Raw genomic sequence first — 144,179 nt, forward strand, 5'->3', positions numbered from 1 at the left:
GGGCTCCTCGGAGAGAGATTATTTGTGGGCAGAATGACTCATGAGAGAGCCAAATGAATTCACCCCACATGGAAGACAAAGCTCTTGGAACATCACTGAAATGAGCAAAATTAGCCAAAACAGCTGCAGCACTTTAGGGTCTTTTAAATAGCCTCCTCCTGCCCACGTCTCCACCCTTTTCTAGCTGTTCTCTCCACTCAGTAAATACTGACTTGGGTTTTGCTTTTGTTGGCTCAAAGGGCCAAGACTGGGAAATAGTCTTTTGAGCAAGCCTATCTTTTTATCCCTCTGTGTCTCCAGCTATTATCTTTGTAAAGATGACTCTGCGGATGACTCTGAAACTTCTTGGCTTGTTTCTAGGTCTCAGCGGAAAAAAAAAAAATGCTAATAACACTTGTGAACAGGACTTTCCACACTTTAAGGACATCTAGTGCTCAGGCCACATGGCCAAATGCCCCGCCTTCGTCTGTCCGCCTCCCCTGCAAATCCAGAAAACTCTCAGCCCCTCAACATCAAACTGGCCCTCCTCCTCTCACTGCCCAAGGAAACTTCCGGTTGAGAGTGATGGTCTTTGGGCCTGTGGCGAGGTGGCAGATACTTCCTGCTTTCTGCAAAGGGGGTGGTAGTTTTTTCTAGTAACAGATTGACAGCTGATGCTGTCACAGGGCCTGTCCCCTGCTGGATGGGCGCAGGAGACGGTATACGTCTGGAAGCCAAGAACTGGTCCCGCTTGCGGTGGCAACTGGCACACAGTAGGTGCTTATTTAATGCTGGTGAGCAGTGGGCATTATTGTGCACATTATTAGCAGCTTAAAGATACTACTGTGCATAAAGAGCAGTCTAGGGAAGGGGTACAATGATATCTGTATTTCAGAAAAGGTTTCTCTCTTGTACTTTACTCTGCACACCTCAGTTTTCCAATCTGAATAATTTCCTAACAACAAGAGCCTCGATTTTTAAAAATGGCCATTATGATGAGTCTGAAGACTATGTGAATAAGTCACAGTAAGTGGCTCTCCACCAATCAGGGACAACGCCAACGTGGCCTGTTCTGTGTCATCTATGCTCCGAGTAGATCAAAGGGGCACAAGCGAACTTCAGAATGCCCCTTGTTATTTACCGACACATCATTTGCTGATGTCTAGAGGGCCTTTTTGTTGGGTTCACCTTCTCATTCATCTTAAAAATAAATCTGAGCTGCTGGTGAATCCTCTCACCCTCCCGCATCTGGCCTGAACCCCGGTTCTTGTATAAATAAATCAATCTAAAAAAAAAAATCTGAGCTGGAGTTTATAGACCACACAATTCATCCACTTAAAGGGTACATTTCAGGGTTACGTCTACTAAGGTTGGTATCTACTCACTGTCACCGCTGATTGCAGAACATTTTAATCGTCCATGAAGACACTCAGTCCCCATTAGCAGCTACTTCTTATATTTTCCCCCATTCCACTGCCCCCCAGCTCCTGGCATCAGTCTACTTTATGTCTCTGTATATCTGCCTATTCTGGTCATTTCATAACATGGAATCTCATTCTTTAAAAATGAACATTATCTCTTTGCTGGGAACCCCCGCTCTCATTCAGGTGCTGAATTCACAGGCTTGAGTGAAACCCAGTGGGTGCCCAGCAGCCCCTCAGGCTCCGACAGTAACCACTGCTGGGTGCAGAGCTCACACTGGCAGGCAGCAGTCTTGTGGGGCACTTGGGCCTAGAGGCCCCGCGGCTCCCTTGGGGTTAGCTCTCCTGGGCAGCTGCCCCCACATCCCTTAAACTCTAGCACACAATTCAAAGCAAAACCACTGCCTCATTATTACCACGAGACCAACCTCCACGTCTGAGGACTTAGGCACGAAGCACCTGCGAGTTGCTGAGAATACGAAGGGGAGAGGTGATCCTTTCCCTCAAGAAGCTGCCATGTAACCAGGAAGGGAGGATTTGGGGACCTGAGTGATGCCAACACCTGTGCGAGATTCAGGCCAGGCTTCTAATCAGGGCCTGAGGGTCATGGCCATGAGAGGGTCAGGGAAATGCTACCGAGGACCACTCTCATCCAGGCAACACGGCAGCTGGTCAGCATGCTAACTGGTTGACTCTCTCTCATCCCTCTCCTTTCCCTGCCCTTCCCAGAGTAGCAAAGGGGCATGGTGGCCCTGGCCTTCCGTCTGGGAGTCGCAGGTCACATGGAGCTGGCCCATAGAGCAGCTGGTGAAGGCAGACAGCAGCGCATGAGCCACCAGCTCGCCTCAGGACACTAAGGGGTGCCCACTACTTCTTGTGACTGCTGCCTCTACCTCTTCCTCTCATGCAAGCTCAGCGGGGGTGGGGGAGGGCTTCTGAATCACGTGGTGCAGGCAAGTTCTCAAGACAGCCTATGGCAATTACATCTTTAAGAAAAACCGCTGATCCCCATTTCTCCTCAAGTACCCCCCCCCCACACACAGAGTGCTGCTTTCTTCCTGCAACATTCCGACCACATTCCAGGCTGCTTTTAGGTTCCAGGGGACCAGGTTGCTACATTTTCAGTATACTGCTCTCCTGTAAAATGTCAGGTAGGGGAGAGAGGCCCCTGGGGCCTGCTTGCATGCCCTGGGGAACACCAGGAACAGTCGCCAGTCTACAGCCATTGCCTCCAGAAATTCATAGCACCTTCAGGCAAGGGAACAACAGTGTGGTGTTTATTGAAATCTACATCTGGTAGCAATTTGTTCAACAGCAACCAGCTTTCCCCCCTCCCTCCCTTCAGTCAAATAATCCACAGGGGCCCGTAATACCCCACAACTGCTCATGTGTGTGAGGCCTGTTCTGTGTCGTTTATGCTCCTAATTACAGAGTTGGGTTTATCAGCAGGTTTCGGCCTGGTAATTTTTGAGGCTGCAGAAGAGACTAAAGGCCATGTCGTGCAGCAGTGACACTCCTGTTGACCGTCCCCACTTCGGCTGAAAGCTGAAGCTTCTGCTGGCCCCTGTCCCAGGTGCCCGAGCCCATACGTGGTCAGGGGCTGCCAGAGCGCAACCTGTCCCCATCCCAAGCGGCGCAGCCGGGTGCTGGAGTGGAGCGCAGGAGATGGAAGAGCAGAATCTTGACTTAGAATGACACGTGTGTTCCCTGCACAGAAAGCGGCCCCACAGCCATTTCAGAGAAAGTGCTTTCCTCGGGGTGCGAGAGACTGAGCAGTTAGCTTGAGAAAGGACTCAGTGAGTGGAGTTCTTTCCATGGGGCCTGTGGTTAGGTGAGACGGGGTAAATACAGAAAGCAACCAGCATGTGGGGCAAATCTGGGGACAAGAATTTCATGGTGCGTATGAAAATCTCCCCTGCCATGGGATCAGAACTTCTGGTAGATGTGTGGTCTAAAATCAGTAATTTTTGAAAAGCACTCCAGAAAATGTTAATGGGTTGAGAACCACTGTTCTAATTCAGCCAATATCTTTACTCAGCAAATGGGGCCACTGAGGCCCAGAGGTGTGGGATCCCGACCAAGACAAGCAGCACCCCTGGGAGCAGAGCACGGCTTGTGGCTCCACTGCAGCTTTTAAGTGAATAGATGCAGGCTCTCGGGTCTTCCTCTACCAGGGGCTACCTCAGCGGAACATACGGGGATTTTAAAAGCTGAAGTAGAAAGATTATTAGCGAGGAGGTCTCCTATTAAGGAATAAACATGAAACTGTTTAACCCCATCAGTAATCAGGAAAATGCAAATGTAAAAGTTAAAAGCATAATGCACCCGTAAGACATACGTTATTACCGAGGATGTGAAGCCACAGAAACCCCCTCCCACGCACGCCAAGCAGGCACTTAGATCGGGACAACTGCTTTGTCACAGGCTAACAATGGTGAAGAGCCACGTTTTCTGTGACCCATTTGCTGTGGAGTTGGGTGTATTACCCAAAGCCTGCATTCTCAGGGTGGGTACTATTACCCCCCCACGAAGTAAAAATTACCTTTCGGTGGGTGAAGAAATCTTGACTATTATTCGTGGCCCTCCAAAGCTCAACCCACCTGACAGCATCTTACTTTTCAGGTTTAGTTAACATAAATGAAAAATGACATTTTTCCACTTGGTTCCTTGGACAGGAAATAATGTCTAGATTATGCTTCGAAAGATCACAATGCACCGTCTAACACTACCCCAGTGGGAGAGGTATCGTCCCACTGTAAATCGGAAGCCCAGGAGAGAGGACGTGGACACAGCAGCAAATCCCTGCTCTTCAAACCTACACCCCGCTCCCCCTGCCCCAGCATTCACGGAAGGGCTGAAGAGAGCGAGGCAGAGTATTACTCCGGGGGGAGAAAGGAGCACAGCATAAATAAACCACTCAATCTTTGGGAATGGGAACTTGAAACCGTTAGCTCTGAAGAGCTGGTATTGAACTGGTACTTTAAAGTATTGATTCAATGTTTAGAGTTGAAGTTACACAGAGAATAACAAATATATGTGTCTATCTTTTACAGAAATAAAATATTTAGAAAATCTTAAAAGTCAAGTTTCTTTCTTTTTCATAAAATGCTCAGCGGAATTAGCTATGGCCTTTTCCAAGGAAGATTAGGGTAAGATAAACCCAAAACCTTAAGTTTAATAGCAAATTAAAAACAAACAAAAAACCCCACAGCTGTTTGCTGTATTTGTAATTAAGAACTCGAGGACTCTGGGCTGCAACAATAAGCTATAAATATTTCTATGTTGAACACTGAAATTATTTTTTTCCCTGACAGCTGAGTCAAGTCAAACGGGACCCAACTCTTGAAGTCCCTTTACAACTCAGGGAAGAGCAAAGGTCAGGAAGAGAGGAGTTCTCCTTGTCTGCCCCTTTCCCATTGGTAAACCCAAACCTCACTCCTTCAGACTTTACTAGAAGCCAGTCTATTCTGAAAGACAGCTCAAGAGTAAGAGTGCACGTCGATGCTTGGCTGCCGGGGCCGGAGCTGCAGCGCAGAGAGCACACAGCCAAGAGCGCAGTTGTACACAGACAAAAGGCAAAACTGCAACTGGGACCTGCTCAGTCTGAGGGGGGGGCCAGCGTTCTGTAGGCAGAGCACACCCCACCACCGACACCGCCAACAGATTCACTGCTTGGGGCAAGACAACCTCGACTATAAAATGGGGCAACAGTCACACATGAGACTCTGTGGGCATCGGAAGTCTAGGTGCACAGGTGCTGTGAAAACTGCAGGTCAAGGAACCGACATTTGTTACCACACCCCCAGTACTGTCATCAGATCTCGACGCTCCCCGCCGGCCACTCTGCAACACCTTTTCTAGTCTGTTCTCATTCTTGGACTCCCGACCTTCAAAGGTCCAATTCAAAATCCAATTCTTCTTGCTACAGCCCTCTCTCCACCTCGGATGCTCCTGAAATCTCCAGGCCTTCCTGACCATGTGCTCAGATCCATGTTTGCCCTGCAGTCTCAGTTACCTCGTGAAGGATGGTTTGTACCTCTTTGAACCCCCACACCACCGTGACCTCAGTGATGGGTCACCACATATTTGTTGACTGACCAAAGCCATGACTAAACATGATCATTCACTTAAAAAAAAAAATACAACTTAGAATAGTTCGTATCCCCTTCCCTTCCTGCTCCCCCAGCTAATTGAGAAGCAAAATGGGTCAAAACTAAGATTTCAGAACCAAGAATCAATTTCACTTGACACTATCAAAACCTGGAACCCCCCCCAAACTCAACACATAGCAGCTGTTATGTTTGCAAGTGAGAAGGGTCAGCTGTAAAAATACAGTCCCTAGAATAATGGTTACAGGGCACACTGTACCGCCCCCTCCCTGCCCCTCCACTGTTGACGCATCAGGAAGTGGGGGGGTAGGTGGGGGCGCCCTGAGCCAGAGGCTCCACTTCCTATTCCTACTGGCTCTCACTACCCCTCCTCCCCAACAAAAAGCACCACCATACCTGGTTGTTTTTATCACTCAAAGGACTGCATACCCACCAATCACAGCTTCTGACTGGGCATTCCAAAGCACTCAGCAGAATTTGGGTTGAGGGGGTGGACCAGGACGGCTTAGTTGGTCAATGTCACGCCTCATGTCGTAAATGTCTTATTTCTGTTTGGCTCTTTAAAATGTCAATGAAATAGCTGATACAGTCATATTCCTACCTCTTCATCAGAAGCCTCCAGCCCTGGGGCCCCTGCGGGAGGTGCCAAGAACCAGGGTTGCCTCAGCCAGACCAGGACACCCAGGTGATGGCACCATAGCCCACCCAGAGGGCCACTGGGGCACGCTGCTAATAGAAGTATCTCCCCAAGCAGAGGTGAGGATGTCAAGATTGCCTAACAGAGGGGCTCAAGCTTAAATAAGTGACCAATGCTTAGTTATTATGTAAAAAACTGTTTATGGATAAAGTTACAGACGCAAGGAAAATGCGAACAGTTTAAAAGTTTGCCTTTAAAAATCTGTAGATGCCCAGGAAAATAGGAACATGTTTTTTAGGAAAAGGAACATGGATTTTAGGAATTACTCTTCACTGTTGTGTGATAATAATGGTATAAAAGAATTCTGTATTCTTAGCAGACTTATGTTTAGAGGTGAGTGTCACTGTATACAGAACCAAATGGCTCAGGTAGAGAGAACGTGTGTGTGAACGTGAGTATGGGTGGCAGGGGGCAGGAGGAGGAACACAGGCCAGAGAGGAATCAAGTGAGGCAAGTTGGCTGTTGAATCCAGGTGGAAGTAAATGATATTTATTCTAACTTCCCTTAAACTCTTTTACATGTTCAAGAAATTTATAAGTAAAAACCTTGGGAAGAATGAAGTCCTGTAGTAAAGAGGGAAATTCTAAAAAATCAGACCTGGGTTGGAATTTGGATCTTCCCAACACCTTCTTCAACGTATAAAACTAGCTGACAAAGATCTCTTGTTTCCCTTCAGCCCTCTACCAGCGAGGTCTCTGGGTGGGGCTCACATTTTGACCTCCTCTCTCTTCCTAGACAGTCCACAGGAAGGCATTTGGACAGTGGGCCCGTTCCCAATTTCCTCCTCTCGCCCCAGTATTTACCGGCTAGCCATAGTGCACGAAAGGGCTAAGTAAGGCAAGCAGAGGCTGAGGAACAATAAAAATGGAAAAAAATTCACTGTCACAGCTACACAAAGTCCATTTCTCCAAATGATAAGTTAACATGCTCCCACAGCCTGACATGGAGAGAAAATCCACCCTGCTCTTTGAGGGCTGGAGAGGAGAGAGGACGAGAGGAGAAAGAGCCCCAGCTGTGTGCACTGGGGTTCTATGCTTTCTCTCCCTCAGACACGTACTGAGATATAATTCACACACCACACAATTCACCCACTGAAAGTGCACTCGTCAATGGCTTGAGTGCATTTCCAGTTGTGCGGCCATCACCTCAACCTGAGACTGGAACATTTCACACCTCAAAAAGGAACCCGTAACCACAAGCTCCCACCCCCAAGCCCTGGTAACCCATTAGTCTGCTGTCGGACTTTTATCAGTTCTTGACATTTCATATAGATGAAATCCTATGTCTTTTGTGGCTGGCTTGTCACTTAGCACAATGTTTTCAAATCTCAGCCATGTCTCAGCATTTGTTAGTAGTTCTTTTCCTTTTCTTGTCCAAGACTATTCCATTATTATTCAAATTAACACCCACATTTTACTGTCTTTTCACCAGTTGATGGACTCTGGATCACTTCTACTTTTTGTCTATTGTTGAGAAACAATGTTAAGAACATTTCTGTACAAGTTTTGGTGTCAATCTGCTTTCATTTCTCTTGGGTATATGCCTAGGAGTAGCACTGCTGGCTCATATGCCAACTGAGACTTTTTAAGGACCTGCCAGACCATTTTCCAAAGTGGAGGCACATTTTATAGTCCCATCACCATGTCATGTGTGAGGGTTCCAGTTTCTCCACACCTTGCCAACGCTTATTATTGTCTGCCCTTTGCATAATAACCATTTTGGGGGGTGTATAAAGGGGTAGTTCTTTATGGTTTTGATTTGTATTTCCCTAAGGCTAATGATGCTAAGCATCTTTTCATGTACTTATTGGAATTTTTATATTTTCTTTGGGAAAATGTCTACTTAAAACCATCACCCACTTTTAAATTGGTTATATGTCTTTTTATTACTGAGTTGCAAGAGCTACCTATATATTCTAGGTAAAGTTTCTTATCAAACATATATCTGATACATATTTGCAAAAATATGCAAAACTATACATTTGTAGAAATCTTTTTCTCTCATTCTGTCTACTGTCTATTCACTTTCTTGGTAGTGTCCTCAAAGCACAGTTTTGAACTTTGTTGTAGTCCAGTTAATCTGTCTTTTGTTAGCTTTTTTTCCTTAATTTAATGCTTGCTGTCACGGATGCCATTCTAGAAATGAGGAAAATGAAGTAAAGCAAAAGACCCATGGCCTCCCACTGGGTCACTACTCCTGGGCCTGCCTGCACACCCACGCGCTGGGCCAGCAGGCCCGGCCTTGTGTGGAGCCGAGATCTGAACTCAGGCCTGTGGCCAGACCAGGGTCAGACTGTACACACTCTGAGTGTCACAGTGCAACATGGCTCACTTCTAAACAAATGCCTCAGACCTCATACATTCAACATTCTAAGGGTGCTGCCATTACTTAAAATAAGGGGGCTTTGGGGCCTCTGTGGTGGTGCAGCGGTTGAGCGCTGGGTTGCGAAGCTGCCCGCAGCCTCTGCAGTGCTGGTTCGATTCCCGGCTGCTCCCCGACCACTGAGGAAGGGTCCCACATGGCGCGCAGACCTCTCCTGCTGTGCCCGCTGCTCCCCTCAGCAGTGTACTTCGGTCCTTCTGCCTGCTCTGCTCCCCGCTCTGGCTCTGGTGAATTCTCTCACCCTCCCGCGCTTCTGACTGTACCCAGTGCTTGTATAAATAAATAAATAAATCTTTAAAAAAAAATACTGTAATTTAAAAAAAAAATAAATAAGGGGGCTTTGGAGTTTCGCCTTTGGAAGCTACACCAGGAGGTGGTGAGTGGCATGTTTTATGAGCATGCTCAGTATGGTGAGAGGAGACGAGTTCATGAAGCAACCAAAAGCCTTGGACAGCAAGTCTGGAGAATGAGGTCAGCAACTAGGCTGAATTATGCCGTGCTGGATTTATAGATGCCACCACACACACCAGCCAATGCAAAGTATGAGAAATGCTATTTTATGGTTCACAGTAGATCTCAATCTCAAAAAGATGTGACAAAAAATATATTTCTGACAATGACGTGAAATGTGAGAGATACCAGAGAATATTTATAAAATGTATATAATCACTTAGATATAATTTAAAACATTTTCATCTAAAAATCAACCATCTTTTTTACTTCTTGGTCATACCAGGTATATTTGAATCAGAATCACTGACTTATTAGCGCTAGAAAGGAATTCGCATATGATTCAATCTCCTTATTTTAAGTGGGGAAACTGACACACATGGTGTCACAGTCACTCACCCGCATGCTCATGAGGACACTAGGACTGAAATGCGAGGGCGTAGTTTGCATGTTCTATTTCTCAGTCCCCCTTCTCATTCTCAGGGACCTCCAGGTGCATTATGCCACCCGTGATTCCTCTTCTGAAGGGTGGGGAGCTCTGCCCAACTTCACTATGTCTAATACCAAGTAATCTAGATACCTCCGATCACGTGGATAACTGACAACCAATATAAGGGAGACATCTTATAAATTGGATTCTGAAGGTCAACTGGCAAGTCTTATTCAGAAAGCCAGGGTCTAGTTTCCAGTCTAAGAATTAAAAGGCTTTCTGCTGGCTGTTTCTGCCTTTCCCTCTCGCATAGGAAAGAGGGCTGAGGCTGTGTCTTGAGGGAGTAGTTCACAAGGAAAAATCAAGACCGCATCTAGTCTCGGGATGGGCCAGCGCAGGTTGGAAATGGGCTGGCAGAAGGCTCTGGAAAAGAGCTCTGGATTCATGAGCAGGCGAGGCCAGTCCCCAGAGCAGGCTCTCTCCACTGGAAACAGGGCTAAGTGCTGACACGGGGGTTTCCCACAGCCTCGACTGGCCTCCAAAGGCATATTTGTCATCGGAGGCTCTTGATGAAGCTGTACATAAATATCTGACTGTTGTTAAATACAAAACAAAACAAAACAAAAAATTCCACAGGAACCAAATCAAAACCAGCTGTGGGCTGGAGAGGCCAAAAACTCAGTGTAAGTGCAAACGGCCCAGCAGAAACACTTGTTAATTGTGTTATTTACTTTGCTGCAGAGTAAATTGTCATGCCAATGAAGTCATATCACATGACGATAATGCTTTTCATATGACTTTCCTGCTATGAGAGAAATGGGCATTTTCTAGAATTCTCAGTTCTGTAGTACATGGGTCAGAATTGGATTATCAATTTAGAATCAACCCATCAGATTTAGTCCTGTTCAGTTCTGCCAGCCTGTTTATAATTTTACATCCTATGTTATAGTTGATACGAAACTTTCTTTTTAAATGATCATTTATTAATCCCCAATTCTACAGAAAGGAAGTCCTTTAGTGAAAACTAGGCAAAATGAAATTTTACTGACAGAGTGCTGTACTGGCAATGCTGGAAGGGCGACTCAATGACATGGCCTTGGATACTGACAATGCAGTCAAGGCCAGGGATGCCAAAGGCCTAAAATGAATCCTGGGACGATGGATCTTGCCAACTTTCAAGAAAGAGAATGAAGCATTTCAGGGAAGGTGGGCTAGGTGATTCTGGAATCTGAATTTCTCAAGTTTAAACCACTCTAGCTTGTTTTATTGACTCGTATGAATCTGATGGAGTTTGAAAAATTATTCTGCATTTCCCTCAGCACAACGCTGATCCCACAGTTGAAACTAAGTCAGTATGTGTGAGGTGATCCTCACACATGGAAAATAGCTTAAGAAGTCACAGCACAGTTGAGGGAAAGAGGGCTCAGCCATCCACATGTTGGATTTAGACTGAGCCCTTCTTCAACAGATACAGAGATTTAAAGAGGAGTTGGGGAACCCATGACTTGGGTTCAAGGAATAAGAGGCCAATCTGCAAGGATCCAAATCCATTCTTAATAAGGATCCTGACAGCAAAGGTCAGCTTTTCATTCACTACTCAAATGGCAACACTCCGAGAGGGCCTTTCCTCCCTAAGGCCTCCAGGTCAGAGTGTAATTATAACTTGGGCTACAGACAAAGAATCTGGGTGTCTGTGCAAGTCCCTTATCATGAAATATAACATGAGCAAGAACAAACGGCATCTGCGAGGTTAGCGTTTTCAACTTTTAAACCTACCACTTGAGATAAAGTTAATCTACCACACACATTGCTCACTTAAATATTTTTATTGCGCCCTAGCTCAACAGCTTCTCCTCATTGCCCTAGATGAGACAGGAAATTCCCCTTTACCTGCTAAGTCAATCAGTTCTATTCTGTTTCTGCCAGCTCCATCCTTTTCTCATACCAACCTGTCCCTATCACTCACTCATTCTGTGACTTCAAAGTCATTGTTACCACAAGTAAAGGCCTCTTTGTAGGCCTCTTCCCTCTGCTCAGCTCCCCCCATCTCTGCTGTGCACCTTGTCCCTCAACAGCCCCTCCAAGAGAAAGCAACCTGGTGATGGCGCCAAACTCATTACCACTAGGCTCACACTAGCACCCTGCACTCAAATAATGGCAATCACTGTTGGATACTGGACAATGAAAGGTGCATTAGTCAATCTCACTAGTCTGGATGATTCTATCTTGACTGTATCTCCTAATTCATTATCTCTGTGCCCTTTTCCATGAAAATAAAAGGCCTGGTAGTTTCTGGTGGGATCACGTTGTCTTCCTCCTTCATAAAGGCGCTATGTTTTAGGAGACGGGCCATAGGCATTAAGGGATATGGGAAAGCTTAACAGCATCAACGCTTTTTTTTTTTTTATTACATAAAAAGAACTACCCTGCTACGACCTGGCCAGACCTTGGAAGCATGGGGACTGCCGGGCCTGGAAGGAGAAGGACTGAGGGGTGACGGTTTATAAGCAAAGCAACCCACACGGCGCGGCAGACCTCTCCTGTCTCGCCCGCTGCTCCCCTCAGCAGTGTATTTCGGTCAGTCTGCCTGTTCTGTTCCCTGCTCTGTCTCTGGTGAATCCTCTCACCCTTCCGCACATCTGGCCTGTACCCTGGTTCTTGTATAAATAAAATAAATCTTAAAAAATAAATAAATAAACTTCTTATCAAGTGCTTTATCTATCTATAAAATTTGTTTCTTGGCTCTAGCTAACCACTGCTTATATTAAGGAATGCAGACTTGGGGCTGCCAGATCTGATTTTTTCAAAGAAGTTAGAAATAGGAAAATGCAGATTTTATGTAAGACTCATAATTTTTAAATGTTGGCTTTATTCAGAATTTAACACACAGGGAAAGCCAAACAAAACACACCTGCAAGCCATATCGGCTTAAAGGCCAACCAATTTACTGTCTCTAATCGAAAATTTGATGTGTGGTTTATGATTCCAAAACCATAAACATAATTTAATGGAGGGAAACTTCTAAAAGAAAACTCAAACTTGTGGACAAAACCATGGTCCATATGTCCCATCATCTATTTAGTCATTTTGCTTTCTAAAACTTTCTCTTTTCTTCCTGGGTCTTTGAAAAGGCTATTAATGTTTGACAATTAAAATATTAAACAAAATAGGTTTAATCAAGGAAGTGCTCCATTGTTCTAGCATCTGCTTTTTTTTTAAAAGAGTGCAATACGGGGTGAATTTCAAGTTGCCATTCTTCTAGCCAACAAGAAGGAAACATGTGAATACTTCTAGCTGGGTGGAAAATCTCCTCCAGACAAGGCAAACACTCACATGTTTGAAAAGACTAGTAAGTGATGCTTCCTGACCACTAGGCATCCCTGATGCTCAAAAGACAAAATGGCAGTGGCGACCAATATGTTGTCCTAAACTCTGTCTGGGTACCCAATCTCAGTTCTGGGGGGAAATCCACAAAGTCTCTTCAAGTCCTATGAGTCTAACCAGAGGTCAGAGTGGCAGAATGGACCTGCTGAAGGCCCAGAGGACATCAAAGCAAGCTCAGGAGGAGCCGGCTCTGGCTCCAACTCTAGCACTGGCCTCTCTAGTGCAGTCAAGCATCTCGCCCAATCTGCCCAAAGCTTTGAGGGATTTCCCTCCAGGGTTTGCATGTTGTTCTGCCATACAACTTGTTTTACCATGCTTCATTTCATGGCACTCTGCAGATAGTGCTTTATAAAAATCCCAGCAAACTGAAGGTCCCTGGAAGCCCTGCATCAAGCAAGTCTACTGGTGTCATTTTCTGACAGCTGTGCTCACTTCATGTCTCTTTCAAATTTAATTAAGGAACATTCATTTTTAAAAGACATGATACTGTTACACACTTAATAGACTACAGCATAACATAGGCAAGTTTTACATGCACTGGGAAACCAAAACATTCCTGTAACTGACCTTACTGCAATACCTGCATTACTGCAGTGGTCTGGAGCCCAACCCACAGTATATCCGAGGTGTGTCTACACAGACGGTTCCGCACTTACAAGTTTTCCTCATTACCATGGCACAAAAGCAATAAGCATTCAGTTGAAACCATACTTCAAGTTTTGACCTTTGATCTTTCCTCAGGCTTGCGATGCTAAGCAGTGGAAGCAAGCCAGTTTCCAGTCAGCCATGAGCTCATGAGGGTAAATACCCTCTCACCAGCTAGTCTCTAGCCTCATCAGAAGAGAAAGTGAGGACCCAGTTGCTGTAGTGCCCCCATCATCAGCAATTCTTGCTCAATGCCTCAAACATTCTTCACACCCAGTGTGCTTTCAGCTGTGTAGGTGAGGGTGAGGACCTATGTGATATTTCTCTGCAGTGCACAATGAACACACAACCGAGTCAGCTCTGAGGTGCCAGAGCAGGCTCATGGAGAGCTCTGAGCATAGGAGAGTTCTGAAAATAGGTTGGCTGAGTTTTTGTTTTTGTTTTTTTTATATAGATTTCTTTATTTATTTATACAAGCACTGGGTACAGTCAGAAGCGCGGGAGGGTGAAAGAATTCACCAGAGTCAGAGCAGGGAACAGAACAGGCAGACTGACGAAATACACTGTTGAGGGGAGCAGCGGGCGCAGCAGCAGAGGTCTATCGTGCCATGTGGGACCCTCTCTGGGGGCTGGGGATCAAACCGGTGCTGCAGAGGCTGCAGGCAGCTTCGCAGCCCAGCACTCAACCGCTGCGCCACCAGGGGAGGCCCTGGCTGAGCTATTATGTTCAGCAGATCAGGTGTATTAAATGCGTTTCAACTTATGGTATTTTCAACTTATAATGGATTTACGTTGATGGAGCCTCATCATAGTTGAAGAAGCACTAACTCAGTGTTAACTCTTCCCAAGAGCAGACTTATCACCACCTGGGCCTGGTCCTCTGCTCACTAACCCTGGGGCCTCTCCCACTGGTAAACCATAATCAATAAATAGGACTATGGGACTAACAGTGACTTTGCAAGGATTCCACTCTTATAGGACAAAGCACTCAAGGTTTCCTTGTGTTGCTTATGAAAGCACTACAATAAGCCATATTTTCCTAAGAGAGTCTTCATTAAGATAAATGGGGAGAAAACGATTTAATCCCATTCAACCCATGTTCCTGCATTTTGAGGAAGCATCCATTGTACCAAGGACCAAAATAGCTCCACACCATTGGCAGCATGCTTTTTTCTAAGAACAGTGAGCATTTGAAGAACAAAACAATAAACTATTTTTCAAGCCCAGTCTTAAACAAACAAAAAGAATGTAATGACACACATAATTAAAATCTGCAACATATTCTGACTGACAAGAAAAGATAACTCTCAGGTTGTGACGGGGGAAGCCATTTCTGGTGGTGTTCAATGGTCTAAGACTGATCAAATCATGTAATCAGAGTGGGGTGTGTTCTCTCAGAAGTATGTGGCCAGCGTCCAATGACTTCACTCAATAGCATTTTGACATGTAGACATTCAAGCCAACTCTCCAACGGCCACACACACTGTTCCTCAGCGAGGACCAGCAGTACTTGCAAACCAATATCCTGTACTTCCTTTATCAGTCACTCTGTGTACTAGGTACCTACTACACAATCACCCGCACGCAGTGGTATCCAGCCACTACTACAGTTCCTTCTTTTCTGATAACTAGCAGGCTTATTTACTGATGTTTACTCCAAGGGAAAAAAAAAATCACAACTGCTTCTTTCCTTTTCCATAAATATCAACAAAATACCAAATAGGTCTCAAATCCTCAGTATAGAAAACTCAGTTTATTCTTACCTCAGCAGCTTGAGTCTCTTGATGCAGCAATGTAAGTCCAGTCAAGTCTTCTAAGAAGGAATGTGAAGAGTTAAACACCTTCGCTAGGAAATTAAATCCTTCTCGTTCATATTGATCAAGAACCTGTAAAACATTTATATTTTTAAAAAGAGGCTGCAGGTTTTAAATGCATATTAAGATATTTTTTCATTTCTAACAAGTACCTGTGATAAATTAAATTAACACTAGATTTAAATATGAGGCTATTAATACAATCTGGTGGGCAATGGAATGCTACACAATAATGAAAAAAGTACAACTATATGTAACACATATAGATCATTCTCACAATGTTAAACAGAAAAAAGGACAAACAGTATGTTACATGTTTGCATTTATATAAAGTTAAAAAAAAAAAACGAGCAAACTGAACCTATGGTTTAGAAGTCAGGAGCATGGTTAGCCATGGGGGTGACTGGTTAGCAGGGGAGTTTCTGGGGTACTGGTAATATCTGTTTCTTCATCTGGGTGCTGATACAAATGCATATTTTGTGAAAATCTGTCAAGTGATCTTTTCTCTCCGCTGTCCTTCAAAGAATGTTCAAAAGATAACCACATGCAATTTGCAGCAACATGGATGGCGCTGGAAGGGATCATGCTCAGCGAAATAAGCCAAAAAGAAAAGGAAAAATACCGGATGGTATCATTCACAGCAGGAATCTAGAAAACTTAAATAAGGGACCAGGAAAATAAATAACTATAAGAAGGTGAAAATCAAAATCAACAAAAAACTATGAACCAGAGACACTCTATGGGGGTTGGGGGGCAGGGAGGGGAGGGATTGGGGTCAAAACAAGTGGGTTGCAATTGTATGGGGAATATAAAAATAAAATTTATTTAAAAAAAAAGATAAAGGTCAGTAGTCTCAGCAGGAGAACAATATGAGGACAGAGTTCTTAGAAGCAAACGACAACAAAAAGTGGTGATCACATCACATTACAGGAACTGTGACATGTACATGTACCCTGAGGAGGGTGCGTGCCAGCCGGGAGGGAGTATGAGAAAGTAAGTGGGTCACTGCACAGAAAGTTTGCTGAGTAATCTCAGGCCCCTGCTCAGAAGAGGCTAAGTTTGGGGAAGAAGGTGGTTATGCTTGAGGCTTGGAAGGTTAGGGCAACAAAAGGTCAAAGAAATTGGGGGGCTGGTGAGTCCCCAAGAAGGAGCTGGGAGAGGGGCCCGAGCCGGTAAAAGGGTCCCACAGGCTGGAGGGAACAGAGCGAGGAGGATCCCTGAGGCTGCAGGAAGAGGGCTAGTGCAGTCTCAGGCGCTTACAAAGTCTTTGATTCACCATGTAAATTAACTTGACACCCCAATGCCTATATAAAAAAGGCACTATAGAACGGAATCCCCCAGGAACAACGTGATTTTTCACACCAGAATGTGATCTCTGGAAAACATTCTGAAAAGCTAAAAGTCTTTATTTAGTGATCACTTATTTCCGAGTGACCCAGTCACCTCAAACCCTTTGTGCCAGGTTTCCAGCAAGAGAGGAGACATGGGTCTGAGACACCAACTCTGAAGATAAAAACCGAAATCATTCCAGACATGATACACTGTCGGACCTTAATTAAACTTGCAGATTTCAAGTCCCTGTTTCCACAGATAATTCTGGAGAGCTACAAATACGGGCAGTGGAAAAACTAACAGCAAGGGCAGCGTGAGTAACGGTCTCCCCAAGATTGGGATGCACAGAAAGCTTAATGCTGAGACATTATTAATAGCTCTGGCTTGAAAATATGTGGAAAAACTTAATCCTCGAGGGGCATATTTAATCATGTAAGGGCTTTCCAGTATTCCCTTTACGTGCTGGGAAGTTAATCTGTGTTACGAGTATAAGCAGCTTATAAAAAGGTAGGAGGACTTTTTTCCCCCCTACAAACAGCTTAACGTTCTTAAAGGGGAAAATGTGTTTTAAATTATTCCCCCCAAAAGACAAGAAAAGGTGCGGTCACAATGAATGTGGGCACTGCAACAATCGTCAGTCTACGTACAACAACCCCCTCCTCCCCACTCCAGTGAGACTGTTAAATCTGTGGCCCCGAGAAGGGTGCGTGTCCCATTCTGGGTGTACTGATAGCTTTGTCCATATTCTAACAGCACAAGGGGAAAGTGTGATAATTAGAGAAATTATAATCACTTTAGTGGAAAGATATGGGCCGCTTTCTTTAAAGTCCTGTAAGGCCAGGTCTTCTTTACGTACTGCGCATGTGTGTGCACCCCTGAACAGAGATGGCAGACGCTCCCCTTAAAATGGGATTTTAGGAATATCAGTCCTTTTGTTGTGACTCTGTGGTGATTTTTTACTACACAAAACCCACACTCCAGACAGGCACTTGTGTCCCTCTGGAATCCTCCAGTTTTGGACAACTCCCTAGAGAACGCCTTTTATTGGGCCTAAGAGCTGAAAACCCCATGCAATGACTTTCATTTCATGAGAGCAGAAGGGATTCAAAGCCTGCAACTCTTGTCTATTATTCTTCAATGAGGACCAACAACTGTGAATCCTGACCCCTCCACCCCCAAACAGTTTAAGTATTTCTAACGGGGGAAGGGCACATGCAGTGTGTGCAATCTTTTAAAGTCTCTGTGGTTCAGAAATGGTACTTCCCTGTTCTTGATTAATTTAAAAATATGCACATGTTCTGATTTCCAGAAGACTTAGGGCAAGCCTGCCCGATGTCCCAGAAAGAGTCGTGAAGAGGATGCCTGGAGGCTGCTGATACCCATTACATGAGCATCCACAAAAGAAGAGTCAAAGTTGTTGGCAGAGGCTTTGCTTCAAGTTGAGGGCGAAACCCTGTATTTTCCAGAGGAGACCATCTTGGGGAGAAGCAGCCCCGCTTTGGATGAGCTAGAAGCACTGCTAAAAAGACCAAGAGGTCCCTTGGTCAGTTTCTTTCTCTTGGTGTCCTGGGGTCTCTCACCAAAATTGAAGAATCAAAGCAGGTAAAAGCCCCAAGTTCAAAGGTCCTGGGAACACCCCTGTCCCACCCTCACCACTCCCAGTTTCCAGAGGACTGTTGTCTTGGAAAAGATTTGGCTCCTTCCTCATCCCTCCTGAAGCTGCCCCGCCTACAGTGGCCTCCTGTCCTTCCTGTCAATGACGTCTTCTACTCCCATCAAAGTTCAGCTCCACCTCAAGTCCTGTGAGAAGCCTTCCCTGAAAACTCCACCCTTTGGGAGCACCCCTTTATTGTCTCTGGCCCCACTCTCCATGGCACACTGCCTTGCCACATAGGGCCTGAAGGACTGCTCTGCCTCCTGCCCCGGTGATCGGGGTGATGGAGTGTTCAGACATCAACTAGATGTTCACTTTTGTTTCTGTTTCTTCCTATGTTGGTGATATAAAGCAGACAATGGATGAGGAAACAGCTTCATATGGAAAGAGGTAGCTTTTATCCTAACTCAACTCACTTTGTTGCTATAAACTTATTCTATTGGATGCAGGCAGGATTTACAATGCCAAACTTCAAAAAAGGACAGATCTGATTCAAAATATGTGAGAGCATGTCAAAATCTATAGCACTCATTAATTACTGGAATGCTGAAAATACAGAACAGATAACTCTCTCATTCTCTCCCTAAAGTCACCATGTAATGTACATTATTCTTAGACACCCCAGTACAAGATGGGCACAATAGTGATTTGATACCCAATCAAAATATCAAGGAGCTTTAACACTGAGATAATTGACCAAGGAATAAAAGTCCCAATACTTTAGTATTTTTAATTAAGCTTCTTATATTGTAACACACAACTGTATTATTAACGAAAGAATCAAACAGTGTTTCTTGTTTTTTTTTTTTGTTTGTTTGTTTGTTTTTTCATCCACCAAATCAGGAATCTAGTCAACTGGGTAGAAGAAAAGAAACTGAAAAGTGGGAGTCAGCATGCAATGGGGGTAATTTGGCAACGCTGACCAAAACACATCACCTATTTGACCCTGTTTCTCTCTAAAATGGGGCTATAGCCCATGCTAGTATCCTCATTCCTGCCATACAAAAAGGATTTCATGATTCTAATCACCGACAATGAATTACTTCCAAGGATAATAGAAATGTGCATTTACTACTTTTTACTATTATCATTGCCAAGTAGGGCTTGATTTCAGCACAGAAAATACAGAAGCAGACACAGTGACATCAGGTAAAACTGTGAATTCTCTCCTCTGAAAGAGAGCACAGTGAAGAATCTGGGGAGTATTTAGTCAAGAAAAACTACTGTACCTCAGTAAAAACAATGGGCTTGTGGTGCTTTAATTTGCCCCATTCCCCACCTGTTTCCCTCTTCCATCCAGACTGTAGCCTCGCAACTCAACAACATCCCATCAAAGTGAAACCTGTCTCACAGCCACTAGTGCAGGCAGATTGCGGCTGAGTGCCTTCCAAACAACACTGCCACCTGTTTGGTGGTTCCCAGCACTCACATGTCCTTGACCTGACTCAGATCTCAGTGAGAAAGCCTTTTCCCAGGGTTAGTTGCTAAAAAGCATCAGGGGCAATTGCTTAACATTGTGATCTCCTGAGGTGGTGGATAACAGTTGGAGCAACAAAAGCTAACCTAAGAACTTAATGGAAAATCTGTGGGACACCACAGCAGTTTTGCAAAGCTCCAACATACTCTTGGGAATCTAGATTTCCATGCACAGGCACAGGGCAAGGTGCAGGCCCAGGTCATGCACATGCTCAGGAAAGATCTGGGGAGGCCCTGAGCACTCACCTCTGGCTGACCTGAAGGTCCTTGCACCCAGGAGATGAAAGGTAAAGCAGCATTCTTAACTACCTGGCTGAGTCTTGAAGGCATTTCCCAACATGCAAAGAGTCCCATGGGGGACTGACTGGTTCCAGGCATTGGGGGGAGCTCTGTCTAATCATTTAGATGACCACTAAGATAACATGAGCAAAAACTTCATGGCCACAGGGAACACAGAGTATAAACTCAACAGATTTAGTTCAGAGAAGTCACTAAATAAGACAACAACAACAGCAAAGAATAACAGCAATAGACCACGGAGAGGGAGTATCTGAATTTCAAGAGCTGCCACATTTTATTATTTTAAATGTTCAGTTCTCAGCAAAAAATGACCAGACATGCAAAGAAACAAGAAAGTGTCCCATGCACAGAAATAAAACCAAAATAAAAACAGTCCCCGAGGAATTTAGTAAACAAAGACATTTAAACAGCTATTTTAAAGCAGAGTCAAAGAACTAAAATAAACCATGTCTAAATAACTAAAGGAAAGTCTGAGAACAGTGCTTTGCCAAAATAGAGAATATCAATAAAGAAAAATTATTAGGGCCTCCCTGGTGGCGCGGTGGTTGAGCACTGGGTTGCGAAGCTGCCCACAGCCTCTGCAGCACCGGTTTGATCCCCGGCCGCCGGCAAGGATCCCACATGGCGTGCAGACCTCTCCTGCCGCCCGCTGCTCCCCTCAGCAGTGTATTTCGTAAGTCTGCCTGTTCTGTTCCCCACTCTGGCTCTGGTGAATTCTCTCACCCTCCTGCGCTTCTAACTGTACCCAGTGCTTGTATAAATACATAAATAAATCTTTAAAAAAATTATTAAAAATGAGAAATTACAGAGTAGAAAAGCACAACTAAACAAGTCATTAGAAAGACTCAATATCTCATTTGGGCAGGCTGAGAAAATAATCAGTGAACTTGAAGATAGGTCAATAGAGGGTATCTAGCCCAAGTAACAAAGGCAAAAAAAAAAAAAAAAGAGAAATGAACAAAGAATTTCAGAGATGGGTGGGACAATGCCAAGCTCACCAACACATGCATAAAAAATAGAAGTTCCAGAAGAGAGGTGAGAAAGAAAAGGGCAAAGAAAATATTTAAGGAAATAATGGCAGAAACACCCCAAATCTGGTGAAAATCATTAATCTGCACATCTAAGAAGCTTGACTCCACACAGGATAAACTCAAATAGAGCCATATCTAGACACATTGTAGTCAAACTGTCAAAACACCAAAGCAAAAGGATAATCTTAAAAATGCAAGACAGAAATAACATCACGTACAGCGGCTCATTAACAGCCATTTTTCTCATCAGAAAGGCCTTTTGGTCTTAGTGGCCAAAAGGAATGTGATGAAATAATCAAAGTGCTACAGAAAAAAACCAGCTTTGTCAACAAAGGATTCTGTGTTCAGCAAAAATAATCTTCAAAAAATGAAAATGAAAATAATGCACTCCCAGATAAGCAAAAACTGAGAGAACTCATCACCAGCAAACCTAGCCTGTAAGAGAAACTAATGGGGGTCCTGCAGGTTGAAATGAAAGGATACCAGACAATAATTCAAACCACGTGTAGAAATAATGAGCACAGTACAGGCAACTATAACAAGGGCACAGTGAAAATACTCTATTTTTCTCCTATGTGATTTAAAATACAAATCTGTAAAGCAATAGTTAAAAATATGAATTGACCGATATAAAATCTATTAATTTATGTGGCAGTAAGCACAAAGGAAGGGTAGGGAAACAGGTACCTAAGAGCAGTTTTTGTACTACTGAAATTAAACTGATGTTAAATCAATCTACATTGTTTAAATTAATATTTTATTTTTTAAGTGTTTGCTGTTGTGTGTCTGTTTGGTTGTTTGTGACTACACAGTGTATACGAGTTGTATAAAACCCCAAGAAAAAGTGAGAAATAAAGGGTGTGGGGGTGGGAGCAGAGAATAAATATTTTAATTGTAAATCTTTGGGGCAGCCACAGAGAAAATAACCAAAAAATATATGTAAAAGAAAGTACAAAGGAATTTAAATGGTACATTTGAAATTATCTAACACAAAAGAGCATGGTAATATAGGATTACAGAAAGAAAAAAGATACTCATAGAAAACAAAGCAAAATGGCAGATGTAAATCCTAACTTACTAGAAATTATATTAAGTGCAAAATAAATACTCCAACAGAAAGGGAGACACTGCAGAATGATAAAAAAAAAAATGATTCAACTATATGTTGTCTACAGGATTTATGTTAGATTCTTAGATGCCAATTGGTTGAAAGTAAAGGAACAGATATTCCATGCAATTTCAGTTATACAAGATGAGAGCTAATGTCCAGCATGATGATGATAATTAACACTGCATTGTAGACTTAAATTTGCTAAGAGAATAGACTGCATATTAAACTTCTCAACATACACAATGATAACTGTAGAGAGGCTGAATATGTTAATTAGCATGGCTGTGGTAATCATTTCATGATATATATGAACAATCTTATTATGTCAAAGATATCTCAGTAAAGATGTTTGAAAGAGTGAGATTCCATACAAGCAGTCACCAAAGGACAGTTGCAGAGGCTATACTATTGACAGACAGACAATTTTTAAAACGATTTTATTCAGTTTTGTGTAGAAGAACTGGGGTGTAGGCCAGAGATGTGAGAAGTGAGAGGATTCACCAGAGACAGAGTGGGGAGCAGGGCAGGCAGATCTATTGAAACACACTGCTGAGGGGAGCAGCCGGAGAGACAGGAGAGGTCTGCTGCACCATGTGTCAGCAACCTGGCCGGGGATCGAACTCAGGCTGTCATGGTGATAGTATTGAGACTTAATCCCTAGACCACAAGGGAGGTCCTAGACAGACTGTAGACAAAAATTGCTGCTAGTGATGAAGGAGAACAAACCTTTAACCAAAAATAAGAGAGAAGACTCAAATTACTGTTACTAGTAATGAGAGGAGATATTACCATCACCCTTACATTAAATAAAAATTATAAGGAAATAATACAAATTAGATAAGCTAGACACAATGTACAGATTTCTAGAAAGACAAAAAAATAGAAAACCTTAATAGACTTTGAAAAATAAAATGTTAGAATCAAAAACTTTCCACAAAGCTGAGGAACAGATAGATGGCTTTGCTGGTTAATTCCACTAGACATTTAGAAAAGACTTAACCAACTTTTCACAAATTCTCCCCTGGCCAGAAAAAAAGGGGAAAAAAAAAAACAGTAGAAAAAGAAACACCTCTCAACTCATTTTATGAGTATTACGCTGACACCAAAACCATCAGAAATAAAGAAAACTACAGACCAGTATGCTTTAAGAACATAAATGTAAAACTTCAACATAATACTACCCAGCAATGTATAAACACCACAACAAAGAGGGATTTATCCCTGGAAAGCCAGGTTGTTTCAACCCATGAAAATCAATGTAATACACCAGGTTATTTTACTAAGGAAATTTAAAAAAAAAAAACAAAAACCCACCACACCATCATCTCAACAAACACATTCAACAAGATGCAATGCCCTCTCATGCTAATGAATGCTCAGTAGGATAGGAATAGAATTTCCTTAACTTGCTGAAGGGCACCAATTATCACCAATATCATACATAATGGTGAAAGACTGAAAATTTCCCACTAATGCCAGGAACAAGACAAGAATACCTAATTTGCTGTTTCTACTCAACACTGTATTGGAGGTTCCAGTCAGGGGAATAAGGGAAGAAAAATAAAAGGCTTCTCTCCAGATTAGAGCTGGTTAGTGAGCAGGATATTATAATGATAAAAATATTTACAAATGGATACTCCAACCTAATGTTTTTATTTTTATATATTTATTTTTAAAGATTTATTTATTTATGCATACAAGACCTGGGTTACAGGTCAGAGATGCGGGGGGGTGAGAGGATGCACCAGAGACAGAGTGAGGAATAGAACAGGCAGATCTACTGAAATACACTGCTGAGGGGAGCAGCAGGCGAGACAGGAGGCATCTGCTGCGCCATGTGGGTTGCTCCCTGGCCAACTGGGGATCGAACTTGTGCTGTAGAGGCTCTGGATTGCTTCATAGTGCGGTGCTTAATCCCTTGAGCCACCAGGGAGTCCCATGACCTAATGATTTTAGACTTACACTATTGTAGGTCATAACTTTGAGGAGGGCTTATTTTAAATATCCATAGATGTCCATAAGGAGGTAAATATAGAAAAAAGTTGTTACAAGAATAATTACAGCCCCAACCATTCAATAACATTCATTCAAATGTTTACAGACAGTCTAGTTTAGGTTCCAGGTTTCCCTGGAAAATGCAGTGTGCCTCTGTGTAAGGGGCACCATCTTTTTCTCTCCTGAACTTTTTTATTGTGGTAAAATATAGTTTACTAACTTAACTGTTTCTAAGTGTATAGCTCAGGGGCATGGACATTCCCAAGGCTGTGCGACCATTCCCAGGACTCTTCTTATCTTCTAACCCGAAACTCCATTCTCATTAAACACACCCACCCTTTCTGCTCCTCCCAGCACCCAGTGACCACAATTCCACTTTCAGCCTCTGACTGCTCTAAGTAGGCGATTTAAGTAGAGCAACACGGTATTTGTGCTCTTGTGGCTGATTTACTTCACTGAACACAATGTCCTCAAGGTTCATTCATAATGCAGACTGTGCCAGGATTTCCTCCCTTTTGAAGGTCAAATAGTATTCCATTGTACACAGAGACCACACTTTGTTTATCCCTTCATCTGTTGATGGACATTTGGGTGGTTTCCATCTTTAGTTACTGTGAATAACACTTCTGTGATTAGGTGTTACAGGGGTGCTGTCTTTTTTTCAAGGAGTTACCCAAACATCCAATATACAGCACAATGCATGCAGGGTTATCTACGCACTCGAGATTTCCTATTCTTTGGTCTCAGATTTGCGCATACACTAATATTCTGTTGATTTTTATTTATTTTCTTTGCCATCTTGTTAGCATCCTTATATAATTTCTAAAACCCAGGGAAAAGGAAGCCTTATTTAAGTATTAACAATAACATGAAAAAGGAAGATCCCCATTCCCCCCGACCCCCCCCCCAACTAAATTCAAGTAATGCACAGGGGGAAAAAAAGTCCCTAAAATACATAAGTTAAAATTTCACATTAGGTATGAGTTGTAGTTCTTAAACTACCTCCTTTTATCCTTCATTGTCAAAACAGGAGCAATCAGACAAGACTCTCTTCAATATTCTCATCTGAGCATAAGCTGCAATGCCTACCACCCCAAAAAACAATCACCTTTAGTACCACCTTCCCAATGCCCTCAGCAGCTATTACTTTTTTAATATCCAAAAGGGCAGTTCAACAGGCATTTTAAAAAAATCCTTGAAAAGTGTTTATTTTTTCATTCAAGTAGGGTATAAGAAAGGCAGAAAGAGCATATAACTACATCTACTGTGCCTACGAATCTCACTTCAAAATCAAATTTTTAGGGATGCATCTTCTTAATTATCTTTTTTTTTTTTTAATAGAGGCATGCTTTATTTATTTATTTGTTTGTTTGTTTTGTTTATATATGCACTGGGTACAGTCAGAAGCGCGGGAGGGTGAGAGAATTCACCAGAGCCAGAGCGGGGAGCAGAGCAGGCAGAAGGACCGAAGTACACTGCTGAGGGGAGCAGTGGGCGGCAGGAGAGGTCTGCGCGCCATGTGGGACCCTCCTCCAGTGGCCGGGGAGCAGCCGGGGATCGAACCGGCGCCGCAGAGGCTGCGGGCAGCTTCGCAACCCAGTGCTCAACCGCTGCGCCACCGGGGAGGCCCTCTTAATTATCTTTTAAAACCAAATCTCGGGCCTCCCCGGTGGCGCAGCGGTTGAGCGCGGGGGTTGCGAAGCTGCCCACAGCCTCTGCGGCGCCAGTTCGCAGTTCGATCCCCGGCTGCTCCCCGGCCACCGGAGGAGGGTCCCGCATGGCACGCAGACCTCTCCTGCCACCTGCTGCTCCCCTCAGCAGTGTACTTCGGTCCTTCTGCCTGCTCTGCTCCCCACTCTGGCTCTGGTGAATTCTTTCACCCTCCTGCGCTTCTGACTGTACCCAGTGCTTGTATAAATAAATAAATCTTAAAAAAAAAACACACTTGAAATCTTAATATAACAAAGTATGACTTTCTAAAGTCATTCTTCGAAATAAGTCACAAGGCATAGGCCAGTCGCATGTGCCTCCAGATCCCCCGAAGGGCTGACTGCCACACAGAGTGTAGGCCTGGCCTGGGAGTTTCTGGCTAATTACGGTGAGAGTAGGGGGGTCTGAGGATTTGCATTTCCAGTAAGTTCCTAGATGCTGCTGCTGCTGGCTCAGGACCACCCTTTGAAATGCCTGCTATAGACAACAGGAGCGCATTCTCCTGAGGCAACCCATGAAGAAGCAGGTGTGTTCCCTTTAAATAAACTGTGGGAACTCATGTTTAGGGGTTCCTCCCAACAGAATTTATTCAGCAATTTTAGTTCTTTGATGATTAAGATGGTTTTTCAGAAACAATTTCTCTAGTTTCTTCAGATGACTTCATTAAGTGAGATGGCTTGAATTATGTAGCTTATTACTAAGCCAAGCAGAGGCTGCCCAGCATTCGGTTAAATCTTAGAACCTTGTTGCATGGCCTTACTTCACCGGCACCTGTCCCAAGGTGAACAAGTTCAATGGTACTCTTTGAAGAACTGCGATGCCTCTTACTCTTTGTAGCACAGGGGAACTATAAAGGATGAGGGCTCAAGTGACAATTCCTGTCATTTATTCACTCAATGACAAGATTTGTCTGCAAAAGTGGGTGAAGATAATACTTCCACACAGAGAAAATCAGATGGAAGAATGTTAAATAACTTAAGAAAGTCCACACAACTAATAAAAAGTAGATTCCCTCCCCAGCTTTCTCTGGCCCACAGGTAAACCATCCCTCTATGGCTCTAACTAGCTCATCACGGCAAGCTTCTGAAATTCCAGGTCACTCAGCAGTGGCTAGAAGGCATTCTCCATCAATGTCATTACAGAAGACACAACATCCCAGGGTCGCGTGAAGAGATCCCTATGGTTACATTATCTGTCACTGTGAAATCCTTCAGAACACACAGTGCACACACAAAATGCACATACCCTCTCTACCCCTTAGGGACAGCTAGTTGGCATCTGAGGCCTCCTAATCACTTCAAAGACTAAGCAGAAGCAGCTCAATCTCCAGAGTCAGAGGGTATCAACTACAGCTATTGGACTCTACACCACAAGAGCACAAGGGAGGGAGAAGTACTTCTTTCCATGAAAATAGCAGCACTGAAGCCATACAGGAGGCTGGAGCTACCGTGCAGGAGCTCAAACCTCACACATGTGTGTGAATTTAAGGGTCAGGCAGACAAGGCAGCCCAATGCTCTGAGTGGCACTGCAGTCCTGCGTCCAGACGCTTAGCCAAGGATTCCGTCTCCTGACCCAACTAAAAGTTAGCTAGGTCCTACAGCAAGAAAATGTCTGCATCTGTCTCCACCGAACCTCTGGTGTGAGCTATGGAGCAGAAGGACGAGAGTGGGGCTTATCTCGGTCTGAAGAATAGGTCGAAGGACTAACTTTTCTGCCTGCTTGTTAATAAATGTTTTTACATGTGGCAAAATTTGGCCTGAGACTGGACTTGATTGTTACCTACCATGTGGTAGGATGGTAACCTGCGATCACTGGGCGCTACCAACTTCTGAAAAGAACTGCACTGTTGGGAGTGTGGAAAAGGCTCAGTTCAGCTTGAACAACTGTGGTACCTCAGATTCTCACACAAGCCTGTGGGACACAACCCCCAAGCAGGACTAGCACGCTGCACATGCTGATGTACAAACCTGCCATCCCGGGCCCACCAAGAGGAAGGCTGCTTCTCTTCATGAGAAAACCACAGGAAGCTACAGAGACAGCCTTGGGGGGTGGGTCCTGCTGGGCCTGGGAGCCTGCCAAAAATACCAGCATTCTGAATGCAATGCTACCCAAGATTGTGTTTTCCCTGACAACTTCCCCCAAACCACCTGGATTCTGTATTCTACTAAAAATATGATGTCATTTAAATACAGATATTAAAGAGACCACATTCAAAGGAAAAGATGGCAACTATCCTGCTTCCTCGAGTAAACGCAAAACAGAAGAATTTGCGTTTTTGAAACAGTACTGTCTCAGATTCTCAGCAGCTGCATACCCCTACCCCTCCAAATGTTTTTTAAAAAAATATTTAAGTTGAAAGTTAACCAAAATAGGAAAGTGAACTATGTTTGCCATCAACAGTTTCTTGAAGAAAAAACTTTCCTCCTCCCACCATGAGCTGACATCTGTGCTGGGGGGCACCTAGAAGTTGCTAGAGCCCATCTGATTTTCCTGGTGACATCGTCTGACACACAACCATAAGGAGTTCTCAGGACTCCTCTGTAAAAGTACAAGCCCCCCAGGGATAGTTAATCAACTAGTTCACCAAGGAGCTTAACCAATTGGTGCTCGGAATTGCTAGAAATGGAAAGTGGAATTTTCTTTAACTCAAAGAATAATATATTGGAGTTCCATAAGTGAGAATCCTACCTCATCACTGTCTGGAACGAACTGAAAATGGTGGCTGAGTATGCTGAGAGTTGGAGATCTGGGGCTTTCAGGAGATTTCTCTGAGCTTACAGCTCTCCCCACCTGATGGATGGGAAAGCTCTCTTGCTCACCACTTCAAGGAAACTTGAAAGGGACACTGGGGAAAACATCCATAAAATGATGCCAAGGGTAAGAAAGAAAAGCTGCAGCATTTGAGAAGAGTAAGCTGAGGCAGCTGAGCCTCCCCACCAGCGTCAGTCGGGCCTCCTACCTACCGACAGCTACAGCCAGCAAAGGCACAGCTGGCCTGGGAAGGCTTTGAGCTGTGGATGTGAGTGTCCTCTGAAAGGAAGGAGGCAGCACCTGTCTCTGCTCTGTGAAGGAGCTGCGGCAGCCCCACGGGTGCATCTGCCCACATGCAGAGCAGGGCTCACTGACCTGCCAGGCCATCAGAGGGGTATTTTAGCTATTTCACCCCTGAGAAAATGGGACCTCAGAATGTTTGAGGTCCTTGTCCATCACAGTTAGTAGAGGCCCCATCTCTAGAGGCCGTGCTCATGTCTGCGCAGGGAGCAGAAGCCACCGGCCCATGATCCTGCAGCCGCCACAGGGAGAAGGTCCCGAGGGCCCTCATACTGGTGCCCTCACTCATTCAGGTGCACATGCCCCTGGAAGCCCTGGTTACCATTTTTATGATTTTTAATTTTCTTCTTGCCAACAGCTCATTCCCTCTACTTGCCAATGCCTTGAGTTAATTTTGGTTTTTCTAAAAAAAAGAAAATGATACCCAACCCTCTGTTACAAGGTATTACAATGGTCCTCACTGACCAAGACAAGGGTGAGTAAAGGAACTTGGGCTAGCAAATGAAAGCAGCCACTTGCTTTTGAGGACACTGAGAAACAGAAACGTGAGACACAAGGATAGGCAAAGCCAGGCTGGTAAAATACAATTAAATGGGCAGCCCTGCTGATGCATCTCTGATGGCCATGTAAATATGGGGGCCAAATAAGGAGAATGTGAGACTCTCTGAACTCCATACATGGGGTTTCCCAAGTCTTCTCCAGATTTTGGCATCTGTGGCCAGAGGCTCTCTGCCTGGGAGTTGACTCCCAAGGGCAGTTCCAGGCCGAACACCCACTTACACTGGTCTCCCAAATCCTACCTCAGTGGTTAACATGCCTCCCGCCCCTTTTACTTCCTAGCAAACTATGGCTGCACCACTGTGATGTGGTGGTCCCAGGAGACCATAGGGTGTGACATGAAACCTCCCCACCCGGGTGGAAGTGAGCACCTTGAGACCCGAGCCTCGTCCAATACCCTCAAAGGGCAGCATTCACCATGACCAAGGCTGAGAGAACACTGTGATTCTGGAGCAATTTCCCACGAAAAACTTGTCAGCTGCTCTGAGCTGGCACAGCAGAGCTGGCTCTGCGGGGAACACGTCAAAAGGGGCCATTTCTCGGGACTTGCTATCCTTTCGCAGAGAGTATGACAGGGTGATGTGGGTTTCACAGGGTGTCAGTATCTGTTGCCTGTTGGAATATTCTCAATAGTAGGAGGCAATGAGTGACAAGGCAAGGAGCTGCTGATGTAGTGAAGTAAAACACTCCTTCACAGAGCCAGCGACTGCACGCTGCTTTCCTCTCACGCCTGGTTCCACTGGTCAGTCACTGCACAACTGTGCGTCTCTTAAAATTCTCCTTCACAAAGACTCAAGTCTGCCAGCCAGTAAACTAAGAGTCAGATATAGGTCCGTTAGCACATCTGGGGGTATTTTTAGTAGGGCTTTCTTCTTCAAAAAAGGGCAACCTGAGTTTGTGATCTCAGATACGTGGGAGGTTTTAACACAACAGAGGGCAAATGGCATTTGTCCTAAACCCCTACTTTTGTTACCGCCAGGGTCCCTCAGGGGGGTGCTAACACAAAGAGTGAAATGGGAAGTACAACTGAGAATTGGGGAACCCCACATCTTCTCTCCTGCTGTCACAAATAGCAAAGCATGCACACTTCACATGATTTCGACCCCAAGACGGAGAGTCAACAGAGATCCTAAAAGTATCCAGGTGGCGTGACTTTGCAGCTGCGATCTCAAAGATACTGGCTCCCTAGACACCAAGGCCACTCCCCAACTCACTGCCAGTGTCAAGGTGGTTCCCCTCATTTGCAAAACCTGCTGTCCGTTCACCTCTGGCGCAAGTGCAGCCACAGGAGATGTTACCAAATTTTAGTCTGAAGGCTCCAAATCCAAGGTCTTTAAATCTGATGTATGTGTTAGACAGTTATTAGATAGAAAAAAGAAACATGGTAGTCTTTTATTCCTTGACAAGAAAAAAACTAACAAAACTTTCATGATGAGTTACTTAAAACTAGGGAAGGCCAAACAACCTAGAATGTATCACTGCCAACACACAAAACGTTATATAAACAAATTATAAGGACAACTTCTGGAATAGGATGTTCTTCATGGCACAAAAGGCTATGGTGACAAGTACCTTCAGAAGTACCTGAACAGGGTACTGGAAAGCCCATTAGAAAAAATAAAGTGGAGCTATTTTAAAAACTTGAAGGAAAATAAACAAAACCCTTGAAAGAGCCCAAGGCCAGAATGTGTCCCTTCGTAAAATGCTAAGTCCTCTTTGATGAATTCCAAAGGCTCTTCTCATTTTAATGTACTTTGCAAATGATTGTCTAATACAATAGCAAGGCGTAGTCAAAAGTATCAGGCACAGCAAATGAGACAGAGATACAAAGGAGTTAAACTGAAGAACTAAGTTAAACAGAACACTGACACCTGCCAGTGAGCAGAGGTGGCCGGAGTGAGAAGCCACACCTCCACTCTGGCCAGGCACGCTCCAGAATCCTATCGCCCACGGGTGTGAGGTCCCAGAGGGCACAGCCTGGCTTCACTGTTTTCCTCCTGTCGTGCTAGTCATTCATTGATCTACCAAATGATTCAAGTCATTCATTTTTCTTGCCATTCAAAACACAATTAGTTTCTACTATTTGCCAGAAGCCAGTTATCCTGAGTTAGGAACATTTCTTGGTAAAGATGGTTAACAGCTTGATATACTTGAATTATGTAATCAGGTGGTATCACTTTATGAGCGTGTCCAGAGGTTATCACTGGAGGCTGCAGAGCTCATCTTACTTGCTGAACCACCCAGAAACAGATCATGAACTAGGAGCTCCACGTCTGTTGGACCAAACTACCGTGACCATAGGCATTAAAATTAACTCATAGACAGGAACTGGGAGGCTTTAAATGCTCCATGGAAATAGTACTTACTACATGTCTTACCCAACCATGTGTGTACAAGCACGTGCATCTATAAGAGATATCTCAAATCAAGCTGATGGCTCCTTTGTAGTTACTACCATGTTCCTCCTGCCCTTCCTTCCAGAGGTATTAAATGTGGGGGGACGAAGGACAAGAGGAATGAATTACAGAAATGAAAGGGAAAAAAGGAATACAAACAGGGCCTCCCCGGTGGCGCAGCGGTTGAGTGCTGGGTTGTGAAGCTGCCTGCAGCCTCTGCAGCGTCGGTTCGATCCCCAGCTGCTCCCCAGCCACCAGAGGAGGGTCCCGCATGGCGCGCAGACCTCTCCTGCCGCCCGCTGCTCCCCTCAGCAGTGTACTTCGGTCCTTTTGCCTGCTCTGCTCCCTGCTCTGGCTCTGGTGAATTCTCTCACCCTCCCGCGCTTCTGACTGTACCAGTGCTTGTATAAATAAATAAATAAATCTAAAAAAAAAAAAAAAGGAATACAAACAGAGGAGAGCTGGCACTCTTAGCCTGCAGCCCACTAGCCGAGGGACAGCGCTCTCGGAACTCTGCGCCTGCCACCGAGCTAGATGCAGTCGGGCCTAAAGAAAGAAACAGCTGATCAAGATACCCCATAATCTGAGTCATAAAACAAAACCCAGGGCCTCCCCGGTGGCACAGTGGGTTAAGCGCCATGCTGTGAAGCTGTCCACAGCCTCTGTAGCGCGGGTTCAATTACCGGCTAGCCAGGGAGATACCCACATGACATGGTAGACCGCTCCTGTCTTGCCCACTGCTTGCCTCAGCAGTGTCTTCGGTCCATCTGCCTGTTCTGTTCCCTCTCTGTCTCTGGTGAATCCTCTCACCCTCCCGTGCCTCTGACTGTATCCTAGTTCTTGTATAAATAAATAAATCTTTAAAAAAAAAAAAAAACCAAAATCCAGTGGTAGATCAGCTCCTGCATCTCCCTTTACAACCGATGAAGAAAATGAGTCCCCAAAGAGAGAGGGAAGCTCGCCAAAGCCGTACAGAGAAATCGTAGTGGGCTGGCATGTCTTGTCCAGGGAATGGCGCCAAAGGAAAACAGAGCAGTGGTGCTTCTTGGCACCCTCAGAGAGTAGGGGGAGCTCACCAGGCCATGGAAATGGGCTCCATAGCTACGCGTGGCCAGACTGTTCAGGGGAGCAGGGCTCACTGCTGCCATCAGTCTGAACAAGGTGCATGAGTCAGAACATTTAAGAACCACGTCAAGAGATGATTTTGGAGGGTGGGAAGAGGGCACAGGAAGGGAATGCAATTATTTCGAAACTAAAAGGAACCCAGATTTTCAATGACCTGAAGCCACTTTGGCTCAGTCACCAGTGGGCCTCCTGAGGAGGACACAGCCGACACTTTCAGGTATGAGTAGTAGAAGGGACCCGCAAGGAAACATTTGGTTTAGGGCAGTTAGGTGTGTCTTTATGACCAACCAGTGACGGGGGAGGGGTACGCTGTGCCAGCTTTACTGACTAGACACTCCAGAAGCCAGAAGAGTGCAGGCAGAAGCAACGAGCAAGACTGACTCCCCTGGCGCTGTGGAAGAGGTTCTGGCAGCAGCTGTTGTGAGCAGTGATGGAAGGCCTCGTGGCCTCTCGAGCCAGCAGCCTTGACTTTCAACCAGGCCTTCATCAGACCTGCTTAGGAACAAACAGAGGGCCAGAGAGGGCCCCATACACCCCAGGAGGCCTACTGCGAACACAGGGGTCTTTGTTTTCTTTTAATTTCTGATGGCAACATCAGTCCCAGGAGTGGGCAAAGGCCTTGGTACTTGGTCATGGGGAACTGGATACACGTCAGCCATTGCAACTTCCCTGGAAAACAGAAAATATTTTCCCCACTCTCTGGATGAGGAAATCGAAGCAAAGGGAGAAATGTCCACAGCTTTTCAAGGAGGTGAAGCGCCAAGAGCTCTGAGGTTAGGGCTTGCAGCTGAACTCCACGCTGGCTCTAGCTGGATATTTGGGAACCTCGCAGCACTGGTGACTGGGGAAACACTAGTTGCTAAGGAGGAGATGTGGGATACAGTTTACACCACACAGCTATACATATGGAATCCATCACATTAAGACAGAAGACTCAAGGCCCCACTGGGTGAATGAGATAGAAAAAGGGAACCAGGGGGTTACTCATCGTTGTTCAACTCAGAGATTTATGTCCCTTTTGGAAAGGAGAAGGAAAACCTGGCTGCAAACCAGTTTTGAGTAATATTTGCCACTGCGAAGCTGGATGCAAAAATTCCTGGCACCAGCTTTGGAGAGCTCTTCCGATTGGGCTCCGGCCAGTCCTTGTAAATGACTGAGATTGAAAACCCTATCAAATCAGAGAAGGAAGGAGTATCCTTGATGAAGTACCAAAAATCCGCCTCTCTACAGCAAATTTCAGACTCATACCAGGAATGCTCAGAAAGAAACACCATTTCTGCCTACCTACGTATGCAGGCACTTTTTTATTTAAGTCCAGAAGGGTAGAGACCCACATTGAACAGTGAACTGAGTGGCTGGGATATGGTGAACTGTCTCCTTTACCCTTAAATGTCCTTTCAATACCCTGTAATTAGAGTGCACTGCTTGCAGAATAAAAAAGAGAAAGAAAATTAAATAAAGGAAATAGAAAAGCAAATAAGTATCAACCAAGAGCCAGAGCTTATCTCATCCAACTGACTCATTTAACAAAAAAGAAGAAATGGAGGCGGAGAAGGGGGAGAAGCTTGCTCGTGGTCACTCAGCACCCAGAGCCAGGGCCCTGGAAACCCCCGACTTCCTGCCCTCCAGCCACCCGGCTGCAGCTGCTGGATTCCCGAGGCTCGGAAAGCCCCTATGCTTGGTGCTAGGTGAGAATGTTTTATAAGGAGTCGTAAAATTCAAAACAGCAGCCTCAAGTGTTAGACAAAGTACAGTAGATTCCAACTCAAACAATAGCAGGAACTGAAATGGTGCTCAGAGACAGGCCCAATTGTAGGGAATTAGGTGTCCCAGGCTCTGTCACAACTGGCGCGCTGAGCAGCTTCACGACGGGGCCATGTTTTCTTGCCTCTGGCGAATGCACTGTCCAGAATGCCTTCCTCTGGCTGCTCTCCCACTGAGGAGAGCAGAAACTTCTAGAAATTCCTACTCATCCTTTAATTTCCACTCAGAAGTTCTTCATGGCAAGGCCATCCCTGGTCCACTCCTTCTGCACAGTGAATCAGTGCTCGGCCACCGCTGCAAGTGCGAGACCTGAGCGTGGAGCAGTCATAGCCCGTGGAGGCCATTATTTGTTTATGAGTCTGTCTCAGCCTCCACACAGCCCTCCTTTGGGCAGAGGTTACTTTAGCCATCTTTGCATTCCAGGCACACAAACAATGCCTGTGAATGGACAAACAGCAAGACTTGAACCTTTCCTTTTCCTTTCTAGTCTCTAATTGCAGGTCTCTTAGGAAACAGGTGGCTTTGGAACGCCTTTTTTTCCTTCCCATCAGCACACAGCAAGTTTATTATAGTAAAGAAGGAAAAGAGAGACACCTGCATAGAAACAGATGGACAGTCTTGAAAGATCTGCCAGGACAGAGGTTTTCTTAAAGTTGAAATCACTGAAATATGATAGAGGGACAGAATATGAAAAGATAAACGGACAGGCTGGTGGCCATGACAACGGCAAAAAGAAAACATCGTTTACTATGTGATGATACCAGCTGACATATCCTCTCCCTGCATGGCCCTCTCCCTGCTTCCCCTCAGGACACACAAGCAGATGCACACGCAGAGACACTAACAAGTCACCTTGGGAAGTTTCATCACAATCTGTCAGCAGAGGAGGCCACTGCACAGTAAACACCAGAACAAGGACGTTATTAGGGTTACCAATTGCTAATTAAGGTGTCGAGATCAGGTTTCCAGGCACATCTTGCCACATGTGTGCAATAGGCAGGTCCCAGATGGTATGAAAACCAAGACTGGGACTGACTTCTTCCTAACAGCCTGTTCCTGCAACACCACAAAGGTTGTGGGTGACAGAATCATGCAATAAGATCAAGACTTCCCTGCATGCACACCTTGCTCCTGACTGCAGACATGAGAGAAGTTTCTGGGTCCCAACAACAGGCTACTGTCACATGAACCACCACAGCTTTACTGTGCCCAGCTTTACTCCTCATTGGGAAAAAGAAGGGACACAACAGGCAACACAGAACGGGTCTAAGGGAACTTTCTGGGATGATAGAAATGTTCTACGTCTTGGTGGAAATATGGGCTATTTGGGTGTACAAGTTTGTCAAAACTTGTAATTGTTTTTATAAGATTCATGAATTTCATGGTATACAAATTTTATCTAGAAAAAAAGCACAAGTTAACACTCTAGTTGGGAGGCTTACTTTCCCCAGTTTAGAAACCACTTTCTGTGTATTCTGGCCTGCAGTAAGTGAGCAAATACCTCCAGGGTAACAGAAGCCAGGTTTCCCACTGGTGGGGAGAGGGAGATTAACATCGCCAAAGGGGATAAAATACATCATATGCCTCCTGACATGAGGCTACCTCACCACTTTTTAATGTCCCTGCCAAAAATTCACAACCTGAGTCTAATCATAAGGAAACATTAGACAAATCCAAATGGAGGGAAATCTACAAAATAACTGGCAAAATATCAAACTGTTGAGGTTAAGACAAAGAAAGGTTAAAGACATTTCTAGATTGAGGGAAGCTGAAGAGACATGACAGGGAAATGCAATGCTTGGTCCTGAACTGGACTGTAGTTGGGAAAAAGGACAGAGAACACCACTGGTACAAGTGGACAGCACCGAAATACCCTCCGCGGATCAGACAGCAGTGCTGTGCAAATGTCCAACTGCCTGGATTTGATAAGGGAGTTGTTTAGGCAAGTATTTAGTTGTGAAGGACCAGGATGTTTCCAACTTACCCTTAAATTTCGAGAAAAAGAGAAGGGTGGAGCAAAGACAGGGAGGTGGATCTCTCTCTCCCCGCCCCACCCCAATGTGCACACACACATGTACACGCATGCTCATGCACACAAATGGGACAAAGTGTAAAAAACTGAATCTAAGTAAAGGAAATGCAGGAGCTCCCTGCACTATTCTTACAACTTTTCTGTACATTTCTAAGTATATCAAAAGAGAAAGTTACCAAAAATTACCTGAACTTTCAAAAAAAGGTTAAGGCAAAAAGGCTAACTCAATGCATTATTAAGAAATTCTTTAAAGAATATTTCAATCCGTTCAAGAAATTCTTCCAAATTCTATTTTTCCCTCTAGTAGTGACTCCACAAAATTCTAGTTGGCTACAAATTCCTTTACAGACCCAAAAACAACTCACAGATCTTCAAATGAGTAATTCTGAAATTCTGGTATCAGATAGTCATTTTAAAATGGGGATGGAAGTGACTCCTCACCACCTGGCTCCCTCCAGTCTTCAATACTTTTTCCTATAAGATGGAACAATTCACTTGGCTCCACACCAAGCTAAAATTAAATAAGGTAAGAAATGATTTGTGTGCAGGTGATTCAGCCTTTCTGCTGTAGCAACAGAACCATCTTCTTCCCTGCACCAGGCCTTGTGAAAGGACTATCCTGCACATATTTGCAAGAGTATTATTACTCAGTCCAGCTTATCTACCTCCACAACCTCTGTCTGTATTTGTGACTAAACCAAGACACAAGCAATGGCCTTGGTCAGAGGGATAAATAGCAAAAATAACTGTTAACTACCAAAGGAAAAAATTACTTCATGGGTGTCAGAGGAGAATTTTTTAAAAGTCATTTTTAGCCCCAAAGAATTTTTTTGAAACAATAACAACTATGATATGACTCAGTCTAAAAAATATTATGCTAAGTATGCATTAAGAAAAATTCACATGCACGGAGATGAAAATGTAATTGGATTTGTCATTTCAAAGTATTCATGTAGAGTTTGCAGATAATAGAGAATGACATTCTCCTAAGCGAATAAAGAAGTTAGCCAAGTAAGTAAATGCTGTGTTTCTACTGTAAGGAAATACGTGCACCAATGAAGCAACCTTTTCAGCACAAAGGAAACTTAATACCCAGACCACATGAAAAGTGATCGCTCTGGGAATAGCACAGCTGTTAAAATCCAAGTCAGTTTGTATTAAATGGTCCAGTGTGTTTAGGTAAAGCAGGGCCCTCAAGATGACCACCAAGAGGAAGTAATACTGCTAACCTAAAAGTGATACCTATATTTAATTTAATGCCTACAATGAGTGTGGAAAAAAAATGCAAAGTTATTCTCTTCTAAAGAACATAAGGGCCCTCAGTTAACTGGTGTGCTTATAATGCGTTTATAAACAGAGATCTCAAGGGTTAATTCAATTAGAAATAGAACAAGAAAGAATGAGCGTTTGCACTGCATTTAGAGAACCCGATTATTTTCATTTCATTGAGTAGCCAGATCTACATAAAAGTCACAGAAAAACTTCTGGCACCTACCAAACGTCTTCAACATAAAAATTAATATTGCCAAGTTATTTTGAGACCAATTAGCTCAACCATTCAAAGAAAAAAAAGTCCTCCATTGAAGAGCATTTGATTCTAAAACTTGCATTTCTGAAGACAGAAGTGGATACAGACGCCCATCAAGTCCTGACTTGAGTAAGTGCAAGATACATCCAAGAAACTACAGTAGGCATGAGCTCACAGTGACAAGTGGGAAGTTTTACCTCTCAACACAGGGATGCGTAACTACACACGGGAGCTTGGTTTACTTTTGGAGAACAAAATGACCTTAACTTCTGAGCACCCAAAATTAGCTTGCTTTATCAACCCTGCTGTCAAATCTAAGTTAACTTTCTAGAGAGACTGGTCAGGATTGTGCTTCTAAAAGATACGACCCAAGTCAAGATTTTAAAGAGAGCCTGTCCACTCTGTGGAGAGGCTTTCCCAAGAAGCCTGTCCCTTCCCTACTTCAGGGGGCGGACTACCCAGCAGAGAAGCCCAAGCGATAACTGGGCAGTTAGCGGTTTGGGATGAATGACCCCAACACGATTTTGCACAGCACTTGTGAACATCAAAGACTTCCAAAATCACGAGTTTTAAAAGCCCAGGTTAAATCACTGGGCTTTAGGCAGCTTAGAAGCATCCGAAAGGAAATAAGCTGTATCACACAATATACATTTAAAAATAACTCAGACTATCGCAAAGCCTATTAAAAAATGAGAGGCCATCGCTGTAGCTTTGAGATACATCAGCCGTTTCCAGTTACAATGGGCGGCATACCAGCTCTATTTTTAGAGCCTCTGAAAAGATCAAAGCTGAAGGGGCCCTTTTACTGGCTCCCCATCCAGGCCCCTAATCTCTGTTTACTTTTCTCCAAAAGAAATACCGCCAGCGTGGCCTGGCATCCCCCAGCCTCTGAGCAACACTTAAAAATTGCTCTGTGATGGTGGAAGCAAGGGAGGAACCCTCAGAGGAGGAACAAAGACCAGTGAAGTTCAAGTCAAAATGACTGTGATGGGTACAGAACTCCAACACCAAATTCAGTCTGTCTCTGTGTCTCTGCACACTACAAACCGAATTCTCCTGGGCTGATTTCTTGGTGAGAACCAATACAGGTAGATGAAAACAAGAAGATCCTTTCTGGTTTTCTAGGGAATCCTCCCCACCCCCAAAGCCTCTGGCAGGTAAGGCTCCTGGGTTCATTTTCAAAAACAAATGCAGAACTACTTACTTTGGAAGAACAAGCCGTACATTTGTCAAATGCCAGGCTGACGGGAAGGACATTATCAAACCGTGACAGAAATCCCCGGATCTGAAAACAAAAACCAAAACACATCACATCAAGCACAGAACAACCACACCTCTGAGATGCACGTCTGATTTCTACAAGCAGTGGGAAACCATAATATGAAGCATACTATGAAACCATAATATGAAGTCTTTCATCAGGGACATGTACTGTGGACCTTCACCTGCCTCGGGAAGAACACCATTAGGCCCTTTTATTTCATTAGGAACCAGGACCAACAAGCTTGTCACATATTTGAAAGCTAAAACCAAATGGGATCCAAAAATATAAAAAGAAAACTGCAAAAGTTAAAGTATCACTTGAATAAATGTCTTCCAAAAATATAACAGGTGAACTGGTCTCTGAAGACTCAACTCTCATGTAAGCTACAGTGATACAGGACCAGTGTGCATTTCCAGGATGTGATATTGGGTGGGGCCTCACAAGGTAAGACCGCCTGGGAACTACAGAAGACAGAGACATCCTGAACATATATCCAATTATTTGCTTGACTTGGAACAGATGGAGAGGAAAGGAAAACAGCACCAAATTTGTGAGGAAACAGCGCCCCCTTGAGCACCAACTCTAAATTACAACTGATTTCATTTTTCCAGAGGATCAGCTATATAACCAGGATGTCAGTGACTTCCTCAGAGAACTGCACTTCTAGAACTATACTTACACCAAAAGGGGAGTTTTAAACTGATATTATTATGAAAAACATGGGTGGTAAATACAAGGATTCTGACAAGCAGGAACTTTATTTGCGCCCAGGGGCGAGGTTTGCCAACCCCCGCGGGGATCAGAGAAGTTGCACCCGTTTTTTGTGGGGAGAGATGTTCTTTTATAGGTGAGGAAAGGTTAGGCAGGAAACTGGGTATGCGGGAACCAAAGTTGTTTTTTATTTGTTGGTGGTGTTTGGTTGATCGCTATCAGGTCCTGTTTGTGTGAGGTGGAGGCCTCTGGCTCCAGGAGCGAAGGCAAAGGTGGAATTTCTCTCTGTCATTTCAAGGCCCCTCCTTGCGCGTGGCCTTGGGCCCTCACCAGGCCCCCCACTGACCTTACAGTAAAATCTCTAAAAGCCCTAGCAGACTGAACGTTTGTAATAAGCCAGACAGCACGTCTTTTCTCATGAGTTAATTTATTTGATGTTCCCAACCACCCCATTTATGTTGACTCAAAAAGGTGAAATGGTTTTGCTGAGCCAAGGTGCTGGCATTAGCCAGGCACGGGTTCTCTCCCTCTTCCCCCCTTGATCATTGCCATCCCCCTTCCTTCGCTCTCCTCTTCCTTTGGCTGTCCCAGCTTCTGTCTTCAATATCAGATCTCAGCACACATTTAACAGTCTTACTTGAATACACCTGCCCGTTGAGCTACTACTGAAATTCCCTTTTCTCCCCTCCAAGGAAACAAAATCCTGATAAGCTCTCTAAAGAAACAGGCTCTTTTCTGTCTGGACAACTCCATCCTCAGCTCACACCGGCCTCTCATGGTCTGGCTGCACAGTGCACACTTGCCACTGGAAAATCTAACCTGGCAGGAAAGGCCGAAGGCAGTCTTTTAAGCGTTCTTATCACTTGTTAGGAGATGTCACTGTAATCCAAGATCAAGAGTGTTTGGAAGAAGTGATAAATTAGGTCGCTGGGATGAGTTACATGGCCTCATGTGAACTTGGGAAATGTGACATTCTTGCTTCCTGTCTCAGCCATGTGGTGACAGTTCACAGTGCAGTACTTGAGGCATAATGAAGGTCTTACATTTACCCTTTGGCACGCCCAAGCAACAGGCATCGAGCTGGCAGAAAAGGCTTTATGGGTAAGTCACAAATGAGGATATAGAGACCCTCCTGCAATATGGAAGTTATGGACTGGAAAGAATTCTCAGAGTGAGCCTCCCCAGACCTCAATTACTTTTCTGTTAAATTTACTAGAATAAATGCTATCAAATTTGGCCCATTTTCTGATTAAAATGTTTGTTGACTATGACCTCTGTGTCACGCCACCTTATGCTTCAAGAAAGGTTCCTTTTTCCCCCTCATGCATCTTGGATCAAGTAATTTTTATCTTGTGTGAAAAAAATACTGGTCATTTTCTCTGCTAAACTGTCTCATGATTGGAGGTAGGGAGGGAGAGAGAGGGCCCAGTTAGGTGCAGAAAGGAGGAGGGAGGCAGGATAGAGAATACTGCACACACAGGAGCTGAGCAACCTAAAGGGTGAGACAAGGAGTGAGTGGAGGGCAGGAGGGCTCACACACAGTGGTTCTGCACCCCGACAGCTCTTTACTGGGAAACTGTGATTCACTGAATTACACAAGACAGGAAATGAAGTAGAATAACATCTGTAAGGCCTTCACATTCACCTAAGTATAAGAAGGCTGAGGTTATCTGAGAGAAAAAACCGTCCTCCTCACACTGATTGCACTAGCCTTTTAACAGGAATCTCCACAGGTGCACACTCCCTTCCATGACAGAACTCTGCCACTGGGTTTTTCCAAGTGGTGTGTCACTTTTTATCAACATCCTAGAATTGACCAAATGCAGCAAGGAATTCTCTATCCTGGCATCAAGGTCCCCACTTAGCCTGGGCCCACCTTGCATTTGGTAATGCCTTAGACTGACTGTCCCCAGGCCCCACACAGCTGCCAGCCAGTGGCAGCATTCCTTGCAAGGACATCCCACTTGGCCTATCTGTTTCCCTGCTGAATTCTGGGACTCAGAGCTTTTCCTTTTGGAAAACAGCTACACCTCCAAATCTTTATCTTCCCTAAAAGCTGCTCCTTCACTAATCCAGCATCTACCTACCACCCAACCTACAAATGATGTTTTCATCCTGAAATTCTTTGGTATTCAGCACCAAAATATCTTGTGTGATAGTAATTAGAGAAGAAATAGCTTAGAGATAAAATTCATGTACCATGCAATTCCTCCTTTATAAGCACACAACTGAGTGATCTTTAGGATATTCATGGCATTGTGCAACCCTCAGAAAATTATCACTCCCCAAAAAAGAAACCCAGACCCCAAAAGCAATTAGTTTCATTTTTGTTTTTTCCCGTAGATCCTGGCAACTACTGCTTTCTATTGGTTTGCACAGTTCCTACACATGGAATTACAAAGGACAGGTGCCCATCGCTGAGCGTGATGCTTCTGTCCATACTGGATCAAGCACCTGCACTTCATCCTTTGTTATTACCAGGTAACATTCCACTGAATGGACATAAGAAATTTTGTTTACCCATTCATCAGTTGATGAGCATGGTATATCATTGCGTGGAACTGTTGGGTTGCATGGTAACTGTATATTTCACATTGTGAGGCACTGATAACCTGTTTTCCAACAATCCTTTATAAATGCACTGGGCTTCCACAAAATGCTTTTTGCCTTCAGTTCCCCAATCTTACAATAAATGCATAAAATGTAAGGAACAGCGGTTGCAAATTAACTTTTAGTACCTTCCTTAGACAGGCAAAGAAATCCCAGATTAATCTAGATGCCCAAAGCAGTCCTGTTACCAGTTAGAGGCCAGGCTCCAAGCCCTAGTCAACATACTTGTCCCTTGCTTGGGTGGAGAAAAATTCACTATCGCCATTTTACTTAGAAGCATGCAAAGTGCATGAAGCAGTGTGTTCAGGGTTTCTCTAAACCTGCCTGATGAGAAGAATCCCCTGAATGTGATTCAAAAGGTCGGGGCAGAGCATGAGACGCTGCACGTTTCACATGAGCTGCAGGTGATTCTCATCAGGCAAGCAGCAGGTACATTTACACCTTCTGCAGCTGGTGCAGGAACATGCAACTCACCTGCTCCATGTCAGAACACCAATGGAAGCATTAATCAAGCCACCCGTTCTTCCCAGATTTTCTAAAAATAGCAGTGCCACACTTAACCTAATTAAGGCCACATCTAAGCTAACATTCAGCTCCATACAGGAACCAAGGCCTCCAAGCACAAGCAAATCCTCCACCGCTGGGGATGGCACACAGCTTGCGCTAGATGCTTCATTACTGACCCTTGCTGTTCTCCTCCCCTCTGGCTGTAGCACAGTTAAGCACGTGACAGAAAACAAATGAGTGAAGCCACACTAAACTCTCCCCGCATATTTACTTCCATTTCCTGTTTTTCAAAATAAAATATTTAAAAATTTAACTTATTTTTTTTAATGTTTTTTTTTTTTTAATAGAGGCATGTTTTTATTTATTTATTTGTTTGTTTGTTTTGTTTATACATGCACTGGGTACAGTCAGAAGCGCGGGAGGGTGAGAGAATTCACCAGAGCCAGAGCGGGGAGCAGAGCAGGCAGAAGGACCGAAGGACACTGCTGAGGGGAGCAGCGGGCGGCAGGAGAGGTCTGCGCGCCATGTGGGACCCTCCTCCGGTGGCCGGGGAGCAGCCGGGGATCGAACCGGCACCGCAGAGGCCGCGGGCAGCTTCGCAACCCAGCGCTCAACCGCTGCGCCACCGGGGAGGCCCAAATTTAACTTATTTTTAAACAAGCTCCTCTGAACACAGTTTCTCATTCTCCCCACCCCTCCCCAGAGGGGAAAAAGCCACCAATTTCACTCCCTCACACGCACCCCAGCTTTGCAGCACATACAGGGATTCCTTGAAGGAGCCAAACCCGCGCCTCCCCACACATGCCTTACTTTCCAAATTTACTTAGACTTTGCTTTTTCCCTTCTTTCCTTTTTAATAAAGAAAAATGGCCCCTATAGAGTGTGGCGGTCGCAAGGCATTTCGGGGGCTCGCCCGGGGTGCTGTGGCAGCACCCACACCTGCCCAGGTTCGTCCCTGCACACTCACAACGGGCACAAGAGCTGGCGATAAATCATCCCTCGGAAAAGGTGATGAAAAACACTCCGTAATCTCAGCGTTTTCCAAACAGCGAGGAACCCAGCCCAAAGCAGAACTCCCTCCGGCTCCCGACCTCAAAATACTCGCCAACAGCACTTTCTTGTGAAACCTTCTAGGGAAACAAATGTATGACTAAACCAGCTCCACATCCGGTGCATCAATGCGACCCCCGACACCTAGAAACTCACCTGGGAAGCACAGGCCCCAGCACACAGGCCCCAGCGCACAGCCCCGTCCCACTCTTCGGCCCCAGGCCTGCAAATGGGTGCGAGCGGCTGGAACTAAGCTCCCCACTGTCGGACACGCGCGAGCGAGACGCTTGCCTGCGCGGGAGCCTCAGTGGCACGGCCTTGACACAGCCTTGAGCCATGAAAACATGGCAGGAAAGACACAGGAGCCGCCTTTACCCGGCGCTGGGCCTCCCTCGCGGCCGTGGTGCGCCTGCGCCAGCCAGAGCGCCCGCACCTGTGTGGGCCGCCAGCGGCCGCAGAGCCCGGCACGCCCACCTGCTGGCGCGCATGCACGTGTGCACAGGTGTCCAGGGGCCTCGCGGAAAGCGATACAGCGCCGGCGGGAGCACAGCCCTACCGCAAAGGCATGTTCAAAGAGCAGGACTGGTCTGTGTCACCCTGATGAGTTATGTACGTGGTCCCGGACGACGCCACCACCACAAGGCCATTTTTGATGGGTCTCAAGTGTTGAGGTCCCTGGAGGAGGCTGTCGCGGGTGGCTCTGGAACAGGCCTGGGCATTGTGTGTTCTGAAATGGCCGCCCCGGGGATCCTGCTACCCTGCCCCGGGTGGGTCCCCTGAGTGCGGCCGTCTTCCATTTAAAGCCTGAACAAAACTTCTCTGAAGAGGAAATGCAAATGGCCAACAGGCATATGAAAAAATGTTCAACATCACTTGTCATCAGGGAAATGCAAATCAAAACTACCATGAGATACCATCTTACACCAGTGAGAATGGCACATATTAAAAAAACTAGCAACAACAAATGTTGGCGAGGGTGTGGAGAAAAAGGAACTCTCCTGCACTGCTGGTGGGAGTGCAAACTGGTCCAACCACTGTGGAAAGCTGTGTGGAGATTTCTGGACCTACTAAACATAGAGCTTCCATATGACCCAGCAATTCCACTCCTAGGTATTTACCCAAAGGACACAGAAACATCAATTCCAAAGAACACCTGCACCCCTATGTTTATAGCAGCACTGTTTACAATAGCTAAGCTTTGGAAACAACCCAAATGCCCAAAAATAGATGACTGGATCAAGAAGATGTGGTCCATATATACCATGGAATATTACTCAGCATTCAAAAAAGATAAACACATGCAATTTGCTGCAACATGGATGGCGCTGGAAGGGATCATGCTCAGCGAAATAAGCCAAAAAGAAAAAGAAAAATACCGGATGGTCTCACTCATAGCAGGAATCTAGAAAACTTAAATAAGGGACCAGGAAAATGAATAACTATAAGAAAGTGAAAATCAAAATCAACAAAAAACTATGAACCAGAGACACTTTTGGGGGGGGGGCGGGAGGGGAGGGATTGGGGTCAGAATGGGGGGCTGCAATTGTATGGGGAATATAACAATAAAATTTATAATTAAAAAAAAAAAATAAAGCCTGAACAGCCCCGTGCTAGGGCAGACCCACGCAGGTCGTCTCCAGCCCACCCTCCATGCAGCAGCCAACACTTGCCCGCCACGTCTGGGCTGGTGGAACCTTGGCATGGCTTTTTGCTGCCCGGGTCTGAAGGTTCAGGCCATCAAATGGCCTGGACATTCCTTTCCTCCTCTTCCCTGGGCTCCCCCTGCTCTGTTTCAGCAGCACCTTGCAGCTCCTCAAGCTCACCACACCGCTCACCCATCTTCCTGCCTACAGTGCTTACTCTCCTCTCCCTAGAGTGCTTACTCCTCCCCTCTGACCAGAGCGCTGCTCCCTGTGCACCCCAGAAGAGGCGGGAAGGCGCGCCCTGGGATGGGGTGGGAAATGATGGCTGGGGGCACAGAGAGCAGGCCCGTTTATGAGGCGCCAAGCCTGTGTCTAGCTTCCGTGGGTGCTTTCATGCACCCATTTCCTTTTGGGCCCTGTCATCCTGTGACCTCACCCCAGCTCCCAGGTAAGGAAATGGAATTTCGGGAAAGTGGCACGGCTCCCAATGACCGACGGCAAAGCCAGGAATCTGAGCTCTGTCCTTTCTAGGAGAAGAGGAGAGAAAAGGCAAGGAGGGGAGAAACAGAAGACCAGAGGAATGAAAAAGGACACCTCCCCAAGCTAAGACCTCAATACCTACATGGCTATGTCAGGACCTGGGTGGATTAAACAGTCTTTTGTCCACAATGCCCATTGGCGACATGATAAATAGATCAGGAACAGAAACGGGATTCCCTCCTTGCTTAGGTGTTTGCACCTGACCTGCGTAAAATCAGCTTAAGCTGGAGCCTACCTCACCTCCGTGAGATATGAAGAGCCAGTGCCCAGACAAGCAGCTGTCCTGAGAAGCTGAGCTGCAGCCACAGCTGAAACCTGCCGCTGTAGTTCCACACCGGCTCCCAGCAGGCCTCACATTTCTAGAACTTGGGGTTTGCATAAATCAACACACGTGCAAAACTCCAGATCATACTTGGATGCTGAACAGAGTCTAATCAACTTCAGTGCCAACACAGAGAGTGTAGCCATTGCAGAACCCCAGACACCCCCGAGGGCCTTTGCTTCAGACCACATCTCAGCCACCACCACCGCCCCTCTTCTCATCAGTGAACTGGGGTGACCCGGGGCAGAAGAGCCAACCTGGAAATGAGCCAGAAGCATCCTCAGAAAAATACTGCATGGGGAGCGAATCCTCCCAAGCCTTCCCCACTCGCTCCCTCACTGCTTTCAGAGTTTATCAGTTTTTGTAGCTTTTTTTTAGGAGAGAAGATAAGCTCCTGCTTTATCATTTTAATTAAAAGTGAGAGAAAGATGAACCAATATTCACAAGGGTTTGTTCTTTATGGGCCTAGAACTGTACTAGTATAATTAAATGGAATTTAATCCATACAGAAATTACAGCAGTTCCTTAAGTTACCTCACCCATTTTATGACAAAAAATACGAGGTGCAGAGGGGCTCAATAAGCTGCCCAAGGTCACACAGTGACAGGTGGCAAGAGCAGCCTCAAATTCTTTTGCAAAATGAGGAAATGACTGAGTGGGTGAACAGAAAAATTGGGATTCCAATCAGATTGACCCCAAAGCCTCTGGGAGGCCTTTCCAACAGGACAGTCCTCTGGTAAGCAGCACTCGGGGGCACAAGCACCATTCTACACTGACAAGTCCTCCTGAGACAAGATACCACCTGCACCTTCTAGAATCCTGAACACTCTGGAACGTATCTGTTCCTCTGTGAGAGGGATCCCCTCTTTTGGGACTTCATGCTGGAAGCCCCGCCATTGTGAGATCTTGTACCCAGATCCTCCTTCTGTTCAGGGGCCTCCCCACTGGAGCAAGACTCCAGCATATCCAGATGGCTTGGGCATGTCTGTCATCTTAGAGACTCCAAAAGCAAATGAAACTAAACCTTCAGTGATCTTGTGCTGGTTACCTGATATCACTGTGCCTAACGGTGCCTGATGTAGAGTCAGTGCTTGGCGGATCAGCTGCCGACCTGAATTAGGTGCTTGTGGGGAAGTGAGGAGGGAGGGTGAATGGATCACAAACCAGACAGCCAGTGCATGAACCAGCAAACATTTCGGCTGACCCTCGCCCTGCCACTTCCACTGTCAGCCACCTGCAGAGTAGAGAACCAGAGGGGAAGGAGCTTGTTTCTCAGGCTCAATCTCAGCAGGGTGTTTGTACTGCTTATCATCCCAGCCTCCTTGCTCGAAAGGCGGCAGGCGGCAGGCGGAGGTGCATACCCCTGGAAACACAATGATAAGCCTTCCTGAGCACAGGGAAGAGCTTTTTCTAAAAGCTAACGGCCTGAGGATTTGGGGGCTGCAGCCTGTGCTGACAGGCCAAAAAAATGCCAGTCCAAGGCATGGCTAGAGCCCGCAGCTCTATCTCAGCATTTGTCTCACTTAGAAATTTCCCAGGCCAGGTCCCTCCCAGGGTCCTGCCCTACTTCGGGCTTTGTTCTACTTTTCTGAAAGTGACTAAAAGAACAAATTCAAAAGTCTGAGAGAACCCAGGGTTGGCAAGTCCAAACTCCTAGGAGGGCACACACACTCAAGGCCTTTATTCAGCAGCAACAGTATATTCATCCAAAGATGAATGCCAAGAGTATTTTCATCCAAAGACAAAAACTGTGAACTTCCCAGTGCGCCAGGGGTGAAGGCAGGACTGCTGGCCCCAGGGCCATGGTGTTTGGGGCGGTATGGCACCTTGGCTTTCTCTGGATGGAGGCCCTGACCAATGACCAGCAACTTTTTTACCTTTAGCATCTCTCACCAGCCTACAAGCTAACTTCCTGGAGATGTCAGTAGAGTTCAGCACATTCTGGAATGCCTGAACGGTACTTCCCACCGAAGGACCAGGAAAAGTATCTGGCCTTGCAGAACTCAGTTACCTACCGTGCCAGGAGCCAGGAAGAGGCAGCCTTTTCCCCCACACCCCTCCCCTTCACAAATAAAAGATCCCACTTGATGGGAAGCAGAGGGAACAATATGAGGCTAAGTTCTACAATGAAAAAGTCCTCTGTATAAAAGAAGCCAGGCTCCAAAGAGCATGTGCTCTGCGATTCCATCGATGGAAAGGTCCTAATAAGACATGTCCCAGGAGGATGAGACACAAGAGCTGCTCATTTTCGTGCAGGAGGTGGCCGTGGCCATTGGAGGGGGCGGGCAGGGGCTTCCAGAGGCTACGTCTGACCTTTACCTGTGTGCTGGCACATGGGTCTTCACTTTGCAATCATTCAAGTTGTGTGGATTTATGTGATGATCTAGATGTGTTTGAGACATCAATTAATATTATTTAAAATTCACTGTCTTCATAGACAGAAAGCGGCTATCCTCATGGCTGCTCACTTTAGCATCCCATCCAAGTACAACAGGCCAGGGACCAAAAAACAACTCCACCAACAACCCATGAGCCTATTCTCTCACCTTCAAATGGTTTTTTCACAGTTTCTAAATTCGATAAGAGTATACTCCAGGCTGAGTACACTGAATCTCAGGGCCTAATCAAGTCCTTTTTCTGTCAGTCTGTAAGTAACCAGGGTACCCAGGCCTACCTCAGAGGACAGCAGAGACACAGGGAGCACTGATGGAGTGAAGCGACTTTCTGCATATTACACAGTGAGGTGTAGGTGAGGGAGTCTGGCAGTCCTGGCTCAAGGACTATCACTTTTCTACTGCCTCACACTCCACAGGGTCAAGTAATGAACATTCTTCCTTGGGGAACCCAGTAAACCCCCCCACCAAAAAAAAAAAAGGCCCAGGGAAACTTCTTTGCAGACAAATCACACAAAGGGGTTTACCAAGTTCCTCTCCAACAGGAAATCATCCCCCTTCAGAGCCAGGGCAGGGGGAGGGAGCTGCCGAGGCTGCAGCAGGCCATTGCAACACCTCAGTGTTTTTGTGGAAACTACACTCTCCTAATCAAAACATGGTTGCATAAAAGGACTCCCTCCACTTTAAAAAGAGAGAAGAAATTTAAAGCCTCTAAATGGGGACCACACAACCCTGATTAATTTTAAAGTTCTTTCTCCACTTTCTTTTTTAGAAAGTAGCTAAAAATAAAGGCTTGAAACTTGAAATAATGTAAGCAAGTAATCACACACACGCAGTGGGCTTTTCCCATATATGGCTGCATTATTCTTCGGCCTTTGAAAAGGCCAGATGAAGAGATGGCCAACAACCAAAATAATCCTTCAGACATTTGAAAACGAGGAAGAAGAAGTAGAAGAGCCGGTGAACGACAAACAATTGCAGGGCTCACTGGGGGTGAACAGCCCCAGGAGGGATTAGTTGCTATGGCACTTTAAAAACACGGGCACATGCATTTTGACACTGGCCCCTTCTATAAAGAGGCTGTTTTGCCCTCTGGCCCCAGCACTGAGAGAACTACAATAGCAGTAATTTAACATAAAGGACTTAAAAAAGGAAACCAGTGCAGGGGCATGACTGAAAATTTAATTAAGGCCCTTCTCAGAATAAAATCTGTAAAGGAGATGAGAGCACATTTCAGGTCAGGAGAAAGGGAAGGAGGATGTGTGAAAAAAGGGATGAGGGAGCAGCTGAGGTCAGCCATGGAGGGAGGGTCCTCCTGATGGATGCACAGGACAGGGGCTGCTGGGTCCCATGGGAACGTTTCTGTAGCAAAGATGAACATGTCTTAGCAACTGGAGGCCACCTGGGTGGAGGCAGGATGCAAGTCACAGGTGCACTGTGTTTTCAGTCTCACAAAGTCTTGGTCCAGACAGAATCTTGGACACCTGCTTTTCTGACAGGGGAGGAGCAGCTCCAGGGGTGGGGGGCGGGGGGGGATACCCAGCCCCAGGTCTAGGGTGGTAACCAAGTGCAAAAACGAGCTCCGATCAGGACGCCGAGTCTAGGTCTGGCTTGTGGGCAGCCACGGACTCTCTGGGCTGTGGCCACATCGATGCCCCTCTGGTTCTCATGCTGACCCGGATGCTGACAGGCCTAACCCAGGTGACAGGTGGCGGGATGGGGTGGCAGAGAGGGACAAACAGGAATGAGCGCCCTCTGTCCTCACCATGAGTGTCCTCAAAAATCCCCAGCAGGGCTGTGGAATGTTCTCACTCTTTCACTGGTGGAGACCATCTTCCTGAGACAGCAAAACACACCCAGAGCCCAGAAAAACATTCCCCCCAAAGCCAGACTAGAACAACTCTTCCTTCCTCCAAAAACACGGCTAACAAAACTCCTCCAGAGGCAAAGCAAGGTGAAAGCAGAATTTCCATCCCACTCCTGTTGCCTTTCACTCTCCATGGGACGGACCTGCCTTATGATGTTAAGGCTCTTTTTGTGGGTGAACACCCCACTTTCTGGTAATACTGTATGTTCCTAATGACTTCCCATGTGTGTCCCTAACAGCCCCTCTGGCATTAGGGAGCTGGTGAGAACAGCAGGTATCGCCACACGGGCCAAGCCGCACCAGCACCGCAGCCCAGCCTCCTCTCCATCAGCTCTCATCTCTGCTGGTACCAGACGAGGTGGGTACTGGGATTTAAAGCTCTGTCAAGCTGATTGCAAAGCTCATTGTTTCTTGTCTCCTCCACAAGGAAGCCCCTCCATTCAGTGCTACTGGGGCTGCGCTGCTTGTTCAGGGTCTCCTCCCATTGCCACCCACGGAGCGGGGCTCCTTCCAGGGGTCAAGGAATGCTTCTCCTGCAGTCCCAGGGCAGCTGCTGTGGGGCAGGGGGTGTAGAGTTGGGTGGGGTGAGTTGATGGCTTGCTAAAGTGACCCCAAATATCTTCTCCTACACCATGGGGGTCTGGTTCAGAGTGTGCTTTATTTCCATACCACTGACCTGGTGAGGCACAAGCCCCAGAGAGGTGGGAGGCTCATTCATGCGGTCGTCACTGCTGCTGGCCACGGCGTAGCCCCTGAGGAAAGGAAACAATGAGAGCTGCTCACTGAATGAAAATCTAGACATAACGCATGAGGAGGAGCTGGAGGTGGCCCACGTGGGGATGTAAGGGTCTCCAAGGCACCCTCGCTGAGCAGCACAACAGCTAGTGAGAAGCCCCGCTCCCTGGGAGGGAAGGCAGCGAAACACCAAAGAGATGCATGAGTTGGGGAGTCAGAGAATCCCCGACCCAGCTGCCCTGAGTGTCAGTTCCATCCTCTACAAAACAGGAATAGACAGTTGTGAGGACAGTCAGGAGCAAGTGAGAGAAAGTACCAAGTGCAGAGCTGGGCACCAGGAAGCCCACAGATGTTAACTCCCAGGGCACATTTTTATAGAATGCCACAGCACGAAATCGTGACATGGAGAACTCTTTAAACCTCACTCCCGGAGGGGATGTCAACGCTACCAAAATGGAGGAAGGAGAAATATAAGTGAAGGGTTCACTGGGAGACAGAGGAACTGCCCCCGGAGAGCAGTGTGATGCTCACTGCATCACTGACAGGCAGAGGCAGGACCTGGTGTGAACCTGAGCGGGTCCACAGAGGGTCAGGGTCGAGGAACAACTCCATGGGCTCTCCAGATGTGACCCCAAAATGCTTCCTGTCAGGAAGCCACAAGCCATTCAATGGCAGGGACACAAGTGGGGACAGAATAGAGGAAGGTAAAGGACTGCTTTCCGGGGCATTGACACTAGTACAAATGCAGCAGAGGCCCTGAGTCACTCGACAAGTAAATATTCATGTTCATTTCTGAGAATTGGGAGAATAAATCTTTCAAAATTCAATCCTCTTTTGCCTGTGTTACAATCAGCACAGCAGAGGGGATTCAAAACAGAGCTTGGAGGCAAACTGGATGAGCCAAATCCCAGTGTTGCCACTTAGCAGCTCTGTGCACGCCAGCAACTTACTGACCCTCCATCTCAGTTTCCCCACAGATGGCGGGGGGAGGGTGGAGATGACAGTTCTTTCTTAATATGTTTGCTATGAGGAGCAAACGAGTCTACCACATGTAGAGCACATGGCACAGTGCCTGGCACAAAGCAGGCACTATGTAGGTGCTTGACAAATCACATAGCATGAAAGAGATTCAAAGAATTGGTGAGATGTAATATTAATTACATATGTGATGATATTAAAGAATTGCTTTCAACTGGTTCTTATAGGTAAAAACAGTAGATACAAATGAAAGAGATACTTTTTATGAATGAAATGCTATGTCTGTAGCATTTGTTTAATAATAGCCAGTGGAAGGAGAAAAAACATGGATAGTAGCATTGATAAATGATGATTAGTGTTGATGATTTCTGAAGCTGAGTGGTAGAGTATACATGGGTAAGGGTTTTATTTTACATATCTCTTCTTTCATATATGTTTGAATTTTCCATAATAGAAATATTGTATTTTGTTTAAACACACACACACACACACACACCCCATATACATGAGGAGATTAAAAGAATAACAAAAAGCCATGAAAAACAATAGGAACAGACTCATAAAAATTCAGATAATGGAGACAGATATCTGATAAGGTCTTAAAAGATGAAAGGAATGAAAAAGAACAAAATCTGAATTTTAGCAGCGAACAGGATATATGGTAAAACAAGATCAAATGGAAATCTAGAACTGAAACATTCAATAATGAAATTAAAAACTCAATGGATGGGTTTAATACACATTAGACACAGCAGAAAAGAGAATTAACCAACTGGAAGATAAGCCATGTCAAAACAATGAAAGATCAAATGACAGAAAACACAGAAAAGAGCATAGGCTGCATTGGACCAAGTCTCAAAAGGAAAGACACATGAGAGAAAGGGGAAGAAGCATATTTTAATAGATAATGACTGAACTTCCCACAACAAAGGAAAAACATCAAGCCATGGATGCAAGAAGAACTTTTTAAAAAGTACAGTCAGAGTAAAGAAAGTAGTAGGTATATATCATAGTCCAACTTCTGAAACCCAATGACAATGAGAAAATCTTAAAAGTGACTGGGGGGAAAGGAGAAAGAAAAACAAATCATATCAAAGGAAACAATAAGTCCCCAACCCCACAGCAAAGATAAAGGCAGCCAAAGACAAAAGGATTATACACTTCATATAAATGAAAATTACCACCAAGCTCGAATTCTATAGACAGTGAAAACATCTTCCAAACACAAGGTTAAAACAAAGACATTTCCAAATAACCAAAAGCTGAAACTCATTTGCCACTATTTAACATTTCTAAAGGAAATAAAAAAACGAATTCTTCAGGCAGAAGGAAAATGTCCTTGACCAGAAGCTTGAAGATATAGAAAGAAATGAAAAGTAACAGAAAGGAAATTATTAGCAAAACCGAGTATCAGCTATATGACAATTATGATGTCTACTGGGATTTAAAATATGCACAGACTTTTTAAAAATGAGTGTGCAGATACTACTGATTGCCTACCCGTTGTCCATTCTCCACTTATTCTGTCACAGAGAGGCAAGGTGCCAGCCCAAACTGCATTTGTTTTGCAGCTAAGAGCAGCCATGTGATATAGGAGCTAACCAGGGGTGAATTTTCTAAGAAAGTGCATCCCAGGGGGTGGCCTCAGTTGAGCACAGTCATTTGCGTTTTTTGAACTGTAACACAGAAGCAATGTTAAACGAGGATGGTCATCTTGTGACCACAGGTGACCAGCATAAGGAAGATGAATGTGCTTGAGTGCAAAAGACCCTGATGGCATAACAGAGCCTTTGTACCATCCAGGGCTGCCTGCCTCTGAATTTTTGCCGCATAAGAAAAATAAAGCACCATTTGACTACGTCACTGAAGATAGAGCTCTGTTACTTACTGCCAAATGTAACTTCTGTTATGTGACTCAGGATTGCCTTACTGATGTTCAGAGCTAAGAGGATCCAAACGTACTACCGGAATGAAATCATGAACATTCTAAGGCCTCTACTAATATTTTTATTCTTTCTTTTCATCAGTTATCAGGTGACTCCAGGAGAGTTGGGTTCCAGAAGGATGCAGAGTAGTCCCTTATATCACATGATGTATTCTCCCAGGCCAAAGAATCAGACCAGACTTCTTGTTTGGAGGGTAGAAAGAACAAAACAATGCTCAGAAGAGTCAGACTAAGAAAAGGCCACAGGAGTCAGAAAGGGTTCCTTTGTTTAAAAGTCTAATTAATTAGCAAACTTACCCTTCTGGATGCTGCAAAACGGAAACCATCAATTCCACTGCCAAGGCCCCTGCGATCATGGCCAGTCCTGGGCGGCTCACAGTGCACTGCTGGTCTAAGGTCCGGTCTCTAGTGGACTACAGAGAAACAACCGCTGAGGTGTGCCCGAAGTCCTGCACCACCCCCTACAAGCTGCAAGGCCCGAAACTTCTGCTCTTTCATGCAACCAGGTGTTCTGTGTTGGCAAACAACACTATTTCTTGGGAAAACCAACAAACCAAAATGTACAATTCAGCTACCTTTGTGAGGTAATGTGCTAAATCTAGGACTAGGAGCTATAGACAATTTGAAGACCAGGTGACAGCACCCTAAAATGAGCATCCAGTTGCCCTATTTGGTGGAGATGCACCATGTGCTCCCTTAATTCACTCAGTTCAACCCTGTAGAACTTGGTGGCTGAGACCTAGAGACCCAGAGAGGAAGAGCCATTTGAAGAGCATGAATGAGTCTGTCTGCCATTCAAACCAAACGCCCAGGGAGCTTGTGGGTGGGAAAGATCACTTGCCATTCCTGCAGACTCTTGTCCTATGAACCTCCCATCACTCTAAGTGTGAGCCCAGAGCTCGATACAAGTATTTTTGCTACATTGTGGCTCCAAACATGAGCCTTCATTAGTTCAACAGAAGAAATTCTAATCTTCTAACTCTGGGAAAATTAAGGGGCTGTAGGGGATAATTTTCACTCTGAAAATTTCACTTTATGAACAGATGTGACTTCACTGCCACTTTGTCGGTGATAATGAAATAACAGGGCCAGCTAAATATTAAAACACTGTCATGGAGATTATAAAGCCATCCCTCTTCACAGAAAAGAGTGCTTATTTTTCTTTATACTGGGAGGACATCCAAGCCAGTCATCCAATTGAAACTGAATTATTAAGGAGCAAGTCTTAAAAGCAGTAAATGGAGAGGCCGGTACAGAAATACTTCTGCTTGGCTTCACAAGACATGGACGTCTGTTTTGATAAAGACTATTCCTGCAGACTGCCTTTAGAGGTGGCGTCCACACTACAGAATCCCATGTCTGAACAGTGGCAGGCTGGCTATCCTGGACAACTCATGTCTGACTTACTTGCACTGTGAAAGTATCCTCCCTTCCTACTGGGGCTTGCAGATAAAATACAAGATGCCCTGTTTAATCTGAATTGTAGATAAACAATGAATATTTTTTTATTATTAAGTAGATCTCAAATATTTATACTAACACAGTATACACCATTGATCTGAAGTTCAAGTTAACTGGGAACCCTGCATTCCACTTACTGAATCTGGCAGCCCTGTGTGCCCCAGCCCCATTCTACAGACGCACAGGGAGCCTGAGACCTGGCTGGCATCACCAAGACCAGTCTACCCTGAAGTTTCCTTGCTGAGCTTTCCGCAAAAGTGATTTGTTGCTGCATTTATATTGATGAACTGGGAAGAGCTCTACACCGTTGATGCGTTGATGCCCATCAAGGCATCATCAGAGGTTGATGCCATGCCCAAACCTGGAGAATTCTTCTCTTGTGAAAAGACAATCTTTAAACAGTCATAAAGGAAAGAGCTAGGTCTCCCTGCTCGGTGGGCAGGACAGTCGTGGGCAATACCGAGGAGCCACAGAGAAGCCCACTTACATCTCCTGGAGCCACCACATCATTGCAGAAATAGCAGCCAAGCTTGTAGCCAGGGATATTGGCAAAAAGCGATGAGCCCAGGAGGTCAGAGGGTGCCGCGGGGTGGTTGGAGCACAAGTCCCCAGCTTCCTGCTGCTTAGGTTTCTTCAGACCATGTCTCATGACCACAAAGGTATCAAAGCCCAAGGCAGCGTTGATGACCAGCTGTGGGTGTCAAAGAATAAAAGAAGAGCACTGAGAACACTAATGTTTCAAACCATGGCTATTTGATTTGCTCTTAAAATTTGGTTTGCCCTTAAAATTTATTCTTACAAATATCTGCATGTGAGCATACTTAGTTTCTAGAAGCCAATGTTGGTAAAAGCTACCCGAAACAGGGGCTTAAGTATAAAAGACTTGGTAGGTGACTGACATACATTTTCTTTACTTCTTGTTTAGCTTCATTAAAAACTCCAAAAAACATTTTCCATTTACAGAAGAGGATACTGAATATCAGAGAGGTTACTTCTACAACTTGCTCCAGGCCACTTAGCTGGCATGGATTAGGTGTAGAAAATCAAATCTCAATAGTCCTCAAACCCATTCTTCCTGCTATCATGTTATTGTCTGTCAAGTTCAGATAGATTTTTTTTTAAAATTACAGTTTTATTGCTATAGAATTCACACACCACACGATTTCCAAGGACTTTTTTTCATTTATAAGAATATCTACTAATTGTAACTTAATTTATTCTTCCAAATTTCTTATACAGAAAGCTGGAAGGTGAAAAAAAAAAAAGGCTACTAAAAGAAACACAAATCACTTACAACCTCATAGCTCAAAAAATTACTTTTTTGAGATGTTTTGGGGTGTTTCTTCTTATTTTCTCCTTTTCTCTCCCATTCCCTCCCTCCCTTTCTCCCTTCTTACTCTTTCTCTGTTTATATAAAAAGATATAAACATTTACATGTATATGCTTATATGTTACCAAAATTAATATATAGCACATACAATACATCCATTCACTTGCACATATATAATAAACACACACAGTATATACAATATTTATCTTTTGCTTATTTAACATAATGTGGCACTTTCTATGTTATTAAAATTCCTTGAAAATAGAACCATGCATAGTCATGCCATCATTTATTTAACCTTTCAATACATTCGGTCCTTGATTTGTCACTGACCAAACAATAGTGAATACCACAGTCTTTGACCTCCCGGTGCTGACATGACATCAGTAGAGTTCCCTTTCTAGTACAGGGTACCTTGAGGGGTGTCAGGAAGGCCCAGCAGAGGACCATGAGTTTGTGGGTGATGGTGTGTGAGGCTAAGAGAGTCTGCAGTGAGACCCTGGGCTCTGAGTCACCAGGCCACACAGGCAGCACTTTCTGGAGGGAGGGCAGACTGGGGACACGGCCCCAGGACCCACACTCTACCTTTCTCTTGCTGGCAGCAATGACAGCAGGCAGCCACCGGCTCTCCCGGGTGTCCATCAGCAGAAAGACGACGTCATGACTTTCGATCAGCTGCTCCAGCTGCTCCACGTCCCTGCGGGCTTGCTCCAGGGTGACACTGGAGAAGTTCACTGGGTGTCCGGGCATGGGGATGCTCATGTTGAACCCTCTGGCATTCTAGGGCAATACCCACAAGTGTGTATGTCTGAACTAAAAGCAGAGGTGGGATCTTGGAGCCTGTGTCTCCCCATAACCACAGGCCTTTTGGTATGATCATTTGTAACCAAAATTTCTCTGAGCCATATTAGGCTGCTTTTTCCTCTTGCTATCTGTGCCCTTTCACCTTGTTCACCTCTGCATCCTAGACCACTTTGCCTGTCCCCCAGGGTCCCTGTGGCTGCTGGACAAAGCAGCAAGCAGAGACATTAGGATCCCAGTTCCCATTTGGGTAAGAAGGGGCCTTTCCAATGATGCAAGAACACTGGAAAAACTGTGTCTTTGGCTCTTTCCTACAATTTGAAGCCAAGAAACTTCATCAAAACGCCCAAAGCCTGCCTAAGTCCCTGGATCCTGCTAGGCAGTCTCTCCCTACTTGTTCCAAGCTGCTCTCCCGTCCATTCCCCCTGCATGTGGCACCTCCAAATGAGGTGTTACAACAAACATAATTTGATTTAATAAATTCCCTTAAGATTAAAATGACCAATAGTTTTGCTTTAATGTTCTTAGGGGTATATGCATTTTTTAAATTGTCAAAACTGAAAACGCTCTTCTTACTTTCAATTAGGAGTACACAGGTATTTGGGGAGGGGGGACAGGCGTTAAGGATGGGGGATAGCAGAGAGTGACATGAAGCTTCATCCCTGGTCTAGCTGGCTGTAGAAACCGCTCACTAGCCTGGGTGCGCTTCTAGGTGGGGACTCTGTTTTTTTAGGCTCTAAAACAGTTCTGTCATTTACCACTCACACTTGTGTCTCAGCAGATTAACAGCCAGTCACATAATGGTGCTACTAGGCCAGGACATTAACTTTCCACAGAAAAGACAGTGTTCTAGAATCTCAAACAATCTCTTTAATCTTCTCCACAGCATACTGGCCACAGGGAAAGGTCTGAAAGCATCAACTTTCTCATTCATTTGCCAGAACCCCTCCCTATGGGAAAAGTAGCTCATGGGGTTATGGCAAGTAGGTTCTCATATATGGTTTTCTCAAATAGGTTTTCCTTAAAACCTGTTTGAAAAATGTAGCTATTTTCACCTCTTCTCTAATTTTACACCTAATCTCTGAAATTCAAGAAAGGGACAACAGTAATAATTGAAACAATTTCCAAAATAACAACAACCTCTTGCCCCCCCCCCAAAAAAAAAAAAAACCTTGCAAGCAAAGCAGGAGGGGAAGCCAGGCAGAAAGCACTTCAGAAAGAAAGTTCAAAGCAAGTCCACTTTAACAACACCTCATCCATTCATTCATCCACCCATTCATTCATTCATTTACTAGGTGCACTGTGTCTACCATGCACCAAATACTGTAATCAACAATAAGACAAACAATGACCAAGGAAGTCATAGCAACAGTACCTTCCTGTCTTATTACAACTGACAAAGTATTTTAAATGTGGTAGCTTGATCCAAAAAACTATTATATAAGTAATTTGATGTCACCAAATTTACATTCTGACTAACTTCTGCTTTGGCCAGTCTTTTCTTTCTCTTAAGTATCTTTTGAGAAGCAAAAATTTAAAGTTTTGATCAAGTCCAAGTTATTTGTGCTTTTACTTATGATCAGTCTTCCTTGGCTCCTAAGAAACCGTCTCCTGTCACACCACTGCCAAGCTGCTTTCCGCTCGCTCTACAGTTTTAGCTTTTATGTGTAGTTTTATGGTCTTTCCAGGGTGTCAGCTGAGCATATTCAATGAGGTCTCCCTCTTCTGGAGAGTTGGGGCTCCAATGTCTCCCAGCCTTGAGGGAGTTCTGGAATCTCCTTCTGCTCACAGCGGGCTGGTGGTGCTTCTCCACTACAGAGTCACACCCTGAGTGAGCACAGTTTGCTATTTGGTTAAAGACTACGTGCTGCCTGGATGGTTTTCTGGAACGCCTTCTCTGCACAGCTCCTGCATGCCTGTACTCTGTCCTGCAAATTTCATCACCTCAGCTGCTCTGAACTCTCATCTCGATTTCCTCAGCTCATCAAGACAAGAAAGGCTTCCCAGGACCTGGCATGGCCAGACAGTGCCTCTGTGCAATAAGCTGGGATGGAAACTCACTCTGCCTTTCCCTTCTGCCTGGGTCTAGTCTCTCACTGTGCATTGTTCTCTGTCTGAATGTATTTTACCCACGTGTCTTAGCTATTTCTGACCAGAGAGCTATAGTCCAGTATCAATTCCCAACTCATCAGGCTTGGAAGAAGACATCCAAAGTCACGTTTTAAAATTTTCAGTGTCACTTCCTACATTTTAGTGTCTCACCTTTGGGGAAAAAAAGCTCAAAAAGCTACTTCTAAAAGGTCAGTTTGTTTCCTACTCAATGATTTCAAGCCCAGGACTAGGCATGAGGCCTGTGGCTGGGCAGTTCTTCTTGTATCTTGTTCACTTAGGAACAGTCTTTTGTCCACAGCCTGATCTAAGGAAGGTGATGAAAAAATACTAAATTAGGCATAGAAAGACCCTGTAAGCCTACCTAACCGGTAAGTGAAATAGCTACACAAGTACTTCTCAGAATTGGATGAATCATATTAGTACTTTAATGGGTCCCATAGATTATTATTATTTACAAGACAGGAAGGAAAAAAGTATCAGGAGGCCTGGCTCCTGGCTGCCAGGGCCTATTGATCCAATAGGGAAAAACAGACAACCTGACATAAGAACTGAGGAAGAGGTGCAAGCCTAGTAGGCTGATGGTTTCTTGTCTTGAAAGTTGAATTTGATTTCCAAAGCCAGGGCGATTTGGCCCTGGTCTCTTATCTGCCCTCTTTGACCTCCATACTTTAATCACCCTGGTTTTTCTTTAGTTTACAGAAGCACCTCAGATGTTTGCACAGAAAACTCTGCCACCCTTAGTCTAGCAAACTCCCACTCTCCTCTGGACCCAACTTCCTCAAGGAAGTCTAGTCTGGATGAGGATGGCCTGCTATACATTCTCAAGGCAACTGAGCTCCTGCTTCCTGCACGCACTGTAGTGATCATTCTTCGTGAGGTCACTTACTGAGACTAGGTGCCCCACTAGGACAAAAGGTCTCTGTCGGGAAGAGGGAGCTCTCTCTGTCTTGCTCCCCAGTCTCTAGCACACAGAAGGACTTAAATAAACATCTGACGAATGAGTAAGTAACAGAGCAACTGAACAATAAATAAGGGGAATCATACTAAGTCATAGGTAGCAGCTAGGACTCGGGCAAACAAAAATCTCAGGCAACTGATAAGCAGCCTTCCCAACCAGGTTCTGCTTCCTTCTACTAGAATTCTGTGTCTGTGCTTTGCCATGACTTGGGAGGACCTTCCGCAGAGAAGGCAGAGTATCCTGACCCTCCCACTGACTTTGGGCTTGGCCCTGTGACTTGCTTTGGCAATGGAGATGGAGGACCTGGCCCTGTGCCACTGTTGAGCTGAGACTTTAAAAGATGTAAGTTTTCACCAACTCTTTACTTTCCTCCTGCTACCATAGGAAGGGCAGGATCCTGATGACTATTGTTCGTTGAGCCTACATTTTGAAATAATAACATATAAAACAGACTGGGCCTGATGTGGAGTGGCCTAGGCTTCCTGGAGCCCAGACTAGCCCAACAGCTAAACCACAGCCAACCTGAAGGCCCATGAGAGGGAAAGATGCTCGCCCTGTCAGCCATAGAGATGCTGGGCTCAGGGGACATGCAACACTGTTGCAGACGTAACCTAACTGATGTGCCTTCCAATGACAGAGTTGTAGCTTATTCTTACTTCTTTTGACTTTCAGCACCTAGCTAGGTACAAGGGGGTTATCAGTTAAACCTAATAAATGATATTCTTCAGCTACATTGGGAAAATGGACAAACCATTAAAGTTGCATCTAAAGCAAAGACTTCTAAAATGAATGACTCTAATAAATACTGGGCAATTAAAAGGAGAAACTTTAAGAAAGTTGTTGGTTTTTTGTTTTGTTTTGTTTTTGCTAGGGCTGAGAACCTCTTGTGGCACTTAAGTATAAGCAGATGCTTTGGAGACACCTAATTTAACCTCTGTCAGAGAAATTGATTAAGCATGCAAGATGTAAAATCTCTTTCCAGGCTGACCTCAAAAAAACTGGCAAGATTTTGAATCAAATGAGCTGAATGACTTGACTCTTATTATCTGGTCTTTTTAAAGTAAGTGATACAACTCAAAAATCAGCAGCAGCCAGAATATTAAGTTAAACCTTTAGCCAGATCTTTCTACTGCACAGACTGACAATCAATTTAATTTCATAAACCTGTACTAAGTCACCATCAAGTATTCCTGTGATGTAGGAAAAATCATCTACATCTGAGTCACCATGCATCCTTGTGAACAAGGCAGAATATAAAAATATGTATACTTCCAAATTCCTTAAACTCAAGATAGTGCTTTGCTATTGACATTTTTTTCCATAGTCTTCATTTCATTTTCAGAGTATCGTGTGAGATTTGGTTTTGAATACCTATTTCCGAGATAAGAAAATATGGAAAGTGAAGTTCAACTTCGTGAGGAGAGCCTGTGGCAAGACTCTTTTACTGGCCCCATGGCGCTGCACTGCCCAAGACTTACACATTCAAAGAGAGAAGAAAACCTAACACTCCCAGGCGGCAGCAACCTACCACTCCGGGGAATATTTTCTGAAGCCGTTCTGCTGCAGCCAGAGCCTTGGGCTTCCCACCTGCAAGGCAATCTTCAAATTCATAGAGAGGCTGCCTCACAGGATTGGAGTAGGAGATCTTGGCATTGTCCACAAAAGTGATGTGTCTGACGCCCCAGCCCTGCAAAAAAATGGAGATCATGGTGTGTTTCTGATGAATGTTTCCCAGGGCGTCTCTCTCGAAATCCCTAGAAGTTTGGCTTTGGAGCAGCTTGTGAGCCTCAAGCTATAGGAAACTCCAGAAACCGAATTGTGCAAACTCTGTTTTTGATAAACAGAGTGTCAACTTCCTTTAAAAGACAAAGTAATTATGTACCCAGAACCAGGTTTCCTGCAGTAAAGAGACGAAGAAATGTCAGAGTGGGCCTGACTAAATAATTCATTATTTTTGACAGTGGCGCCAGAGAGAGATGTGGAGGTGAGTCCCAGAAGAATTGCATATGCTGCTGACTTGAAAGAATGAGCGATTGCCCCAACAGTCCTTGTTTTTCCTTACTGAATAATTAAACACAAATAAAAGCTCATCCTAAAGCTCCCTTGAAGTCTGAATTCACTCCTTAGAAAATGATTAACAAGTTATTTCCCACTATATAGCATTGTCCATTTGGTACCATTTTTCTAAGAGGCTAAAACCTATTAATTGCCTAGAATGTAGGGGACAATTCTATAGTATCGGCAACAGTTTTCATACACTTCAGTTACATCACCTGGAGTCTTAAAGAACCATGCAATTTAAACATTGACAGGCTCTCTAAAATCCTTAGTCCAAATTACTGTCTTTTGTAGACAAGAAAATAGAAGTTCAGAAAAGATAAGTGACTCAGAAACTGGTTAATGGTAGGGAGGGCATGGAACTCCAGAGTTGCAACCGAATGAAGATGCCTTCTGGTGGGGGAGAAGGGGTGTATGTATTTCACTAGAGCATAGTGATCTAGAAGTCCTGCCAAGATCAGCTACAAAACTAAGATCCTGCTTTCTTTCTTATTTCATTGTCCTTCCATTAGAGACTGATAAGACTGGTGGCTTCATGTCTGTTTACAGGGCTGAGCACAACAGGCCAGAACCCACTCCTTCAGAAAGCATGGTTTAGATCAGCAGGCTGTTCTGAAGCTCAGCTCTTTACTATAAGTTACTTCTTACACTCAACTGACACCAATGGGGAGTAAAGGTGCAAAAAATCCAAATGTCACTTGATTCGGGGTATTTATTTCTGAAGTATTTCTGCATTCCTTAAAGCAGTGCTGAGTGGTTAGGAAGGAGGGCAGTCTGGGAACATGCCAGGCAGCTGTGGAAAGCCAGCAGGGTTATAGACATGCCTTAGGGTAACCACAGGCAGAGGGGCTGTCACACTTAGCTTTAAGCTTCCTGGAAGCTACACAGTTTAAATGGCTAATCTGCAAAGAGTAAAGAAGATTACAATACTCAATGCTGGTGAGGATGTGGTAGTGAAAAAACGATATTACTGGTTATGAATGTAAACTGGTATAACTTTTCTGGGAGGCAATTTGGCAATACGTTTCTAGAATTTTTTACAAGCTGATATCCTTTGACTTACTTCCAGCAATCCATCCTAGGAAAGAATCTGAAATATTGACAAAGATGCAATCCCAACATGGTCTCTGCAGCAAGATGTGTGGTTGTGAAAAACTGGAAACAAGGTCCCACAGTGCGGGAAGGTCTCAGGAAAGGATGTTTCATAATAAAGGAAGGCCTAGTCCCAGCCATTAAAAAGGCTTTATCAGCAGCATTTTTAATGACAAGAAAAAGTATTTACAATGTTAATTGATAAAAGCAGGGACATTATTATATATCAAAACAATTTGAAAATGCATACTGAACACTGAAAGGAAGTGAACAAGTGATAGGAAATGGGTGTATCCTTTTCCTGCTTTACAACTCTTACACATTTACAAATTTTCTACAATGGGTCCACAGTGATTTTACAATTGTAAAACATGTCAAGAGTCTTTAAGCACCTACTTCAGAAGCTAGATAAAGAACAATATATCCCATAAGAGGGAAAAAACAATAAAGATAAAAGTAGATATTAACTAATCTGAAAGCAAAACAAATAAAGCACACAACTAATAAATGAATGAAGGGTTTAGTTCTCTAAAAAAGATTGATAAAACAGACAAGGCACTCTGGCAAGTCTGACTAAGAGGAAAAAAAAAGAGAAAACATATATACACACAACATTAGAAATGTGGAAAGATCAAAACGAAGATAAAGAGAAAATTTAAAAAGGTAAGAGGATACCGGATGTATGTCAATCAACTCTTAAATTTATTTATTTATTTATTTATTTAAGATTTATTTATTTATTTATACAAGCACTGGGTATAGTCAGAAGCACGGGAGGGTGAGAGAATTCACCAGAGCCAGAGCAGGGACCAGAACAGGCAGAAGGACCAAAGTACACTGCTGAGGGGAGCAGCGGACGGCAGGAGAGGTCTGCGTACCATGTGGGACCCTGGGACCCTCACCGGCGGCCAGGGATCAAACCAGCGCTGCAGAGGTTGCGGGCAGCTTCACAGCCCAGTGCTCAACCGCTGCGCCACCAGGGAAGGCCCAATTAACTCTTAAATTTAGATGAAATGAATGATTTTCTAGGAAAACAAAATGACTAAACTAACTCAAAAGCAGTATAAAATCTAAAACAGCCAATTAAGATAGAATCCTTTGCAAAACCTTCCAAGGTTCTTTGCCTCCCACCACCACCAAAATTCCGAAAGGCACCAGGCTCTGCTGGATTTACAACTGAATTTTAGCAATCAAGGAACATAAGCCATCCATTTAAACTGTTCTGGAGCTCAGATAAAGGCAAAAGTTTAAAGTGTATTTCATAGAGGTACAATGAATCAGAGCCAAAGATACAAAAACACCACAAAGAAAAAATTGCAACAGACCAGCTTAACTTATGAATACAGATGTAAGAATTACAGATAAAACATCACCAAGGGCATTTCATAGTATATCTGAAGACTAAGATACCATGAAGAAGCAGGGCTTATTCGCAGAAGGTTATTTAGGATACTTCAATAATCTTGATAAATGGTATTTGATAAAGCTCAATGGTCATTTCTGATATAAACTCACAGTAAAGTAGAAACAGAAGTCAGCTTCCTTAACTTAGCAGAAAACCAGTATCACCTCAAAAATAAAGGTAAAAACAAAAGTTTCTTACTAAAATCAGTAATAAAACCAGGATACTAGTTCTCACTGCTATTCCTTAACACTACTAAGGAGCCTTTATCAATCCTGGAAGACCAGGAAAAGAAAGGGAGGTAGAAACACTGGCAAGGCATCCTTATCAACCCCCCTAACCCTAAAGAACCAAGTGAGAAACTATTATAGCTATGAAAGCTTAAAAAGATGGCCAAGTGAAAGATAAACATTTAAGACCCACTACCTTTCCTATACCCTAGTAAAATTGAAGTGGAAAATTTAGCGTGAGAAAGAATCCTTAAAAGAAATAAACATTGTTAAATATGTACAAATAAACTAAATAAGGCATGTGCAAGACCTATACGGAAAAATGCTGCTGAAAGACAAAGGCAACCTCACTAATCTAAGTGATGTACAGTGCTTCCAGAACTGATGTCTGCCCCTCTAAGTTATCTATAAATTCAGTGTCATTTCAATTAAAACTGAGTAGGAATCTGTAGGGGTAAAGGAATGGAACAAAGGACAGAAACCATAGAGAGACTTAGGTATACAAGAGAATTTAATATTGAAAAAAGATGGACAAACGATGGTTTACTGAACAATTGCCATTAAAACTAATGACTATCCACTTTGTGCAAAAGAAGGTAGGTCTTTATCTCTCACCTTAAACAAAATTAAAGTCCACATTGATAAAAAATAAACACAAAAATAAGAGTTCTATAAACTATAAAGGAAAAGACTGACATTTAATAACAAATTTTTAAAACACTGTATATAAAGATAACTGAAATAGAGAAAATATTTGCATCACATCACAGAAGGAAGGTGAATACCCATTATAAAAAGAGCTCCAAATCAATAAAAGAAATACAACCCAAAGGACACAAATAGAATAAATTAAGAAATAAAATTAAGGACATTCTTACTAACTAAAGAAATACAAAATTAAAAAGTCTGCTTCTCACATGTTTCTAGGATATTTTCAGAAGGTAATTTAGTTTGAAGAAATACATATTGATACTGCACACTCTAACAGTAATTACATGTCTAGGCTTTTTTCCCTAAAGAAATAATCCCATAGATATGTAGGTCTAAGTACAAGAATGTTCATTTCAACAGCACCTCTAAAAGAAAAATATCCTGAAATTGATGATATAAATTGAGGACACAGTCATATGACAAAATGTTATATATAAATAATATGGAACACCCAGAAAATGAGCCACAATTATCTATTAAGTTAAAAGTATAAACCTGTTATAGAAATTATGCTATAATCCAATACAAATAAATAACAGCAAAGATCACAAATATCTCTACTTATACATCCTAGGAAATACTTGAGGGAAAGAGACTGAAGACTCATCTATGATGTCTGCTTAATACTGGGAAGTGGGAGACTTGGGGTGGGGGTGGTAGTGGGGGCAACCGTCTATCTCTACCTTACAAAAACATGGATTCCTTTTATAATTAAAAAGCTACTGAGAAAAAAAAAAGAGAGAGAGAGGAGGGAAGGAGGGAGAGCAGGGCACTAGAACAAGAAGTCACAGCTTCAGAGCCCCTCAGTCTCACACACTCACCATCAGGGTCCGGGCTACATTACAGCCTAGGGTGCCGGCTCCGAGCAGCAGACACTTTACGGACACGACCTTGTCTAAGTCCAAAGTGGGGACCAACCTCCAACACATCAGTTTGAGATTTAGATCCACTGATGACTCAGCTAACCTAGAAAATGAGAGAAGTATTTATTTATTCAGCCAGTTACTCATTTACATCCCAATCTTGTCGTGTTTTAGATGGAGAGTAGCTGTACAAGAAAACAAGAAACAAATACTAAGGAAATCAGGACCAAAGGAAGAATGAAGCGTGTGGGTAACAGGCGGGAGGAAGGACTCAGCACGCACACCCTCCCACCCCTGGTATGGCCAGTGAAGGCCAGAGAGTCCACGCTGAGCCAGCAGTCAAGCGGGGAGGGAAGCAGGTATAGGAGTTGTGATGTCCAGGAATAAAAACATATTAAGCTTTTCCTGACACTGAAAAGAGAAGTTTCTTCCATGTCTTCTCAATAAGGGGTACACTTAATGTCCTCCCCCAAGTGCAATGCTGGTATCCACGAAATATTTCTTCAGTGTTGGCTAACAGGACAAAATTAAAGTGTGATGAATAAAGGAATAAAGGTGACATTGATACATGGGTCTGAGAGTCTAAGTGAGAGATAACAAAATTTGGGATGTCTGGAGGGAAAGATGGCCTGGGTGCCCTGTGGGATCTCCACCATCAGTATTAATTCTCACCGCCAAACTTCAAATTAAGAGGCAGCAGAGAGTGGGGTAGCCCTTGCTATCATGTGACTGGCACCCATGGATCGAAGTGAGACATGCAGTTGGCCTGACACCCATGTGCGTCCTGGTTACAAAAAGCCCATGGGAAGAAGCAGCTTCCCAAATCTACCTTTTAGGGTCCATGCACTCGCTGAGGTTCACCATCCTCGGTCCCATGCCTCCTTTCTGATTCTTTTCCCAACCGACCGCTTTGGGACAATCTTCAGGCAAACAAAAGGAACAGTAAGTGTCATGAGGGAGGGAAGGGTAAACTCCAGTGGGCCAAGCAGCAAGCTGGCCTTTGCACCCACAAGCTCTTATTTCACATCCTTCTCCAAGAGGTTCAGGGCCTGGATCTGTCTGCCCCAGTCCCTGCCCATCATCCTCAGCTACTGAGAATCTTTACACACCTATATTTCAGAGCCCTCACAGTGGAAGGGCTTCTGAAGTAGCTCCTGACTCTGGCCTGAGCAGCTGTGGTGACTGGAAATGGCTCTAAAGCCAAACGCATGTAGGGGAGGGGTCAGTCCCTGGAGGCGCCCAGGCTGAGGAAGACAAACTGGTGTGACTGCACACACATTCTGCTGAAGTTCCCCTGGGATCTGAACCTCTGTGTTTGTCTGTCCCTTGTGTTCCTCATCCTTCCATTGTCCCTCCGCGCAGCCTGTCACCTACCTGGGGACAGATCCATCTGTAACCATCCAGGCTTCCTGCCTCCCCACTATCCCTTCTCTGCTGACCTCCTGATCCTCTGCTGTGGGAGCCTTGAGTGGCAACCCCAGCGGTTGCCAGCATGAACCTGCGACGCCCCAAGAGGGTAAGGACCCGTGGCCGCTGGACTTGGAAAGGGCTTTTCTACTTGCATCTACCCCCCAGCCCCCATCCCAGGGATTCACATTGCCCACAAGGGAGACCCAGGCTCCAAGAAGGTAAGGGAATCACTTCATCTAATTCGGTTTTCAGTTTCCCAAACTTCTCCGGCCCTCTGTATCTCTCTCCCTCACCCCATAACACCATTAAAATCTTACGGGACATATGCAAGCTGCTCTATTCTGCTGCTGTGGAAATCCTCTTGAAAAACCACAAAGCCTTTCTAGAATACTCCTACTACCTCACCTTAGTGGAAACTTGGCTTCCTTGATGGAAACAATCCTGAGATGGGGCCACCGCTGTTTGTCTTTCTCCCATACTCAGGAGCTCTGTCACGCTCCCTTCCTCACTGAATCACCAAACAAAGCCTGTGTTTCTTAGCAGGGAACTTGCTCAGCACCACCTACCCCTCTGGCATCACCTCCAACATCTGCTTTAAGTGACAGTTTCTGAAAGAATAGATACTCCTTGACTCGGAGTTTAGACTCATAGGACTATGGGGGAAGAATCTGGTTTGTTTCTAATTGCACGCTGCTTCTCCTCAGCTATTCTGCTTTCAGATCTCTAGCAACACCTCCAGTCTCCTCTCCTTGGGAACGCTCAGCTTCAGACCTTTGTTTTTTTTGAAATCGTATTGCTCAGTATAATGACAGGTCCTGGAGTTGCTGATCTCCCTTATGGTCTCTTCTTGCTGGGACAGGATGCTGATGGAAGCCACAGGGCCAGCTACCCTCCGAGCTACCCTCTGATTTGGCTGGGGCATTACAGCAAGAAGCCAGAACACAGATCCCATTCTCTTTTAACAACCAGAGACTTTGGTGTGTTCCTTTTCTTGTAATGTCATAAAAATGAAAATTGAAATTATAGATTTGAGTTCTTAAAGAGGTTAAGAACTTCAAAATTATCATTCTGAGGAAAAAAAAGGTACAGACCTGTTACTAATTCATATTTTGTTTGATTTCCTCACTATCATTACATTAAATAAAAAATGCTTATCTAACAGCAAAAAAAATATTTCAAATTAAAACACCTCTGCACTTATTATGTTCCAGCTATTTCTAAATGGTCAATGATAAAAAACATACTAATGAAAAAAATGCTATATATGACCATGATATTTGACTTATCATATCACATCTGCCTCCATATAGCCTATGTCCATAGCCATACCTCTAACTTATAAGAAAATAGTTTCTAGGGGAAAATGATATCTGCATTCTCAGAGTTGGGCAAATAGGAAGCACAATCAAGGACACGAATGAAAAGGGGATTCCCCAGTCCCAGCAGCCAGCTGCTGGGGCATTCTGCATCAGCAGTGGAGAGTGCGCCTGGCTGTGCATGTGGCACAAAGGAAGAGAGGATATTTAAGGTGAGACTTTCTGTGCCATTGCCAGTGCAACTCTGGGGTGTCTTAGAAATACTGAAAAATACTTGAATAACTCTTTATAAAGTTTTCTTTATTGTCAAGTTTTATTTCCAACTAAGAAGGAAAACACAAATTTACAGGAAAATTTGAGTCTTCTAAAATAAAGCATCTGCTCTCAGTTTTGAGCATAAAGATGTATGGAGGCATTATGGGTCTTTCGGATGGAAATGCACAGCCTTTCCCGGTTTGCCAGCTTCACCTAACATCAGTCTTAACATTAGGAGTAAGGGTGATTCAGAGGCTTTCTCATGAGAAAGGAAACAAAAGTGGCTGGCTGGAAGGACTGTGTGTGGAAGGTGCCTGGCAGGTGCTGACCAAACGTACTGCTTCCTTGTTCACCTCGTCCCCCTAGAAATATTTCCAAGTATGGCTTAATAAAACAAAGTTACTGTAAGTCAATGTGACATGGAAGCTATTTTAGAATGTGCCAGAAGAGGGCGCTAAATCAAATGCAAATATCTAAAGACAGCAGAAAAGCAACAGCTTTCTTCAAGCTCTCAGCTACAGATAATCAGCTTCCACCTCTGCCTGGCCAAGCCGAGTGCTCTGTCCATCTTTCTAAAAGTGGATCAGGGCTGTGGCAAAGAATCGCTGACAAATGTCCTAAGAGGCAGCCCTGAACCCTTTTGACTTCTGCATTCTAGAAATGACATGTCTGAAGAGATTTTAACTCCCTGCCCCCACACACTTTAAGGCACAAGTCCCACGAGTTAAAGCAAGTGATGTACCCAGAACACGGTGAACAACATAAGCAGCAAATGAAATGATATGTGTGGACGTACACTGTAAGGCCCCAGGAATCTGAAGGACCATTTGGAAAGTGCTGGGCTTTGCATGAGCTTGAGAGTCACAAAAATGAACATTTATTAGGCACTGCCAGTATGCCAGACATTACCTCTGTCTTCTGCACAGATTCCTCACAAGGAAGCCTCCTTGAGGCAGTAAACTTGAGGTTGTGTCTGTCTGTGACATGTGGAGAAGTATAAACCTAGTGTCTGTGTACACAGGCCTCTCTCAGACTTAGGTCTGTGAGCCTAAGTGCCTAGCTTATGAAACGGGGATAATAGCTGGTGTCCACCCCTGGCTAGGAAGACTACTGTGTGCATCAAGAGAAATGGCATTTCTGCTGGCTGGTTTACTGTGTGGAGGACAGGCTCACACACAACTTCTGGTAAGAAATAAACAGGTAAGTGCATTAACACTTCATTCCTCTCTTAAGAGTCTGGAATAAGGACTTTAGGTTAAGCAAAAACAAAAGCCATGGGGGAGGGGGAGATCCTCAAGTATGAGAAAACCGCCTGGAAGACGTTTCCAGAGGACAATCTTTGCCTTTGTTCCTGTGTGAATAGCAGCAGTGCCCTCTGTCCAAGGGAGGTGTTCACACTGGCAGAGAGGTAGGAGTTCTCCCTTTCTCCTTCTGCTGCTGCCATTGTGAAGGAATAAAAGAAAAGTCAAACCCATTCAGTGTCTGATAAGTGATAATTACATGCATTCTCAAAGACCAGCAGATTACCTGGGCTAAATGCCATTTCTGGAAGCTTCACTTCGAAGATGATGCTGTGAGCCACGTCTCTCACGCCCTGCATGGTGCGGTCCCGGAAGCAGAGGACTTCAACAGACTGGAAACTGCTACTCCTGTTGTCAGGTCCAGATTTTTATTTATTTTTAAAAATTTTTTAAAGAAGAGAAAAAAGCTCACATAAGAGCTTCAGCAAATCCAGCTACAGAGAATTCAGTTCATTCTAACTCTGCCTCCCTGACGTCCATGGGGATGACACCCGAAAGACAGTGGACAGTCCAAGTCCGCTCCCTTTGTCCAAGTGTTCAGAGCCTGAACGCTGAACTGCCTGTGATTCTTTATAGAACAATCACATGGTGCATAAACAATTGACAGACGAATCTTAAGTGCAGGCGGGAAAAGTCTCTAAGACACAGGTGGGTTCTTCTGGGCCTCTTCTCCCCACCTGAAATTACACCTCAGAGTAGCCAGGAACCTGTCTGCACCATGCAGACTGACTACCTGGATAAGGCTGGGAACGGTTCTCCCTCCAGGGAACTGGTATCATTGAGCTCTTTGCCATTTTTCCTTTTTTCAAGTTAGCATTTCTATTTAAGTAAAGCAGACACAGAGACAGGTAGAAACATCCTAAATAACAAGGAGCTTGCCTCCTGCCTCTCCAGTCATTACCATCCCTCTCAAATGTACCTAGTGCTCTAACTTCTGGGTCCACGTGGGTTTTGCCTGTTTTGACCTTTACACAAGATGGCGGCATTGAATTAAACCAATTCTATCCACAAGGCCAATGCACATTTGAAAAGAGGGTCAACAGCAATAGCTATCAAGGAAATAAATATAATGAGCTATACTTATATTACTCACTCATAGATATAAGATACATACATCAGATACTACTACAACATCCATCAGAATGACTGGGAACAAATGACAGGATGGACTGTGGAAGATGGGGTGCGATTTAAAAGCCCAGAGATGCCAGAGAGCTGGTGTTCTTTTAGGTGTTCTTTTAGGTCTGACATAGGTCACTCAACATGATGTTTGTAAAATTACGGAAATACATACCATTACCTGATTCGGACCCACTAGCACAGCCTTCCTTGCAGTGAATACATGACTCACTCCCCACTTCACTGCAGAGGAATGCCTGGGTATCCCCAGCTTTAGGTTATGAGAATAATGCTGGCACAAACATTCTCCTAAGTGTGTCTGGTTTGCATCTGGAGCCCATGTTTCTGGGCGTGATTTATCTGAGGGGGAAATGGCTAGGACATGGGTACTTTTAGCTGCATTAGCTGAACCAGCTCTCTGGCATCTCTGGGCTTTTAAATCGCACCCCATCTTCCACAGTCCATCCTGTCATTTGTTCCCAGTCATTCTGATGGATGTTGTAGTAGTATCTGATGTATGTATCTTATCTCTATGAGTGAGTAATATAAGTATAGCTCATTATATTTATTTCCTTGATAGCTATTGCTGTTGACCCTCTTTTCAAATGTGCATTGGCCTTGTGGATAGAATTGGTTTAATTATTTTGGGGGAGGGGGAAGGAGGGTGGTATCAATAGGAAAATCCTATCTGAAAACGAACCAGATGGTGAGAGGGAGAGCTAGCGAATTTCAGGGTTGGCCGCTCCAGCTTTAGCGCAGTTGGTCAAGGTCTGAAGCTCCAGAGGAGCCAGTTACGGGCTCATGGATGATGCAGATGGGATCATGACTCATTGAATGATTTATTATCTCATTTCTATGACAAAAATGAAAAAAAAAAAAAACGCCTTTGGGAAAACAGGCAGAGATAGAGGCAGACATGTTGTGAAAAACAGACAAAGACAGACAGACACATGTAAATACCATCTGTGGGCTGCAAGGACCAGAAAGTTCCTCAGAGGCCATCCAGGGTACTGGGCTAAGTTACAGGGATCATATACACCGATTGTTATCTGTGAACAGAAAAGACTTTCTGAGTCAGGTATCCTGTCGGACTCATACACAGACATTGCTGACACCCCCTCTTTCCTTTTCATGCTATTCTGAAAAAATGGTAGCAAATAGACACTTGCTGAAGGGTAAAGGGAAGAGAAGAAAATAAAGGTATCTCAGACTAGATGACAGAACTTTGTGACAGCAGGAAATGGCAGGACTGTCAAATTCTTCTCTGTACCTCTGTGCCACCTCCAGAGGCTCTCACTTCATTAGTCTGGGGTGCAGCTTCAGTGCTGGTTGTTTTAGAAAGTCCCTGGGTGATTCAAAGGAGCAGCCTGAGATTTCAACAGCAGTTTCCCCAAATCTGGTCCCCCACAGGCCACCTGCATCACAACTGCCTGCTCCTTGAACCTGCACCACCCCCGACCCCACCCCAGCTCCTTGGCACTAGTGCCTCCATGGCAGTGACCGCCGTCATCCTCACCCTGTCACGGCAGCACTCGCCTCTAGACTCAGGTGGAGAAAAAAAGTGCTGGTTTAAAATTGGGTTCTTCATATCCCATATTTTTCCTTATGGTAACTGATTATTTGTGTGACTGCTATTATTTTCTTAATTCAGAGGCACCATAAATTATAGAGGTGCACTGGTGGGGGCAACATCACCACATTAAATACACACATAATTGCAAGAAATTTCCAACTTTAGAAAAATCAAAATACGAAGTGAAGAGCATTTTAGAACAAAGAAAACACAGGATGAGTTTCATATGTGTTTCCCTTGCTGGTCTATTAACTCTGTGAGGGCAGGAACAATGTCCACTGTCCTCATCTTTCCACTCCTAGGACCTGAACAGCACCGGGTGCTCAGCAAATATTTGCTGACAAGTGACAGAATTGGTCAATTTCTTCATGCCCCAATAAATGGACAGTTCCCCCACCTCCTCCTCTGGGCAGGGATGGTGGGAGACAGCTAGAGGGGAAGGGAAGGTCTGGTCCAGACACCTGAAGCTTCCATACAAAACCATGATGAGCATCTCAGCAAATTCCTTTCCTCCCCTCTTCCCTTTCTGAACATTCCAGATTTTCCGTTCAATGACATTTGACATTGGGATTCTCCCCAGGGAGCCTTAAGGAGAGAGAATGGCCTCAAGGAGGGCTGTCTATGAGAAGCCAGGGAGCTCTCCAGACCCAGGGAAGGATGAAGAAGTTGTCTTCCTGCAGTTCTAGCTGCTTCCCCCCACCCCCCGGGCACGCCCTTGTATTGTGTTTTCTCAATGTAGAGAAGCTACATCCATAGGTGACCATCACCTCAAGTTCACATTTCAAGAATTCTTCAAAGAATTTGCAAATTTGTTATCCAGCAAGAAAAGGGGGAAAAAGGGGAAATGGATATTTAACTCGATCAATTGTGAAACTTCAAAGAAGAAAATGGCCTGATCCATCAAAAAAAGCCCCAATGGGAGCACCGGCAGGCAGGCAGGCAGGCATCCCAACTCTGCAGATAAGTGATTTTAGGACTTTGGGAAGTTCTCACCTCACATACAAAATGAAGAGGCTGAGTCATTTCATTTAAAAAGGTTCTTCCTGGCTCCAGAATGACAGAACTATAGAACTTTACAGAATATGAAAACAAGGGAAAAAAAGTCCACGAGAGGTCAAAAAATAACCCAGACTGTATTACGCTTAATCTTACAGGGTGTCTAAAGACTATTTATTTAGGAAGCATCTAGGTACTGTCCCTCTTGAAATTAACAACGACAAGCTGAGATTTAATTTGCAAATGTGATCCCACAGACCTGGACTCTCATCAGATGTCAGAGTCATTTATCTTACAAGACCTGCAAAGATTTACGTGCTTTCTGTGCTTTAGTTTTCCTATGTGTAGGATAATTCTTTCCTGCACTTAGCAGAGACTGGGACCAGGCACGTACCCAAGACATGGTAACTATAACAACAACATAGATCTACTATAGCAGGTCTTGTTCAGTTCAATCTATTACCATTACATAGATAACTACCTTCGGTATCAAGGTATCTTTTCTTAATGGGGAGAGAAAAGAGGGAGCTAAGTTCTAGTTAATTCAACATGCTCTGGGTCCACATTTCATCATCTGCAATGTGGAATTGGGACTAAGTGATATGTAAGTTATATCAGTTAGAATGTTGCATTAGACACTACAAGTAGACGCCTAATTTCAAAGAGTGTATTTCTGACACTAAATACAAAGGCAATAAAGGAGGAAGGTAATAAGAAAAGAGAATCATTTTTTGAGCAGAAAAGATCAAGAATATATTTCTTAGAGCAACCTGACCTAAGATAAGCTAGAGAGCAGGAAGATCTCCTTTACGTGAAGGGAGGGAGGTCACCTTGAAAATACATGAAAAGGGCTGTGTTACCCACACAAGGCATGTGTGAGGACAAAAAGCAGGCACCTGGACAGGAAAATGACAGAATCCATTTTACACCAGGTTAAACATCATTTACTGTTTCTTTGATAATCCAAAAAAGACTCTAAGACTGTTAAGATCCAAACCAGGAACCTCACTCACTGTAGGAATTAATCAGCAGAAGGCTAGATAAGTCCGTTCAACTATTTAGGTAAACAGACTTTTAAAATTGCAGTCAGAACTCATCATTGGCTAGGATTTCTGGGTTCCAGAACTGGCTTTGTGACAAATCCACTGGGTAAACTTGGGCAAATCACTTCCTTTTATAATGCAAATGAGAGGAAAGAGGCAAAATGTAACTGGGAAAAAACTTTGGTTCGAAGGTTTATGAAAAAAACTCTGCTTTCTACTTGGCTGAGAGCACAGAATTCATTGAAATGCTTCAGTCACGATCTGGCTACAGTCCACTCAGCCACTCGTTGCAAAAGCACAATGTGGGAATGAAAAGAGGGCACAATTGTCAACTTGAGTGTCTTCAACGGAGGAAGTCACACTGATCCCATAAAACATGCTTATCTGACAAATGGCTCTCTATTACCCAAACACTTCATGGAACAGGAAACGCACAAAGAGATTACTTGCTTTAAGAGATGTCTAATGCTCGGTCACGTCAGAGGCCACTGCCAAGATACAGAGGGGTCATCTGTGAAGGGTACCCAGGTAACAGCACTGAGGCTACTCTGCTGCTGCTGCTCTTGTTCAAAGATTCTAAAGTTCTACAAGTAAAGGCTAATGTTGAAATGGCAAAACCTTTCCCAAACCTTCAATCTTCAATCAGTGCACTGAAGAAAGCAGAAGATTCAAGCGAGCTTTCCCGAAATCCTGGCCTGGGGACAGCGATGTGGGCTATGTGGTCACCACAAGGCAGGGAAGAGCAGCTCGGTTGTGGGGCCACCCTGACAGCCACATGGAGTCAACATTTCATGGAGGGAAGTAATGAACATAAATAGAGGCTGAAGAATTTAAATGGGGCCATTTTCAAAGGACCCAAATGGTAAAAATGTGTAGAACCCAGTGCTGATAAGGGCGCAGTTTAGGGTGATAGTTACAATAACCAGTTTGTGCCGGAGCAGGCTGGCTTGGGCCTGGGCAGGCCCAGTTACCACCCCGTCCCATGTCTGCATCATGTCACGTCACACACACAGCCTGAAATTGGCCCCGATGGGAGGGCTGACAGCATGGAAATAAGTCCTCACTCTGAAATCAGGGCTCCTCCACACTCCAAGAGCCAGCTGTTAAACAGTTACCAGCACAGGACTGACTACAAACCATTTAACTGTTCAAAGGCTGACCCAGTAACTCTATGTCTAGAAATATTTTCTAAGAAAATAATTCAAAATGGGTGTTGGGGAAAGGTACATGGAGAAGCGAGAGGAATTTCCTGTATAACCTCCTAATAGTAAAGATTTATGAGAAATATAAATGCCCCAAAACTTCCAAGAATATTACATCTCTATGAAAAATTATGTTGATACAGAGTGTGTTACAAGTATACAAAACAAAACAGAAAAGAGCGCAACCTTAATCTCTAAAAAGCATACAGAAAGAGACTAGAAGGATATATGCAAAATATTTACTTAAGAAAAATTCAAAACCTTAAACTAATAGTTGAAGAGCTGTGTGAAGTTTTCCAAACAGGTACATGCAGCCAGAAATAAAAATAATGAATGGTCCGTGCCTCATGCAGTTTGCCAAGCAACCAGGTTTCTCTAAACAGGCACCAGCACTGTCCCCACCATAGCTGGTGAGCTGGTTGTGAGCCCTAAATCACAGTGGTCACAGCTCCATTTCCCAAAAGGACAGAACAGAAAAGGATAGAAAACAGAGAGCACAAAACTAGGAAAATATTATTTTGTGGAAGTTTTGTTTCAGTTACATATTATGGTGTGTCCACACCTGAACGCATACCCAGATCTGATTACTGGGCCACACTGTAGCTCTAAGTCATAAAGAAGCTTGGCATTAAGTGATCCCTTGGACACTATAAATCATGCAAGAAATGAGAGGAAATCAATCAAAGGTACATTTGTTATAGAGCTTTAATTTAAAGAAAACACAATTAGGGAGCAGGTCAAGCCTTCCTGGGGCTGCTGAAGTGATCACCTGCAAATCTCAGGTGGGGCGGGGGGCTTCTCTTAAGGCAACTTCATCTTGTTCCGTCAGATTTTTTTTTTAAACCTAAAAGACAACAAAGATTGCCTCTTCTGGTAAAGGTAATGTTGGCTACATAATTCGGGGTCTCAAAATTCCATTTTTATAGAGTAGCTTTATAGAGTAGCTGAGACTGAGGTTAGTGGGGAAAAATTTTCCTTTGTAATTGCAAATTGATAAACTCATTCTGAGAAAACAGAGCAGGAACAATTATAATGTGAGTAAAACTTCACAAAGCCTATTAATAACCATCCTCTCCCTTTTTATTTGAAAGATTTTATTTATTTATACAAGAACTGGGGTACAAACCAGAGGTGCAAGAGAGTGAGAGGATTCACCAGAGACAGAGCAAGGAACAGAACAGGCAGACGGACTGAAATACACTGCTGAGGGGAGCAGCAGGCGAGACAGGAGAAGGCTGCTGTGCCATGTGGGTCTCTCCCTGGCTGGCCGGAAAGCAAACCCGCGCTGCAGAGGCTGTAGACAGCTCCACAGTGCTGTGCTCAACCCACTGCGCCACCAGGGAGGCCCTATCCATCCTCTCTTAATTCTCCCCAGCACCTATGAGGAAGGGAATGTAGCTTGTGTATAAGACACATCAATTGTTCACTTTCAATTCACAATCTCTTGTGTGGCTAAAACATGTTATATAATCTCATTACTTCTAAAAGACACTGAAAGAACTCTCATTCATTCAAAAGAATTTTATTGAGGGAGGAAGGCGAGTGCGAGACACCAGGAGACAGATGGGAGACACAACCCTGCCCTCGAGGAGCTCACAGTCTAACACGGCATGAAAGTCATGTATAAGGGACTGGAGCAGCGCCTAGGGATAGGAAGGGGTCAAGTGCAGTGAGTTTAGAAAGGGAGAGAGCATGGACACTGTCTCAGGAGAAGGCAGCCAGGTGGACAGAGGATTTCAACAAGGACAGAGAGTTTCCTAGGATTCTCACAGATAGAATATGTTTCAGAAAAAAAGATACACCATGAGGACAAAGAGAAACACAAAAAAGTTCTAGGTATTTTTGACTGGGGGTAGGGACTGTCTAGTGGAAACCAGACACACTTAGCTGGAGCCACGGTTCATAAGGAGGACAGTGGCAGAGGAGGCAGCCTGCAGCCGGAAGGAAGACACCCTGAACTCTTGAATCAGTGAGTGAGGGTGAACGTGAGCATTCTGAGGAACGTTCTCTGGTGGTCTGCAAAGTGGAAGCAAGAAGACTAACTGTCCAGGGGTGAGAAAGCCAGGGCCCGGACTACAGTGGTGTTATCAGCAATAAATTAAAACACGGATGTAAAACAGATCAGGAAGGAAAGCAGAAATTAATTTACCACTAATAGGAAGCGAGCAATCCAAAATCACCCTATAACAGAAAGCTGGAGAGGAACTGACTCGGAACAGCAGAGCCGGGTTAGGGGAAGGTAAAGATATACTTTGGCACATCCCATGGGGACCGAAAGGAATCTAAAAGAACTTGAATTTTGCAGTTGTCGCGCATAAAACAAATGTCCGATTTTTAATTTTTATCTTTTTACTGGATAATAAAATGATACTCAAAGTTTCTCTGACCTTTGTCCTTTGACCTTGGAAGAAATCGCTGTAGTGTTTAAGCAAGGAAACCAGCACCACGTTGTCATCATACTTGATTAAGAAGTAAGGTAGGGCTGGGACCCCTTCTTTTTGACAAAGATCATCATATGCACCCTCCAGGGCTTGAATCTGAAATCAGGAAACACCGAGTTATTCTCCAGATCATCACATATTGAGTTCTGCGCTAAGAATGAACAGAAAGGAAGAGAAACTTTAAAGCCAGATGGCTGGATATAAATGATCACACTCCTATTCCTCTTTTGCAGCAAATGAACAGAAAAGCCTCCCGAACAACTCGGTTCACTTTTACGGGATCCCTTCCACATGCATGGTGGTGTCTTAGACAAGAGCATAGGGGACCCTTTATGATGGTTCCCTAAGATGTTAACACAAGGATTTAGAGAAGTAGCCAAACATTGCTTCTCACCTGTGATAACCCAGCCTGAGCCCTGCACTGGTGAATTTTACCGGAAGCCTTCCCACAAGCTTCCACGGCTTTAGTGAGACACCTCACTAGCCAAACGGCTGACCCCATGCACGCCGCAGTTTGATGCTGTTGTTGGCATGCTCACAGGATCCTCCAGCCAGCGCCACACTGATCTGAGAACATCTTCGTGGCCCCCAAAAGAAGCCCTGTACCCACCAGCAGTCTCCACTTTATAATCCTTTTCTCCATTTAAATTTATTCATGGGATATTAGCTCTACAGTGACCACCTCTTTGTCTTTAGAAAGAATTAGATAACTATTTGTGAACATAAAACCCAACTGTACAAGCATTTTGCTTTATCTGTTCATACCTGTTTTGGTGAAAACCTCTGCTGCAAGCCTACTGGTCCCTGAATGAGGGGTATGCTCTCTGGAAGGCAGAGAGCAGGGCAACAAAACCAATAATAGAAGTGGTACTTCTTCAGATCCTGGAAGGAGGAACATAACAGAGGGTATCAAAATAGCACCAACAATGAAATCAAAGCACGTCTGTTCATGTAACTTCCTATAGCTACTGAGACAGGAGGACTGATGCACACAAGAGATGACCAGCTTCCCAGAAAGTCTCAATTCCTACAGAACTCACGACAGAATTCAGAACTTCTATCTTTACCCCAACATGCCCTCCCACACACCACACACCAACAAATCAGGATCAAAATAATATGCTTTAGGGCCTCCCTTGGTGGCGCAGCGGTTGAGCACTGGGCTGCGAGGCTGCCCGCAGCTTCTGCAGCGCCAGTTCATTCCCTGGCCGCCAGCGAGAGTCCCACAAAAAAAACCAAAAAAACAAAAAGAAACTTTATAGGCCACTAGCTACCAGCGCATGTTCAGTGAGCAATGGACAACATCAGCATCATTGTTGTTGAATACACACAACCACCCGGGGATTAGTGTAATCATCCCACGTTGGAGACAGAAGACTGAAGCTTAGAGAGGACAAAACCAGAACAAATCAGTAAGTGGAAAGAAAAGAACAGAATTCTGCTTCCAAAATTTAAACTTTTGTCCATGGTACATACACACTCAATGTACCATGTGCGGGCACGCCCTCCAAATGCGGCTGCCATTCCCCTCATGATCAAAGGAGTGAAGCAGGTCATCAAGGATGCCGCACTGTTCATCACTTACACAGGCTGTGGTAATGCAGCCTGCTTTTAGAAATACCTTATAGGTATTTGAAGCTAACTACTATAAGCACTTACCATGCATGAAGTAAAAGATGAGACATCCTGACAAAAAGGTAAATAAAATGTAGCCCCAACCCTCGGGCAGCTCACTCTCTGCAAGGAGCAAAGGCAAAGTGATTATCTGACTAACTGTCTGGGTCACACAAGAGGTTCTCATCTCTCAGGATCTGAGAGATTACATCTTTGGGGGTGTATCTGATTGCTCCCCACCAAGGGAGGCGACCAGGGGTGATGAGTGTTGAAGCTGCATTTCCGTAGCATTTTGGGCCCCCATTATCCATGGGCTGGGACCCCAGTCTCACACAGCTGCCCCACCATAAACCACTAAAGCAGTTGATGTGGTTAATTACTGTTTCCTTGAATATTGCTATGAATGAAAAGTGGATGATCTGTTCAATGACTTTCTGAGATAAAATTCACATACAAATAATTCACCACATTAATGTACACAAGAGTATACTTAATCTACTGACAAGGTTGTATGTACCACCATTCCCACTAATTTCAAAACATTTTCTTCACTCCTAAAAGAAACCCCATTACCAGAAATTTCCCATTAGATTATTAGTGAGAAATACTCAACAAAAGCTCCCTATTCCTTCTCCACCCCCGCCCCCTGGAAACCGCCAATCTATTTCTGTCTTGCATATTCTGGACTTCTCATATAGATGGGATCACAGATAACTTTTTCAATATAAACTATAATAAATGTGTCCAGATGAGAAAGTCTAGTAATTATGGTTTCCACGGTTTCTAATTCTGCCACTAATTGATCAACTAAGAACAAATTCCCTTCTGACAATTACCAAACAAACCACAAAATTGAATTTAATTAAATGTCTGTGCCTAGAGTCCTAAAGACAGCAGAAAGAAAAGCAAAAACACCTCCAGAGAGTCTTCCCTTCTTTGTACTTAAGTGATTTGTCATAACTGATCTTCACCAAAAGGTTAAACAATTCTAGATGAAGGCCCGCACCGCTTCTCAGGAGCTTGATCAGGTCATCTTCAAAAGTCAAAAGGCCTAAATTTCTTAGGATTCTTCTCCAGATACAAAGGACCTTTGTTAAATTAAATATAAAGTCCTCTGTATCTGGAGACTTTAAAAGATAGATACTTTTAATATTTTTTAAGACAGGATAAGATGCTCAGTAAAACAGGCCAATAAACAAACTTATGCTAGGAAACGTCTTAGAACTTTAAGTGAGAGCTAACATCATTTTCTTATTAAAGGCGATTTGTCAATTAGATTCTAATAAAATTCTCAGTACAGAATTGAGATTGGGGTTAAAGTAACAAATCCAGAAATATGGAACTATTCCCAGTGGTGAATTTACAAAATTACTCAAATGTACCAACAGGTCCTGAATGCCAAAGTGCACTTATGACTCCCAAGAAGAATTTAAACATTTCTCTTGCCCACTGTCCCACAGAAAACACTAGAAGTGTAAGAAGATGTGCTCTTGTAGCCGCCACCCCTGCTGTGGCTTTCAGCTTGATTCCAGTCATTCTCTGGCCTTGAGCAGAAAATCAGAGTGACGATGTTGGGGGGAAATGGAGGATCAGTTTGTGGGGAAGGAAGACAGATGGAACTTACAACATGGAGAAAAAGGAAGGAGAAAAACATGGGGAAGAGGATTAACAGCCTCAGCTGATGAAGCTATTGTGAATGGCACCCTTCATACTTGTCAACATCAGTGTGTTTGTATACTCACAGCACAGCATTTTTTTTTTGCTTTTTACAAAATATGTATTTATTTATTTATACAAGCACTGGGTACAGTCAGAAGCACAGGAGGGTGAGAGAATTCACCAGAGCCAGAGCAGGGAACAGAACAGGCAGACAGACGAAGTACACTGCTGAGGGGAGCAGCAAGCACAGCAGGAGAGGTCTGAGCACGCCATGTAGGACACTCGCCCGGCGGCCGGGGATGGAACCGGCACTGCAGAGGCTGCGGGCAGCTTCGCAGCCCAGCGCTCAACCGCTGTGCCACCGGGGAGGCCCAGCATAGCATGTTTTAAAAAATAAAATGAGTAGGAAAAAAATCAGTAGGACCATTATTGTTCACTGCAGATTTTTCTGTAATGGTCAATACTGGAAATGACCTAAAATAGTATACAGATTATACAGTCAACATAATTATAAGGGATGAATTTGCTTAGAGGTAGACACGCACATGTCTGCATACATTTGTGTACATACTCTCCATCCCCTACGTGTGCATACATGTGTGCATGTGAGATCTCTACTACCAACCCTAATTTCCCCCCACTTTCCTCACCACTGAGACTAGGTCCTTCCCTTAATTTCCTCTATTTCTCCGGATGGCAGATGTTGCTATAACATGACCCCTCGTCTTCGTCAAGGCTGCCCTTGATGTTCATTTTAATTAGATCTCACTTATATAAAACATCTTTCTTTCATACAAAAACACAATTGTGTGGGCAAACTATGCAGTGTGGTCTCATGGAGCCCAAAACTTTTGGGGGAATGTCTGGGAACCCCTAGTCTTTACCTCATGTCACTGGACTTGCCACTGAGCTATGCAGGACCTATATGACAAAGATGTTACAGCAGCCACTGCTCCCTGAGTTTATCATGGCCTGAGCGATGAGGCCGGTCCCTGTGGGCAAACCATGCAACTACCACCAGCACAAATTAACTCTGCACTGGTAGTAGAGCCAGAACTATCTGGCTCCTAATCAAATGAGCATTTCTTTAATGGCCATGACTTAAAATAACACCAGGTGAGACCTTCCAGGAGAAGAGAGCAGACCATTTGCTCCATCGGCACCTGGGCCCTGGCCAGGCATTTCAGCAATCTAAATCAGACCCAGAGTCCATTTACTTACGGCGAATGTCAAGAGAAGGAACTTGTTGAGGAGGACAGGGTTCTCCAGAGCAGCACCCGATTTTATGGATTCCCATATCTGCCAGAAGAAAGAAAAGCATTAGTGCAGGACTCTGTGCTTCTCACATCCAGCAAAGCAGAGAGCTGGAAAGCAGCAAGTTGTCTCCTGGCCCAGCACTGCTGATCCACAGTGAAGTGGCTCATTACTCCCCTGCCCACTTCACACAGGCTCTCCATCAGCCTCAGGGCCCACGGAGGCTGAGGAAGGGGAGAGTCCAGAAGCCTTCTCTCAGTGGACTCAGCATCTGAGGAGGCAACATGGTCTTTTTTATGCCTTCATTATTTCCTTCCACAAATATTTGCTGATTGCCTGCTGTATACCAGGCACATGGGGCTACAGAAATAAAAAGATGCAGCCCCCTTCACAAAGTCTAGGGAGACAGGCATGGATGTTCATATACCACTCGGTGGGGGAGGGATGTGCTATCACATGATGTGGACCAGCTAGAGAACATGGGCTGGGGAGGTGGGACAGAGCCAGGGTGCGGCTCACTGAGGCAGTGATCTCTAAACTATGTCCTGGGGATTTCTTAGAGTTTTCTTTGGGATTAATCTGCCTTGAAGCATGAAGGGGCATTTAGATGCATTCAGCAAGGCTGCATCTGGGAGTGGCTGCTGGTCAGCACCCATGAGATGGGTGCTCGTGCCGACCATGCGATGTTGTAGTAACTAAGAGCAGTGGCTTGCACTTTGTGTCACTAAGCAAGACAAACACTGCCCACAAGAGCCACTCCCCAATATGCGTGGAAGAGGACAAAAGCAAAAGCAGTTCCTGCTGTTGAGATACTAACCTTGGATGAGCTGCAGCATTGAAGAGCAGGTCCCCACTTCTGATAAATCAAGTAGGGAATGGGGAGCCCATGGGGAGCAACCTGCCACCTGGGATGACAGGTTAAGACCTGATTCAACTCTTTGGAAATACCCTTTTAACACGAGGCCCAAGTAGGAAGTCCAGGGGCTGTCACGCCAAGACTGGGGGAGACCAGCCTCATCACATGATCTGAGTCCTGAGATGCGCTGTCTCGAGGGAGATAAGGGATGCCTACCTTAGGACAGAAGGGAGAAACTTCCTCCTCTGCCACAGCACCCAGAAATAAGAATCTCATTTCTGAAGCTTAGTGTGGAGACTGTTCCATTAAGTGAGTTAGAGAAGACTGAGATAAACTGTCCCTTTTTAATTCCTTGTACCAACTTAGATGTGCAGCGCTAAAGACAGTCCAGGCAGAGAATATCGTGTCCCCAGGATACAGAAAAAGGACAATGGGATTTTAAGTCATTCTCTGACCAGGTCAGAGAAGGTGAGGACCAGAGTGACAGGACAGAGAGGCCAGGGGACAGACTGGATACAGTGCAAGAGACTGTCATCCTCTCCAACAGCATCATGGGGCTTAGAGCCAGGAAGCCTCTCTGATGGGCACCAAGAGCAGAGAAACCAAACATATCCTGATGCAGGAATAGAGCTCTCAGAGGTCAACTGCTTCTAGACGCAGACTGGTGTGGAGCAACGAGCCTTTGGAATGCTGCGGCACCCCAAACACCTGCCCTGTGCCAGGAGAGAGCCTACGCGTCTTCCCCCGGCCTTCCCCCCGTGCACAAGACAGCAGCGAGGATTCTCTCGGGGTAAACAGACCAAAGCCCACCTCAAGCTTCAAGAAGAGCCAATATATTAGTTTCACCAGACCCAGAGCCCCAATCAGAAGCACAGCCCCAGCCAGGACCACAGGCAAAGACTGACCATGAAGCTTTCCCAGCTAACCTCATTTGCTGCTTGTTCCAAAAGTAGCTTCTTATCTGCAGCCTTGAACGCCTCGAGTGTGTTGGTGTTATACAGCGTGCCGACAGCTGGGCAGCAGTGGGCTGGCGTGGGAGCACCCCTAGGTATGAGAGAAACGAAGTGAAGCCGGCACAGCTGGGGCCCGCAGAGCCAGGGATAAACCAGCGCAGCATGGACACAGGCTGTGCTCCCTGCCTCTCGGGACTTTGGGTACCTGGGAAGCCACACCCAGTCTGGGGCCCTGTGCATATTCCCCCGCCTTCCTTAATAGCCTGCTCTACCAGAGTCCACTGACTCCTTTCCATCAGCCACACCACACCCCATTCCGACAGATACCCGCTTAGACTGCTCGTTAGTGAATCCAACAATTATTTGAGCAACTAGTACACATCAGCTCTGAGCCAGCTGCTATGGTGATGGCAGAGAACATGGAGCCAGTGCCCACACAGATGCTGCTGCATGTGAGTCTCATCTCCTTAGCTACTTTTGAAGTTCTTCAAGGTCACAGACTGCCATTTCTCCAAGTGCAACTGAGGCTTAAAAAAGAAAATTCTTATGACTGAAAAGATAAATGTTCCTCAAAGGAAAGAAGCCCAGGGGAAGAAAAACTCTTTTTAAAAAACATTTGCAGATGATGGAGAGGTTGTACACCAAAATCTCTTCTCATCTCAATGGGAAACAGGACACTTGTGCAGCATTTGTAGCTGGCCCTGCATCTCCGCCGCCCTGGCAGGACAGGTGAGCTGCGCTCTTCCCACAGAGCCTAAGTGCTCTCCCTCCAGGCCACGTGCTGGCCCGGTCAGGCCCTTTAAGAGACTGGGTGCGTGTCCTCCTCCTAGTCCCACTCTGGCCCTCCTTCCGCTTCTATATGCTGTTGCCTGAAGGTGACAGTTCAGTCTCAAGCAGCCTACAAAGCCAAGCCCTCCATGACGTGGTCACAGAAGAATGAAGACTGGGCCCCCTGCCCTGAGCTCCTGTGGGCAAGAAATAAGCTTCCTTTGTGTTTGGGCCATTACATTGGGATCCAGGTCAGCAGCATACCCTCCCCGAAGACAGCATCCTTCTGTGCCAGGCAGCTGGTACTGATAGAATCTGGCTCCACAGATAATTCGCTGACCACTCTGCAGAGCACAGGCTCTTGTGTTGCTCACTGCTGGTGGAGCTCAGTTAGGCTTCCAGGGACTCAGAGAACAAGGACTTAGCTGGTGCTATGCAAAGCGGAGACTAGGACTGTGGCTCTTCCGCTGTCCCTTGGTCCTTTCTGTATGCCCAGGGCCTAGCACATTCTATTATTAAGACACGAGGAAGTAATCACCAGGTATTTCTGAAATAACCATCACCTCCCCACATTTATCACCCATCTGGGCACACTATAATGCAAATAATTGTCTTCTACCTCTCTCCAAGATTTCCCCCACAAGCCCAAGTAGATGTACAGTATCAAAACAAAGAATAACAATAATAAAAATAATTTAGATATAAAGAACTTGTTTCTTCTGATTCACACTTTCATTAAATTTCCTAATTCGTTTAATCCCCTGGGGCTGCTATCACAAATTACCACAGACTGGGTGGCTTATAAACAATGGAAATTCATTTCTCATAATCCCAGCAGCAGGAAGTCTGAGATCAAGGTGGTTGCATGGCCAGGTTCTGGGGAAGGCCCTCTCTGGGTGCGGACTGTCCACTTCTAGCTGTGTGGAAGGGGGAATTGTGTTCTCAGGCCCTCTTTGACAACACACTGGCCCATTCACCAGAGCCGTGCCCTCAGGATCTAATCTCTTCCCACCTCTTAACACTGTCACTTCACACTACCCACAACACAGGAATTAGGGGAGGACCAGACCATTCAGACACCCAATATCCTTCTAATGAGGGCCTTGGAAAATCACAAACCTTTCAAACTGGAAGGGATACTAGAAACCAAGAGCCCATTTTAGAGATGAGGAAACTGAAACTGAGCAACTAAAAGGACTTATCCCAGAAGCACACTCAATCAGCTGCAGACACCAGCACCAGCTCTTCGCACTTCAATCCTAGGCTGTTTTCACAACAGTAGGGGACAGGTCTTCTCCCTGCCCACCTCTCTCGGAGCCTCACACGGCCCCACACTGGCATGTGTAACAGCTAAAGAGAAGACAATGGCCACTAAGGTCACACAATTTATGTGAAAGTCACAGCTGCAGGATCACAGATGTTCTTACCTCCTTCTACGAAAACGTCCTGACTGATCAAAGTTTAAGGTACTTGGGTTTAGTAATAGGACCAAACCTAACTCCCGCGAATGGCTTTTGTCTAGAATTAGCTGTTCCAAAGAACAAAATTATTAAAATTAAAAACAAAAGCCCTTCAAATTGATGTCAGAATAAAGATAGGCGCAAGCCTTGCTTGAGAAGCATGCCGGGACTCCCACAACACTTGAAAGCGATGCTGCTGACATATCGCTGCACTCTGGCCGCGTTCAGATAGCTGAACACTTGTGTGTTGTCTGTACATTCCTCAATATCGTGTAATCGCTCCAACAGAAAGCAAGTCTTTGCCAAAACAGGCAAGAGCTTACTAGGCTTTAATTAGTTTTGACAAGTAATCACAAGGAATTTATTATGGAGCAAGAAAGCTCTGTAGGAAAGGAGAAACAGCAACATGCAGCCTTTAAAGACAAAGATTAACACCCTCTGGATTTCTGTTCTGCAATTAGCTTTTGCAATTTGATCGAGAGAAAGGAATAAAATGCACTGACTTTTGAGATACTGTATTTGAAATAACCCTAATCTTTGGCTACTACTATGACTTTTGAAAACCAGGTATTCCTGACAAAGACCACTTTGCCTTTGGTGGCTCCCTCACCTTGACATTGCCAATGTACAAGAAAGCACTCAAGGAGGGAGAGGGGTGAGAGGGATGGAGGGAAGAGCACAGGGGACTGTGGTGATGGTGCCTTGGGGAAGAAGATTCTATGGGGACTCAATCTGAGGGGGTGAGGGGAAGAAAATATTGTCTAAAAAATGATAAATGTTAAAAAAAAAAGAAAAAAAAAAAAAAGAAAGCACTCAACTTGACCTCACCTAAGCCTTTTTGAAATCAGGACTGTGATATCTCTAGTGTTGCTGTTCTTTCTCAAGCTTGTTTTGTCTATTCAATGTCTTTTGTAGTTCCATATAAATATTAGGATTACTCATCCTATCTCTGTAAAAGAAAGATGCCACTGGAATTCTTAAAGGGATCGCTTTGAATCTGTGGATTGCTTTGGGTAGCATGGACACTTTAACAATGTTAATTCTTCTACTCCCATGAGCACAGACTATCTTTCCATTTCTTTGTATCTTCTGCAATTTCTTTCAACACTGCCTTTCAGCATATAGGTTTTTATATATATAGCATATATAGTTTTCAGCATATAGGTCTTTAACTTCCTTCATTAAATTTACTCCTAAGTATTTCATTCTTTTTGATGTAATTAAAATGGAATGATTTTCTCAATTTCTCTTTCTCGTAGTTTATCATTAGTTTACAGGATTTCAACATATTTCGGTATATTGGTTTTGTACCCTGCAATTTTACTGTCTTCATTTATTATTTCTAAGAGTTTTTTGGTAAAGTCTTTAGGGGTTTCTACTTAAAAAATCATGTCATCTGCAAAGAGTAACAGTTTTACCTCTTCTATTCCAATTTGGACTCCTATTATTTTGTTGCTTACATAATTGTTTACTCTCAATTATCTTAAAGCCACTCAATGAGGTTTCTTTCTATCCTTTTGCAGAATGAAAGTGTAGAATTCTGCTTGAAAAACTGAATGCTTAAGAGCACAAATTATCTATCAACAAATCCAATGATCCTTACGTTGAAATCTGACTTTTCTGCTTCTGACATCATTGATCATCTCTTTCATTCCTGAAAGCACTTCCTTCTTTGGTTTCTGTAACACTTTTCTGGTCCTTCATCCTCTCTGACAACTCCTGCCTCCACTGCTAGTTCTGTATGTTCCTGTCTCCGCTGCTAGTTCCATGTGCTTGGTCTCCATTGCTAGATCAGTATTTCTTGCCCTTCCCTCCGTACTCTGCTCTTTTGCATGACAGTTTCTTCCTCTCAAACAGCCTGTGACCTCCCTGACCTAGAGGAGTCCCAACACCAGTCTGACCCACCCTCCTTGACTCCAGTGCCTCCTGCCTTCTCTGCCAGGCACTGGCATCTCAAACTCAACATGCTCTAAACCAAACTCACCTTCTCTTAAAACTGTATCCCCCTCCTGTTTTCTCTTTCCTTTGAAAGTAATAAAGTGTCCTTGACTACTCAGATTGAAACCTCAGAAATACTCTTCTCTCACTCTAGCTTCCTAAATTTAGCCACATGTGACCTTGGGCAGGCCATTTTACCTTTCGTCTCATGGTTTCCTCATCTGTCAAAGAGAGGAAAAAATACCTGGTAGGTCTGAAAGGATTATGGATGTGACAATGCCCACCCAACTAAGTCAATAACTATGTCTCTTCTCTCCAGAAACTCCTCATGGCCCCTAGCCAGATTATGTCATATGCCCTACTTCCGCATATGGCAATGGCATGTGTGAATAGTCACAGAGATGGGAGAAATTTTAAAAAGATAGTTCACATCCACTCAGAGAGGTTCTGCCTGAGTTTTGTGCTGAGATTTCACAGAAATTCTTTGAGGTCGTATGTCATACCCTTTGTAAAAACCCTGTAATGCCTTGTACTATGGCTTGAACACAGAGCAGCCTCATATATGCACACTGATGCCGAGGATAAGCATTTAAAGAAGTCAAGAGGATCGCAAAATATTAATGATGATCAAAATCAGGAGAGATGTTCTCTAAGGCTCAGTCAATTTAGATGGCACTTGGCACCTGACAAGTGTCAGCTGAAGAAATGAGAGCACTAGCCCAAGCATCTAGCATACATCTCTGTGCCACAGGAGGCACGAGAGAATTCTGAGGAGCTGCCCTGCTCACTGGAGCCTTCTGGTTCCCCCTGTGGTCCACCTATGAGAGAGGTTTAGAACGCTCATCCCTGCAAAGGGCAAACAGTATGCTTCACTTCAGATTTTGAACAAAAAATACTCACATGTCAAAAGCACTGAACTCCAATGTTAAGCGAGCTGGCAGCCCGGCAGAATCACCTGGACAGAAGCATTATAACATTTTCAATTAAAAGTCAGTAACGGCAGCAGCAGTCATAATAGCACTGTTTATGAATGACTATGTTCTCTTTAGTGAGCTCAAAATGTCCCATCCAATTTCTGGATTTCCAACTAAATAGGGACTTAGCAGAAAATGACGGAGCTTTTGTAATTCAAAGCATTTGCCAAGAATGTAAAAAATATTCACTGGAAAAAGATATTTCCAAGCCCCTCTCCCAGCAATACTAAGTAATCAGTGTTCATTCTTTGGGTTAATACCGTGGGTTTCACCATTCCCTTTCTTTTCCCTGCCACAGGAGAAAGGAAGTGCCGATGAAACTGGGTCAGGAAGTAAAATAGCAACCAGGGAAGAGCAATCATTATAAAAGACCAGGGTGTCTCTTTCTGAAGGAAAGCTGATCCCACAGCGGAGAGCAGGGAAGATGACAGAAGATGACAGAAGATGGAGTTTACTATCGCCTACCATTGTAGTAATAACCCTTAATGTCCTTGGGAGCTTCATCCAGCCGATACTCGTTCAGCTTCTTCTGGGTCAACTCATGCCAGAAGCCCACATCCAAGGCACTGTTAAAGGGGGCAAACTGCAGCTTGGAGAGCCCAGGAGCCCCCGCCGCTGCCGCCATGATTTGTGGTCTAGTAAAACACAAAGCAGAACACAGCAGAAGAGCACAAGGCATGGTGAGACAAGACCCTGGAAATGCTACTTCAACAAATGCAAAAAAAAAAAAAAAAAAAAAAAAAGAGAGGAGGCTTACTGGCTGTCTGAAAAACAAACTCTGAAATGACCTCGACGAACCTGCTGGAGCTGTCATGTTTCACCTTCAATGACCAACTGATATTTCTAAGTGACCTTTTGGACCTTCACTTTCCTGCATCTCCTTCTTCTGTTACAGCCAGTCTGATGGAGGCACTAGTGTTACCCCCTTTCTTTGACAAAGTCATAGTCTCAGGTGTTACTGCCATCCTGTGTGGTCTGAGAGAACTTTCCAAGTACAAAATCAAGGCCAGCCAGCTAGAAACACAACACTGCCCACAGTGGGGCACTGGAAGACAGCTGAGCTCGAGCTCCCCAGCTGAGGATGAGGAGGGGGACATCTGCCCACCTAGCGACAGTCTCAAACTTCTCTTTGAAATCTCACTTTTGAAATCTTTTAAATGCATGAAAATTTTGCATTTTATTGTATGTCTCTTAATATTTCATCTCCCCCTCTAACCACAAAATAAATTTGGCCCTCTTGGCAATCAGGCGTGTGTACACTGTAGCTCCCCATGTGCCCTGCACACACTCGGGCACACCCCCAGGAAGGCGAATGCAGCATGGGAGGAATCTGGCAGTTCCAGAAAGCATAAACTCATGAGGTCCCTTCACTTCCCACCCTGCCCAGCTGCCCCAAGAGCAGACAGACTGACAATCCTGTAGTGGCATATGTGAAAAGTCACATGGATGGGATAAATTTTAAAAAGGCAGTTCACATCCACTCAGAAAGGCTTTGCCTGAGTTTTGTGCCAAGATAATGAAACAGCTTTCAGTTTTCCAAACTTGTTAAAATTAGAGATAAGAAGCCTTGGGCTGATGGTAACTAAATGGGGAAATGCAAAGTTAGTATTACATAAAAGTCTAAAACTCAAGAAGGAGGTGACGAGTGTGGGGCAAATCAGGGAGAAGGCCCGAAAGAGTGGGGTGCTGAATTATGGTGGAAAGGGATGAAGGGGCAGAGGACAGAAGGAGCGGGCAGAACAGAGCACAGCTATGGCAGAAGCAGGAGGCAGGGACCAGCTCTCCTGGCGGAGGCTTCCCCTGACTGAGAGCAGGACGCACACAGCTTAACAGGTGACATGGTGAACAATTATGAATTAATGAAACGTTTACAGCGGGGGCTTAAACTCAAAAAAAAAAAAAAGCAATACAAGGGGGAGAGTTACAATAATTAAATATTTTTCTATATAATCAATAAGCCTAGCTGGTCACAAAGGCTGGGTCTCCATGTCCTGAAAGCCCTCCTTGCCTTTTACAGGCCTGCAGCCTGGGCAGGGCCCAACCAAGGGCTCTCAGACTCCAGCACCTCAAGGGTTTATCATGAAATGAGGCTGCCTGGGCTCCACCGGAGGAGGGGATGGACGAGGCTAAGGGTGAGGGTGCCAGGAGTCTCCCAGTTGGATGAGTGTCCAGGTAATGGATTCAAGTCAGGTGATATCTTGAGGCCTTTGGGCCACTGACACTCACTTTTGAAGGCCCCCTCTAAATCACAGGAGACAAGTCCAAACACACCCGCATCGCACATTAAATAGCTTCTGGTTTCAGACATTTGAATGGATTTTTATAATTTGGCAGTTTCCAAATCCTTGACTTTTTTTTTTTTTAAAGATTTATTTATTCATTTATACAAGCAGTAAGCACTGGGTACAGTCAGAAGCGTGGGAGGGTGAGAGAATTCACCAGAGCCAGAGGGGGGAGCAGAACAGGCAGAAGGACCAAAGGACACTGCTGAGGGGAGCAGCGGGCGGCAGGAGAGGTCTGCGCGCCATGTGGGACCCTCCTCCAGTGTCCGGGGAGCAGCCGGAGATCAAACCGGCGCTGCAGAGGCTGCGGGCAGCCTCGCAATCCAGCGCTCAACCACTGCGCCACCGGGGAGGCCCCCGAATCCTTGACTTTTTTCAGCTCACTCCTATTTTCACAGTCCCCCAAGAGCCAGAGAAGCGGCAGGCATGTGGATCCCTGGAACTGTGGCATCAGTGCCTGGAGGGGGAAAGCAAACCCTTGTGCAGGTGATCAGGGGCGCACACTTTGAGAAACAGTGGACTAGAACAAGCTACAGCCCCCTGCTTGGTCTCCTGGGCCTCCACTGCTCCCTTCTCCTCCCGCTCCACAGTGCAGCTCACAGCTTCTTTCCACTGCTGGTTTTTGAAAGTTTTCATGCTCAGCCCTACTTCTTAGTCTCTAAGTTTCCCCCATAGCAAAAGGATTTATTTGTTACATCAATTTCCACCTAGATGCCAGGACTGTACTTCTAGCACTAACCTCCAAACACAAATTCAAGTGCCTTTTAACACCATGACTTAGATTTCTCAGGGACATCTCAAACCCAACACACCCCAAACTCCCTGTACAAACACTCCCAAGGTTCTGCCCCTTCCCTGTCTGTCCCAGTTTATTCAGTAGTGCCACCGTGGAGCCAAGGGAGAGACCTAAAGGTCATCTTCAATCTCTCTCAGTCACTAAACCACTCATTGCTAGAAGCTCAACCTTAAACAGTCGCAGGAATGAGAAGAAGGCTGCAGTTACTGAGTATCGACCAGGATGACTAGGACCAGGCCCTGCACCTGAATTTCATCCTCCCTAAAGCATTAAGAAGTGGCAGTTCCCAGGAAGGAGCTGAGGTTTGGAGAGGGTGATCAACTTAGTATTCAGGAGTGACGATTCAGGTCCCAAGGTTACTCCAGTGCTTCCCGTCCAGCGCCACTTCCCTCTTCTCCATCCTGCAGTCTCCTCTCGGCCCTGCTCCTGGCCATTGTCTTCAGCTCATCTTCTCCTAAGTTGTCACCCTGCTGCCAGGCCTGCACGGGGCTCCCTTGTTTAAACAAAACCTATGGCCTCCCTCCACAAGAGTGTAAATTCTCACCACCCCAGATTGTCATTTTCCCGACTTTCTGCCTTGGCCAAGACCCCTAGGAAATCTCTTTCTTCTCCAAGAAAGTCCCTCCCATCCCCTCTCATTAACGCCACAGCCAGGGGAGCAGTGCTCCCTTCTGCATGATGACAGATGGAAATCAAAGCACTCTCCACCATGCACATGGCTGCTCTTTTGATCAGATCCTTTTAAAAATGTTTAAAACAACAGCAATAGTGACAGCAACTGTTCTTGCTGAATGGTTTGTCTGTGGCAAGCACTACACCAAACATTTTACATACTACACATGTTCCCCCTTATCCATGGGGATACATCCCAAGACCCCCAGTAGATGCCAGAAACCATGGATAGTACCCAACTCTATACATACTGTGCTTTTTCCCATACATCCAGACCTATGATAAAATTTAATCTATAAATTAGGCACAGAAAGAGATTGGCAATAACAAATAAGAACAATTACAACAATATACTGTAACTTAGATTATATGTGGCCTCTCACTCTCAAAATATCTCATTGTATACAATATTTTCAGCTCAGAGTCAATAGAGGTAACTGAACTCTGGGAAATGAAGCCAGGATAAAAGGGGACTACTCTATTCTTAATTATTATAACAACGCCGACTTCACAGATACAGCTAGAATAAGGAAGGGTTGAGATTAGAACCCAGGCCTGTCGGCTTCAAAGCCCTGGCTCTGCTCTCCATGCACAGGGCATCTCAGAAGGAAACCCCACTAAGAAACTTGATATCGCCCATCAGCCCCACATGTGCAAAAAATAACCAGTCATTTTAAAAATCATTTACATACTAACCTCCTCGCCAACAGAGTCAAAAAAAAAAAAAAAAAGGGCCATGGCCAAAGCAACCATCCAGTGTTGCAGGGAATCAGCACAGTGGCCGGCAGTGGTCCACATGGATCTCATGTGAGATCCTCTGTATGATGGGTCAGCAGGCCCCACATGCTTCAGTCATTCATCCACCACTGGCCCTTGAAGGTCCACAGTAATTCAGCAACATTGTCATGACCTGCTGAGGTCATCGACATGGAATTTTACCAGCGCCAGAGACAAAAAATAAAGCTCTATTCCCCACGGCACTTCAGCAGCTGGGAAAAGTAAATCAGGACCAACACTTACAAGATAACAGGCAGGCATGCTAAGGAGGTAATTTGTATGAGGGGCACATCTTTCAAACACTTTCTGACTTAGTTGGTCTCTGAGAAATTTCAAACAGAGCCCAGGAGCCTATTTCACAAGAGGACACAGTTGGTGACCAAGTGTAACACTGGCCTGATGGGCTGAGACAATGGAGGTGTTAGAATACAGCAGCAGCATGTGGTTAGGAAGTCACTGGAAACACTTAAATTGGCCACTCGGGTAAAATGGATCACTCTGTCATATCACCAATCTTCCTTAAGCTAAAGGGGAAGTTCTGAGAAGGGAGGTTCAGAGGGAAACTCTGGACTGAGTGGGCAGTGTTAGCCACATTATTTATGTGCAACTAACCTATATCTAATCATTGTCTGCTTCTGGAAAAGTGAGGCCTGGACAATGCAGGTGAGACTTGTGACCTCTTTAGGTTAGAAAGCTAAAAGATTATCTCTAGGCCTCAATATAAGCATGACTCAGTTTTGTTCCAAACTATTTCTATCATATTCAGAATGTGAAAGCCGGGAGTTACACTAGATGGGACTGTGTCACTTCTAAGGAAAGATGGGAAGGAAGGCTTTGATGCAATGAACAAAAATCCTGACAGTAACCAAACATCCAGGCAAGATGGAAACAGCAGGTGGGTGGCTAAGCAGCAGGAACCTTCTGGAGCTGTCTGCCACCCAAATGTGGTGCAAATTTCAGACTCATGAAAACCAAGTCATGCTCAGCCACTCAATCAGGAGCTCATAAATCACTGCTGGATGAGTACTTTTCAAAAGTTTCTGTGGGAATGGCCCTAAACCTTGTGTGAGTACTGTTTTTGAAAGTCACGTCTCCACAGGAAATGTGTGTCAGCAGCTGCTTCCTAAGAAAGCCACAATGGGGCGAGGAGACAGCGGTGCGAAGAGACTAATTTTCACTGGCTGACCTTTTACGCCTTTCGAATTTTGTGTATGTAGAATCACAACACAGAAATAAGTCAAATAATTAAAAAGCCCTAACCCGATGGCAAGAGGATGGAGAGCAAGAGATGAGGACTACCAGCCCAAGAGCTGCGCTTCCAAGAAATAACATCTGGGAGGGCCCTGAAGCCTATCTTGTCATCTCTCGTCAGCACGCAGTTCAGTGCCTAGAATACATTAGGAGCTTAGCAAATGTTGACATGAAATAATAGTGCTCTTCCTTCAAAAAGGGCCAGTGGCTGGATACAATGGTTAAGACAAATTTCAACAGAGCTTAAAATTTACTAATAGCATGAATAGTCCAAATAGGACATAGATGGCCCAAAGAGATCATGAATTTTCCATTAGTGGAAGTGTTCAAGCATATTTCAGATGATTATTTGCCAAGTAATACTGCACAAAGGATTACTGTATCAGGCAGTCAGACAAGACGGGGGGTTGGCAAGCTTTTTCTGAAAAGGGCCAAACGGTAAATATTTTAGGCACTGCAGGCCAAAACAATTTCTGTCATATTTTCGTCATCTTTTTTACAACTCTTGGAAAATGTAAAAGACATTCTTAGCTCACGGGCTGCATGATAAAAGGCGTGGGAGGACATAACCCACAGGATGCAGTGCTGACCCGGGCTGGAGGGTCTTCCGCCCTGTTATTTCTTGATTCTTTGAAGATGCCAATGTGAAGGTGTCTTTAGTTTTTAGGGACACTGACATTTTGGGGCAGGATCTTCTTAGAAAGTAGTAGAAGGCTGCTGAGGAGGAAGCCGAGGGCCAGACCAAGTTCCAAGGCCGCACTGGCTGATCTGTGGTAAGAGCCTTGTAATGCTGCAAAAGCACTTTTATGAGCAGGACAGCTCCCACACACCGCAGCGTCATTAGGCCAGACTAAGCTCATTTGGTATTTATTGGGGCGCCTAACTTGTGGGCAGCTCTCCACATCCTAGACAGGCATGTGGCCACGGCGCTGGCGGTTCCCTTCACACTCCCTCCTGACAAGCTCCCTAACATGGCCTCTCCACTCCTCTCAGTCACCCTGCCCCTCCACCCTTTGACTTGAGGTGGAAGAAACTGAGCTGTGTGGTGCTCAGACCCCTGAACCCCAACCTTCCCCCCTTTTCAAAATCAGTTCAGAGGTAACCTGCCCTGGAAACCTTCCCAGAGGGGCCGCTCGCCCTGCACTCCTGCAGATATATGTATTTCCTGTCCTCTAAGACCCTAGCGCTAAAAAAAACAATAATAGGTTGGAGACCCGACCATGTGTGCTTGATGATTTCCTGCCCCTTCTCCAAAGCCCTCCTCCTGCCCCACCAGCTCAGCAGGCGCTTCTGTGTCCTGGCTCCTCTATTAGCCGTGTTGGATTCTGCTTCTCTGCCTGCATCTATCTGACTATAATTCCACCCATTCAGCTCCTGGCTCATATTCCTCTTGACATACCCTAGTCCCTTGCAGAGTGGCTCTCAAATGTTACTAAGAAGAATTCTAGAAACGTTTTATGGGTATCTTTCCCAGGAGAAGCAAGGTAAAGAAATAGCTCAAGCTTTTGGGGCTGGGAGGATAAACTCCAGGAGGCTTATTACCAAGGGCTTTGGAGATGGGGCAGGAAATCAAGAACACCCGGTCGGGTCCCTAGCTTATTACTGGTTTTTTAGCACAAAGGTCTTAGAGGACAGGAAATACATATACACGAAATTTTACTCAACCAAATTCAAAAGCAGTGAGGAATAAATGGAGAATAAATCTTTCTCCCTAAAAGTACTCTCTGGTTATATAAGTTAAAAGCCTGCTCTTAGAGTCTCCGAGTCTCTCTCCACAAAAATAGAATTATCAATTATGACGGACAAAAGGGGCCTTGCAGTGGCAGACGCTGGCAGATGTCATCTTTGTGAAGGCATCTGAGGCAGCACCAGCAGTGATGGGGCAGAGGCCGCGCGCTCTCTGACAGATCGCAGGGAGGAGGCTACAGCGTCTGCGGTGCTCATAGGGAAGAAACAGCAAACAAACCCAAACTGGCAGTCTTCCCACAGAATGACTGGGACTTCCAAAGTGTCAAGTCTTGAAAGTCAAGGGAGGACTCAAAAATGTTCCAGATTGAAAGAGACTAGAAAGGCAAGACTGGGGCAATGTGTGATCGAGGGGTGACACTCCCACAAAGGCTGTTACTGACACAAAATCTGCACGCTGCCTCTGGGGATAGTATATGGGAAGTCTCTGTCTTATTCTTGTAAGGGTTCTGGAAGCCTGAAGCCATTCCAAGTGTGAAGATGATTTTAGTGTCTGCACCCGCTCAGCCTATGCTAAATTCACAGGCAAACCCACGAACACACAGAAGTTGAAAAAGCAAGCGCAGGGCGGGTAGGGCTGGGAAATCACCAGGCAGGGGCATGTGGGAGTCTTCAGGGGAGCTGGAAATTCTCGCTGTACTGGGCAGTGGTTACAGGCATGTAAACTATCTGTATGTATGTCCAGTTTGAGCCCTGCACTGTACATGTTACCCCCGAATACAAAAGACAAGAAACCCTACGTGCAAGTGCTATCAATCCTACAAAGAACCCTCCTGCATTCCTCCAACAGTTAACAGATGACCTACTTAAATCAAGCTTTGGTGGAAAGAAATCCATTGCTTGAAATAAGCTGAAATGAAATAACATTTCCACACACGTTTCTGGCATTTTGTTAAAGATGCTGAAGATGGAAGCATTTGGCTTTGCTGCTCACAAAATTAATTGGAGCAGAAGCGCTTCCTGCAGCGGTCTGCCCTGGCGCAGGCCCTCCGCCGGGGAGCACAGGGACTGGGCAGCACATGGTAAGCCAGGGCAAGATTTTTGGAGGTGAAGAAGTAAACTTGGTAAAAAATAAGCCACCATCAAAGAGAGAAAAAACAAACAAGCCTGTCTCTAGGGAAACTAGACCCTGGGAAGGAGGGCAGAAAGACTTAACAATTACTTAACAGCCCTTGGCTGATGTGTCCCTGGCTGGTGTTCTGTTTGGGGGGCTGCAGAGAACAACTGCTCACTGAGTGAGCCAGGAGCCTCACCTTCAGTTACACCAACCGGAGTCTGAGCCTGAGTTCCAGCTCCCCCTCTCCCTGGCTGAGTAGCCTTGGGCAGGTCACTTCTCCCCCTGCATCCCAGTTCCTCTTCTATAATACAAGGGTAATTATACCCAGCACAGGAGGCGGCTGAGAGGGTCAAGCTGGTCAAGCTGAGAGGGTCAAGCTCAGCTCTCCCTGAGCCTGGCCACAGGCAACAGTCAATCGTCATTCTACCCCTCACCTCCCCCCTTTAGCCAACAGTGCCCTTCCAGAGGGGCTGCCCTCCCCAAGCACACAAGGAAACCTGCTCTGCTTCCATTACGCCCCATTTAAGCTCCCTCTCCCTGAGTGCAGAGCTGCCTCCAGCAGAGGTTTAATGACAATGAAACAGATGGTCTCCTGAACATACAGGTTGGGGGGAGTCCAGAGAACAAGTTCGCAGGGGCTAGAAGCACTCTGTCCAATTTCTCGAGGCCATGCAGGGCCATTTACTTAGCAGAAGGGCCAGAATAACAGCAATTTGGCCCTGAAGTATCGTCTTGGGGCCAAAATGGAGCAGAGAGCAGGCTGAACCCTCATTTTCTCAGCTGCAGGACCACGAGCTCAGGCAGTCATACCTACATCCTGCTGACAACAGAACATGTTCTCAGCCACTGGTGGGGGAGGAGGTGGAGATGGCCAGGGTGGGGAGAAGCCCCCTTGGCATACGGAGCCAAAGCATGTCTTGGGGAGCATGACCCTTCTGCTACTTCATGAGTTTGGGGATAATCTGCAAGGGCACTAGAGGGGGTTTAAAGTCTTCCCTTCCAAAAGGAGGGGAGGAGTTCTAAACTTAGAAGAAAGATGAAGCTTCGCTGGGAGCTGACAACTCGGGGCTCCTGAAGGGGAGCCAGCTGGGTACAGAAGCCTCCCTTCCCTTTAGAAGCTGCATTTGCATCAAGATGTCCCTGAGCCAAATGGATGTCTCCACAAGACACCAAGTCACCCGAGGAGGCGTCTTCTGGTGGCTGTGCAGTCTAGTGACTTCCGTGGTCTCAGCTGATCACATGAGTAGCTGGGACGATTTCACTTAGCTCTGTACCTGCACATTTCAGAACCCAGTACCCTCTGTACCAGTAATGCCCTCTGGTCATCGTCACAAAATAAAATAGCTCCACACATTTCCAAGTGTCTCCTGGGAGTGGCAGAGGGGAGGGGTTGGCACTGCCACCGTAAGCCAGTACCACCCAGTGAGGAAGGTGACAGTGGGGAGTGGGGATACTCGGGATAAAGGGAGGAAGACGACTCAGCTCCAAGTCGCCAATTGCAGAAACATCCATGATCTCTGAACACGCCTAGAATGTTCTTGTCCACCCACATGCCCACCAACTAGTTATTTTTTTCCCCTTCAAATCTCAGTTCAACTATCACCGCTTAGGGAAGTCTTCCCTGACTTGCTCACCTTAGGTCGATTCTTCCATATCAGACCCCCAAAGGGCACCATGAACCTCCCCTGCATAGCACATCTGTAGCCCTTTTTCATATATTTGTGTACATCAGTCTTCCCGACTAGAAGAAAAGCTCTCTGAGAAAGGACTGGTTCATTTTCCATTTCCTCCATTCATCATCCTTTTCCCAGCATGTGATTCAGTCCCAGCACCATAGAGGTGCCCAACAAGCACTTGCTGATGACTGAATCTATGAACAAACGAAACGACACAGTGTGTCTGAGAAACACAGTGCCATAGGGCCAGACTAAAGGCACACGTGGCGGGGTTGTTGGAAACGACGCCAGAGAAATAGGCAAAAGCCAAATCGTGAAAGGCGTCCTATAAAAGCCCCGGATTCATATTTCAGTCAAGATGTGCACTTTAGAGCGTGCACTCCTGCAGTGAGGGGCAGGCTGTGCGGCAGGGCACCTGGAGCAGAGGCTGCACAGGAGCTGAAGCCAGGAGGGCTGCACTGAGGCAGTGAGTGGGGGCGGGCTGGAGAGAATGGGCCAGGAAGCAGAACCTGTGGAGCACTGATGAATGCCCTGGGCTGGGCTGGAGAAGAAGGGATGTGAGAAGAGAAAGGCCCAGATGACCACCAGGGTTCTGTTCTGACTGGCTACGTGGAAGAAGAGGAATGTGTGAGATTAAGGAATCGCCGGTTTGGAGGGAAGATGATGAGTTGAGTTTTGGACTTGCTGAGTTTGAGAGTTGGTGCGAGGGAGAGATCTGGGCTCCAGATGCAGCCACAAATGGAAGTTGAGATTGTGGGTGAGAAGAGCAGAGCAGAAGGCAGAGCCTTTGAGAAAACTAGCATTTGTGGGGCAAAGGAGGTGTTAAAAACAAACCAGGCCCAAAATGGAGTCATTTATCCTAAGTCCCATGTCACCAACCCGAGACTTACTAGTTTTAGTTCTCCCAGACATGGAAGAATGCCCTGATTAGTATGAGTGAGGTCATCTGCCTGACAGTTCTGCCATCCCCACAAAGGAAAACACCTTCTGGTCTGTCCCCTCTGTTTATAAGAGTCTCTCACGTTGCATAGCTCCTGGGAGCTCCGTCCTACCTGCAAGATGGGTTGCTGGCTGATTTGAATTGACTTTTGCTTAGATAAACTTAAAATTGTTACTATACCCCAGTTTATCTTTTGGCAAAGGGAAAGAGTCCACAGTAGAAACTAAGGGGGAAATAGCCAGAGACACTGCACAGCAGGAGCAGTTTTCGTAAGGAAAGGGATACTAGCGACGCCAGATGCACTGCAGATTCGAAAGACAAGGAGAGTGCTCAGGAGTTCTGGCAAGTGGTCTAGGTCTGATGACTTTGGGGAGAGCAGTTTTGGAAGGGGGTGGGGCAGAAGCAGATTTCCGAAGCAAATGATGACTTCAGGAAGTAGACATGTGGCTGGAAAGAGGGGCAATGGCAGAGGTTAGGGGGAGGGGGCTTTGTTTTTTCAAAATGGGGATAAATGCAAGGTATTTAAATGAGAAGGGGGTTAGCCAGGAAAGAAACAGAATAAATGGAATCAAGTCCTGAGGAAAAGGAGGCAAGACGGGCTCTCCAGCACCCTTGAAAAGGAATCAGCCTTGGGCAACCATCTCTTTCAGAATTAGGGTGAAAGGCAAAGAGCTGCGGTCAGCTGGTTATTAGTTTGAAAATGACAGAAGAGAAAGGTGAGGCACCTAAAAGGATGGCTGCAACCCAGGGACGTCATAGCTAGGGTTAAGAGACTGAGTGGAGGGGTGAAAAAGTGAAAGACAAGGAAGGGTGGCAGGAGAGCGCCCAAGAGGCCTGGGGAGCAGGAGGGCCGACGCCTGTTTGGAGCAGTGGCAGTGGCAGTGAGTCAGGGTGGGACTCACTTAGGGCAAGAAAAGGACAGCCCTGGGCCTCCCCGGTGGCGCAGCGGTTGAGCGCTGGGTTGCGGAGTTGCCCGCAGCCTCTGCAGCGCCGGTTTGATCCCCGGCTGCTCCCCGGACACCGAAGGAGGGTCCCACATGGCGTGCAGACCTCTCCTGCCGCCCGCTGCTCCCCTCAGCAGTGTCCTTCGGTCCTTCTGCCTGCTCTGCTCCCCGCTCTGGCTCTGGTGAATTCTCTCACCCTCCCGCGCTTCTGACTCTACCCAGTGCTTGTACGTATAAATAAATAAATAAATAAATAAATAAATAAAATAAATCTTAAAAAAAAAAAAAAAAAAGAAAAGGACAGTCCTGCTCTGTAAGGCCGGATTCCTAGAGAAAAGAGGACCACCGCGCCACACACTCAAAGAGACCCTCAACGAGAAACAAGTTCAGACCAGGGTCACCCAAATGAGGAAACTGAAGTGATGGTCCCAGGGCTGGGCTGAAATGTCTCTACCCGGTAACAAAGCAGAACCTACTTACTCTCCCTCGAATGCACAATCGGGCCTTACTTACAAGGGCAAGGGGGAGGACCGGAAAGCAGAAAGGAGGAAGGCCGTCCTGCGCTTCACTTTCGGGGTGAAACTGTCCAGGCCATCTGGGATTCCAAAGAAACCTCAGGGGTCAGGATGACCAATCCAGGACCACCAAAGAACTCTACTGCGCACAGAGGATTCATTTCCTCCTCTCCACCCCGCCGCCACCCCTTTTCTAGATTCTTGCCCCCCCCCCCCAACCTCATTGCAGGGTCATCCAGTCAGTCACCAGTCCAGCAAATCCCTCATCCTTCCTCTCTCCAGTCTACCCACCCGTCTCCCTCCCCACAGCCAGGCCTCCCTCCTTGGGCACCAGTGCCCTGACTGGTCTCCCTGCTGGCGCTGCCTTGTCTAGTATAAATTACACCACAGTGCTGCCTGGGTAATATAAAAGATGAGGGTGGGCCTCCCCGGTGGCGCAGCGGTTGAGCGCTGGGTTGCGAAGCTGCCTGCGGCCTCTGCGGCGCCGGATCAATCCCCGGCTGCTCCCCGGCCACCAGAGGAGGATTCCCACATGGTGCGCAGACCTCTCCTGCCACCCGCTGCTCCCCTCAGCAGTGTACTTCAGTCCTTCTGCCTGCTCTGCTCCCCACTCTGGCTCTGGTGAATTCTCTCACCCTCCCGCGCTTCTGACTGTACCCAGTGCATGTATAAACAAAAAAACAAACAAACAAATATAATAAATAAATAAAAACATGCCTCTATTAAAAAAAAAAAAAAAAAGATGAGGGCATGCCACACCCCTGTGTAAAATTGGTCAGTGCCCCACACTTCAGAATAAAGCTCAAGCTTCTTAACATGGCAATGTTAATTGCTACAGCTTGTTTACTGGCTGCCACCACCAAGGGGGGAACATGTATCATCTCATTCCACTCTCATTGCCACCTGGGAGTTAGGGTTATATTTCCTCTTACTATAGATGAGGAAATTGCAGCTTCGAAAGGAAACGACTTGCCCAAGATCACAAACTTAGTTCACTGGCAAGGCCAGTGTTGGCACACAGGACTCTTAGATTCCAAAGCCTGTGCTACTAATGTGCTGTTACCGTACAACTTTACGCGCCAACTCAGGTGAACTGCTTGCAGGTTGTGTGTTCTCACCTACGGCCCTTTGCTCATGCCACTCTCAGTGTCGGCAATATCACCCATCTGTCACCCATCGGCACCTCCTCCTGCTCATCACTTACAACTTGGACAAAGCGACAGCCCCTCACAGTAGTCTCCTCTGATGGCTCAGCCTGACGTACAAGCACACTAGGTCCTTCTCTAGCAAATCGATGAAAGCTTCATACCACCATGCTGTTGTCTACCTCCTTGACTTAAAAGAGTCAATTCCTTAAGGATAGGGAGGGGTGGCTTAGAAACGTTTGTATTTCCAGCTTGCAAAATAGTGTCAATGACACAGCAGAAGCTCAATAAATATTCATGCTTATTCTCTACTTAGAAAAGCTAGCTGGGAAGAGAAAAGGGAACTTGTGGTTGAATGAGAGACTTGTACTCAGCTCCATGAAGGATTTCAAATCATACCACCAGGGGACAGGAGGAGTTGGTCAAGAAAATGGAGGAAGAGGTGTGCCAGGGAGGAGGAAAAACAAGCTGTAAGCAGCTTAACAAGAGAGAAGCAGAGCTGAGAGCTGGAGGAAACATTCAGCAAGATGAGCCTCACAAGTCCAGCCTTTTCTCCATTCAGGTGTTAGTAGCTCAAACATCACATCCTCAGAGAAGTCAGCCCTGAGGAGCGAGCCTTTAAAATACCTCCCTGGGCCTCGCCCATGGTGCAGTGGTTGAGCGCTTGGCTGCGAAGCTGCCCGAAGCCTCTGCAGTGCCGGTTTGATCCCCGGCCGCTGCGAGGGTCCCACATGGCGCACAGACCTCTCCTGCCGCCTGCTGCTCCCCTCAGCAGTGTACTTAGTCAGTCTGCCTGTTCTGCTCCCCTCTCTGGTTCTAGTGGATTCTCTCACCCTCCTGTGCTTCTGACTGTATCCAGTGCTTGTATAAATAAATAAATCTTTAAAAAAACAAAAACTAAAACCTTCTCCTGGTGGCGCAGGCAGTTGAGCACGCTGTGAAGCTTTCCACAGCCTCTGCAGCACCAGTTTGATCCCGGCTGGCCCGCAAGGTTCCCACATGGCACCGCAGACCTCTCCTGTCTCGCCCGCTGCTCCCCTCAGCAGTGTACTTTGGTCTGTCTGCCTATTCTGTTCCCTGCTCTGTCTCTGGTGAAATCTCTCACCCTCCCACGCACCTGGCCTGCTCCCCGGTTCTTGTATCAATCAATAAATAAATCTTAAAAATAAAAAATATAAAATACCTCCCTCTGCTTCCTCCCCACAACCCCAATTACTCTTTAGTCCATTATCTTCTTTTTTCAGTAGTATCTGTCCATCAGGGTCTGAAACACCTACCACCTATTAAAAATGTTGTTTATTGACCATCACCTCAAGACAAGATTCTTAGTCACTGCGGCGATAACTATGGGCAAAAGTGTTTAGCACTGAAAAGAAAAAGTAAGAAGACAACAAACTAGCAGCTTTCACAGATGTGTGGGCAATTAAGTGGAAGGGGGATTCCCAGGACCTCAAAGAGCTGAATTACTGGGTAACCCTGAGTCAGGCCTGCGAGAAGAGCAAACAGGAAAAATCAGAAATAGTCAACTTTCTGTGGTTTGAGAAATGTAACCAGCGAGCAGGGGTGTCAGAGAAGAACTCCAAGTACCAGAGGCAGAAGGGGGCCTGGGACCCGGAGGTTGTAAACTGTCAGCCACAGATATGCCTGCTGCCAGTTGCAGAGTTTAAAATTTTAAAAATTCGTTGGCAATGTTTTTTTTTGTTGTTGTTAGTCGCCAGTGCGTTTGTGTGCGCGCAGGGGCACCCGAGAAGAATGCTGATTTCATTTCTCCAGTTATCACTCTCTTTCTGACAGAGACCTCTTCACACGCGTACCTTCCTGACAGATGAAGCATTCAAGTTTGCCAGCCCTGGACCAAACTGAGAACCTTCGTGTAGAAAAGCCCTTATTAGCAGGGGCTTGGTTACTCTCCTACTTCCACAAATGACGTTTTACGACTCGCGGTGTACAGAGGAGGTAACCCAAGCTCAGAAGGCATCGCCGGGATGCGAACCCGGGCGTCCGAACTCCCGCGTGGCAACAGCGGCGACGCCGAGCGCTCCCGGCCAGAGGACAGCAGGGACCGGCCGGGGAACCGGCACTTTCCTGTCAGAAGACCCCGGGCTGGACCAGTCTGAGGGGACGTGGCTGGGCACGGAGCGCGAGAGCTCGCGTCAGGGACTCCCCGGAGGAGGCAGGCCCTCGCGGGCGCGGGCGCGGGAGCAGCCGGGGACCCACCGTGGCCCTCGCCCTCAACGCCGAGTTCGCCCCTTCCCGCCGGGGCGCCAGAACCCACCCCGCCGGAGCCCACCTCTCCCTCAGCGCGCGGCTCACTTACCGCCGCTCAATTTCCGGCAACCACAGCGGCGTACGAGGCGCGCGCCCCGATGACGCAACGTGGTGCCGCCCCCGGCCCCGCCCGCCGGAGAGCTTCGCGCATGCGCGCGAGGAAGCGCGGGCCCGCCGGGTAGAAGAGCCCCTAGCACCGGGCAGGGTGGGAGGAACTTGGGTGATGCGGGGGGCGGGGTACCGGAGGTGGGCGACGCCCCCTGAGGAGAGCCCTCTGTGGAGACGGTGCCCTACGAGCGGGCCAGCGGCGTGGGGTGCCCGGCAGGCTTTCCAAGACGTGCTCCACGTTCTCTCTTCATCTCAGAGGGTGACAGGAATTGTCATGTCCATGTGCAGAGGGTTAGCAGCCAGCACGTCACAGGGACCTTTAGGGAGGCAGGTGGAGTGGCAGGGACGAGCTTTTTAGTAGGTAAAAGCCAATGAAAATCGACAGTGACTGACACTAAACCTGGCATTATTCTCATAGCTCCCCGCTGCCAATGGGTAGTTATTCATTATAAATTATTTATTGAACGGTGTCGAGGACTGCACAGGTGTGTGTGGAAGACACAATAGCGAGTATAAACGTAATCCCATCTATAAAGCTGTTCACAAAGTGGCCCCGACTGAATGGCCTGGACTCACAATAATGAGAGGGTAAAGGCTGTGATTTATGATAATCCGCCATGGCTTCCCGGGTCCACATCACTAATTGTCACAAAAGTCCTGCAAGGTTGATGTTCTATCATTCCTACTTCACATAGGAAAGGCCAGAGGCTGAGAAATATTAAGTGGCTCACTGAAGAGTTTTTGGGCCAGAATTCTAATCAAAGCCTGTTGGATTCTGCCAAATAAGAAAACAAATGCAGATTTAGTAGGGAGATACTTGATTTGAAAGATGGGGGACATAGAGAGGGATTCTTACAATAGGGTCACGACTCTAACCGAAAGATCTGCAAGTTTCTTGAAAGTTAGGCAAAGAGAGTTTTTCTCTGGTAGGGAAAAGTGAACAGCCTAGAAAGAACCAGATGTGGGAAAAATAGGAAGAAAGGATGACTTGATTAGTAGATTAGAGAAAATTTTATCTTGAGTCCAGCATATTGTCAGGAGGGGCTCTCTGAGGGCTCCACCTTGGGTGTGACCCTGGGGAAATGACAGAACCTTAACTACTCTGGTTAGGAGTATTCAGTTCCAATTGATCAGTGGAAACGAATGTTTTGGTTTATCATTTAGAAGGCGAAGAAGCAGAATTCAGAAAGATGGTTCCTGGCCTTGCCACAGGTAACCAAGAGGCATCCATAAGACTGTTGTCATATGGGAATGAATTTTTCTTTGCAGTAAACTGTTTCCAGAGCACAGGCGTGGAGGGGATTTCTCAACCATCGCTGTTTTTCAGGAGCACAGGGATCATTGTCAGCTCTGTCCACTGTCCCAGACTCCTCGCCTGACACTGCCCCTGCAGACTGCACGCTTAGGTCACACTGAACTAATTCTGGCGCTTCAAACACACTTTTCTCTAGCCCTGTAATTCCCTTGCACTTCCTTTGCTTGTGTAACTTTCTCTGTCTTCAAAATCCAGCTGAGAGACGATCATGGCAGCTGGAACCGGCCACAAGACCCCTAGGGTGGTTGTGGAAAGCTGTCTGACCTGGGCAGCAGCAGCTGGAGCCCCCTTCACACCCTGGAACCTTCAGGGACTGTCAGGAATTTCAATTTCACTGCCTGCCGTGTACTAGTAAGCACAGCTCTTCCACAGCACACCTCAATTTTGCCTAAGGAGGTAAGAACTTTCTCCAAAATTGCTATACTGTTTATAAACAAAAGCAAAGAATATTCAGAGAGAATTATTGGATATTTTATGTAGGAAATGTATGATGTAATATCAGGAATGGAGGATTGTAAGCATTTTGTTCCTTGAGTTAAAAAAAAAAAAATCAGATGTAATATGAAACTGATCCAGATACTGCAAAACTCAGAAATTGCATTCCTGGGCCTCCTCTGGTGGCGTAGCGGTTGAGCGCTGGGCTGCAAGGCTACCCACAGCCTCTGCAGCACTAGTTCGTTCCCCGGCCACCGGCGAGGGTCCCACAAAAAAAAAAAAAATTGCGTTCCCACCTGTATTGGAACATATTCATCAGCCATGACCTTGGAGTAAGCACATTTGGTAAAGGCAGCCTGGAGTGATGGGAGACGTCAATCACTGGGAGATTGTTAGGCGTTTTAATCCAGGTCTTCCAGGCAACCCAAGAACTAGTAGCTTGGATGTTTCCATTCCTTTTGAATTTCCACTCACTCCTGCCCCATTGTTATTTGAAGTTGTAAAGCAGAGCATGTACACTGTAAGGTCCAGAAACAAACATACCTCGGAATTAATGCTTCATGAAGTTCATCACACACAAAGGGAGGAACAAACGAGCCATCTACTTGAAACTTCAGTTTATTTGCTTTTAGGAAGTGCTTTTATCATTAGCTTTCAGAAGTCAGAAAGCATTTGGTAAACTCAGCTTTGATTATAAACCTGCGCCACTGAAAATTTGCACTTGGAATATGAAACCACGTGTACATAGAATTCAATCAAGTCTAATTCAAGGTAATGCTCCCATTAGCATATCTGCAGTGTTGGGATGTCATTACTATTGCACAAACACTAACATCACTCTTCTGAGCAGAAATTAAAACTAAAAATGTAAACCTTTTAATTACAACCGCTTCTGAAAGAACCTAGTTGAGATACTCACACAGCATGTATTATATTACTCGTGTCACATTTTAAATTCAGACTATTTATAACTTACTGTCATAGTGCCCTCCCCATGGATTAGGATATTTGAGTAATCATCAGATATTTAAAATAAAAATGTTGACTTAAAATATACTGTTAATGAAGTTTCCCTGGTACTTTTCTCATTTTAAAATTGTTCTTAAGAGCAGTAGTAGATAATTCATTGCTACCATGAGGTTAGCGTCCAGGTAAATAGTGAATATTTTTTGGGGGAGTGAGTGGTCCAGAGTTTTAAGCTACATTATGAGCAGTGGGCAACCTTCTCCAGGTACTTTTCTTGCTCTCTCAAGAATGCTGATTGTGTCAAATTTTGTCTAGAACAGTAGGCAACAGATGAAGATAAACTGTTTGACAGGTCTCGAGCAATATTTATTGTGTCCTTACTTTCAACAAATATTTGAAACTATAGTTTCGTAAACAAATCTACATAAAGATTGAAGTGATAACATACTAAATTTAGTTTTTATACAATTAAAAAAATCACCCCCCCCAAATTTAGTTGAAACATGGGTGAATCTCAGACAAAATGCTGGTGGACAAAAGGAGTACCTATTATGTGATTCCACTTATGAAAGTTAGTTAGTAAAATGAATCTATGTCAGGCCAGTGTTTGCAAAGGGGGTGTGCAGAAATCTCTGGGATGGTAGAAATTCTACTCTATCATGATTGAGATGGGGATGACATGGGTATATTTGTTTGCAAAATTCATCAAACTCTACATTTAAATGGGTGCATTTGAATGTGTACCTGTTGCATGTAATAAACTTGATTTTAAAAACTGCAGTGGGGATGTCACCTGCTTCTTGGTGAAGGCATGACCCCTACCGCCTCTGGGCTTGACTCCAGCTACAAGGCTAGGGTGACGTTAGTTCTTTCAAGTTTGTTTCCCTGCTAGACTGTGAGATCCTTCTGATGAACACCCGTGGGCATGTCTTGTCTGGTTCACAGTGATTCCTGCATCTCTGGGAACTGCCTTCTACTCGTGCCATTGACCCCCATTTCTCTTCAGCACTGACTGCAGCAGAGGGGAGACACCGCAATTCTTCGCATTATTTTTATTGAAGTAACATTGGTTTATAACATTACATAAATTTCAGGTGCACAGCAATAGACATCACGTGTGTTTCTACTACACAGGATGATTCTCTACCCAGAGCTTTGGACTCCTGAACTGATGCTCAGAGTGGGAACAGGACTGATTCACACAGGTCAATGGCAGTATTCTAGAGGGAATGTCCTCGAAATCTGGCTGTTAGGTTCTGTGACTGACTCGGCACAAGTCTTTCCCGTGGTGCTCGATGGCAGGTCATCCGAAGCAGTCCTGGATTCCACAAACCCCCAGGAGGCACTCACTCGTTTCCATTCTTCCAACCCTGAAGTAGCTCTGTTGTGTGGAAACCACGTCTTGTTCTCCACTCTGCTAATGCTTGATTCAAGGACCAGGCCGTGAAGTGTTCAAAAACGTATTTGTTAAACTAATAGATGAGGTCTGGGCATCCAAAATAGAGGGCTGCTGAGGTCACAAATAGAGCCTCCTGCTTAGCAGGGGGGTTGGGTGAGGCTCAGAGCACAAGGCCTGCCTCTGAGCCCCAGGGGGGAACCAAGATGACGGTGCATCAAGATAGTTGCAAGAGCAACACGGATGGAGCTGGAAGGGAATATGCTCAGAGAAATAAGCCAGAAAGAAAAAGAAAAGTATCAGATGGTTTCAATTATAGGAGGAATGTAGTGGAACCAAATAAGGGATCAAAAAAAAAGTAATTATAATAAAAATCACAATCAACAGGCAATGATAAATCAGATATTCTGCAGGGGAGGAGGAGGGAAAGGGATCAAAACAGGGGAAGGAAGAGCACAAGGGACTATGGTGATGGTGCACGGGTGAACTGGTGGTGGGAATTTCATGGTGACTACACAAGAGAAGTAATCATACATTGTACAAAAATAAAGAATGATGTAAAATATATGTATATATATATTTATATAATTAAAAAAAGAAAGATGTGAGAGCAGGAGCTTACTTAAGACCACATAGATGGTTCAGGTTGCTCCCCCATCCTCACTTGCAGCTCAGCAGAGGGGAGCACACTGTCTCCCAAAGGGAGCCCTTCGGGCCACACCACCCAGCCCAACCACCACCACCCAACCCAAGAAGTTGTGGAATTGCAGAGGTGGCAGATCGAATCCTAACAACCTTGCTCTTTATCGAACACAGAGGGGGGTCACAGCCAGAAGGCCGCAGTATTGTTTCTACCAGGCTTTAGACTTTGGGCTACCTCTTGAAAGGTCCACCTTCAAAAGTGAGACCAACGGTTTCCTGAAAGCAAAGTAGCTAAACGACCAATTCATCAAATGGCCAATCTACAGTCTCATGGATTTTCTGAACATTTTGCTAATGTTACCAACTTCTCGGGTCTACAGCAAGTCCTATGGGCTGGAACGACTTCATGGGTTTTCAAAGGCTCGCATGGTGCCTTAGTTGTCTGGTTTTCACCTGCTTAGAGAAGCATTTGAAGGAATGTTCCTTTTATCAAAGGCTAAGGATGGTTTATTCTTCCTTTGAATCTATTTGACTTCTGAGTAGTTAACAAAGATGATGTTCTTGAATGTAGACTTTTCTTGAATGAGTTAGTCACCAGGTCTGCTTTCCTTCACTTTCTGCTTTTCTATCTCCAGTCTCCCTTTGTCTCCCCCAAACATCTCCCCCATCTGCCCCTTCTTCTCTCCCCATTTGTGTCCTTATGCTCATCCATCTTCCTCTCCTGTCTGATCTCTCCTCTCTGGCCCCGTCTCTCCCACCTGCTTTCCCTAGTCCCCTCTTATTTCCACCCCTTACTCCTCCCTTCTCGCACCCTCAGTCTGTCCATCTCCACTTCCCCCTCTCTGCAGCCCAGTCTCTCCTACTACAGCAGTGAGCTGGGGTCAGAGTTTACAGAACCTTCCTGAAAATGGTGTAATGAAGAAAAATGGAAATCAGCTACTTTAACTTTACAACAATTGTAGAAAATCATGCTGGAAAAGTTTCAACCATGCTTTGGTGTTAACCTTGTAAACAGCTGAAGGAGCCAATGTTTGGTAAATTTGAGAAGTTGGTCATTGAAGGGACTGGCTATAAGTTTGTCCACTTTGAGCCCATCAAGAGAAACCTGAGCGTGTTTGTGAGTCTTAAGGGCAGCCTTCTCTGGAAGGTATTTAGTATTTTGGGCAGAAAACCTGCTTTCAACTGAATTTTGTGCTTTCACAGCTCGCTAATTCTTTCCCAAGTGGGCAGGGGCTGGGTTACCTTTGCACCCTAATCCAGTACCTTCCCTAAGTTCAAAAATTAATTCAGTGATTCAGAGGGAAGTGGAAGACCAGGCTGACAGGATGGGAAGGAAGTGCATTCCAGAATCAAATCTTGGAGTAGGTCCTTAGCCACTCAGCTAAAGCCTTGCCTATTCGTAAGCCCAGACATCTCTCTCTGATGAGGTTGTGGTAAAGGTTCATTAGATAGTTGTAAAGTGCAAAGCCTGGCACATAATATATGCTCACTGTCTTTTAAAACCACACGTGAATCCCCACTGAGTACCAGCTACTGCAATGTAAGCAACGTAAACCCCATACGCAGTAATGCGGAAGCCGTGTTCGTTATGCTCTGACAATTTACACTGACCATCTCTTATTCCTCTCAGTCTGAAATCCAGATTTCTTATGCCCCCAAATCAGAATTTAGAACAATTTCTCTTCACTAGCTGCCTCAACTCTTCATCAACACCAACAATGGGCAGATAGCCACCTCTGTGTGGGGCAGTTTTCTTAGGTGTTCCTTGGTGTTCTTAGGTGTTCCTTGGTCCTGAGGGATCCCAGGGAGCAAAGTGATCATGGGTCTTCTTAAAAAAGAACTGTTTCTAATTGGGAAACAGACCAGCTGCAGCTTCTAAAACCAGGATCAAGATTTCCTTAGTTCCCCTCCAGTTTTAAGCAAGAACATTTGGGGATGCAAAACAGAGTGAGAATGAAGTTTGTTATAAAAAGTAAGTCCTTTTCTACAAATATTTACACATGTAACAAGGAACCAAGGAGAAACCCTAATCAGATTTGGTCAGAGTTCACAGTATACTTCCGTATATCCTTTTGGTCCAAGAAACTCAGAAAGGCAGAAATAAATAAATCAAACTGTGACAGTATAGCTTCAAATATCATTTAGATAAGTAAAAAGATCTCATTGTAACAGATCATGCAAACGAGAACACAGACACAAAAATAAGGGCTGATCCAGGCATACCCATTTGCTACAGATATTAAACATCAGGTCTTAAAAGTACAAATCACAACCAGATCATAACATAAACACCACATAAACTTTGTGTTCCCACACCTTTGCTAGGGTTTACTTAAGAGGTGAGACTATAAGAAAATGTGAGGAATTTTGACAAACACGGCAGAACTCACTGAGGAAAATGAATACTGAAGCTTTAAAGTGTCACTGGTGTGGCCAGAGACACCTCTATGTCAACAAATTCTCTTGAGAATTGCCACCACTCTGGTAATTGTGTGTGTGTGTGTGGGGGGGGGTGAGTGAGTATGAAAGTATATGTGTGCTTAACAAGATAAATGTTTGCCAGTCAGAGAACACCGGCTAGTATGAGCTGGCCCCAGAGGGTTTCGATCCCAGCTGTCATGGAATAAACCACATGATCTCGGGTGCCTTACTTCTCCTGCTGCGACTCTCCCCTTGAGAAACACCAGCCCCCTATTGTGGGGTGTCATAGGGCTTTCTTGAGTAAACTGGCACCGCCCTTAAAAAATATGACTTTCTTCTCTCCATTTCTTTTTTTTGTTCGTTTGTTTTTAATGTGCAAATATTAACAAATATTCCTGTTTTCCTTCTCTTGAGGGCTACATCCTCTTTTTCTAACAGTCAAAAGGAACAGGTGTTGAAATGATGGACATGCAGGCTGCAGAATGTTCCTATCTACTCTAAGACATGCGTGAGTGAGAACTAAGGCAGAAGTTTCAGGCTGGTTCAGACAGTACTGCTGAAGAAAGCTGTAAGAGACTCAAAGAGAGGTGTGCTGAGAAGCAGTAGTCACAGCAGAATTGCTGCCTGGTCTCTCCAGGTAGCCCCGGGAGGGGTGGGCATCTGTCTGCACAAGCGAGGCCCCTCACCATCATTCTCCAGTGAATGCCACCCACATGTCCCTTCAGTTGCCATTAAGCGTGAAAGCTTGAATGACAATGAGTCTGAAGCTTCCACATTTCCTGAGAATCAGGAGAGCTCACCCAGATCCAGTTCTGGAGATACTCTGCCCTCTGCTCAGACACTCTGCTGACCACCCTCCCTGCCATCCCACCAAGGGTGCTGAGGACTTTGCAAATAACCCAGCCCCTAGCACTACTTGACTCCACAAAGCCCAGGAGCCTGGCTTTCCTTCTCCATTTCCTTCAACATGGTAAATGTCACCCTCATTGCTTCCTTTAGGAAGGAATGTGCAGAATTTTCTTGAATGTCTTCCTGAAGTTCTCATTGCATAAGGGGTAGATGAGGGGGTTCAGTGTGGAGTTGATGTAGCCCAGCCAGATGGTGAACATGTGCACGTGCTCGTTACAACAGCTCTTGCAGAAGGCGATGACCATGAAGAAGATGAAGTAAGGGATCCAGCAGAGGATGAAGGCCGCCATGATAAACCCCAGCTGTTTGGCGGCCTTCCGTTCTCGGTTCAGGTGCAAGCCAGACACGTACTGCCGCGAGTGTGAGCGCAGTCTCTTCCAGGTGAACTTAATGTAATCTAGGCCTGTGTTCGACCCTTTTCTCGACTTACCTTTCCCTGGATCTAGCTCTGTGAGGGTTTCTGAGTCCGTCCTGGAGAAGGACTGGCTGTCACCCAGGACCTGGTCCTCTGACAAGTCACTGGCCCTGTGCGTGCTCAGGCCCTGCTCATCTGTCTCGCGCTCTCCCCGACTCTGGTGGATGGTGTCGTATTCCCTGCCTCGGCCCTCTGCCTCCGCCTGCATCTGCACCATGTTAAGTGGGAAGCAGTGGAGTCTGTTCACTTCCCCATCCTTATCTTGGCTGGAGACACCAGGAGACTTCAACTCCTCGGGGTCTCGGGACGCTGGTTTCAAGGGAGGTCCATCGCTAACATTGTTCGACTTCCTCTTCAGAAGCTCCCAGGGAGACCCCTTCCCCGGCTTCTTGGCACCCACCTTGCAACTCTCTGACCTCATTTTGATTTCAGAGAAGAAAGGGAGGGACCCATTGATGAGCTCCCGGTGCTGACAGTGCAGCTGCACGGCCTTGTAGATCCTGGCGTAGAACCAGAGCATCAGCAAGGTGGGCAGGTAGAAGTTGATGATCGCGGTCATGATTTTGAACCAGGTGACGTCGTAAAAGTCCGTCTCGCACTTGTCCTCCCGATGCCGGGAGCCCTGCGGCATGAAGTGAGGCCAGCCCAGAATGGGAATGACCCACAAGAAGGAGAGGAACCAGGCACTCAGGATGGTGACCGAGGCTTGGGTCTTGGTGCGATACTTCAGGTATCTGAGGGGATGCTGGACCGAGCGGTAGCGGTCGATGCACAAAATGAAGACGCTGAAAATGGACGCCGTGCTGGCCACATAGTCCATGGAAAGCCAGAAGAGACAGAGCGGCCGGCCCAGAGACCACTTGGACATGAGGAGGTAGAGGATGTTCATGGGCATGACCACAGCCCCCACGATCAGGTCCGCCACCGAGAGGCTGACGATGTACAGGTTCCCCACAGTGTGCAGCTTCCGCTCGCTGTGCACGGCGTATAGCACCAGTAGGTTGAGCCCCACGGTGACCAAGGAGACGGTGCTCAGGACCACCACCAGCGGCATCAGCTGTGGGCTGGCCATGGTGGTCTTGTTCCCCTCACACATCTTGCCTTCTGAGATGCAGGAGGAATTGGGAAGGTTCATTGGCGCAAGAGCGGCCTCTAGCTAGGGCTCACTCCCTGCGAGGAAAGACAAAGGTGAAGCGTCAGTAGAGCCTCTCAGCACCATCACTCTGCTCTCCTGCGGGTGGCAGGAACTGTGGGTTCCCTCCAGCCACAGTCCCCTCTTCCCCAGTCCTGCCTGCCTACCTTTGTGCAGTGACTCTTCATGAATGCCTGGTCTGCTTCTGGGTGTTGGGACTATAGGACAGTGAACACAAAAACCCTCTGCCCACATGCCAGTGAGAGAGCTGGGCAGGAACAAGGTGACAGAAGTGAGTTCCACATGCTAAGTCCCATGTGGCAGCACTCTGGGAGGGTGGGCTGTGGCACCTGGGTCTAGGCTGAGTGTGGCGTTCTAGTTCCTCTGTGCCAGCGGCTGCTCTGGGAGTGTTCATGAGACACATCTGGCCAAGAAAGTAGATGGCAGAGGTGGGGTTCTAGAAAATTCCTCCTCTCTCACAAATGACCACAACATGGAAGGGGGTTGTTTCCTGCTTGCTCTCTCCTTCCGAAAGAAAGTGACGGTTGGGGCTGTGGAGTCATCTTGGGGCCATCAGGGAAGCCACTGCGACCAAGCCCGAAGCCTGCTCTCACTGGCTACTGAATCAACCCGGAATCGTCCTCGTCCAAATTGGTGATTATGGGAAAGAATCAAATGTCTGCTTTGCTGAAGTCACTGTTCTGAGAGGTTTTACTTGCTGCTAAAAGCACTAGCTGTATGGGGGAGGTTATGAATATCGAGAGCATGAGTAAATCGAGCACATCTCCTGAGATGAGTGGTTCTCCAACGAAAAGGGGGGCCATGTTTTCAAGAAACATTTTGTATTATTTTACTTCTGTATTTGAAAAAAAAATTTTTATTATATAAGCTGTATAAAGTAATATGTAACAAAACCTTTGCTAACCTTCTTTGCTAAAACCTTCTTTGCTGAAAACAGGCTGTCTCCTGTTACTGGTGACCTTCAGTGGGGTGGGAGGTAGGTAGGTTCTAAAACTTCTAGAAGGGGTGTTCAATTTTTACACTCATCAAAAAGTAATTTAAAGAAAACCAAGAAACCCTGAGAGCGTTAATCTTTCTTCAGAACTTAGCAAAACGAACTATGACAAAGCCAGATACATTCTGAGGAGGCTAAATATATACACATTTTTAAGATTAAAAAATCCAGACCCCAAGGCAGTTGATCTCTGTGGAAAGAACCTTCTGGGCTGGAAAGTACCCTTTGGGGGACTGATCTTGCCCCAGCTCTGCCACTAGTTTTCCAATGGGTTGGATGAGCAGGGCGCAGAGGGGCTCCTTGCCGCCTCTTCAGACTGCAGCCCTCTTCTCCAGTTCTGGGGCACCTCGGCCCCCCAACTCTCGGACTTCTTCAGTAGCAGAGCCTTCCCTGTGGACCGTCCTGCCCACGCTGTCTGCTCAGGGGCCTTTCCCATGCACCCTCCTGACACCCCAATCATTACCTCTGAGGACAACCCCCAAATAGTCAGTTTCGGCCTGTGTTCTTTCTCCTTCCTGCATCCGATACCCACTACCCAACACCCTACAGCTTCACCTCAGCCCCAACTGAGCTGAACCCCTGGATTTGTCCAGTCACCTCAGGGAGAAGGGAAGATGGCGGAGGACGTCCCATTCAAGGGTCATTTAGTTTCTGTCGATGGGACTAGGAGGCAGCAGAAGTGGGAAGCAGCTCCCAGAAACACCCGCACAGCCTGGCCTTCTCCAGGGAGCCTCGCCTCTCTCTCCTCCGTGTCTCATTTCTCTTCCTCATTACCTGGAGGAAATTTCTCTTTTTGCTTGATTGCACATAGGAGGGAAGACATTCTCCTTCCCCGCCCCCATGGAACATACACCATTTATCATGCGACAATCATATTTGACAGAAAAAGGAAAAGTTTTGACTGAATTGGGATAGCGAACTAAAAGCCAGCGCTGTGCATTAAGCATCTGCAACTCATTTTGAAATGAGTCAAGAAGCAGCTGGCTGGCTGGCCGGCCAGAACGGGTAAGTGAATCTCCATACGAGGAGGCGAAAAGAGCAAAATGTCGGCGTGAAACCTCGGTGGTGGCGCGCTCCTAGCTTTTTTACTTTGTTGATAATTTTTATGACAAAATATTGGGGAAAACTAATGCAGCCTAAGTTTCTCTTCGCCAGCTAACTCTCCCCATAAGCTCAATTCTTTATCGGCTTTCCTCGTAGCTCGGGTATGTCACTTTGCATAAAGATGATGGCAAAGGATGAATAAACATTTCTTGAATGGCAGATGACTATGAGATTTCTCGGTTCAGAACAGATTCATTCAACACGTATTTACTGTGAAAGTTCTCTTTTTTAGCTCAGTGATCTGTTTCAGGGATAAGAAACCCCACTTTTGTTCTCTGGAGTCACAGGATTAGGAGGCTTCCTGGAAAGGTGGCAGCCCCCCACTCCATGCTGCATAGGGGCTCATTCTGACATGCCCCTGCATAGGGGCCCATGCTGAACCCTCACCCATGCTGCATAGGGACCAGCTTAGCGGCTGAACCCCCCTTCCACCCAGGATCACCATGGGGAGAGAGTGGTGGCATCTCTGGGTGCCTGGACCCCAGGCCCGTTGTGTCCCTCCTGGCCTCTCTTCTTCTCACCTCAGGCAGGCCCGAGTAGTGACACGACTCTTACGAGGCCTTTTCCCTTGGGGATCTGCATTTTGAAAAACAGATTTGTGAATGGTTTTCCCTCTGTAAATGCCAAAGGAACCTCAGGCACCTGGCAGTGTGGGAGGTGTCTGGAGACACCGATCCTCATTTCCCCTCACCCCCACAGGAGGCCATGCTGCCCTCAGGATGTCCACACCCCACCAAATTCTGATGCGCCCACTCTGGGTTCAAGACTAAGCCATCTGCAGTGAGGCTAGAGACAAGGCTCTGGGGAGGGAATGGAAGCTGGAGGAGGCACTTGGAGCAGCAGGCGGTGGGCCCTGCAACTCCCACAGCCTGTGTCCCTAGGGACTCCCCCCCCCCAGAAAGGAGCGTGCTCTGGACACAGGAGCCTGCTTGCCCCCTGGGCATTGCCCTCACTGGGCGAGTTGGCCTGAGCACAAGGCCTCACCTGCAAAGCAGGGGAGCTATTTCTACCTCCCTCCCTGGGCCCAAGGGAGGATCTGGGGGCGGGAAAGCTCTGCAAGGTGATGACTTGGTGACAAGCACAAAGGGACCCTTCTCCTCTAAGAGGCTGGTGCGTACAAACAAGCCATATTTTTTTGAATTAAGGCAGTGGCTCCATTCCAAAACCATTAGCTGCAGTCGGGCCTCTTCCTAGACTGATTACAAACAGTCTGATCTAATCAGGTCCATGCACCAGCAAATAAACCAAGGCAGCCACGGCCCTGCCGCACGCCAGGAAAGTTGCGCCAGCGTCTGTGACAGTGAGGAGCCCAGGTTGGGCGGGCGCGTGTCACCTGCCGCTTATTCAATGCCACAAGCTCATAGAGAGGCCACAATCCCCAAGGTACAGCTGTGGAAATGGCCAGTTCAGGCTCAGAGGGGTGAAACAACTTACTCAAAGCCACACGGCTAGGGCGTGGCTGGTGAAGCCAAGATCCAAACCTGACTTATCTAACTCAGGGTTTCTTACTCTCCTTCCTTAGCCACATGTGGTTTGAGAAGCCTTTGCCGTGAAGTGCTGTCCTGTGTTTTATTGGATTTTTTGCAGCATCCCTGGCCTCTACCTACTAGATGCCAGTGGTGCCCCCACCTCACTTCCAGGCATGACAATAAAAGAGATCTCTAGCTATTGCCAGATATTCCCTGGGGGGCAAAAGTTTCCTTGGTTAAAAGCACTGGTCTTACTGAAGAATACCCACCCTGAGCTACTCTACTCCCTGCCTGCCAGGGAGATCAGCCTTCAGCTCAAGGTAAGGAAGGACTTGCTAAAAATAGACACGCTCTGCAATGCAGTGAATTGCCTGGGTGCTTAGTGAGCGCTGCATCATGGGGGTATGCAAGAAGTAGGCCGGATCTGATTCCAAGTTAGAAATAGTCCTGCTTTCTCAGGAGCCATGATTTACTAAGTACTGCGTGTGGTGCTGGTTTTAGATAAAACCACCCAATGAGACCAATGGGAAGGGGGCTCTGCTGAGGGCCAGGAGGGAAGCAAGGAGGTCTAAGGAGAAGCTGATGTAGAATGAGACTCCAGGCCCGCACCCACTCTGCTGTCCCCCCACTCATCAGGGCTGGTCCAAGGCGGCTTGGGCCCTTCTGGGCGGCAGCAAAGAGCAGGGTGCAAAATCCAGGCTTTGTAGCAGGGAAACCACTGCTCTAAAGCCACTTGTATGGCTAGCAAGCTGGGCAAGACGCTTCCCTTCACCAGGCCTCAGTGTTCCTCACTGGTGGCTAAACCAGGGATAAAGCCCCAGAACAGAGCCTGGCTTCTGAGAAGTTCTTGGTTAATAGCAGGGACTGTTTTCTTCCATTTCTTGGTGACATAAAGATCCCACAGCCAGAGGAGGAATCACTCTTCACCTCTCCTGTTTTTCACCGTGGCAGAAACCGCTAACAGTCTCCCAATGCTGTGCTAATGGTCTTCCAGCATAGACTTCCCTCTATTGAGGAGCAGCCTTCTGATCTTAGCTGCGTACGTGGCTGTCTGGGATGGGGATTACATTCCCAAGCTCCTGGAGCTGGGGAGGGCCCTGGGACTCCATTTCAGGGAAGTGGACATGGCGAATCCAGAAAGCATCCCCAAAGGAAAGGCGTGTTCTGTTTTTTGGCCCTTCAATCTCCCAGGGGGCTGGAATATGGGTAGGATGAATGGTGCCTCCTCGACCATCTTGGGAACATGAGGAAGAGCCACAAAACCTCAAAACGGGAGAAACAGCCATCTGGAAGGAGCTGAGGTCCCTGATGATGGCAAAGCCCCCACACCAGCCAGAAATGCCAACTCTGGGGTTCTCTGTCATGCACAGCCGAACAGACTCCTTACTGACGCGCTGCCCCCAAGCTCGAGGAGCTGGCAATTATCAAGAGAAGAAAAGCAAAAGAGAAGCAGCATCACATACACAAAAATCAAATCAAATCCAATTTAAAACTCTAGACCACCACAGGACAGACGGTAGCTGAGGGAAGACCAGAGCCCGTGGCAGAGGAGCACTGAGGCAGCCGCGGGGGCCCCAGGGCAGCAGGGAGGGGCTCTGTGAGTTGGCCCTTGAAGGAGGAGCGGAAGTTCCCTAGAGGAACGAGGAGGACATAAAGGCCAAAGAGGGAAAGAAGGAAAGAACAACGAAAGGTCCTTGGGTTCAAGGACCTGGGAGGGGAAAGACGGGGCAGAGGAGGCTTCCTTGGAAGCTTCCCCTCTTGACTAGGCCCTGCCTGCGCCACTCCCCTGCCCGGGGGTGTCCTTCTGACTCGTGTGCCCACAGTGTCCAACACCCCCTTTACTCAGCTCTCCTGTGGCACAGTCCTTCTTTCTTTAGCCGATTCTCCTCACTAAATGGGGATCCACTCCAGGGCAAGAGGTGCATCTGCTCCTTCTGTTTCCAAGGGGCGGCGACACCAGTGACCAACGAGGGGATGCCCTTGTTGACGGCAGGCTCCACCCTTTGCACTCACTGCCAGTCTCTGTGCTGGTCCCAGTCTGGCACGTGGTAAGGTCAGCAGACATTTACTGGGTGAGCCCTGAAGAAATGGGGCACAGAGGGGAGCAGGGAAGACAGCAGAAGGCACCAGAGAAGCACCCGGATAGCCATTCAGCACCTTCTTCATGGGATGTTTAAGCCAACACAATTTGGAGACAAGATTTACTCGTGAGTAGCGATAACTTTCAGCTAACTTTTCCACTTTTCCTTGGCAACTTTGTTAGAGATGTCATTCCTGGTCACCCAAAATGTGAAGAAAGGCTTGTGTGAGAGCATAGGGCAGCACAATGCAAACATGATTTATGATAGGAAATAATCAAACATTTGGGAACTAAACATTTAACAGGACAGCTACAGAACAATCATGTGGCCACTGATAATCACATTTACGAAGCTCCAATAACGATATGGGAAAATGTTCTTTGACAAAATTAAATTTAGAGAGATTGTCTGCACAAGATGACGTCAACTCTGTTACCTAATAGGCTGACCACAAGGGGGTTCTCTGTACAGTCTATTAACAGTGGGTTCCTCTGGGTGCTGGTCAATGTTTATTGTCGTTGGTATCCCCATTGATTTCATTAATGAGAATGTTTTAGTTTTACAAGAGGGAAGATAATGACTAACTGCACTCATTTTTAAAAACAAAGCCAAGAAGATTTATTCTACTGAGAAAATGTATAAAATGCTTTCCACATTCTTATCACATCTTTTATTTTCTTTAGTACAAAGTTTTAGCATCTGAGATTCCTTCTGATACATAAAAACTGCCTCACCCACCACTCCCCATTCCAAAACACTCCACCCTCCCCTCGTTTGCCTTGGACAGCTGTTTTGGTCAAATAAGTCTGAACTTTTTTTTTTTTTTTTGTACTAATACAGGTAGCCAGCATGAGAGAGCATCCCCACCTCTCCAGTACTGCCTCTTCTCATTGAGTCCGGTCTGGGCATCATTTCCATAAAACACCCAGGCTTATCAGTGCTCCTGGCTGAGGGACAAAGAGCAGACTGCAAATTACAAAATCTTGTTAGGAGTCCAGGGCTGCAGAGACATGGTGACCTAGAATCTAGGGCAGTGCTCAGTGAAGAGTCAGTCTCCAACTAAGATGCAAGAGGGAGACAGATGCCTTTGTGGGCAGGCAGTAGCCCCGAAGACTCTTCCAAGGGAGGGGGGTGGTACACATTCAAATGTCTACAAGGTCAGGGAGGAAAAGGCAACTGTGTGTGGAGCAAGAGGGAATGGTGGGGACTGTGGCAACTTTGGGAGCATATTCTCTATCTGCAGAGGACAGATGGCACTCAGATGCCACCAACTGCTGCAGGGCCAGATCTGCTTTTTTAAAAAACAAATCACAAAAACTGGACTTATATGTGAAATCTGTATATTTTCAAATGTCTTCAATCATTCAGTGGTTTCATTTGTTTCCATGAACACTTGGAAATAGGTCAAATAAAAACAAATTTGGTGGGCATGACCTGTAAGCCTTGCAACAGGAATGTCTGGTTAGTTCATAGGGGTCCAGACTGCCGAATATGAGATGATGACCCTGGAGTTGATGCCTTTTGGGTATCTGCCCCTCTCACATTAAGCCTACTCTGAAAGCCACCCATGGCAGATAGTTAAACCATGGAACCCCTACCCATGCGCGCATGTGATTGGATCAGAGACTTTCATCTGACCCTAAATGGGCCAATCATTTTAAGTCTCTCTTCTGGAAAACTGGAATTGAAGCTGTGCAAGAGGGACAGTATACTGGTCTCCTAAACGGCTGTGATAGGGAAGTGGAGGCTGAGGTTGCCACGGGGGGCGCTGTTGTTCATCTCCAGCCTAGAGTGGGAGGGGAAGGAGTTCTTACAGAAGGTGGCAATAGACAAATGCAAAGATTCACCTGCTGGAGCAATTGCTATCTGTGTGCCCCACGATGAATTTAGACCTTTCTCTTAAACCAAATACTACAAATGGACAACGTCCTAAATGTAAGTTCTAGCTTCATCAAACTCTTAGAAGAAATTACAGGAGAGGGCCTCCCTGGTGGCGCAGCCTCTGCAGCGCTGGTTCGATTCCCGGCCGCCAGATTAGGGTCCCACATGGCGTGGCAGACCTCTCCTGCCGCCCGCTGCTTCTCTCAGCAGTGTATTTCGTCAGTCTGCCTGCTCTGCTCTCCCCTCTGACTCTGGTGAATTCTCTCACCCTCCCGTGCTTCTGACTATATCCAGGGTTTGTATAAATAAATCTTAAAAAAAAAAAAAAAAGAAATTATAGGAGGAAAGTTTTATGATCTTGAGTTAGACAAAGATTTCTTAGATCCAACACAATCAAGGGAAAAAAAATGCTTCAAAAGGTACCACAAAGGAAGGGAAAAGCTACAGAATGGGAGAAAATGTTTATATTTAATATATTTGAACTAGACATGATATATCCATAACATAGAAATAATTCTCCAAACTTAGTAAGATGAATAACCCTAATTTTAAAATGGATAAAGGATTAGAAAAGACATTTCAACAAAGAAGAGTCAGGAATGGCTCAAAAGTCCATGAAAAGATGGGCGACATTATTTATCACCAGCAAAACAAAGGTCAAATCCACTTCACACCTGCTAGGATAATAATTTTTTTAGATAAAATTTTTTTTAGAATCCATACATACTGCTGGTAGGAATGTAAAATGGTGCAGCCTCAGTAGAAAAGTTTGGCAATTAAACAAGGTTTCCACAGGATGTACTGATGCCTACCCAAGGGAACGGAAAAACATGTCCCTCCCAAAATTTGTATATATGAGTTCACAGCATCATGCATACTGGCCCCAAAGTGAAAATGACTTAAATGTACATCAACTGGTATGTAATAAAAAAATAGGGTATGGTATATTCATGCAATGGAAGATTATTTAGCAATAAAAAGGAACAAAGTACTGATGAATGCTATAATGTTGATCAACTGCAAGCCCATCAACACTAAGTGACTCCAGTCAGACAGAATCAACACATTGTGCGATTTCATTTATATGAAAAGTCTAGAACAGGAAAGGCCATAGAGTCACAAGGGAGATTAGTGGTTGACTGGTGTTTGTGGGAAGAATGACAATGTTCTAAAATTGGATTCTGATGACCAGTGTACAACTCCGTAAATTTACTAGCAATAATTGAATTACATTAGTCATTTGAAATGGGTGAGTTTCATGTCACGTAAATGATTCCTCAGTAAAGGTGTTTTGAAAACAAAATTCAGTGGCCCAAGGAAGAATCTGCCCATGTTTCCAGAGTTCTCTGTTTTTAACATTATTTACATATGCTATAATTGCTTCCCAATGTATCTACCAGGCAGTGATATTTTGAAAATAAAATAAAGAAGTGTCCTAAAGAACCACTAAAACTGGGTCACAAATTTATCGAAGTTTCCCCAGGAGCCAGAACAGAGCAGGAAACAGGTTCAAGATCCTAGTGTCATTTAAGTGAGGGCAAACTCACAGATTAGCAGAAGGCAGCTCCAGCAGGTGCACGTTTAGATTAACTGTATCTCGCCATTTCCTATAAAGGAGGCAGAGTGAGATCTTCACACACCTTCTGACCTGATGATCATCAGAAGCGGAAGCATGGACAGAACCTGGCTGCATCACACCCTACTTCTTGTGCTTCTGGAGCATCTCTCTTCTTAAAAATTGCCTTGAGATTTGGAAGGTTTGTCTGCTCTTCCCAACCCCCACTCCTGCCGTGACCAGCTGGTATTTTTTAAATGTGGCACAGGAAAAGGAAGCTGAAGAATAATTATCACCAACTGGCAAACAAAAGAAATATAAAGTTCAGCCCCATTGTGTTATATTCTCTGGCCTTGAGAAACAGTGAAGAAAAAGAAAACTAGTGTTTCTGACTTTCTACAAACCACCCTTGGGCTGGGACATTTCCAGCATGTTGCCTCACTGAATCCTCACAGGGCTGCTGACCTCACAATAAAGGAATTATTTTTGTCCCTATTTTAAAGCGTAGAAACAGAGGCTCCTAGAGTTTATAGAGTTTGGTGTCCTGGACTAAGAGCCAAGGATGGTTAAAGAGAAAAAATTTCATTTATTCATTTGTTTGTTCACTTTTAATTATTCAAGGTGCTTATTAACAGGGGCTGGCAGTTTGTTGGCTTTTTTAAAAAATAAAATTGCAAACTTTGATTACAAATTTTAAAGTTCTTAAAGATCTCAACTTGACCAGCTATGAAACAATTTTTAAAAACCTTTAAAGATATACTGAGAAAAAGCATGTTGTTTAAAAGAAAAAAATAAATAAACACGTGTGTCATTATCAAAGAAAGACGCCTCTTCTGACTATGGAATCCATGGGCAGAAAGCAAGCTGATGAAGCTTCATTTAAAGACCCAAGTGGGGGCATCCCTAGTGGTGCAAGGGGTTAAGATGCAACCTATGAAGCTAGCCACAGCTAACTGCAGCACGAGTTCGAACCCCAGCCAACCAGGGAGCAACCCACATGGCCCAGCAGACCTTCCCTGCCTCACCCACTGCTCCCCTCAGCATTGTATTTCAGTCAATCTGCCTGTTCTGTTCCCCACTCTGTCTCTGGTGAATCCTCTCATCCTCCGCACGCACCTCTGGCCTGTACTCCAGTTCTTGTATACATAAATACATCTTTAAGAAAAAAAAAAGACCCAAGTGGGCCTCCCAGGTGTAGGGGTTAAGTCTCAGCACTATTAAGCTATCACCAGACACTGAGGCCTGAGTTCCATCCCTGGCCAGGGTGCTGACCCACATGTTGCAGCAGACCTCTCCTGTCTTGCCCGCTGCTCCCCTCAGCAGTGTATCTCAGTAGATCTGCCTGTTCTGCTCCCTACTCTGTCTCTGGCAAATCCACTCACTGCCCTGCAACACTGGCCTATACCCCAGTTCTTGTATGCATAAATAAATAAAGCAGGCAGAAGGGAAAGGAGGAGCAGATGGGATATTTACAAGAGGGAGCTTTGAGGTAATTAGGAGTTTCTTGAATATCTTTGTCTCCTTCAGTCAAGTGCCCTGGTACCTATCTTACTGCATGGGGGGCTAGGCCAGTCCCACACCAGGGGGGCCGTGGTGCCACCTGTTAGTCAAGACCTCCTGCTGGTTCTGGAGCTAGGCTTGCCTGTAAACAGGGGGTATGCATGGGGGTACAGGTAAGTGTGAATCAGTTTGGTGGCTGGTTCTATTCTGATATTCATTCGTTCATTCATTCATTCATTCATTCATGCATTCAGCCAGTCAGCCATCCATCCATCCATCTACCCACACACCCACAGATGTGTCCATCTCTCTATTCACTCACTCTGCCTTCTTTCCATCTATTCACCATCATTCATCCAAAATATCTTTATTGAAGGGTCAGGTACAGATGTAATAATAAGTAAAGGACAGACACTACCCCTGCCTTCATGAAGCTTAGAGTCTATACCAGAGGTTCTCAGCTCTGGTTGGAGATACTGTAAAACATACTGAGACCTTTGCTTCTAGGAAGATGGAGTAGAGGTATTGTTCCCTATTCTTCTGCTAAATACAATTCAAAACCATAGACATTCTATTTACAACAAATATAAGATGACTCTGAAAGGTGGAGAGGCAAAGGCAGACTAGCTAGGGAGCCGGCACCCAAAGAATGACACCATGATGCATATCTGGGTTTTCATTCAGCCACAGATATCTGAGATTTTGAGCTGAAGAAGTCAGTAACTTAGAAACATCAAAGGGCACAGGCAAAAGTTTGCTGTGTCTAACCGAATGACCAGGAAAGGGACATTCCGTACCAGCAGTCATTTCCACATTAGCAAAATAGAAAACTTTTAGACAATAACTGTCCCACTGCAGTTAAACATGAAAGCCGTGTCCCCATCCTAGTCAGCAAAGGCTGCATAGGGAGCTAAGACTGTTACCCCTGTCAGTCTATAAGGTGACTCTTGAGGTCCCTAGCAGGGAGCTAGGACTTTCCTCCCCATTGGGTGGAGACAGTCATGTATTAGCAGAAGGGAGCAGTCAGTAAGAAAGCACACTTACCTCTCCTAGTCTGGGAGGTACCCCTGGAGGCCTGATGGGGAGCCAAACACTTCCCTATCCTGCCCGGCAGTAATGAAGACTCCTATCACTTTATGTGTCACAGAAGCAGAGCGGGAAACCCAGAATGCTTCTCCCACCTAGGAGTAACGAGACTCCCACACTTTGCTTCTCCTGCTGGAGCAGTGTCACATAAAGCCAGATAAAACAGAAGACTTAAATGTGAAGAGTCTCATAACATACACTTAAAATGTATACATTCAATTATCATGCCAAAGCATGAGCAGATTTCATAAGGAATTTTTAAAAAGTAATCAATAGATACAAATGCCAAGATAACAGAAATGTTAGGGTAATCCAACAAATATTTGAAAGTAGACATCATCAGAGGCAAATTGAACATGCTTGAAACAAATGAAAAATAGAAAAGTCTTAGCTAAGAAACAGAGAATGAAAGGAAGTAAATGGAAATCTTAGAACTCAAAATTTATAACTGAACTAAAATACCAATGATGGGCTCAACAGCATGATGGAGGGAATGAAAGAATCAGTGAACTGGAAGACATAACAGCAATGATGCAATCTCAAGATCAGAAAGAAAACAGACTGAAAAAGCAGTGATCTCCCAGAGACTCGAGGTTCTATAACAAAAGAGCTAACATCCATGTAGTCAGAGCCCTGGAAGGTGACAGGAAAGAACATGGGGATGAAGAAGCAATGATGATTGAAGATTACCTCAATTTTGCAAGAGACATAAACTTACAGAATCAAGAAGCTGGGTGAACCTTACACTGGATAAACCTTCCAAAACACCCATACCAAGATATATCATAATTAGGTTTCTCAAAACTAAAGACAAAGAAAAATGTTTTGGAAGTAGGCAGAGAAAAACACCTTGCCAGAATGAGAAGGACCACAGATTTCTCATCAGAAGCCATTAGGCTGACAGGAAGTAATGTAATATATTTTTCAGATGCTGAAAAAAAAAAAACCAACCTGTCAGTCCAGATCTTGTACTCAGTAAAATTATTCTTTAAGGAATGAAGGGAAATATAGTTTCAGATGTAGGACTCACATAGGATTTGTATGCTAAAAACTACAAAATGCTGACAAAAGAAACAAAAGATTTAAATAAATGAAGAGATAGATGGTGTTTTCATGGATTAGAAGACTCAACATAAAAAATACATCAATTCTCCTCAAATCGGTATACAGATTTAATGCAATTCCCATCCAAATCTCAGCAAGGTTTCGAGCAGGAGTGGACAAAACTATTCTAAAACCTATCTGGAAAGGCAAAGGCATGAAAATAACTAAAATCATTGTGAAAAAGAACAAACTAAGAGGAATCAGTATCGGTAAAGAGACAGACACGGCTCGATGAACCAGAACAGAAAATCAAGAAATAGACCCACACAAATATACCCAAGAGAATTCTGATAAAGGGGCTAAATATATTGAATCAAGGAGAGGGCCTTTTCAACAAATGGTGCTGGAGCAACTGGTCATTCACCGACAAAAAACTTAACCTCAATTGAAAACTTGTAAATCTCATAAAAAAAAAAAATCAACTCAAAAAGATTCACAGGGGCCTCCCCGGTGGCGCAGCGGTTGAGCGCTGGGTTGCGAAGCTGCCCGCGGCCTCTACGGCGCCGGTTCGATCCCCGGCTGCTCCCCGGCCACCAGAGGAGGGTCCCGCATGGCGTGCAGACCTCTCCTGCCGCCCACTGCTCCCCTCAGCAGTGTACTTCGGTCCTTCTGCCTGCTCTGCTCCCCGCTCTGGCTCTGGTGAATTCTCTCACCCTCCCGCGCTTCCGACTGTACCCAGTGCATGTATAAACAAAACAAACAAATAAAATAAATAAATAAAAAACATGCTTCTATTAAAAAAAAATTCACAGACTTAAAAGTAAAATAATGATGAAATGTTTAGAAAACACAATAGAGAAATGTAGGCCTAAGGTCTAGGGCGAGACAAGAGTTCTTAAGACTTGACATCAACAGTGTGACTCATAAAGACAAACTAATGAATTGGATCTTATCAAGATTTAAAACTTTGCTTCTGTCAAAGAGGCATCCACTGAGTTTTGATTTCAGTTATCAGATTTCTGAAGAAGATGAAAAGATAAGGAGAAAATATGTGCAAAGCCACATAGCCAATGAAGGGCTACTACTTAGAATATATAAAGAAATTTATAAACTGAAATAGTAAAATCCAAATAATCCAATAAAAAATGGGCACAAGACCTGACAGACATTTCACCAGCACCTATACACATGGCACACAGCCCAAGAAAAGATGCTTAACGCACTGGCCATTAGGGAAATGCAAGTTAAAACCACACTGAGCTATCACTACACATCGAAGAGCTTATAAAATAAAAACGGGTAATGACAAGCACCATAAAGACGCAGAGACACAGGATCACTCATATGATCCTGGTGGCAACGAAACATGGTTTAGACACTCTGGAAAAGAACATGGTGGTTTCTTAAAATACTGAACATGAAACTCCCATATGTCTCAGTAATGGCACTCCAGAGCATTTATCCCACAGAAATGAGAATTTATTTTCCTGAGAAAACCTGTATACGCATGTGTATAGCCATTTAGTCATAATAGCTGAGAACTAGAAACAACCAGATGTCCTTGGTTGGGTGAATTACTAGCAGCTATGGTCCTCCACACCATAGAACCCTCCTCAGCAATAAAAGGAACAGGTTGTGGATGCACACAGCCATCTGGCTGCATCTCCATAGAACGATGGCAACCCCCAAAGGTTACTCAGTATGTGATTCCATTGACAGACCCCCCTTTTTAAAAATATTTATTTATTTATTTATTTATTTATTTATTTATTTATTTATTTATACAAGAACTGGGGTATAGGCCAGATGCGCGGGAGGGTGAGAGGACTCACCAGAGACAGAGTGGGGAACAGAACAGGCAGATTGATTGAAGTACACTGCTGAGGTGAGCAGCTGGCGAGACAGGAGAGGTCTGCCCCGCCATGTGGGTATCTCTGTGGCCAGTGGGGATCAAACTGGCACTGCAGCTTCACAGTGCTGCGCTCAACCGCCTGCGCCACCAGGAGAGGCCCAACAGACCCCTCTTGAAATGCCAAAGCTATGGCAGCAGAGAGCAACCAGTGGTCGCCAGGTTTGGGGATGGGAGGAGTGAGAAAGAAAGCAGATGTGATGGCACAGGGCATCCGGAGGATCCCGGTGATCATGAATGTTCTGGATTTTGACAGTATTCGTGTCCTTGTGACGCTGTGTCCTAGTTTTTCAAGATGTCACCATTGGGGGAAATTAAGTAAAGAGTACACGGGTTCACTTTCAATTATTTCTCACAACTATATATGCCTGAAGTGTCACATTAAAAAAAGACCCACACTGGTACCTGCGCCCACTCCTCGTCATTCCAGAAGAAAGGTCCCCAGGTGACACAGTGTGCGGCCAGAGTTCAAACCCATTGCTATTTCCTTCAGCCAGTGCTTCTTAAACTTCAACATCCATATAAATTTTCTGGGGATCTTGTTAAAATGGCTGACTAGGACTACAGGGCCTGAGGCTCTGAATTTCTAACAACCTCCCCAGTTATGTCCCACTGAGGTTCCTCTTTGGAGTAGCAGGGCTCTCTAGTCAGTTGCTGCCTCCAGGTTGGGTGCATAAAAATGAGCAGGGCAACTCTGAGCAACATAGCACACTGGGACCTGGGTGTGGAGATTCTGATTCAGTAGATCTGGGCTGAGGCCCAGGACTGCGCGTGCTTTATAGCTCCTCTGGTGAACCTGAGACCCTGCAGGTTTGGGATCCTATAGTAAACTACCTCCAGCTGCCAAATTCCTCTGTGAACAAGCTATTCTTGGCCCCCCAAGGCCATGACTAATCCCAAATGCTTGTCTACACCCATCACCTTCGCTGTCCAAAGCCTGGGGTCAGGCCTTCTCACCCGCCACTAGATGTCCCTGTGGAAGAGCAGGCTGCCCATCTTGCTTCCACCTGCCCTGGCATCTGCTGCCCATCACTGCTGTCTAGGTGCAAGCTGTCTACTCCTTCTGTCCACCACCCTGGAGGGGGCTCTGGTCCAGGCTCAACGTCTCTGTCCAGCCCTCAGCCCTGAAGGACTAGCCTGCTTCCCGTCTTACTCCCTCGAGCCCCTGCTGATGTCAACACGCAAGTGATGTTCTGGACCTTATTTCTCTCCTTCAGTCATTTACTTGCCTTTATTAGAATTTTCACTGGATTTTGTGCAACCTGTACACCAACCTTTATTTATTAAAATGGACGTGCTGTTTGGAAGTCTGCATTTATTTTGGCACCACATATAAAAACCATTCATGTTTTTTCATCATTTATAGAAGTTTCCATAAAAGAAAACAGGATGACAACCAAACAATGTGATTAAATTCTACCCAGACTTTGTGAGGAAGGTGCTACTGGCTTAAAAAGAAAGATGAGCAAGGAGAGATGGATGGTAAAGACCCCCTGGCAGCAAGCTGAGACTCTCCTGGAGGGGAGCGGCAGGGCTGAGTGCTAGTGAAGACCAGTGCAGGCAGTGGTAATTGATGCCACTCCAGGTATCACTTAAATGTGGTGAGCACTGCTTCAAATCTCATCAGACAATCGCTGTGCTCTTGAAAACCTTTAAGGAAAAGTTCAAATTCCTTAGACTGCTGGGGTGACATTTCCTTCATGATTTGATCCACTAGACTCCAGTAAAAATGAAGTCATCATCCCCATACACCCCAGTTTCTCTTAGCCTTTGGAGCTCTGCCCACATTATTCCCTCCTCCTGGTAGAGGATATATAGTGATAGGACCACATTTATGTTGACTATTGTCTACTTCTGGGCCTCCCACAGAGCCTGCTTAGAACAAAATGAGAAGGATGAAAATGGAGAAGGGGGGAATGGCAAGGCTGATAAGGACATTGGGAAGAAAAAAGAGGGAGGAGGAGGATATTGTCAAACTTCTATTCATCCTACAAAACCCACCCTAAAAGTTCCTTCTTCTTTGAAGCTTTCCTTTATTTTTCACACATCTAAGCATTTCTTCCTCTGGGTTCCCACAATATTGTTGCTGTATCTCTACTGATGCATTTAACATTTTTTTTCTACTGAATTAAAGAAAGAAAGAATGAATGAATGAATCCAGGTGTCCTTCACTTAAATGCTGATCTGCACAAAGGCAGGATCAATATGATATTTGCCTATAATTCCAGGACCGAGCTTAGTGGCTCTCAACCTTGCTGCACATTGGACTCACAAAAGAGCATTACCAAAACATGAATCCTCGCCCACCCAGGACATGAACCCAACATAACTATTGTGAATTGAGCTCTGGGTCCCAGGATGCTGAAAACTCTCCAGCTGCAGCCAAAATAATGAGCCACCATCCTAACTCAGAGATGGATGGTGGAAGGAGCTCACTAAATGATGAATGAGTGAATGGATGAATCCTGCATTTAACACGTCATAGTTCTGACCTGACATGACCATTTCCAGGGATTCATTTTATGTTAATTCATTAATATATTCAGGAACTATTAATTAAACCATAATATAGGTACCAGGTGTTAAGTGAGGCAAAATTGCTGGTGATAGAAACATGAGTGAATGTCCCCTTATTCCACTGTGTGTTAGGGAAGCTGGGGCTCAACCTGCTTCATTCAAGAACTTTCTGTCCTGCTGAGTAAATGGCCCACTCCCACCAGTGACCACCTCCCTAGTGACTGACAGCAAACCTTACCTCTGTCTGCTTCCTCCAGCAAATGTAAGGACAGACAGACTCTATCCCCTGCCAGAGAGAGAGCCCCTGGAGGGTGTGTGTGTCAAGAGACCAAAAAAGAAGGTGGTGCTACACAGACCCCCTAAGCCCTGCAGCAGCGAAAGTGGGTCTCTCAGTGTCAGACCAAAGTTCTGTGCCTATCAAGTAAACTCCGCTCTGGGTGTGTATTTACACCAAGAACATCAAAGGCCTCAGGATGTGACAGATATTGATTATCCCACAGTTAGAGGGAATTTCCTTCCGGCTGCTGCCGCCTCACTCGCAGGGCTGTGGTAAACCCATACGCTGCAGAGTGCCGAGGAACAGACAATGGCCCCTGGCCACCGCCGCTCCACGTGGATGTCCACATGGCGCCTCTCAGCTATCTCAATGGCTTCCTCATGGGGCATCCTGATCCAGGTCCTGGCCCCTTCAACTCATTCTATGCAGAGAAACCAGAGGGTCTTCCTAAAACCACAAATCCCATCACCTCTTCCCCCAACTGGGAGCTCTTTAACAGCTTCATATGGCTGTCAGCACATACAACACAGGATGAACCCCAATGAGCAGAACCCAAATACACTCGGGCCGTCTTGTGTCCATTCCAGCCAGGTATTACATTCAGAAGAAATCCAGGTCCAGCATAGTATGGGAAAAAAGATGGGAAATAACCTAAACCTTTTCTGAAGAGTCTTAAAGTAGCAAAAACAAAAACATTCTAAAGAAACTCTTCTCCCATCTCCCATAGTATCTCTTCCTTTGTCATCTGCTCACCTCAAATCTCCCCCCCCCCAAACACTTTGGCTGCAGTGGCACCTGGTTTAGTCCTTTCTTTCTTCTACCCACTTGCCTACTTTCCAGACGTGCTGAAGAACCCCAAGCATCTCACCACACATCACTTAGCTTTTCAGTGCCTTCTCTTCATTACTCGAATCAATACAACAAAGACCCAAGAGACAAGCATTCAAAACCATGAAGCCTGAGGGAGGGGCAGGCAGTGGTGAGTTGAATGTTGCACCTTTTGACCCCATCACACCACGTGGCCCTGACTGACTGGGCAGGCTCACCTGTGAGTCTCCACTCTCCCCAGCGGCCCGGCTCCTTCACCTTGGCATAAGCTGCTCTCTCTGCCAGGGATGCCTCTTCCCTTCCTCTCGCTGACAAGACATTCAATTAATTCTTCACATCCAGCACTGATGTCACCTCCTTTAAGGCTTTTCTCATTTCCACCAGACAGGGTTAATTTGTTTCCTTCTCCAGGGTTTTTCTGAACTTTGTACAGATCTCTATTATAGCTCTTGTCAGGCTGGGTTGCAATTGCTTAATTACCAATCAGACTCTTTCATGAGACGGTAGGTGCCAAATTTAAGTCTGAGTCATCTCTGTGTCCTCAGTTCCAAGAACCAGGAAGATGCTCAATGGAAGTGACTAAATGCTCCAGAAATAAGCTCCAGCTCTGAGAGCTGCAGGAAGGCATTCCCTGTGCTCTCCTTCCTGCTCAGCATGTGGGGACACCTGGGAGTGCTTTCTGTGCTGGAGCTTCCGCATCTGTGACAGCACTCACCTGGTTAGTCCGTACACCCGCCCTCCCCTGTTCGGGCCTCCAAAGGGTGGTGTTCCCTTCCCGTGACTCCAGCCAGGCCCGGTTCTTACCTTGTCAAAAATAAAAGGCGTTAAATGCAGCCCAGCAGTTACACAGGAAAATCAAATAAAGATGCCCAGACCTGGCAGGAAAAAGTAGAACTCTAATTTAGATGAGCCTGTATGTAGAAAATCCAAAGCAATCTACAAGAAAACTCTAAGAACTAATGAATGAGTTTAGGGGGCCCAAGTCCTCGGTTTGGCATCAGAGGTACCCCCACCACCCTGTCACCTGGACCCACCTTTCCCAGCACACCCAACATTCTAAGGCTCTGAGCAACAGCTCTGAACAGGTTCTGAATGTCCGGCCCAGTGCTGTCCACTCTCCCTCACTGCCCTGAGCTGGACAGTGCCTGGCCTGGCTAGGCCAGCTTCTCTCCCATCTTTCCTCACCTCTAAACTCTAGAAGTAAGAGCTGTGTTTGTTGAGGGCAAGAGCTGGACATGCGCCATAAGTAATAACTATTATAATCACCCTTATTTTTGAGGGGAGATGTCCCCGGCCTTTGCCCACACTCGCAAGGTTTCATAGCCCAGCTAGGCTGCTGCCAACACCCAAAACCCTCACCGAAAAGTTGGAAGATATGAGAGGCCCAATTCCAGGCTAGATGTGTCTCCTGCCTCCCTGACCCAACCCAGACTCCACAGCTATGACGTCATCAGCCCTTCACGGCGTTTAGAGACGGCAGTATTGTGGTCATTTATGGAGAACTCCCCATGCTCCCCTCCCTGGCCCCACTAGGGAATAGGAGCCAGGTCCTGGTCAGCTCTTAATTAAGCCATACTATGGTACTGTGTAGCTGCATGTGTTAGCACGGCTCACACACAGTAGGCACCTTGCTTAAGCAGACTTTTCATCAGCCTTCAGAATCTTCTCCCAGGTTCTTTATAAAATGTAGTTTTAGTAAGGTCCCCACTGATTTAGTTTAACCAGAAACACACCCCCCACACACACACACAAGCACTCACGCCCCATCTGCTCATTATCCTTATTTGATGTGATTCCTCATCCTCCCTCCCACTCCCCAAGGCCCCAGATGCTCTCTGACCTCCCCACCTCCGCCTGCCCTCAGCAAGAATCCTTCTTCTCCACGAGGTTTCCTCTCAGTAATTTTCCACCTACAGCCCCACCCTGCCCCTTGGCTATGAATTCCCACTTGCCACACTATGTTCCGAGTTGCGCTCCCCGAGTTGCGCTCCCTCCCGCCACACCCCTATACTGACCACGAAGGTCCTGGGTAAGGTCTGCCTGACCATCTGCAGCAATGTCCTTGGCTGGTTTTTGCTTTAACAGCGCACACACCCAGGGCTTTGGCGAAGCAGGAAGGAGGTGCTAGAGGAACCCCGTGCCAGGGAGAAGCACGTCTGCTCCTTCTGCAGTCGCGGGAGAGACGCCTCGCTCACAGGCAGGGTGTGAGGCTGATCTGGCTGGAATACACCGTGGGCGGGTGGAAGGCTGCCCTTCCTCTCTGACAGCTCTCCATGTTCCCAGCACCCCCGAGACACACACACACACAGCCAGGCTCAGGGCATGGTCCTGGTGAGAGGCGCCCACCCCCAGCGCTCCACCTGTGTTACTGAGCATCTGGCCCATGGTAGGTGCTCAGAAAACATCTGGTGGATATATCTGCTGTGTGATTTTAAATGCTTCCCTCTATTTCCCTGGACCTCCTCTACCAATCAAGGGGGTTGCACTAGATCAGAAGTTCTCAGATTTCCCCTCCCCACTTGTCTTGGTGATACAACTACTGAACCATGTAAAAATTTATACCAACAGACGAAAGCAGACCGTGCTGGGTGGAAAGCAGGAGAGCGGCACCCAGAGCCTCATCTATGTGGCCCTTCCTCTCTCTCTTGGTCTTAGAGTCCCCAGATCCGCAGGGCACAGTTTCACAAACTCAAGCTAGATGAGCCCTAAAAGGCCCATTGCTCAAAAGCCCAGATTGCTCTTTAAGGAACATCTGTTTTTTTTAAGAGAATGACTCTAAAAAGGCAAAATCCTTTCTGACACATTTGAACAACGTGCTTGAGCATCTAATGAGCTTGAAGGATGGGGTGTGGGCACCTGCCTTGGCAGGGGGGAGGGGTGTCTGAGGTGCTGCCTCGAAACCACACTGCATAGTCCCCAGCTTGGCCCTGGCCCTTCCAGTCAGCCTGCCGTCTTTTTCCTAAATGGAAGTGTCCATTACTCTTCTTCCCCACCTCCTATTTTCCAGAACTCCCTCCACTGGTTATAAGCAATTGAAATAGTGCCGGGAACTGGGAGGAAGTTGAACAAATGGATGAGTGATCGGCAAACAGCTTGAGCTTTCAGTATTTTTGTTAAAATTTCACACACCGGGAACCTATAATCACAAGGGAACTGAGTTTATGAAAACAATCATGGAGATCAGGACACAGAAAATAATCATAGTTTTCTCCAATAGTTGCCAGGAGAACCTTCCCAATCCAGAGAAGTCAGAGCTGTGCATCTACAGCGTGTTCTGGGTCCTTCTCCTGGCTCGGCTCGGACGGTACCTCACCCCTCCCCTGTCCCCTGCCTTCTGCACTGTTGTTCTCCTCCAGGTTCCTGAGAAGTGGTGTCCGGGAGAAGTGGCAGCTGACTGCTAGCACCTATGAGCACCCAGTGCAGTCAGAACAAGTGCACAGCACCTGGAGGAAAGCGCTGCTGGACAATCCCAGCGGATCTAGATCTGATAAAGCGTGTCCACAGCAGCCCTATGGACAGCCAAAGGGCTGTATTTAACAAAAATACTGAAAGCGAGCGGTCTGCCCCCCATGGGAGCGGGTCCAGTCTGTAGGAGGGAGTCCGTTCTGTCAGTGCTCATCAGGGTGGCGCCTTGAGGATGCGTTGTGAAGTGAAATGCGTGGCCCTAAAGGGACAAGCACTTGTGGCTCTACTCACAGGGCAGGCACACGGAGTTCATGCTTCCAGAGGCAGGAAGCGGCAGGGGAGGCAGGAAGCAGCAGGGGAGGCAGGGCTGGGGGAGGGAGGGAGGGAAGGGGAAGGTGGGACCTCTGGGGTGGCGGTGGGGAGAGGGGCACAACTGTGGGATGGCACTTGATGCCCGAACTGCACACCAAAAAATGGTGAAAGTGGTAAATGTGGCAACGTGTCTCAGGCTATAACTGAGTCACCCACCGGCCCAGCAAACTCCTTCCAGCATCTGAGGAGGCCTGCCCTGAAAGGACCCGTCGGCCAAGGGACCATTAGAGGGGATTTCCAGGGAATTTGGTGTCCACTGAATGGGAGAGTCTAGCAGATACCAGTGCGCTGACCGAAATGTTATTCATTAAATTAGAATTTCTCAGAAACTCACATTCTTGCATGGGTGCTTCAGGGAGCAGTGACTTCAGTTACTCTGTCTGACTTGATTTCTTCTCCTGGCTCCTTAGGGATTTGGGACTGTCAGGTGTCTCCTTCACATTTCTGGGGAGAGCAAAGCTGTGAATGAAACCTGTCACAAATGATCTGATGGGTAACCCTCTGGAAGGTTCTTTACAGAGCCTGCGAAAGGCAGCTGAGGGCAAGCCAGGCTTACAGCAGCAGCCCCAGACCAGAGGGGTAAAAACAGCATTATTTTCCTGGCAGAGTGCGACAGAAAGCAATTTGCTGTCTCTGTCGTGTGTCCGGGCACATTTTCACCTGCCAGTGTGCTCGGGAAGCAGTGGCAACTCCACGCCTTGGCTTGCCGGCTGCTTCCTGGGGTGCCTCGAGACTTGACAATTGTTGGGGGAACCACAAGCACAGACAGGCTCAGCCCTGGTACCACAGGTCCCAGCAAGCAGCCTGCCAGGCTCAGTTATTGTTCTTAAAAGGGGCAGGGATCGCAGAAGCATCAGGAGCACGCGTCCCAGCAGACGTCCCAGCAGAGCAGCTTTGCCCAGATCAACAGCAGGTCAGGGCAGAGGTGAAGACAACAATCAGGGCTCCCCCTGCCTCTTCACAGGGTAAACAACCAGCACTGAGAGCTTTTATTTGGCACCAGTGGGGCTACTAATGGATTACATGAACTGTCCTATTAATTGCTAGAACAATGCTAGGAACTCAGTATTATTGTAATTTCTTTTCCAGATGAGAAAACTGAGGCTCAGAGAGGTTAAGTAACCTGCAAAGGTCACACAACTAACAAGAGGCAGAGCCTGGATTTTTATCTCTTCATATCTAACACTTCCTCCCTTCCTTTTTAAAATGCATGGTTTGTTGGTTGGTTTTTTTTTTTTTTGGTAAAATAAAATATAAACACAAGAAACCACATAAACCTAATGTATGAATTACATGATTATTTTAAAAAATTTCATTTTTTTGTATGGAATAACTGGGATGTAGGCCAGAGACAGACTGGGGAGCAGAACAGGCAGATCCACTGAAATCCACTGCTGAGGGGAGCAGCAAGCGAGACAGGAGAGGTCTGCTGCACCATGTGCATAGCTCCCTGGTCGGAGATGGAACTCAGGCCTCAGGGGTGATAGCATGATAGTTCTCAGACTTAACCTCTGCACCACCAGGGAGGCCCTCAGTATATTATTATTACTATTTTTAAGATTTTTTTTTTATTTATACAAGACCCGGGGTACAGGCCAGATGTGCGGGAGGGTGAGAGGATTCACCAGAGACAAAGCAGGAACAGAAGAGGCAGAATGACTGAAATACACTGCCGAGGGGCACAGTGGGCAAGACAGGAGAGGTCTGTTGCGCCATGTGGGTTGCTCTGCGGCCAGCAGGGATCAAACCGGCACTGCAGAGGCTGCGGACAGCTTCACAGCCCTGCGCTCAACCACCTGCGCCACCAGGGAGACCCTCAATTATTTAATTGTGGTAAAATACACATCACAGGATTTGCCATTATAGCCATTTTTAAGTATACTGCTCAGTAGGTTAAGTCCACAACCACCTCCAGAAATTTTTCCGTCCTACAGAACCGAAACTACATCCACCAAACAACTCCCAATTTCCTCCCCCACACCAGTGCCTGGCGACCACCATCCTACTTTCTGTCTCTAGCAATTTGTCCACTCCAGGGACCTCATACCAGTGGAGTTCTCCAGTATTTGGCCTGTGGGACTGGCTTATCTCACTCGGTACCGTGTCCTCAAGGTTCACCCATGTTGTCCTTATGGACAGACCACATCTGGTGGATGGACACTCATCTGCCGATGGACACTCTTTTCTATCGTTGGCTACTATGAGTCATGCTGCTATCATCTTGGGTGGACTCAGGTCTCTTTGAGACCCTGCTTTCAAGTCTCATGAGTGGAATTGTGAGACCAGATGGTAATTCTACGTTTAATTTGCTTGAGGCACAGTGGCTATACCATTTTACAGTCCCATCTTCTGTTTCCTTGTAAGGAAGGTCCTTCTCCACCTCTTACCTCCCTGGGGTGGTCAGAGCCCTCAACTGCCCACACTGGGAACTGAAAGGCAAGGCTTCCTGAAACAGCCTTAAACTAGAATCTACATAGAAGTTCACGACCAAGGAGCAACGGAACAGCAGACCCACACGACTGACTTCCATGGAGCCACTTGCTGCTACAATGAGATGAAAAGATGCCTCTAATACTTGCTAGAATCAAGAAAAAAAGGAGCCTACAAAGCAGATTATGGTTTTTCTTTAAAAAGATAACTATGTATCTGTAGGAGAAGCTCTCTGTTAACTAACCTTTGGTGAGATTAACTGCTTAACTGGGTTAACCGGTCTCCTGTCCCCTCCTAAACACAGTGACCCAGCATCTCCACACGTTACGCCATCAGTTCCCAGCCACCACGTGGTGCAATGACCAAGGGGCAGCTGTTTCTGGACATGTTTATTCTGGTTGTGGTCATTATGTATGAATGAGGAAATATGGAGACAAGAAGCTGAAAAATGAGTACAGAGAATCTTGTTTCTATGAGAACAAAGCTGGATGTGTGGAGAGGCGCCGCTACATGCATGAAGTGGGGGGTGGATGAGGCAGCTGTGAAAGTCTGGGACACCACCTCTTTGAGGGGACCGACCTCTCTGAGTTACTATTTTGGGGCCTCAGCTCCAGTCTCCTTTATTGTCCTGGACGTTCATAGCTACGTTCACCGTTCAGTTTATCAACAACACACTCATCACCTGTGTGAAGAAACTATTTTATTCTGTTGCAAACCCTCAGGGCAGCATATTATAGGTACAGACAGAGCTCAGCCCTGTGGTGGCAAATACACAGCACTTGTCCTGTTCTCCCCATCTAAACCCAAGGCAGACATCAATAATCAGTCACCTCACACTCTCCTGCTGGTCTATGCGATGACCTTGGAAACTCTCCCTAGGTAGCCATAATAAATCAACCAAGGTGACATTTGACATTCTATGCTGCTTCCTTAAATTAAAGAACTTTTTTGAAAAATCAGAAAGTTAAACCTACACAAAGTGGCTGGAGCCCTAATCCCCAGCCCCAGCGTGAACACACTCTCTCAGCAAGCACTCCCTGTTCACCGAATGAACCAAGGCGTGACAAACTCATGTCCTCCTGCTCTCCTGAGACCATTTGGTCTTCATCCCTCACACCATCACTCTTCATTTCCCGCTATACCTGTGCCCTGGATTTCCTCCCAGTTTACAAGGCAGCAGTGCCCAGTGCCCAGGAAGCCCACAGTCACCCACTGGTTTCTTCTGGGTGTGACGCCTGCTCTGGGGACCTGCACGTTCTGTCTACCTTGGGGAGGGTTGTGACAGACTTTCTTTTTGCCCCACTACTGCACAGCTTGTGGGATGCACCAATGGATCTCTCTTCTTCCAGGACTCAAAAACCAAACAAAAAAAGAACTCTCTTCCCCAATTTTGTCTGTAAAATCCAGGAAGCAGGCCTGGCCAACACCCTACTACCTTTTTATCCCTACTACCTTTTTATCCACGCTGTTCCTTCATCCATCTCTTCACTCCACAAACTCAGTGCTGACCTGCTGAGGTCCTGCCCAGCCCAGAGGCCCAGCTTTGATGCCATCACCACAAAGAGGCCTTTTCTGATCCCAAACCTGAGAAATCTCAACTTGACACCCTTTGCAGACCTCTTCCATTTTCCTTAGCACATTCTGTTTTGGTCTAAAGAATCATAGTCTAAGGTCAGTCATATGTTGAGAACTTTTGAGTGTGCTGGTCACCACGCAAAGCACTTCCACACATCTTATCTAACATGCAGACCTCCACGACCATGTCCATTTTGCAGACCTGGAAACTGAGGCTCAGAGACACAGAGATA

At 45.6% G+C, this 144,179-nt stretch overlaps 2 protein-coding genes across 2 annotated transcripts; both read right to left on the reverse strand.

The window, feature by feature from the left end:
- Nucleotides 1-272: 272 nt before the first annotated feature.
- On the reverse strand, nucleotides 273-92,715 carry ATG7 (autophagy related 7; the record flags this gene model as incomplete). The annotated part of the gene is made up of 18 exons (XM_084247834.1): nucleotides 273-356; nucleotides 15,261-15,383; nucleotides 39,580-39,660; nucleotides 51,959-52,034; nucleotides 55,238-55,353; nucleotides 56,889-57,092; nucleotides 58,317-58,511; nucleotides 63,131-63,289; nucleotides 67,917-68,061; nucleotides 68,788-68,878; nucleotides 72,467-72,588; nucleotides 74,320-74,408; nucleotides 80,561-80,710; nucleotides 81,380-81,496; nucleotides 85,109-85,186; nucleotides 86,924-87,041; nucleotides 92,017-92,071; nucleotides 92,556-92,715. 18 exons carry the CDS (start codon nucleotides 92,713-92,715, stop codon nucleotides 273-275), a joined length of 2,163 nt encoding a protein of 720 aa, XP_084103960.1.
- A 23,722-nt stretch (nucleotides 92,716-116,437) lies between these two features.
- On the reverse strand, nucleotides 116,438-117,901 carry HRH1 (histamine receptor H1; the record flags this gene model as incomplete). The annotated part of the gene is made up of 1 exon (XM_084247701.1): nucleotides 116,438-117,901. One exon carries the CDS (start codon nucleotides 117,899-117,901, stop codon nucleotides 116,438-116,440), a length of 1,464 nt encoding a protein of 487 aa, XP_084103827.1.
- Between the last annotated feature and the right edge of the window lie 26,278 nt (nucleotides 117,902-144,179).

Source organism: Talpa europaea (genome assembly GCF_964194135.1).
Source record: "Talpa europaea genome assembly, chromosome: 11".
Lineage (NCBI taxonomy): Eukaryota > Metazoa > Chordata > Mammalia > Eulipotyphla > Talpidae > Talpa > Talpa europaea.